This window comes from Numenius arquata, chromosome 2 (genome assembly GCF_964106895.1).
Source record: "Numenius arquata chromosome 2, bNumArq3.hap1.1, whole genome shotgun sequence".
NCBI classification, from domain to species: Eukaryota; Metazoa; Chordata; class Aves; order Charadriiformes; family Scolopacidae; genus Numenius; species Numenius arquata.
Genome location: NC_133577.1, coordinates 75,315,397 through 75,455,773, shown reverse-complemented (window position 1 = coordinate 75,455,773; position 140,377 = coordinate 75,315,397). Strand labels below are relative to the sequence as shown.

At 48.0% G+C, this 140,377-nt stretch overlaps 6 protein-coding genes across 9 annotated transcripts in view; all 6 read left to right on the top strand.

Moving 5' to 3' along the window:
- The window catches only part of PVALB (parvalbumin), a 9,684-nt gene extending 9,673 nt beyond the window's left edge, over positions 1-11 (top strand). The window contains exon 4 of the mRNA XM_074168175.1: positions 1-11. This exon is cut by the window's left edge and continues 1,563 nt beyond it. The gene's annotated coding sequence lies outside the window, so the exon portion shown is untranslated.
- A 10,581-nt stretch (positions 12-10,592) lies between these two features.
- Positions 10,593-24,352, top strand: IFT27 (intraflagellar transport 27). Of its 2 annotated transcripts, none has more exons than XM_074168658.1 (7): positions 10,593-10,738; positions 13,999-14,078; positions 15,130-15,189; positions 15,864-15,923; positions 16,873-16,990; positions 17,308-17,417; positions 24,106-24,352. In XM_074168658.1, exons 1-7 carry the CDS (start codon positions 10,705-10,707, stop codon positions 24,169-24,171), a joined length of 528 nt encoding a protein of 175 aa, XP_074024759.1. In that variant the 5' UTR covers positions 10,593-10,704; the 3' UTR covers positions 24,172-24,352. The 2 variants fall into 2 exon arrangements, with proteins under 2 accessions (XP_074024759.1, XP_074024757.1); XM_074168656.1 differs by lacking the exon at positions 24,106-24,352 and adding an exon at positions 17,631-21,474 and having other exon boundaries at positions 10,618-10,738.
- Positions 24,353-36,508: 12,156 nt separating this feature from the next.
- On the top strand, positions 36,509-88,240 carry CACNG2 (calcium voltage-gated channel auxiliary subunit gamma 2). The gene is made up of 4 exons (XM_074168547.1): positions 36,509-36,719; positions 83,285-83,368; positions 87,098-87,238; positions 87,705-88,240. Exons 1-4 carry the CDS (start codon positions 36,509-36,511, stop codon positions 88,238-88,240), a joined length of 972 nt encoding a protein of 323 aa, XP_074024648.1.
- A 15,082-nt stretch (positions 88,241-103,322) lies between these two features.
- Positions 103,323-111,027, top strand: EIF3D (eukaryotic translation initiation factor 3 subunit D). Its single transcript, XM_074164343.1, has 15 exons — positions 103,323-103,455; positions 103,791-103,924; positions 104,242-104,287; positions 104,695-104,831; positions 104,942-105,027; positions 105,520-105,592; positions 105,729-105,844; positions 106,053-106,185; positions 106,794-106,941; positions 107,174-107,304; positions 107,774-107,859; positions 108,088-108,217; positions 108,702-108,844; positions 109,636-109,916; positions 110,873-111,027. The coding sequence occupies exons 2-15, from the start codon at positions 103,802-103,804 to the stop codon at positions 110,884-110,886; spliced, it is 1,647 nt and encodes a 548-aa protein (XP_074020444.1). The 5' UTR covers positions 103,323-103,455; positions 103,791-103,801; the 3' UTR covers positions 110,887-111,027.
- Positions 111,028-111,955: 928 nt separating this feature from the next.
- FOXRED2 (FAD dependent oxidoreductase domain containing 2) lies at positions 111,956-120,533 on the top strand. The gene is made up of 8 exons (XM_074168615.1): positions 111,956-112,495; positions 114,112-114,363; positions 114,886-115,155; positions 115,892-116,058; positions 116,718-116,883; positions 117,387-117,628; positions 118,502-118,672; positions 119,422-120,533. The coding sequence occupies exons 1-8, from the start codon at positions 111,972-111,974 to the stop codon at positions 119,685-119,687; spliced, it is 2,058 nt and encodes a 685-aa protein (XP_074024716.1). The 5' UTR covers positions 111,956-111,971; the 3' UTR covers positions 119,688-120,533.
- A 2,675-nt stretch (positions 120,534-123,208) lies between these two features.
- TXN2 (thioredoxin 2) lies at positions 123,209-131,888 on the top strand. Of its 3 annotated transcripts, none has more exons than XM_074167967.1 (5): positions 123,209-123,265; positions 123,934-124,187; positions 125,803-125,926; positions 126,428-126,483; positions 130,975-131,888. In XM_074167967.1, exons 2-5 carry the CDS (start codon positions 123,934-123,936, stop codon positions 131,003-131,005), a joined length of 465 nt encoding a protein of 154 aa, XP_074024068.1. In that variant the 5' UTR covers positions 123,209-123,265; the 3' UTR covers positions 131,006-131,888. The 3 variants fall into 3 exon arrangements, with proteins under 3 accessions (XP_074024068.1, XP_074024066.1, XP_074024067.1); XM_074167965.1 differs by having other exon boundaries at positions 126,354-126,483; positions 130,975-131,740; XM_074167966.1 differs by lacking the exon at positions 126,428-126,483.
- Positions 131,889-140,377: the final 8,489 nt, after the last annotated feature.

Below are 140,377 nucleotides of genomic sequence, written 5' to 3'. Positions count from 1 at the left end.
AAACGGATTGCAATGAAGCGAGACGGTTTATTTACTTTTTCTCGGCAGCTGCTGACCTCAAGCGGCAATAAGGCGCAATTACAAGAGTATATAGGGCTATAAGTATATATAAGAAAAAACATTAGGAGCCGAGTATTGAAGTATCATGAAATGAAGATCCATGGAATCAGAGAATCGGCATAAAAATCACTATGTAAACAAAGCCCTTTACAGTCTCTTTCTGTTCTTTGAACCTCCAAGGATTTATATTTTAATGCTTCACCTGATGGCACGAAAGCTGAAATTTTATCCAGGGCTTTAACAAAAAATAGCACAGTAGAACATAGCCATTAATGAGTCTAAAAAAAATTATTTATAGTACAGTATGTGAAATAAAGTAAGTTACAGCAACATTAATGGGAATATTTTACTGGCATAGATGTCTGTAGACCCTAATATTTTCTGTATCAGTCTTTCATCACATTATTCCCTCGATCACTCCTGAACAAGCAACACTGAGTGCCTAATTTGGCCTGAAATTTTTCAGCTATATGGTAATGGGTAAGATGAAAAGAAACATCCTTTTACTTTCAAACTGAAAAAACTTACAATATGGATGCCACTTACAATGGGTAGAGAGACCTCAAAAATACCATCTTCACTTTTCATGGTGATAGTACCTGATATTGTAAACATGCATTTTGTCCATTTATTCAAATATGCAATTGGTATACTCAGAACCTATGTAATCAGAATTCTCACAAAATCTGTTTCAAAACACTTTTTTTCCAACTGTATTTTAAATTCAAAGTTCATATTTCAATATTAAAAAACTATAATTTAAACACATGCGTAATATAAAGAAATCTCTGCCCAGCCATAAAATTACTGTTTTATCAACTATCATCAAATTATTACTTTTTTTCCACTGCTGGCTCTTCAAAGTTTGTCTTAGAGTCTTACTTTTCCCACCCAAATTCCTTCCAAACATTCCCCAAATCTTGAATGGCTCCATTTCAAATTAACAAAAATTCTCAGAATTTTCCTTTTAGGGGGAAGTTATCTAGTTGTGGCTCAAAATGCAGCCAACAAATGCAAAGTTTTCAGTTACAATAAAATATAAAATCAAACATTATACCTGCAAGATATTAAATTTTTCATTTTCATATCATTCTCATTTTAATGTCTTTAAGACTGTCACAGAAAATACTGTAATGACTGAAGAAACTATAATTTACTACAAAATTTAATCAAGCTTTCAGCAGAGTGTGGATTATAGTATGCTAAACAAATAAAAAACAATTCTCATTACTCTGCAATGTACTATTTCGGTAAGAAAGATGTTTTAGTTTTCACATGCATAAGCAAAGGAGCAAAATTAAGTTTCTCCAGGAAACACTTATCTTAAATTTCTTAATTGGTATCTTCTTTGTCCTGAACAGTGTTTCATAATTTTCTCTCCTGTTGTAATATAGTTGAAGTTATGAAAACAAGCCAACTCCAGCCATCATGTTGAAGACACAATTTTAAATAATCAGTACACATCCCTTCCTTAGATTCACAGCCAATGGTTTGTAACAAGACAGAACTGGATGATTTAAGATATGTAAATTATGTTTACACACACACAAAAAGACACAACTTGTTCACACTGGTATTATATATTGCAAGGAAAGAAATACAGCTCAGGCTCAACTATAACTCAAAAGGAAGAAGAGCCGAATCCTCAAGTCATAGACAAACCGTAATTTCCTAACAAATGACATTAGCATTTAACAAAAAGGTTTGCACCAACAGACCACCACCAACTCCTAAAATTTTTCAGGCGACCATTTACCATTACCAAACTCTTAACCAACAAATTCATAGTTGTTTATGCTTTAAGGGTCCTGCCAAGCTTTTAATGGAGTTTCATGGATCAGCAATTTTCCACATGTCTTATTTTGGGAATCAATGGACTGGAGGCCATAACACCTGTTCACTTTGCAGAAGCTGAGCTAGGATTTATATTTACAGCCTATCCACCAGTCCTGAGCTCATCCCTGCCTAATGTCCTATGATTGTTTCCACTCTTTGTTCACTTCATCAAAGCAAAACTTGCTTATTTGCTTCTTTCGCCTTTTCTGATTTTGCATCTCTTGGGGGCAAGTAAGGACACTTTTCCCTAGTTTCTGAATACTTTCAAAGATCAGAAACGCAGTTCATGTTGTCCTTTCTGGCAACACACACATAAATTTATCAAAGCCTCTGTGCTATAATATCTAAACATTAACAATATTTTGTCTGAAACAGGGTTAATATTGTTATGGAATTAAAAACTGTGGCATTGCACAATATTTGCGACAAGTTCTGCCTCAACAAAATATCATCAGATATTATGAATTTATACAAGGTTAGTTGAATGCACAAATCAGCCCACAAATTTTTTATTAATAAGCATAAAGCACAAAAGAACTTCATTTGACTCTACAATCCCAGATTGAGATTTAAGTGGCCAGCAGATAGAGAACACATTTTATTTACAAATCAATTGCAAATGAAAGAAATTATAAGGCATGCATAAACACACCAGAATTCAGCCATGGTTAAAGCACGTGCTGACATTCTTGTTCTAATACCACGCAGGAACCATGGGTAACACCAATACAGGAGCACAGGCTTCAGCACATGCTATTGATTAAAATATGTCCTCTAAGTCTTGGTCTCTCTCATTGCTAACACACACTTGAACTGCTGCACTTTCATTCTGAGCGAGTACTTTAGCATATTTTCTTTTCCAAAGAGACAAACCCTTTAGAAATCCCAACACTCTCTAGAGCTCCGACATTTAAAACAACTTTTCTGCAAAACAAGAGAGGGGGAAGCCAAATGTGTCTAAAGGGGGTTAGCTGTGTGCATGAGAGATCAATCATCAAAACTTTCCCAGATGGTAGGATCTCCTAAGGTGGGATAATTACTTCACAAGGAAGGAAGTACATTTCTGATTAGTGCTCTTCTGGTGAATAAAGTAACAAAGCTTAACAAAGGTTGAAACAGTTTTAAAGACAGAAGTTAATATAAATACAAGTATTAGAGTCCCTTCTCTAGCTACCAGAAAAATTGAAGGGACTGCATAAGCTACAACAATAAATGGATCACAGTATCCAAATAAAAATACTGGAGGGCACTTAATAAGCCTACAGAACATGCAGCTAGAAAAAAATGGTTTTTTCACAAACTCATTCACTCTTAGGAAAATCTAAGTGAAAGGATCTTGTCAGTGCCTGAATCAGAATGCCAAATTCTTACTGCAACAACAGTTTTTAATTCTAGGAGATGCTGGTCTGAGCAATTAATGGTTTATGTACAAAAATACAGTTGGTTTCACTGGTGTAACATAGAGTACAACACTGGCATTAACAAAGGGATACTTAGACCCTCAGGGGGTAAGAACATGGTAACACTCTGTTAACTCCCACTTTGCCACAAGAACTTCTACACAGGTCAGAAGAGGCACAGGATGAGAGGTCAAATGCTTAACCGCTGATAGCTGGAGGGAAGGTCCATGGGTTGCTGAAAAACCAAATGCTTCAGAGACATTTTCAGGTTTCAGAAACGTTGCCTGGAAGGATTTTTTAAATTCTAATATTCTAATTATCAACAAACTCCACTTTCTGTATTTTCACAATGCAAAGCAGTTTAAAAAAAATGTGTCGCTAGAAAGATACTAAAATAAATAGGTAATAGCAAATTATCAAGTGCTTATTACTGCTTTAATATAAAGAGGAATAAGAATTATGTGGCTGTGCTAATTTTATGCTTCCTTCTGCAGATGAATGAAGATTTTCTGCCTTAAAACATTTGCATTCCCCCTCCCCCTTAAAGTAATTTCCAATTTTGCTGGAAACAGCACAATTGCATCTACTCTTTCAGCTGCAATGGGTTGTTGAAATTGAGCTATTGCCCAGCACCTGCTCTTAGTCAGACAGCTGAAATCAGAGGTTAGGGAAAAAAATAAAGATTTTGTGTCATTGTAATGCAAGTCTCCTTTTAGCTTTGCTGCAGTCAGTGTTCAATTATGTTCGGTAACAATCTCCATTACTAGAGCCAGTGTTTTTCTGTTCTTCTCTGCATGTATTAACTTTCTTGTTCACACGTGATAGCCTTCTTAGCAAAGCAGAGGAGTCTTAAGAGACATTTGCCCATAGATTTAATGAGTGTACTTTTTTTTTTTTTTTTTTTTGGCCTGTTGAGGATCCTAGTGTTAAAATGTATCTTCATTTTGAATGCTCCAAAGGAAGATAACTGGTACAATAGAACTTAAATTATTTCTCACTGGAGGCTTGATAGGTCAAAATTAACCTGAAATTTCATCTAGTCTATTGAATACAAAACACAGAACACGTAACAATGAAGGGCTCCCATGTAATTTTTTTCCTGTGTCTATCCTATTTTTACAAGCTCAGGATCCTTCTCATTCAGAATTTTTATCAGTTTGCTGTGTAACCCAGATGTTTAAGATTTCATCAGAAGCAGGAACCAAGGCCCTACATCTGTAGGAAGAAAGCCACAAAGACTTCAACCAGCAAAACACAGCAGCAAATGGGAAGGAAGTAGCTGGTGTCAACAGCTACCAGGAACGCAGGAAGGGGACCCTTGCCTTCGAAGGACAGAGCAACAATACATGGACAGATAGCTCTGAGATAGGGGCCAGAAGGTGAACAACACAGAAATTCAGGGGCTGGGACTTGGGGAAAAGGAAATCCAGAGCAGGAAGGATTGGAGATGATTAGGAGGAGGATTTGAAAAGCTTAGAGTAGAAAAGGTTTTATTATAATATAGATACATTATAATAAATTGACCTTGAAAGGAAAGGACATGGATAAGGTGGAAAAGTTTCTGCCTAAAAATTAACCTGTTAGAAAAGTGGAAATCATAGAAAACAGTATTGTAAACTCTTGAAAATTCAATTAGGAGTCAAATATTTCTCTTCTCCTTCCTCCATTAAAGATCCAGGTCCTGGACTCACATGGTTGACTCAGTTTTCAGCAAGGGGAAAAAAATTCTAGCTGTCATGCCTGCAGAGAAAACCTTGAACATTCAAAGCCTAAAAACATAAACAGAATATAAACCAAAACATAACATTTTATTTTTTAATAAATCTCATTATTTGAATGTAGTCTGTCTTATAGTTTCTAACTTAAGATATAACATTAGTGTAAACCTAGCAGCAGCTTTCTAAGCAGACAGCAGCTAGAGATCCAAAAAAAGATTGCCAGCTGATATCATAATCATCATCACCACATAATGACTGTCATGCTGGAATTATGGGTAGCTCATTTAAAATGTCATACATTCTGTATTCGACAGATTAACCCCTTCCCCATGATGCAGGAGCATACTGAACGCTTACTTACCAGCATCCAAACACCCTATGCACAACTCTGTGCAAAATAGAATGGCAATGATTTCTCCAATGATAGCGTACTCACAGCAGAGAGGTTCAGGCCACACACAAGGCTACAGAGAGACCTCAGTCTGTCATAGATACTCCCCCAAGCAGAATCTATACAGCATTAAGACTTTCTGTATGAAGTTCCAGATCCGCGATCAATTATCCACATCTAATGCTTTGGGGTATATTGTTAAAAACCAAATTAAGATTTAGGTTTTGTTCCCAGCACTTCTCCTGGCTTCCTTATTTTTCAGTGCAACCTGACACCGAATTGTGACTCCAATTTTCCAAGCTGCCATGTGAAAGAACAAACAAATGAAGATTCAAGTTGGAAGTTTTCCAGACATATGCAGAATTCTAGGAGATGCTGGTCTGAGCAATTAATGGTTTATGTACAAAAATACAGTTGGTTTCACTGGTGTAACACAGAGTACAACACTGGCATTAACAAAGGGATACTTAGACCCTCAGGGGGTAAGAACATGGTAACTCTCTGTTAACTCCCACTTTGCCACAAGAGCTTCTACACAGGTCAGAAGAGGCACAGGATGAGAGGTCAAATGCTTAACCGCTGATAGCTAGAGGGAAGGTCCACGGGTTGCTGAGGAAGATGTCTCTGAAGCATTTGGTTTAGGTTTCAGAAACGTTGCCTGGAAGGATTTTTTAAATTCTAATATTCTAATTATCAACAAACTCCACTTTCTGTATTTTCACAACGCAATGCAGCTTAAAAAAGTATCACTGGACAGATACTAAAATACATAGGCAATGGCAAATTACCAAGTGCTTATTACTGCTTTAATATAAAGAGGAATAAGAATTATGTGGCTATGCTAATTTTATTCCTCAAAAATTCTCCTTATCTTTATTCTTGTAGATTTGAACGCATCGTTGAGAACTCGGACCCTCATTCCATATTCATCAGAAGAGAGGACCTAACACTTAAAATTCGCATACTCGAATCAAGTTTACAGCCTTGTAGAGGTACCTACCCTACCTCTAACAATTTACCACTTTTCATTGATGCCACAACCACCATTCACTTCTAACTTCCACTTTCCCAACATAGTAGGTCAGAAAACAAATGACAGATATGCCAGATCAGTCAGAAGCACTGTTGTAACTGCCAACAAATCCTTTGGCTGATTCAACCATTTCATAATCATCTTACATTTCAGTGCACCGAGTCTCAGCCAAAAAGCCTTCATATCCGTGTCTCAGTCCCTACCACAAAAGAGTAAAATCTGAAGACCTGGAACTATAACACCATTATCAACAGTGATATAGAAAGCATCCAAATTCATACTTCTATGCTAATAGCCCCACTCTCAAGAGAAACAAAATGCAGTTTTAGGGGATGCCAAATGAAATAGCCCTCGAAATAGATGAAGTTTCTATTTATTCTACTACTTGGGGAAAGTGTAAAGAATGAAAATCTACAATAAAATTTACACATCTGTTCTTGCAGTTTTCAAAGCTCTCCAGACATATCAGTCATCACTCATAGTCAATTCTGTAAGACTCTATACAGATTTTAAAAGCTGCATGAACTCAGAATATTCATCCGTTTGCAAGATATTTCTGATGCTGATTTGTCACACTGTTTCCTTTTAGTAACATAAGATTTAAAAAAGAACTGCTAAAAAGCTTTAAGAGATTTCTTAGAGAAAGATCTACTAATTCCTTTTCTCAACATTAATGCCCTCCTGAGAAGCATTGCTTGCTCCAAGGAAAGTTACATTACTTCCTCAGTAGCTTTTATTAGGCAGTACGTTCAAGCTACAGGTGTAGCTACAGTTCAAGCTACACCTGTTCAACTCAGAAGATATCCAGAACGGTTGCATCTACACATGAATAACTAGAAAAACAAGTCCTAGGAATATTAGTGAATTCTACCTCACAAAAATCACTTTTTAACAAGTATACGATGTGAAAGAGACAATGAAGTGACCCGCGCAGTGCCTGACAGAAAGCCATGCATCAATCTAAAAGACTGTATGCCCTCGGTTTAATCCTCATTGTAAAGCCTTACCTTGCCTCCAAAATTCCTTGTCGCTCCTACCAGAGCTGCAGTTCCACCATCGCTGCCTTCTGTAGCCCGACGAAATGCAAACCATGCATAGACACGTGCAGTTTATCTGCCATTTTGTGACCACTGCCTAAAGGAATGTGACTTCAAATTTCAGGGTCCTGTGGCTGTCGGGGCAACTTACCCTGCTCACATTAGAGAAGGGGCACTTCCTACTCATAGGAATCTTGCTTTATTTGATGAAGAATAAATGTGTGAATAAAAAGACTGCTCTATTTCTCCTTAGCTGGTAAATACAGGATTTAACCTAATAAACACTTTTCTAGGGTAAGGACATCATCCTCTGTTGTTGTTGGGTGGGTTTTGTTTTTTTTTTTAAATCCACAGGATTTCTCTTCCCCTCTGTCTCACGTATTCAAGATGAGAGAAGCTTCAGTGAGCACAGCTACCAGTATTCCAATTTATTCAGCAGCAACCCCTGTGGACTGCTAACAGCAGACTGTGATTCTGCTTGGATTACAAGGCGTAGATAAGTAATTCCATCCTTAATCTATCACTGTCAATGCCAGTAAGGGAACAACTTTTACCTGTGAGAAGTCAGGCAGAGGAAAAGATTGAGACTGGGGAAAAAAAAAGTGTGGAGTAAAAGGACTGCAAAAATAGAGAGGACAAGTCCATTAAAAGCTCTATGTGCAAGTGCATGTGGAGTTAAGTAGGAAATGAAGGAATGGGATGAAGGACCATTGTGCTAATAGGAAAGTAACAAACAGAAAGGAGATAGCCAGTTTCCAAGCAGAATTTTTCAATAGCAATGAAAACTCACTTCTAACATAATCTATGCCTTCTATTACGCTGATCCCAGTATAAAACGGCAGAGATGTTTGAGACCTCAGTAAATGCTGATGGATACCGCTACATTACAGCCACGATCAATAAATCTCAAGTACATCATAATGGAGCCTCAAAGCCTTTGCATACAGACCTGTCAGTAAACTGGAACAGTATTACAAATAGACAACAAAGGATAATGCAAAGACTGCAAAAATGGAACAACACAGAGACAAGTGAATTTCTTGGAGGATGGAGTGGAAGGCAGAAAAGATGAAAAAGAAGGTAAACCATTTAGACATAAGTGATAGAGAACATCAATAACCACACACCTGTTTTAAGTGACGGAGGATTCAGGAATGCAAGAGAAAACAGTGAAAGCAATAATGAGACCTGGGATTAATTTTTCTTTTCCTTTTTAAAGGAACCTCTAGTAATGACTCCATCACTATCCTTCGCTACAGTCATCACGTACAATTAAAGTCTCTGCCCACTCAGGCTAATGAAGTCCCTTTCATGTTTTTATCCCAGAAATAATGTTTTTTATATGCATATAAAAGACTACTTTGGTTTTGCTATAGGTATTTACTATTTTTATGTTAGTTGCTTGCCTGGCCATATGTCTGGCAAATATGCCACATAGTCCTAAGCATGTAAAATGGATCATTCATATCAGAAAAGACAAAAAACCTGCCTTCTAAGCATGTGGTACCTTGAGGTTAAAATAAAACTTGGAAAAAATAATTTTCAGCCAACTCTAATCTTGGAACATCCAATCTTATAACCCAAATATAGATGCATTACTGATTATTCTCTTCTTCCCAAGCTTACTTACTGCTTTCATAGTAAGCAATTTCCATGCTCCACAGTAAACCACCTAAAGCGTAGTCAACCAAAGTTTATACTCTGGAAAAAGTATTATTTTTATTAATAACATGCTTTCTAACAGCATAAGAGCTTTCAAACAGATTGGAAGGAGGGGAAAAACAAGGAAGCTTCACAGTCAGCTTTTTCAGCTCCAACCCAAACCCACCAAGTTTGACTTGGACTGCTTAAGGAAGACAGAAGATCAGTTTAAAGATTAAGAATAGGGCATATAAATAGTTTAAGTGTAGTCAAGGGAGTTTTCAGTAAAAACATCTGAAAAAGAAGAAAAACAACTAATAAGAGGAATCAACCTACTGCAGCATGAAAGACTACAAAATTAAGAAAGAGAAAAAAAAGGAACAAAGTTCTGAGATACTAAGAAGAAAGCTACTAAGAAACTGGTGAGCAAGAAGAGAGCTCTCTCCAGAAGAACGGTAACAGTTAAAGCAAGAAAAATTCAGCAAGACTCTATGATTCTAAACAGCATGAACTGGAGGAAAAAATAATAGATCAAATGCTGGCTCTAGGCTGACACAAAATGTTGCTGAACTTCCGCACTGGACACACCGGCCTCATAAACTGGCCATTTTAAATATGCTGGCCCAACCCGCACTGTGAAATTCAGCACATTTGGGGCCGACTTAAAAGCAGCCACAGCAAAGACCAAAGCCCGGTGCAGTTCCGACTCCCGCTCCCATTTGACTGCAGCTCTGAGAGAGTAGTGAACGAAATGACGGGACTCCCGCAGCTGGTGACAGGGCGCAGAACGACCTCCCCCTCACCTCCGGCGGGCCCCACGCCTCAGCCCTCATAGCCCACGCCCCGCCCACCACTAACGGCCGAGCTTACGCGCCCGGCTTAAACCCGACCGTTAACACCCGCGCATGCGCAGCACGGGGCGGGTGGGGGAGGGGTGGAACGGCGCGCCCCGGCTCCCCGGGGCAGGCGAGCCGACAGCGCGCATGCGCAGAAAGGCCATCGGTCAGGCGTAGGGTTGAGGGCGCATGCGCACGGGAGATCCCATGCTGTGGGCTCGCAGGCAGGACGCGGAGGCTTCACTCCTTCCCTCTCACTTGTCTTTTCCCTCCCTGGTGCTGCCGCGCCCCTACTACATAGCTCTCGGCCCGTATCTTTATTATTTTCTGCCAAGTCCCCCGTGGGTTAATTCCCGCTCTGTGGTACGGTCCCCTGTGTTCTACCCAATAACAAACCGGTTCCTGATAACGTACTTAGTTGCTGGGCAGAAACTACTTCCTCCGTCCCACTAACACCACGGCGCCACCCGCTGAGCGAGCCGCCCCGCCTTAGCGCCCCGAAGGGGCGGGGTGTCGAGTTTGACTGATAGGACGCTTGGTGGGCGGGAAAAGGCAAGAGAACCAATAACAACTCCGGGTTAGCATTGATGAGCAGCGCTCTCAGCCAACCGAGCTGGGCGGGCTGTGGCCTCCTGAAGGAGGCGGGGCTTTCGGTTGCTAGGGCCGCGCGGTTGCTAGGGCCGCGGCGAAGCGCGGTGGCGGCAGCAGCCGCTGCCCTCCTGGCCCGCCGCCCCCTTCCCCGGGCCGGGGCGATGGTGAAGCTCGCTGCCAAGTGCCTGCTGGCTGGTGAGTCTAGCCCGTCCGGTCCCATCCGCCCCGCTGGCGGTAGGGGCCTAGAGCGGCTCCGTGGGGTGGGGCGAGGCCGGCAGCGGGGTGGTGCCGGGACGCCCAGGCCCCCTCAGTGAGGGGGAGGCCTGGGCGGGTGGTGGCGGGGCGCGCCGGGAGGCGGCCTGACTTATCTCAGCCGCTCGTCGAGGGGTCGCCCCCATGGAGAAGAGGTGAGGAAAGCGGTGACAGGAGAGAGGTGAGGACCTCAGCTCCCTCGAGACAGGAACGGTGGAGAAAAAGAAAGAAAATTTTGAAAAAGAGTGTTTCTACAGTGTGGAAAGGTGGGGGGAAGGTGGGGAAAGCGTGAAGGGAGCAGGGTAGACAGCTTCATACTCCCTTTGTGCTGGAGGAAAAAATCATGGCAGAAATTGGGATGAGTCTGGGCGTGTAAAGGGAAGGTAGAGCCTCAGCAAAGAGTTAAAGGATGAAGCATGTGCACTTCACAGAAGCATCTTTTTCCCCAAGCAAACCGGAGGTTAACCTGGAAAAAAAAGTGAAGAACACTGATTTATTTAGTCAGGGTGGATTATGGAGGTGTTGAAAGTAAGTGCAGCTGGCTGTTAACACTGCGGGAAGAAAGCTTTTTTTTCCCCCCCCCTCTCTACATTGAAGCTCTATGCAGCCTCAGCCAGAAGCACAAATCCGTAAAACCTTTGTGTGCAGACAACTCCCAAGTTTAGCTCTTAGCTCCAAACCTGTTTTCTTTTATTCAGGATAAGATGTTTGATTTCTTTTTGAACTTCAAAAGCAGCTAACCATCAACTTGCACAAAGCTAGGTGTGATCTTTGGTGAATGCAAAAGATTTAGTCTCTGTCATGCCTCTGTTGGTAGTTACTGTGGAGAGCATGAGCATCATACGTGTCTTCTAGATTTGAAACTTAGAATCATTTCCAATTTGGAATTTTCCAGGTTCCAATACATAGGCTTTGCTTAAGTCTTTCAAGTTTTATGTTTAACGTTACCAAAGGCCAATTCCATGGCCATTTTAAATTCACATAGGTTTTCTTTGGCTGACCCAGTTATGTGCTTAATGCTAATTGGGTCTGGAGCTGCCTTTTCAATTCTGTTCACAACACAAACAACAGGAAGGACCTGTCCCATGTGTAGTGCTCCTAAGTACTACAATAATATCCCTGAATTATTAAAAATAATAAATTGATGAAGCAGACCAGGCAAAATAATTTCTGTCTTGCAGAAGAGACCAATATAGTGAAAGAGACATAAGAGATGAGTAACCACAACAACCTAAAGGGAACAAGAAAAAGCAATTACATAGGTAGGAGCAGAAACATAGAGTTGGAACAGGGAACTCTTGTGTACCTAAGGAAATGGTTATGAAGAATAGAGCAGCTCCCAGTATTGGGACCTGCACCAAGGTCAAAGATAACAACAGGGGGAAAGGGCTTTTATTAGCAAAAGACAGACTATTAACTTGACAATAGAAAGCGATTCCTGTGTTCTTTCAAGGTAATTTACAGACAGACAGTAAAAGATATTGTTGTTTGAGCTTACTATGGAGACACTACCAAAAGGTTTTCATTGTAGAAAGGCAGTTGGCAGCAGTAGCAGGCATTTTAGAGACACTACAGATTCCGGCAGAATAACAGAAACATGGATGGAATAAATACTGTGGGATGCAGTACTGGCAGATGAAAAGGGCAAGGGAACTTTTTTTGAGACAGTGTAATGATGTAATGGGCTAAGAGGATGTCAAAGAATAAGAAGAGGGAAAGAACAACTGGGGCTGTCAAATTGAAGAAAGGCAACACATTAGTTAAGAATTTGCACTGGATGATGCCTGTGCAGTTCGGAGCAATGAATGCATCTCTATCTCATTTTACAAAGGCAGATCTAATTGTCTATTGAAATACAGAATAGCTTCCACTCAGAACAGAGTGTTGTCTTCCGCACAAGCTTGAACTGATCAGGGAACAAACAAGCTGACTTACCAGATTTTCCTGTCTAAATATTATGAGCCCAACTCAACTCAAAGTAATCAAGCATGCTAAAAATGTTTAAACAAGAACTACATTTGGTTAATGCATCTAGGAGCAATTGTCACTATCCAAAACACTCTTCCTCCGCTATAATATTATGTGAGCAGATAGCTTTACCAATTTCCTTCAAAACACCATCTAGGAAGCTATAGTAGGGTCAAAATATACCCTTTTCTGGGTTTATTGACTAACAATGTAAATGGTAATGTAAAAGACTTGTATTCCAGGCCTGGCTGTCATGAATGTTCCTTAAAGGGTGGGTAAAGCTAGAACCACTGAGATATTTGATTCCTGGTTCCTGTCCTTTGAACTATCCAGGCTAGTGAGACAGCATGTGAAGAGAGGATAAGGCCTTTGGGAACATTAAGTCTTTATTTTGCAAGGATTTTGATATTTTTCATGGAGCCATAAGGGCTTATGTGAATTCTGCAGTTCTTTGCCATTGCTTTGGGTCTTATTGAGTTTTGTAACAGCAGGCCAAAGCAGGCAGCTGCCAGGTTTGCCTGGAGTGTTGTGCAAGCCATACCAGAAAGCCTTGGCTCTAGAAGAGCAAAAACTAAAGCCCCTTGGTTTTCCTTCCATATAGGGATGAATCAGCAGGCTCTTTCTCTCCAGTCAAGCGACATTTGCTTTTGTTATGCCCAGGATGCAACTAATGAGCCACCAGCAGCATTGAGTCAGCAAGAGTTGCTCTCTTAGCAGGGTCAGCAAGAAGAGTTCATCGAGGAATGTTACCAGCTCAAGCAGCTTTGTAGTATATAAATGACCTATCTCTTCCCTAAACTCCGTATATAACAAGAATTTGAATCTGAGGAAATAGGTCATATAAGAAGAGGAAATAGCCCATGCAGCTCAGTCTCCCTTATCACATTGTGTTTTTCTCTACATGGTAACATATCTGGGAAATTTTAATTCTTAGGTAAAAACTATAGGGTAGACATGAATTTTAGAACAAACAGCAGTTCCAACCTGATCTGGGGAACCTTTACTGTTGTTTGTAGAGCAGAAATCTGATGTCAGCACCAGTATGCATATGGCAATATTCATTTTCTCATGTGGGGATTACCTTTTAGATTGTTTTGTGCTTCTTGTGACAGTTATCTTGCCTGTATTCAGAGTTATATCATCCAAGTTCTTATGGCATGTGACAGTAACAGAACTGAGGGAAAATAAGATTCTCTAAGATGAAACAAAAATCTTTAATGTTTTCGGTTTTGCAGGAGATCCAGCTGTGGGGAAGAGTGCTTTAGCCCAGATGTTCCGCAATGATGGGACTCATTTTCAGAAGAACTACACACTGGTAAGCATAGAACAGGCTCAATCTGTTATCCAACATTTTTCTAAGTTGCATGAAAGAACTAAGAAGGGCTAGAACAAAATAAATAATATGATTTTAAGTTGAGGCATTCAAGGTGGGGTCTTACAGGGTTTTCTTTCTCTTACACCCTATATTCTGAAGAGAAGCCATTTACTGTAAGTCTTTACGTTATGAAGGTGCTGGTTTTGAAACTTAATGCAGAGTAATTTAGTTAATTTTATAATTTTCCTGCTGAACCAATGTTTTCACAAGCTTTTGTGGTGTTAGAGAGCTTCCCCCTTTAGGGAGTGCTCTATGAAAAAACATTGCTGAAGGAGAAAGCTTTTAATTCCAACTATTAAATGTGCGTGTGGACAGTGCGCTTATCACTACGCAAACATGAAGATGTGCTGCATAGCCCCAAGATAATTATAATCTACAGAAACTGTTCCCAGATGAAGAGGATACAGTTTGCAGTCTTTCAGTGTGAGAATCAATGGTGATGACTAATCAGAAGCAGGATAAAAATAAAAGTAAATATAAGTAAAGTAAAAAAAGGAAAATATGAGTGTGGAGGAAAAAAACCCTAAAATGTGTTTATTCATTGAAATAAAGATGGAAACCAGAAGTTAAGGATAGAAATAGAACAAACAAACAAGCTACAAAGCAGAATGAGATAAAAGGTGGAAGAGGCACAAATAACCTCCGTCCCATATGTTAGCTGATCACACGGTTGGTGCAAAACGTTCTAAGGCGTGCTTTAGAGCAGCAATATGATAGCGTAGCCCTGCAGATTTCAGCTAATACTCTTAGCTGTCTATAAGCAAATCTCTGGATGTTCTTCTCCATCTTTTTCCCCCATCAGAGCAAATCTATGTGGCTTTGACATGTAGGTGGGAGTATGTTACCAGAGCTGAGGAGTTCCCAGAAGTCTATGTTTGATGGGATCGTAATGATTCACAAGAATTGCCTCAATCCAATGCATAGTTGGTATGCGGTTGGACAGGCTCTTAAAAACTCATCTGATCCTTGTTTTCCTGATTCTTCTTGACAGACAACGGGCATAGAACTGTTGGTGAAGGCTGTATCGGTTCCAGAGACAAGTGATAGTGTGGTGAGTATTTCTGTGACATAAATTGGGTCAGAAAGAGACATCTAGAGCTCAAACCTCACTTCAGTCTCATTCTGGTGCAAGATCATTCTGCATGTTCATAAGGCCATTAAGTTGCATTAAGGAAATGAGGCTGATTGTGTACAATTGCTGATACTCCAGGGTTAGTTTAGTCTTAAAAATGTAAGTTTTACATACTTGTATCCAACATGACATCTTAAACCAAAGCTGTTGCCAGCTTTGTTAGGATTCTGTTCTGTCCTTTAGGGCACTCAGTTTTGTTTCATGTTTCTTAGAACTATGGAAATTGGAATTTATCTGTTATTTTTACTTAATGCCCTATACTCCCACTAGTGGAATGTGGACCACGTGTATAATTTTGTATAAATAGTGCAGGTTACTGTCCCTCTCCACATATTCTGTTTCCAGTAGGGATGGAAACCAGACTTGTGGCCTTGGAGGTAACCCTTTTATTGGTTATACATAAAAAATAGCTGTTTCTTTTCTCATACTATCTGAACTGGAGTATTCTGGGTGCAGGGAACTTGTCCCATAGGAACACGAACCTGCTGTACGGAACAAAATGCAGGAGTTACAAGTTCCAGTATTTACTTTCAAAACCTTTCCCTACACTGCGTTTTTCCTGGCAAGAGCCTTCTTTCTGCTTCCGCTTTCAGGAATTCTTCATTTTTGACTCTGCAGGAAAAGATCTATTTTCTGAAATGTTGGAGAAACTGGTAAGTCTTATGTAACAGTCCTCTTCTTCCACAGAAGTGCTTTTGCTTTGAAGATCTGAACTCGCCAGTCTGGCAGATGTAGCAAACTTTGTCTTTAGTGTAAATGGGAGCAATTACCTCAGTTGCCAATGCATCCTGTTCTACCTCTCTAAAACTTGTAAAAGTACTAGAAGAAATACTTTACAGAGGAAGGAACGCAGATAGTCATTCAGTTTTCTTACAAAAGAAATAGGGATGTTTAACCAAGAATTGCTGTGTGCTGTTGGTTAAAATTATTTTTATTTCTTAGAAAAACGTCTGTTTTGCTGCTACTCCAACAGTGGGGTTTTTGTGTTACAGCAATGTGTTTGATCCAGCAGGACTTAATCTTGTCCTTGAGCATAATACTGCCCTTGGTTTTTTTCCTTCACACGTTTGTGTCCTTACCTGTACAGTTCTCTGTTGTGTTATCTCATTTTGAGAAGCAGAATCAATTAATTGATATGAGGTTTCAGAGGCTAAGTCAACCTAATGGCTCATAGCTCTACAAGAGGCAATTCCACTTTTGCCCTTGCACCAGGTCTGGTTTGCAAGGGACCTCTCTAGAAGCTGGCTCAGCTTCTCAAATTGGAAGAAAACCTTTCTACTTTTTTCTCTCGGATTAATTTTGCGCTGATTCAGCATGAAGAATCAGCTTCCCCAGGGATCAGGTGAGTGCCAGAGCCGATACAAGTAAAGGCGCAGGACCATGCAGACAGGAATGGGGAAAGAGAGAAAGACCCACCTCTCCCAGTGCCAGCTATCCATTTAGTCAGCTCAACTGAAATGTGAAACCTCAGCCAGGGCATAGGATTCCTGTATGTTAGGCTTTTTATTTTTGTCTTAGCATCTGTGTTTGCCGTGTTTACAGACTGGCTGTTGACCGCATCAGTTTCATTAGAGCTGACAATGTTCCTTTCTTGCTGTGCAGTGGGAGCAACCCAACGTCCTGTGCCTTGTCTATGATGTCACTAATGAGCAATCTTTCAACAACTGTGCCAAGTGGCTGGAGAAGCTGAGGGCTCAAGCGGTTGGAGTGCACATCCCAGGTAAGAAATGGGTGAGATTCTTGTAATCATCTGCTCCCCTCTCATATGATAGCAGTTGTTCCCATTGAGATATGGCATAGGGCATTTATTTTAAGCCAGGGGCAGGCATGGCTTCCTCCAACTCATTTGCGTTTATCACAAAGCAGATAAGGCATGAATATGTTTCCTTTGTGGAATCTTTTCTAGGTGGTTGTAGACTGTTCTCCGTGCCTCCAACTTTTTCAGCTATTTCTACAAATGTTCCAGCATTTATTGCTAACAAGTCAGCATTTCTGGGTTGCTGTTTTTCCTTTGATTCATGTTTTTTTTTTCTGTAGGTGTCTTAGTAGGGAATAAAACAGACCTGGTTGGTCGTCGAGTTGTGGAGGAGAAACAAGCACAGGAATGGGCTGAGAAACATGGCCTGGAATACTGTGAGATGTCAGTGGTGAGTATCTGCTCATTTCACTGTCTGTGGAAGTGGGTGTTTGTAAAGTTATCTTCTCTTTCAGATAAAGAAAGATAATTGGGGGGACTCTTCCACTTGTCTGTGATCTCACTCACCCTTGGTTTTAATCTGGCTTTTTTGTGAAGCAGTTAGAGCAGAAATAGTCAAATGCTTATTCCATCTGTCGTTCCCAACTTTCTTATTTCTTTACAGAAGGAGATGAAAAATTTTGAGGCCCCTTTCCACATCCTGGCAAAGTCATTCCACCAACTGTACAAAGAGAAAGTGGAAACCTTTCACTCACTAGCTTGAGGGCCATGACCGGGATGACTTATTTATCCTCTAAGCTTCTCTAAATGCCCAGAATCCTGCAGGATGGAATACAGAGAGAAGAAAAAAGATGAGCTATTTGCTTCTTCATGGTCATCTTCTGGTATTTCAAAATAAACTAGAAATAAGCAAGTGGAAATACACTCTTCTGAAGTTGCTACTTCAGCATTCCTTTCGTGTCCTCTAACTTGGTTCTCTGCTCACTGAAAATCTGCTAGGTTGGAGGAGGCGGGGAGTAAAAGGGGAGGGCAGAATGGAAATTGCCAGCTCTTTGCTTTGATATTGTCTTGTTTCTTGCCTGAACAGACTTCCTGCTGCTACAAGCAAGGATTTAGAGGTTTGGAGAAGGAGAGAGGAAGCTGACAGGATGTTTTTCAACTTAAGCAACCCAGCCTTGCTACATATGTTGCAGGGCAGGACTGATTTGACCCTGCTGCTTGAAATGCAGTTTCAATAGGCCTATGCCCTAAAATCGACACATGGAGACTTAAGATGTGTGGGGACCGAGCTGGATTTAGGTGTGTTTCTAGGAGTGCCCAGAGTTTGAGGCCTGTTATAAAAATGTTACTCTTATCAGTTGTAGGACTGATATGCTGATGACTAATATGTGTTTCTGACTTCTAGAATCTGGTTCTTTTCTTCAGGGTGGCTCACTTTCACTGCCTGGTAGGAACTGTCTTGCGTCTGTACTGCTGTCACTTGGTAACGCAGTGCCCTCTGCTGGTCCCAGGTCACAAGATTTCTCAAGAAGCTACCTCTCTTGAAAGGAGCAGAACTTCCTACGGGCATATCCAAATTGGCTTGTCTGGAAAATGGGGTCAGATAGAATAAAAGGTATTCTTGCTGAAGATGAGTCCAAAATTTAAAACAAATTATGTTTTCTTCTTCATATCTTGGTCATCTTATGTGGGTTTGTGTCATTTTTCTTTTAATCAGCTGAACTTGGCAATTCCATGTTCTCATTAGGTTCAAGTTCTCAATCCCTTACTAGATTCAGAGTCCTCTTTGTTGTTAAACTTCCCCTGCTTGTCCTTAAATTTTGGATTAAAGACCACAATTCTGTTGTTGCTAGTGGAAACAGGACTAAGGAAATGAAAGACAACCTGGCTAAGTTACTCTGACTCAGCCCTGTCTGGGTAGAAGTTTCGTATCAGAAAGGGTAAAAGCCTAGAGAGAACTGCTCTTTTGTGTGGAGTACTGATGTTGCATGCGTGAGAGTCTGTTTGATAATGCAGTATGTGAAAGCATCCATGGTAAAATACTGCCTTGTCACCGAGCCTAACACCGAGGAGTTCAAAACCGTAACCTTTTTCTTCTCCCAGATTATGTTAGCCTTCCTTGCATAAGGGAAGATGAATTTTGTAGAGAGTAAGCACTGAATGATTTTTCAGTGCAGGCTTTTCAGGAATCTGTCTTTCAAGGCTTTTGTGCATTTTATAACCATTTTTATGCCCAGTGCTAGGAAAAGTACATTGGATTGAGCATAGGAAATATGGCTGCAGATGTTGTAGCAGAGTTTATGAAGCACTTCAAGAATCTGGCGAAGCAGCTGGGCTCATTTCGCTGGCAACAGTGTGTTGAGGCTTGGAATTAGCTAGGGAGCATGAATACCAGCTAAAGAGGTTAAGTAGGAGCTCAGCCCATAAGAAAGGAAAATGAATAAATTCTTTTGCTAGAAGCTACCTCAAAAAAAAAATGACAGAACCAGCCGGGAGAGCTCTTGCTTCCTCCAAAGAAGGAAGGACTCCTCCGTGGGCTTAGGGTAACTAGAAGACTCACCCTTTTTTGAATTGGATTAGTATTACTGGCATTTGTATCTTATGTGGGTGGTCTTGTTAATCCTGGGGAGTGTCTGTTGATTTACATGGGCTGAGTAGAGTCTTGCCTGCAGGTGCTAGTACCTCTGACTATTAGGAGTAAAAGTTATTTTGAATGCTGTGCTGATCTAGTTAAAGAACTAAAGAAGGTTTGTTTTGATTTGGTAGCTCATTTCCCCCTGGTTCTATTGATGATGTGATCACAGCAGAAGACAGATATTTTTTCATATTGAAAATAGCACGCCAGGTGTGTTTGCCACTTGTGACGTGGTATATAGAGGGGATGAATGCCTTGGGAATGGGTGAGAAAATGAATCCTATGCAATTTCTAACCAGGGAGTTCAATCTCTCTGCACCGGAAGGACCTTCCATAACTTCAAATAAACAATCTAAATGCACCAGTAAGATGAAGATTGGTGAACACTGTTTTATTAAATGAATGCAAAAGCTGGAGGATCTCATTAAGGGAATGCTTGCAGTGGTGATTTGTGATTTATAGGGAAGCTGCTTTTGAGAGGTTAGTGAAGAAAAATGCATCCCATGCAGGGAAAGATATATTGTCTGAGAGAGGAAATGTATGATCTAATTAGCTAGCAGTAGGGAATCACCCACTGCCCATTTCCCTCTTTCCACAGGCCATGACTAGAATTAGAAAAGAGGTTGTGTCAAAAGCGTGTTGCCCAACTTGCTTTTTACAGGACTATTTCAACCACTAATGTAGACGCAGTTTCACGTCCTTCAAAATGGTATGTTTGACGATAACTATCTCAGTCCTTCCAACTGCATTTTAAAAGCATAATATATTGTCCTTGCTGGCTAATGTGCTATATAATACCAGCATGATGCAGGCAGTGCTTGTTGCTATTTTGCTAGCTTATTTGTGACCTTGTAGAGGAAGTAGTGAAGAGCGGGTAAAGAACATGGGAGCCAGATACAGGAAGGCTGCGAAAAATAGTTTTGTGTCTGTGTGAAGGAGCTTAGGGTAGTGAGTAGGTGAGCTGGACAAGCAGGATGAGTAAGAGTCTGAAGCCATTATTAAGTTTCTCTTACCGTTTTCAGTAACTGCTGTGGTCACGTCTGTAGGGTGAGGATGTGTGTTTGCTGCTTATAGCCTTAGCATCGCTCTGAATTACAAACCCCGTGGAGAACAGTGGGAGGAAGGCAGAAAGCCTGTCTGCTGACCAGGAAGCTTGTCGTCTTCTTGCAGCTCCCCTGCTTTGTCCAGCTGTGCAGTGCTGCAGGTGCTCAGCATGGGTGTTTACAACCCAGAAGAGACCCAGCTTCAACCAGAACTGAATTTTCCAAAGAAGGAGGAGGAAATAAACAGGCCTTTAACCATTTTTAAGATATACATAGTCCTTCTTTTTCCTGCTTGCTTGTTGGATTAGTCAAAAACATTCTTTCCTCCTTGAAGTCCCTCCTCCTTACTTTTCCTTTGGTCCTCATGGTTCTGCTGCACAGAATCCCTGTTATACTTGTGCCCTTCTTTACTTAGCTTGATACATCACCAGCTGATTTTTTTTTCATCCTTCTAATTTCTGCATTATCTATTCCCAAGGCTGCAAGACATTTCTTCTTAGAGAGATTAATAGAAGAAAGAAAACAAAAGTGGAATTTTTAGTCAAATTGTTTTGGAAGAAAGAACCTTAAGAAGCTGACTGACATTCTGAAATTTTACTGGGAATTCATTTGTGTAAAGTTGTCATATTAAAGATGCTTTAATGGTTTTGTTTTGGCTTGCCAGACGTATTCTACTCTGGGGTGAAATGCAGGATATAAAATTCCAGAAAGATCAGGTTTTATTGTGGGAGCTAACAGGAGTTTCAAAGCTGATCATACTGTGATAAGATCTGTTCAGTTTTAACAATGGAGTGGTCACTGCTGTTTATAATAAAGCATTAAATATACTGAAATGGGCCTGTCAAAACAGTTTTTTCTGGAGATTTGTTCATTTTAGAGACTTAAGAAAGGACATCTTTCAGAAAGCTGATCTGATAAGTGACACCATTTGGACCAGGGTTATTTCTGATATAACTTCAGTGACTTAAAGGGCTGGATTTAGTCTTTTATGCCAATTGACTCCCCTGGGTAAGCTTCATTTCTTTACCCGCTATACATCTTGGACCGATCTGACCTGATAGCAAAAGACACATGATGTTGTTGAAAATGAAATACTGCCTTGGGGCAGAAGGATAAACTGTGTGGCCTCCTGAGGTCCTCCCAGCAATACTTTCTATAATTCTATTAGATTAAGTGGGGAAAGAAGTAGCGTGGAAAGCACAAAACAGGCTAAGTCATAAACTAGCAATTAAACTGGGAGCTGGGTTGGGCTACAGCACAAAACGTGCAATCTATCCCAATTAAGGGCTGTATCTCAAGAGAAACCAGGAGCCTGACGCAGGTGCTGACAGCAGGGAAAACACTGCATTTCTCTTCTGTAGGCAGCAATTGCTTTCTACTGGTGCTTATACAGATCCATGGGGGTCCACAACTTGCTCAAGACTGCTTTTAATAATTACTGTATCTGTGATGTTCAGGTGGCAACTGCTTGCAGTCGTCGTCTCATCTGCCTGTATAAAGTCAGCAGCGTGATGGCAGATTATCTGCTAGTAGCAGGAAGACGTTCCTATTCTTGACACCATCCATGATGGGACCTCTCTCTCCCCATGCATTCTCAGTCCTTCTTTTCTTATGTCATATCTACTTGATGGAGAATATCTGCCTCTGCTTGTTCTTAGCAAGTAATTTTTCCATCTTGCAGATGGTACTCCACGGAAGCTGGGGCTAAGGGACTTCTACGACCTTTTGCAGCAGAGGTGGAGTCTGAGCAAGAGCTCTTCAAGGGCTATCTTGGCCCCCGCAACATCTCTCTTAGCCTAAGGGCACATCATCTCTCTGCTTCTCGCATCCTATTTCCTCCTCCTGCTGTCATCTTGCCTTGAGAACAATGTCTTCTGTGCCAGTTGCCCTTGGCTCTGTTGACCCGGAACAACAATGCTTGGGGGAGGGAGAAAGAGAGCTACTCAGTCTCTAGTCTTTTCAGGCCTCTTTAGGTGTTGCGACTCCCTGTTGAAGTCACCCAAGAGATGGGGATGTTGCTCAGTCTAGAGTGTAATTTCCTGGCAGGAGACCTCCAGCCGAGTCCTGGCAGCCTCGTCTTGGCTCTTCAGAGGTTGCTGCAGTGTAACTTCTTACTGGCTGCTCTCATTCTGACTTGGAGTTTTGTTGGTTGTTTTTTTTTTGTTTTTGTTTTTGTTTTTGTTTTTTACTCCTTGGGGGTCTTTCTCTCATTCTTCTGTCACAGCTTCACATATTTCCTCCCCTAGAGCTGTTTGTCAAGAGAAGCCTGGAATTGCTCTCTTTCCTGGTCTCTGAGATCAAATCCAAATCTGGCAATGTTTAAAAGGGAGATGTGACAGACCCTACATGTCAAGCCGGGGTCAGGGATGGGGTCAGCTTGATGAGTTTCCCTCCAGCCAGATATGCATCAGTTGGAGAAATGTGGAGCCTGTAATCTTTCTGCACAAGTACTGGAAAAAATACACAATATGAGGGTTTCAAGTTAGGGACTGTGAGCAGAAAAGTATAAAGGCAGAAATGATCAGCTGCTGTCTCCCAAACAGGGGAAATGCAGGAGCAGCAGGAGAACAGGAATATGTAGGAAGGAATGGGGTCTATATCCCTTCATGAAGAGCCCAAAGGATTTGCTGAGGCACAGTGGGAGGGTGGGAGTTAGGGGTGGGAAGACCTAAGGCTTTTCCTGGCTTGCAGAATGATGTATGGAAATGAAGTGGGAGGGAAAGTAATTTTTGCATGAGCTGTTGAGGGAAAATGAGGATACAGGGTAGAGGTGGATGACACTGCAGGTGGGAGGGCAGGTGGTAAGAATAAATAACAGAGATTTTTCAGGGCCAAGATCCTGGGGCCAAGGTCAGTTTGTGGAATTCAGAGCCATGATGAGGAAGGTCAATGGTAGCCATCAGTTTAGGTTCAAGATGTAGGGCCGGCATTAGAACAAGGCAGGATGAGTTAGAACATTAAAACAAGGCAAGTCTGCATGACAGGGATGAGATTTGATAGCAGGAATCCAGAATGATAAAGCTTGGAGTAGTGTGGGGAGATAGAACAGCAAGCTGTGGTGCTGTGGGGAGCAGTGGCGAGTGGAGACAGCTTGTCCAGGTGAGACCAGAAAAAATAGAGTAGGTAAGCTAAGGACAGCATCAGATTATCAGGGTGGAAGAGTGTGAAGAGATGTTGGAAATTCAGATTGTGTACAATTCTTGGGGATTTCTGAGCGGAGGGAAGTAGACGCCTACAATTGTTACCCACACATCTTTGTATAATTTAAAACACAAATTAGTTTCAACGCTATCTCTGTTTTCTTTTGCCAGAAAGTGGGGTGATCTATTTGCTTAAAACTCTTTTTTTTTCTTCTTTTTTTTTTGGGGGGGGGGGGGGGGGGGGAGGTACAGGGGGCAGGGAACAACACACAAACCTCATTGTGCTGCAACATCCTGAATACATTATGTTCCTCCATTCAGGGAATGGAAAGAGAACCTGCACCTCACCTGACCAAACAGAAGTGCCTTCTACGACTCAAGCATTGACATCTTCCCAACAAAAACTTCGCTATCAGTTCATACAGCGGAAGGCCTCCCCAGAATATCAATACTTAACCTCAAAAAATAGAAAAATGCAATGTGTGTGAGGTCAATGTAAAGCAGAGGGAAATCACTCTGTTCATGAATAAAGTTACCTACAATAAAAAATGCTTCAGCTCTGCATGGGAGGAATCTCTTTTCTGCGTTAATTTCCCTTCTCTGCTTTTGCTGATGTATTTTGATTCCCGTGAAGCCTTGCTTTCTCTTAGTCCCAACAGTTGTGCGTGGCCATTGTGTGCCATTTCTAGGATTTCGGTTTTGCGATGTTGGGTGACTTCACTTTGGGGACGGTGAAACTGGAAGTTTTGAAATTCAGGTTGCAGTTGAAGCAGTCAGCTTGTAAGAACAGCAGAAGAGTATCTAGGAGAGACGTCTTACAGGGTTAAGACAACGCTTTTCAGTGCTATTGTCAGCAGAGAGGGCTCAGGCTGCAATGAACGTGAAAATGTGAGATGGGGAAGGAACGCTGGTGGGTTCGGAAATGGGTAACAAGAGTGGGTTTCTTGTAACTGAGGTAAACGCAGAGGAAAGGATGCTGGAAGTCTCCATTTGCGCATGTCTGGGAAGGTAGTGAAGGAGGTAAAGGAACATTCTTGGACAATGTCATGAAACCGAGTAAGGGCAGGAGGACAGTTCTGGTATGAGCAAAAGCAGAGTAATGCAGCCTCTGTCCTGTAGTTTCTGCGCCTATTGAGACCTGGGGATATTTCCCTTAAGTGGACTAAGTCATTGCTCTAGGTGGCCCTCCCAGCTAAGGCTGCCGGTCGGCTGGCTTTCCCTCCTCACCAAGACAGAGGTGATCACTGCGTGGTGTCGGCCCACAACCATTTTTATGTATCTGATTCCTCTACACTGTCCCTGCCTCTTGCCTTTTTCCTCCTGTCTCTGCACATGGAGGTCTTGTAACTATATATCCCCACAATTCTGCTACACCTCCCATGCTAGCAGCCCTCCCTGTTACCTTAAGACTGCTTGGATCCCCCCATGTACTTTTCTTTCTGGGTCTATAAGCTGCTGTGAGAAAAAACAACCAACCACTGGTCTTTCTATCCACTACCACCCTCTCCTACCCTTCTCCTCTCCATCTGGTACGAGGGTAGAGCTTGTGCCTTGTTCAGCTGGCTAGTTCTGGCACGAAACCGGGCTGGTATAGGCGCGAGAGGGCTGTGCCCATGCTGGATGTGTGTCTCCGCACGGGTGAGGGGCATGGGAGGCAGGCACCCTTTCCTCCTTTTATCAGACTGCGCTCATTTATTATACCATCTGTTTTCCCAGTGCTGGAGATGATGCTGGGGATATGTGACTTGGGGCACTCAGGCAGAAACTGGCCTGCACAAGGCCGGCCATGTGTTTGCCTCCTAGCAATGCAGCGGTCAGCAGCAAATTCTTTGCCGCCGCCTCCTCTCAGTATGGGAGAGAGAGAGCGTGGGCCTGGGTGTGTAGGAGACACAAAGAGATGAAATGTGTGAAGGGGGGGGGGGGGGGGGAAGAAGGGGAGAGAGAGAGAGGGGCTGTGAGGTACATGTATATCAGCTGGAGAGAACTGTGGGAAGGAGGGACAGACAGACAGATGGGCAGTCAAGGAGAAGGAGGAATGGATTGTAGAGAGGGCAAGACGGAAGAACTGGGTGGGGGGAGACAAAGAAATGGACTGGCTGGGGGACAGCGAGAGACGGGCTGTGAAGGAAGGAAGGAAAGACAGGCAGATTTGGCAGGTGTGTGGTGTGGAGATAGATGGATTGTCTGTGGGAGAGAGATGCGTGTCAGCCAGGTACTACAGTAATAGGTAAGTGGATAAGTACACAGATGGAGATAAAGAGTTGGGGGGGGAAGTGTATTTATATGGGCCTATGTAAGGGGGAGCTGAATGAATGACAGTGAGGAAGAAGAGCCATAAGGAAAAAGGAGAGAGATAAAGCAGAGGAACAAAAGACCAAGGCTAGAGATGAACCGTGGAGAAGGCAAGGCAGCCCTCGGACTGCAAACAAGAACTGGGATCAGGCAGGGGGGAGGAAGGGGATTCATATGAGAAGAGAGACTAATAGTGCTCCTGTTTGGGGCTGAGGTTTTCTTATCGGGACCTGAGAGAGGATGCAGGGCAGAGATCAGAGCACGATTCCCCAGTAACCAGAAGCATTTTGACGTATGCAGGGCTCACTGCCAGTGCACAGAGAGACCCAGTGGACCGGGCAGTGTAAATGCCAGTGTGCTAGTGCGGGCTGTTTCCTGCCTGCTGAACTGCAATGTGTACCTGAGCATTTGCAACCTGTGGACTGCCTGTTTCCAGAGTACCTGCTTGACTGCTTGGAACTGTTTAAGATGGCAGCTCAGGCATTTATGTATCTTTTTCTTCCCCCTCCTCTTGCCCTTTTCCTCACAGTGTACTCTCAATGGAAATGAAGATGTGAAGAAGCAGTCCCCAAATTCACAGGCACCTTAATCCTTCTTCCTCATGTCACAGACGCCACCTTGCTTTGCTGCCTGACTTGATGTCCCCCCCTTCCCTTCAACCATTTCTTTTCTCTTCTGTTCTTGTTTGCCACCACATGAGTAAACATGGTTGGACTCGATGATCCCAAGGGTCTTTTCCAACCTGAATGATTCTATGATTCTATGATTCCTCTGCCTTTTTTCATCTCCTTCTTTCTCTCTTCTTTCAACTTTCTATCATTTAAAATGTTTGCTCTTCCCTCTAACTCGGTCCCCCTTTCTCTGTTGTGTTCTAGACTCCTAGTTTACGTGCCTTCCCTTGTTGTTGCAGCTGATTCCTTCCGGTTGCCCTGTTTCTTTTCTGCTGCTCCTTTTCATCTCTCCCTGACTCCTCCGTCTCCTTCTGCCTGTGCCTGTCTGCCTGCTTTCTCCACTCACTGTCTGTCTCTCTTGAACTGGGTTGTGAATTCTGTTGGCATCAGAGCGGGACAAACTGTAAAACTGAGGTTCCCGGAGGGCCAGGTTGTGATCATTTTATTTTTACAATGTCCTTGGATGTGTAAAGGTGTTTGTTGGAGGGGGAGGAGCAGTGCATGTGCTCCATGTGGGAGAAGAGAGAGGAGTGCAGGCCAGAACGAATGAAGCTTATAACTAATATAGGTCAGTTGCAGAGAAGAGTCCCAATGGTCTGTGAAATAGAGAAGTGCTTTGTCGCTTCAGACTGGCTACTGGAAAGATGGCAACTGAATAGTTTTATCTAGCACAAACAAGCAATCTGGAAAAGTGTCCTGTCAAAAATGCAGTAGTGGTGAGGGTGGGAGGAGGACCAGCTCTGCACAGGGGACTGATGATCTGATCAGCCACCCCTTAACCAGCCTGAGATGCCCTTTTCCTGCTCTGAGCTGTCTTCTGCACAAGTTCCTGTGTCGCTGTTATGGAGGGGGGAGAGCACGGCTGATAAGCTTCTCCATGCCCCCTGCCAGTCTTGCTCACTGCGTCAAAGCGGACAACAACAGAGCAAACAAATTACAAAAGCAGAAAGGAGAACCATACCCCCCCACCCTGGGCTGGATGATGGGCTGGATTGCTTGGCCAGTCTCTGCTGGGGTTGGTGCTGCCAAGGAGACCCACGTAGCCAGCAGAGAGGCATCATCAAGGTTCTGAGCTTGGTCTGGTGGAGCTGCATGAGCTGCTGGGAATTGCTTTGCTCTGCAGCAGACTTCTTGCTTCTCATGATTTGCCACCACATGAGTAAACTCTGCTTTCAGACTGTTCCCAGGAATTTTAGAAGTGGTCAGAAGCTACAGTGAATGACTGAAAGTGGCAAATCCTAATGAGGCCAGCATTTGGCCTTAGGACTTCTGATTTCATTTACATTAAGAATTTTGTTTTTATATGAGGTCGAAGTTAATCTGCTAAAATGACATTAGGACATCGAAACAGACATACAGATTTTCAGAGGTATTTGGAGCCTCTACATCTCTGCAAAATCAATGTGAGATGCTGACTGTTCAGCACAACTGAAAATCAGGACAGTTCTTCAATGTCTAAACGTGGAGTTAGAAGCCTAAATAGACATATGTGTTTTGCTTTCTTTTTTAAAATAGGCCTCTATTCTCAAGGCAGAAAATATCACCTCTACAATTTCTATCCACGGTATACTCTTCTGTGCATCACCATAATGCTCCAGTCTAGCATCTGACTGGCTTAATCTGATGTGTTTAACCTACTTCCTCTATAGAAATTCACATTGGGAATCCTAAACCATTATAATGGTAGTGTAAAACCAAATCCTAGGAATTCAGATAATAGCTCCTCTGGACACAATACACCAGCCGGCTTTCTCTGAAACAGTGCCTAAAGTACACGTACATCTCAAGGGATGCCTCCTTGACTATGTGGGACTACAGAAGAAAATCCTTCTGGCATTAAAATCGGTAGCCTGTTACTGACATCAGTGGGACCTGGTGATTTTGAATTTTCTAAGACTGCCCACTCACTGAACTCTTGAATAGGTGCTGGGATACGTGCTTCTCTTGATTTTTTTCCTCTAAAAAGTCAGAGGGACTAAATAACCTATTCCAGAGACTACCCATTTCTCTTGTTTTTTGTAAGATGCTCCTTCAAGAGTGTCTTTTAACCCTGATTTATTACTGAGCATCAGAGAAATTAAAAGTTCGATATTCCTCCCCTGATACCCTAAACTATCTGACAGAAGAAGAGCTAGGCATGTCCTAAAGAAGACAAAAGTGTGTTTATCTGGCTTGCAGAAGGGTTATCTGCACCAGTACCACTAGACCTAGGAGAGCAAGTCTGTCCCATGCAGGAAGCCCCACTGATACCCCTGTGGCTGCTGAAGACCAGATGGCAAAAGCTCATATTTGGGCTGGATTATGGCTGTACATGATGACACTGAATAGATAAGGCTGCGCAGGATCCTCTTCTCTGTCTCCATCTGTGCCCTTTACACTCAAAGAAAGCCTGATATCACAGAATATTGATCAGTTTTGATGTGAACCATCCTTACTGTAGGCCTTACCTTTCCCTCAGCACTTATCATTGTGCTGATGCTTCCAGGAAGATTCTGAAAACTTTTAGTTCAGAAACATACAAGGCCTTTCTCTCTCTTGCCTTATTCTTTGCAATTTTCTGATTACTGCTGTATTTACATGAAAACAGGCTTTTTTCTTCCTAACGAACCAAACCACAGCCAATACAAATTTCCTCACAGGAGTGTCATAAACCTGTTTGTCAAGAAATGATGATTTTTTTAACTCATGGATTTTGAAATTGACCAGGAGAGACCATCACTTCTATAAGAGCCAGATCAGGAGTGAGAGTCTATTCTAGTTATAGTCAGCGGATGGACAGACAAAGGCTTTATTGGGAACAAGACAGTAATTTCTCCTCATATTTCATGCACAATGGGCAGCGAGACCCATTGCTCCTCTGCTTTATTTTGGAGACCCTTTCCCTGTGCCTTGACCTTAGAGCAGATTCTGATTATAAAACCTGTGCCGTAACCTTTTCACCAACTTTTTGTTTCCTGAAATATGCTTCCAGGGTTGTATATATTGTGGATGTCAGTGGGAACTATCTGTGCCTGGTTTTGGATATGAGTGGGAAGAAAAAAGTGGATTTCCATGAAGGATCTGGAGATACAGCAAAGGAGAAGAAATGGCTGCATGCTTGTGAATAAGTGGGTCTCAAATAGGATTTCTAGGCTGTATGGTTTATGTGGGCATAGAGACATATATTTATTTATATACAAAATGGTCCAGCATGAAGATAGCCTGAGATCAAGTGCAGAAAAATATGTGCTCTGGAGTGGGAAAGTGTGAGAGACAGCATCTGAGTGGAGGGGGGTAGTGTCTTTAGTTTAACATAGTTAGGCAAATACATGGGGATGGACATACTGGTGGGAGGGGGAACGTTCTCACAACTTATTTTCTCTGCTAGTCTTCCTCAGTAAGTTTGTATGTATATATATACATAATCCTCACTGAAGATACTTTACCAAATACTGGAATTCCAGCTAGAGTGACTTGTTAGCAGCCTGCCCTCTGTTAGAGCTAATGGGTTGCAAGCATTGATTTTTTTTTTTTTTTTTCTATTCCTATTGATTAGGAGGCTGCTGTACATACAAACCTCAGCACAGCATGGAAAGAGAGAGGGAGACAAAACAGTTCACATCCCAGCAATTCATCATGGCGGAAAATTCATCCTGGGAATCCCGGTCTTCTCCCACTATCTCTTTCAAGTGAAAAAGGAAGTCTTTTCCTTTTTGAAGAAATCAACCCATGGGGCTCTTGAGATGACACTTCTTTTTCCAGCCATCTTCAAGTAGCAAACATTTCAAAGTTTACCATTCAATGGCAGAAAAGGTTGCATGAGAAAAAGGAGTCTTGCATGGAAAGCACGAGGGTTCTAGCTTCAAGACTCAGTCTGGAATAGATTTCTTGGTTATCCATGAGTACCCAACTTATTTATAATAGCACACAGGTCCCACTAAAATCAGTGCAGATACTTCTGCTCTGGTGGACTTTACGACTATCTTCTGAATTTTTCAGTGCCTCCACAAACTAAAGAATATGTTACTTTGTAAGAGTGTTATGAGGCTAAATTAATTGTTTGCGCAACGTTTAGCTTGGAAGAAGATATAGGTCAGAAACTAAGGGAGTTAGGTATTGCAGCCTTATAACCTCATACTTGGTCCCTGCCGGAGTTCCACTCCTGTCTAACACAGGAGGTTTTTTTATGGACTCTCAAGGCAGCACTAGCACCACTTTTGCATGGAAATCTACTCATTTTAATTGTTAGACCTCTGTGCCCCGTATCTCCCTTCTTCTTTGTTCCTTTCTGGTCACAGTGTTATACCAGAGATGTCTCTCCTGTAGTATTTGAATATTTGATGTTTAAACTGTCTTTTATGTTGATCCTCAAGTTTCATGAACCTGAAGATAAGAAAAGAGGACCACTGAGGCTTTTTCCATCTGTATTTATCTCCCTATCTCTATCTAATCTCTGTTTCCATCTCCATCTCTATCTCCATCTTCCTATATCTATACCATCTCCACCTGTGATTCTCTGGCAAAACCACAAATCTTCTTTCCTTAGTTTGCTAGTTTGTTAAATTGGTATAAGGAAACCACTAGCATGTAGATATGATGTGAATAATGTCTCTTAAGTGCTTTGGGACCCTCAGTTTTGGATGAGAGATGACTGCTCTGATCACCCCCTCTGCTTGCCTGACCATAGAGATATGTGACTTTTTTCAACTTTCTCCAGTGACAACCCTTAAATTTTAGCATCTTTTTTTTTTTTTGGCATCATATCTCACTGCTATCTTCTCTGCCCCATTGGCTTCCATTTCTATAATCATCGTCCTAACCCCAATTTATTTTTCCTAACATCTCCTCTGCTGGTGCATCTGTCTATTAACACCTCTGCTCTGCCTGCAAATACAGCTGCATCAACTCCATCTCTTTTACATCTCATTATAGCAGCTCTTTCTGAGCTGGCCTCCCCAGGATGAAGATTCCTAGATACAAGTTTTCATATAGTATTGCTGTCTGATTTTCTCCTATGTGCCGAAAAGCTCCACTGCAGCACTCAATCAACAAACACTCTATTCAGTTCCATTACCATCCCATGGAGTTGCTTCCGACTTCATGCCCTTCATCTCCCTTCCTGCATCTTTCTTGTGCCCCTTTTTTTCCTACAGCACTGCCCCTTCTCTCCACAAATAGCAGCACTCTTGGTTTGCCATTGGAAGCAGACTTCCTGCGGCTCCCTGTCTCATCAGCTTCTCATTTCAAGTAATTTAAAATGTAATTTAAAATCTCTCTATTTCCTCCAGACTATTAATTTCTCTCTCCTTACTCTTCTATAGATGTCATTCTGTGTTGCGCTATTCAGTAAGATGCGTCTGTTGTAAAAATCTGCCACAGTGTTTTTATTCTGTATTCTTGTTTTGTATTATCATTTTTAATGATTCTTTGTAGGAAAGATGAAATCTCAGCACAGCATCTAGCCAAAGCACAAGCAGTCACACAGGACATTCTGGCATTTGCATTGCCTTTGTTCCATTCTTCTCCTGTGGCATTTAGAACTGTAGAGGGATTATTGTGAATGGTCTAAGAGTATATAAGTAGGGTAACAGGAAGAGAATTATTTCTGGAAATTGGGAAGTGTGAGGCAGGATGCCATGTTTAGTCCTGATCCTGGGATGTGCTGAGCCCTCATAGGTCTCACTCCTCTTAGCTAGAGATTAAAGAACTCACCACCCTGCAAACCTGGCCTTCTTATACTAGCAATTTCTTTGGGGACAATGTGCCCCTGTCCTGTCGCTGTAGTCACTTGAAACCAAACTTGCCAAAGCTGTAGAAATATGTAATAAACAGTTCTGGATTGGTTCAAGGGTCCCTGTTTTGGCCCAGCTGCTGCATCATCCTCTGCATCTGACCGGATTCATTAAATGTAAAGATATGTAATCCTGACATATCAGCAATATTTTTCTTGTTATAGATGAAATCTATAATTTCTCACAGTCCTGGTGTTCCCTGAATGTCCAAATCCACAACCTCTACAGTGACTTCTTGCTCACCCTACCAGTCTCACCAGACTCGCGTGACAACAGACCAAGCTCCTCAGCCCAGAGACAACCTTATCTGTACAGCCCAGCATACCCTGACACATAGCAGCACTACCATTTCTAACAGTAAAATAAACATTTAACCACATAGGCTACACAGTTGAACCCCTTCTCTCCCTCTCTTCTTTGAAAGAACCCTGATGTGTAAGGATGGATGGGCTTTCAGAGGGTCTAAACCCTTTTTGCTTCCACTCACTCCAGCCAGATTGTTTGTGTGGCTTTGCTAGAAGACCTGTGCTATACTTTTTTTTTGAGAGTACAAAGTAACAGAAAAGCCCACCTTCTTTGGAGCTATGAGCTCCACAGATTTCCAGAATGCCTTTTCCATAAACACAGGCGATGCTGGTGTCTGATGGATTTGAGTTCAAGAATAGCCAGCTGAAGTTTTTTCCTCGTCAGAATTTTTCAGGTTCCTGGCCCAGCTTTTCTACCCTCCTTTGAAGAATGAGGAGACTTGAATACTGGTGTGGGGTTGGAGGAGAACAACCACCAACAGAAAAAGAAAATGGCTTTAAGTCCCAAGAATTACTTATCCCTCCCTCTTCAAGGCCCCTTCCTTCTTTCAGTGGAAATGTCTCAGATGAGGAGATCTAGAGTGATCTTCTCTAGCTTCCCCAGCTAAGAGCCTCACAGAGCCTCTACCTCAACTCAGGCTATCCCTGCAGAACAATAATCTCCCACCAGTTTAGGGGTGTTCTCTACATCTCTCTGCCTCTCAAATGGCTTTGAACCAAGACCAACAGTTCAGAGAGCCTGTCCATGGCTACCACCCTCCACACTCTTGCAGCAGGCTCTACTCAGAGTGCTAAAGCTGCATTGGGGCCACCTCCCCCTTGCCCATCCTTAGCTGTTTGGCAGCTCCATGAGTGCAGAAAGAGACCTCTAGCCTCTGTGGCAAAGGGCAAGGCCAGGATTCCCCCAGGTGAGGCTAGGGACTGTGTTTGTCCCTCCAAAATGAGTCAGTGGTCTCCCACTCCTCCCACTCCTCGCTCCCTCCATCCCTTCTCCTGCCTCTCCCAGGGCTTTCCTTCCTGCTGGTGGTGATCTGCATATGGCTGATGCCAGACACCATGAGGGCTGGCTGGTAAACACCTCTACCTCAGTCTCAGCTGTGAAAGCAGCCCAGTTTGTGCCCTCCGAATTAGGAAAATGATCTGTGGTCTGTAGGGCAGCCAATTATTCCCCCTGCTGCTTGCTATAGAGACCTTCATGTCCAACAGTCCTAGGGCAGATTGTCCTAAAAGGGTAGCCCTGGTCTGCACCCAGGGAGGGAGAAGGGAGGAGAGATAAATGGAATTATGAAATTGCAATGTGACTGAAGCATTCCAACTGGTTCAACTTCCCAGCACCCCTTCCCTCAGCCCCACTCTCCCGCACAGAACAGCAGTGAACCTAAAGCAGCTCTTCTGGTCTCTTTTTTACTGAACAATGAATCCGATCAGAGAGAAACAAAATCGGTAGCATCGAGAATTAGATTATTTCTTTTCTTTATGGTTGTTGCATTAATGAGCAGATACATGTATAGAACCAGGAGGTGACTAATGTAATTAACCTGGTGTAATGATACTGCTGAGGAAGAGAGAGAGGATTATGACATACTTAGATGTCAGTATTGCACAATTTTGTATGTGTTTCTGGTACTATCAGGTTGTGTCTGACAGAGGAAACTTAAGCAGTGATAGATTTCAGTCTGCATCCATTCAGCTCATGCATCTTTCTGTGTAAAACAAGGATGTGAAAGGTGGATTGCTTTCTGGGGATTGGGGGAGGGAAGGGATTCAGTTTCAGGGGTTCCTTTCCTTAACAAAATAATAGTAATAATAATAAATCGTCCTTTCTCATGAAGAATCTTCCCAAAATGTCTGCTTCTTGGAGCAGGCACTGGGATTTCACAGAAAGCTATAAAGACAAAGTCAGAACGCAGGGATTCACACAACACTGGTCAGGGGGAGACAGAGGGACAGAAAATGAGCAACACCAAAACATAGGCAACTTGCAGCAAACCCGAGAAGAGTGAAGAGCAAGCACTTAAAAAATCATAACAGCAGCAATAATAACAGTAATAAATGCTTATTTTTAAATCACCCTTCCACACTACATTTCACCCGTCTCCTGGGGAGAGAAACGGCTGGCTGCCGAAGTTTTGTGCGAGTCTGGCTGGGGTGTGCAGGGTTGCACTCGCAGCTCTGGGCGCGTACGGCAGGGGATGCGGAGGGGGGCTGAGTTGAGCTGGGTTGGGGGAGAAAAGACAGAAAGCCAGAAACAGGGAGAGAACCCCAGCTACGCCTTTCCCTGTGCCTCGAGGTGGGGGGGGGGGGGGGGGGGGGGGAGGGGAGAGACCCTTTTCCCGGGGCTGTCAGCGGCGGGCTAGGCGCAGGGACGGGGGGGGCAGGGGGGGAGGCAGGCTGCCCCCCCCTCCGCCCCTCCCTGCCTGCCTGCCTGCCTGCCTACCCGCGCAGAGCGGAGGAGGGCGGCTGCCGCCCGCGGATGCTGGGGCGCGGGCGGCGCGGGCAGGGCGGGCGGCGCGGGCAGGGGACCTGTCCTTCAGCGCGGCGGGCCGCCGAGCGCTCCTCCCGCACCGCCGCCGCCGGCCGGGGAGCTGTCCTTCAGCACCACCGGCCGCCGCCGCCCCGGGAGCTGTCCTTCAGCACCACCGGCCCGGCAGCGCTCCTCCCGCACCGCCGCCGCTGCCGCCGCCCCGGGAGCTGTCCTTCAGCACCACCGGCCGCCGCCGGGGAGCCGTCCAGCGTCGCGCCGCCACCGCCTTGATGCAGTAGCGGGGCCCGGGAGCCGCCGGGGGCCGCCGCGGGGCAGGGGGTGCCGCAGCCCGGCTCCGCTCCGCGCCCCCCGCCCGGGAGGGGCTCCGCGACTGTCCCCCCTCCTCCTCCTCCTTCTCCTCCCTCCCTCCTCCTCCTCCCCGGGAGCCCCCCTCTCTCCTCGCCCACCTCCGCCGGGAGCGAGCGCCGCGGCTGTGCGGAAAAGCCATGGGAGGCAAGACCTCGGCACCTGTTCAGCTGAAATCAAGGGCTTACAGTATACTGGGCAGTCTGGCTTGGTGGTAAGAGCAAGCGAAAGGAAGGAGAAGCAAGGAAGAAAAAGTGAGAGAGGATTGGAGCAACTGCCGCTGCCGGGAAAAAAAAAAAATAAAAACCCAAGGAAGATAACTGGGAAGGAAAAGGATTTTCATGGCGCAGGCTGCAGAGCTAAGCAAGAAGACTGAAGGTTGCATCTCTGCTCTTACAGTCTCTAACTGTCTAGGTCCAGATAATGAGAGATTGTGTTGAGGATGCTGCTGCTGCTCCCCTGTTCACTGTGGAAGCCATCTCCAAATTAGCCATTACATATGGAAACTGGAGACCAGAATTTTAGAAAAAGGGATTAAGGCGTCTCGTTTTGGGGGGGGTTCTCTCTTTATTTATTTGGTTTTTCTTGGTTCTTTTCTCTCTTTTTTTTTTCTTTTTCCTTTTTCCTTTTTTTATATTTCGACCAGAACGTTTCCGATTTAAAAGGCAAGCCTCTTCCCGTGTGGTCTTTCTAATTTACACTCTTTTCCGTGGGCTTTCTTACCTCCCTTTTTTGATATCTATCTCTCTATATATACCTATTATATTATTAGTCGGAATTATTATTCTTTTATTTTATTAAACACACACACCCCAAGAATCAGAAGGCGGTTGGGTATTTGTATAATGAAGAATTATGGGGCTCTTTGACAGAGGTGTTCAGATGCTTTTAACCACCGTTGGTGCTTTCGCTGCCTTCAGCCTGATGACCATAGCTGTGGGGACCGACTACTGGCTTTACTCCAGAGGGGTTTGCAAGACTAAAACTGTCAGTGAGAACGAAACCAGCAAAAAGAACGAGGAAGTCATGACCCATTCTGGATTATGGAGAACCTGCTGCCTGGAAGGTATTTGATTCTGGATCTCCACACACCCCCCCTTTCCTCTCCTACCACCCCATGTTTCTCCCCCCCTCCAAATAAATCCCTCCACATTCCACCATTTTCTCACTTCATTCCTTTCACCATGGATCGAGAGCGGTGGGCTCAGTTACTCAGAGCACAGAGGCAAGAAGACAGGCAAAACATTCTCTGCTCCGTTCCCTTCTCCCTTCCTCTTTCCCCCTCTTCTCTTCCCCCAAAAAGAAAATTCACTCCCCCCTCCAACTGGAATAATGTGTGTGTTACAAAAACACTGAGAGAGCCTTGCAAAAAGCAACTGTGTGGTCTGCCTGTCTTCAGCTTGTTTGTATTTCCTGGGAAAACAATGCCAAAATGCTGTATTATTGCTGTGCTCTGACTGTAACCACAGAGTGAAATAATTGCTCTCTTTGCAAATGGCTTATTTGCAAAGACTGGGAGTGAGGGGTGATGTGGGGAGGGGGTGACTGCAAAGCACTTTGGCTGCAGTTATTAGTTCACTTTAGGAGGGAAAGGGAGAGAAAGGGAAGCAACCCTTTTACATCCAAAATGCCTCATACAGTGAATCTAACAATTCCAGTCATGTCAAGCAGAGTTCAGAGCATTTCGTAATGTCTGTAAGCAACCACATCTCACTGGGCTGGGTGCAGAGGGGTTTAGTTGGTGGCTGATTGGTTTGGTTTGGGGCTGAGATCTTTCCCCCGTTTGCTTGTTGTTGGGAGGTGGGTTTTTGTTTGGGGCTTTTTTTTTTTTTTTTTTTTTTTTTTTTTTAAGGCTTATGGTAACTGCTAAAAATAAACAGGTCTGTGAATGGAAAAATCAGCCTAAGTCTGATGTGGTGAAACTGAACAGCAACTCAGTGACATGTCTGATGGCAGAAGAGACACCGCCGCAGCCAACTTCTGGAATCAGATGTTTCTAAGGGAGGGGGAAAGAAAAGAGGGGCCAGTGATTCGCTTTTAAATATGTGTTGCTCAGTACTGCTATTGGCGTACGTGTGGGCTGGGGAGGTGGTCTTCAGTCTGTGCTGGAGAGATAGGGGCAACTGATGTAAATGCGTGGTTTATGTTACACACATAGCGAGAAGGAGAGAGTGAGAGCCCAAGAGCGCACATTACAACCCATTGTAAAAACCCTGTTTATGAATCAGCTCCCAGCTGGAGGGTGGGCTGCCAGGGGTTTATGGACATCCAGGGATAATATCTGTCTGTTGGTGTCCACCAGAGCTGGGTGTGCCTGGAGCTCCCCGATGGGAGAGAGCGGGGAGTGGGTACCGCAGAACTGATTTTCTAAGACCGGCACTGGGAGATGGAAGGCAGGGGGGAGGGGGGAATAAACTGTGTATGTCCTGATGTCTCTCACCAAAGCAAGCTAAAGCTGCTGTTTGGAAATGGTTGTGTCCGGGAAGAAGCACGAATTTCCCCCCCGTTCTTGGTGCAAACGGTTGAGTGATGGCTGGACATGTTTTGAATAGCTAAGTGACTTCATTGAGCGATGGTCTATTTGACGCATACTGCATTTAGTGCCCTTTGTCAACCCAAACTGCTGCCTTTTAACATATCCTGCAGAGGAGCTCTATGCTGAATACTATATGCTGTCTCCACGCCAGAAAATCAATAGCAGTAAATTAATGGGGGATGTTTTAAACACACTTGCTCACACACACGCACACATTTCCTCCAAATAGATAAATATATAGAGGTATATATTAATAAAAAATGAAAAGCCTTTCACACAGCTATTCATTACAACTGGGGAAGGAGACATCTCCTTAATTAAAAATTAATGAGGGAGGGAAGCAGAAAAAAAAAAAAAAAAAAAGGAAGTCCAAATGCAAAGCCATGCGGGGAAGGGAGGCTGTGGGGAAGAACTCCCTTCCTGAGCCGTGACCCCAAACTGGAGGGCGGAGGGAGGCTGGGGTGGAGACAGGAGGTATGAGGACCCCGGCCGGGAGAGGCAGTGAATTCAGATCATGTCTATGTGCCCACAGAGCTGTACCCAGAGGGACGCGGTCTGAGGGGGAGGAGGAAGGGGCGGGTGAGGTTTGTCAGATCGGAGGAGCTTGGGGCTCCTTCTCCTTTACATCTGACAGGACCCCACAGGCACTGTGAAGAAGTCACTTGCATGGCAAAGGAAAGCACCAGGATGCTTCCAATTAAAAGCTCTGAAGTGCCCCCAGTCCCTCCCCAAAGCTGCTGCCAGCCCAGTACCCCTACCCTCCCTGTTGATGTTCTCCAGCGGGCTCTAATTGCAGCCCTGCACAAGGGGTGTGAAATGTAGCCTGAGCACAAGCTGCATGGCCCCAGCAGGGTGCTCTCACTCACCCCAGCCATGTGAGGGTTGGGCTGGCCCATTCCTCCAGCCCCTGGACACCGGGCAGAAGTGATGAGCAGGGTAGGAGAGTGCAATGCACCACGCAGGAGCTGAGCCCAGCTCCGAGGCCATAGCCTGAGGGCACAGGTTGCACCAGAACTTGGATAAAAGCTCAGTAGCAAGAGCATCTCAGCAGGATGCAAAAGCAAACCTATGGCCACATGCCGAGGAAGGCCTGGGCACGGGTTTGTCTCATGGGGCGTCATGGCACAGGTCTGGCACTGCCACTGCCAGGATGCTTCTGCTTGGCTTCCCACAGCCCCACAGCCTTCATGAGCTGGTGGCTGGTACTCTCTTGCTCCCAGGACAGCACAGCCAAATATCCCCACCATCCCCTGGACAGCAGGCCTCTTACTGTCACCTCTGATCACTTTACAGGGGGTTATCGTCCTTCTCAGCAGAAGGAATCAGAAAGGTGTCCCTGGTTGACTCACTCTTCCTGGTGAAAGCTGCCTGCTGCTGAGTGGGAGGGTGAAGGGTGCAACAAAGGTTCCTTTCCCCCATGATGCAGAGGATGGTCAGATTTGTGGAGGGAAGGGCTCGGTCCCAGGAGTCTGTAAAAAGGGCAAAACCCTTGGACTCTGCTCACACCCTGCCCATGGTGTGGCAAAGGCACCTGAAAAAGGGTGTGGGACAGACAGACTTCTGTGACCTGGGGTGAGAGTCAGGGCAGGTCTATAGGGTGAAGGGAGGTAGCAAAGAGGGGGTCAGAAGGCTTTGTAACAGGAAAATGGTCAAAGGAGCCCAAACTGCCTCCTGCTACCTGCTAGGAAGGAAGCCTCTGACAAGGTTGCCTTAATTTCTGAGGATGTGGGGGGAACGCTGGCATTAGTCAACACTGTAGGCTGTCAGAGATGGTGGACTCCTCGTGTACAAAATATTGTACTAAATTGTCTTATCTCCTCTTAGCCAAGATATCCAGTAGCAAAAATGGACATGGGGACTCAGTCTCGGGCTGTACACACAGATACTCTGCGGTCAGAATTTCAAGTTCCTTTTGGAGAATTTCGTCAATTTTCAGGTTCTCCTCTCTGCAGTCATTCTGTTCCCCACAGTGGACTTTCAGCCAGCATTTTCAGATCTTTGTATTGCTCCAAAGAGGAGTGCCATTTGGGATGTTCCTACTCTATCGGGATTTCCTTCCCCCCTTTCTTGTGCCCTACAGTGAGCCCCTGTTCCATGGTGGGACTGAAGCAGAAAGGTGGTGTTGGTTCATATTACTGCAAATCACACTTCTGACTTTTTTCTTAATCTTCCTTGAGATAATTGTTTCTCAGACTTTGAGATTGCCCAGATGTGTCCCCAGGCCATTCAAAAATCTTTGCCCTTCAAGAAAAATGGCCTCTCTCTGCCCTTTAACTGCGTAAGCACAAAACACACACGTACACCAAGAAATTGAGATCTGCAAGCTCATGCCACACATGGATACTGCACCTCTTACAACTTCGAAATGGCTGCGGATCTTCCAGCCTAATTCCTTCTTGGCAGAGAATGCTTTAAAACCACTTTTTATTATGAGTGATGCCTTGTCTAATTCTTTCATTAGCTCCTGTAGATCTCCTACAGGATCTCAAAAAGTGAGCGACGATGCCTTATCAGGGTCTTAGGAAGCAAGCAAATGAAATGTATTTTATATCTGTAGGTTATTGGTTTTGTCATGTTGTCATTATTATTAGGAAAGGGATAGGTCTGGGAGGCTTTTATACGGAGAAAGAGGGAGAGAAGAGTCCAGGGCAGGCAGGCATGAGTGATGCGCATGGGGTTAGACATCCCTGTAGATCTGACTGGTGTGAAGGCAAGTAATTGAATGGATGTTGGTGCAGAAAATAATTCCTGCCTAGAGACCCTTCCCAAGGAAAATTAATGAGCTGATCTGTTCCCTTTCCAGCTTGTTATATCTGAACAGCGCATGAGAGTTAAGTGCAGTTTCAGTGTTTGCAAAAATGAAGAGCTGACAGCAAAGTGAGGCAGGGCACAGGCAGTGGACAAGCTTCTGTCAGACAATTCTGGTGCTGCGTTGCTTGCTCGGTCTACCTTCCTCTACTGCTGTTTGCCCCTGGGCCACCTCTTTCCTTTCACGCTCATCTTATGAGAGGTTTTTCCCTTATCTTCCCTCTTACCTTCCCCGAATTCCTTTCTTTTACCCTTCATTTCTGTCAGCGTCCCTAGTTTTTGCGCTGTGGAATTGTCTGCCGTCCTAATTCCAAGGATCCACAAATCTGCCAGGGTCCTTTCCCCTGACTTTGTAGTCCTAATCCAGGAGCTTTTCTGAACACGCAGTGAAAATAGCAGTAAATTAAGTCAGGGTCTCCATGTCTTCGCAGCTCAGGATCAGGAGCAGCCAACAGGAGCAGCACAGCCCTGAGATGCAGCAGGAGGCAATGGCCCGGCACATAGCTGATTGCTGCTGGCATTGCATCTGCTGGGGAGAAGGAGGATGCAGAGCTGGACAGGCCTTGGATGAAGAGGAAGACAAAGGATTTAAAGAAGTGGGGTGGCAGATGGTGAGGGACAATTACTTGCCACCCCAGACTTGGGTGGGTTTGGTTCTCCTCTCAGCTTAAATTCACACCTGACTGTAAGTCACCAAGAAGGTAGGGATTTGAGGGGCTGAGACCTGCAAACTCAGTTCCTTCGTAAGGTTTGACAAGGAAATGCTGTTCCTCATTAGTGAGTTGCTAGAACTGACTTTTAAATTGCTTTTAAATTATGAATCTTCCTACTGACAGAGAAAGAGGAATGGGTTAATATTGTCCTGAAATGCACCAGAAATTGCCTTGCTGAAGAGACTGAGAGTGAAATGCAGTGGGAGGGACATGGAGATGCAGTGTGGCAGCAGTAATGTATAAAGAAATTACACAGAGATAGAACAAATGCCTCTTTGCCAGGGAGACCAGGAGCTATTCCTATCCAGTGTTTCCCTTTTAACCCATCCCTTTCCCCATGCAGCCCTCTGAGCCCCCATCTCACTTTGCTGCGGTTTGGTACGATCTAAGCAAGAGTTTTGGGGGAGGAGGACCACTGAGGTTTGACAGCAGAATCTCCATATTTATTTAATTTAAAAGCAGTAGTGAGGAGGTTGCCGGGGGGAGCAGGGAACATTTCAGGCTCTCAGATGGCTCTGCCCCCTGCCCCTGTTTTAAGAGCAGATTCCCAATCAAGCATAGCCAGTTTATCCCAGGGGGAGCCCTCGCTGCTCCATTCTGCACTGCTTCTCCCTTCCATATTGCACTCGTTGTCAGGGGATGTGCTGCTGCCTTTCATGGGCAAGAAACCTTCCCCCTTGCAGGGGGCTCTGGGGGAGGGAAAGGGGCTGCTGACGGGGGAATGGGTTAGCAGCAAAGCTCTTTCTCCCTCTCCTCCCCTCGCAGTCCCCATCCCAGGGCGACAGCTACCCGGCAGGGGAAACACAGAACACAGAACAGGTCAGGCATACGCAGAACGTATTGTAAATACAATACACCTAAAAGTTATTTTTTCCCTTGCCTGTATGACCCCCAGCTCTTTCCTCGCCCTCCATCTTTGACTCATTCTATCCATCTTGATTTTAATTTGTTCTTGTTTCCCTCCCCTGTTTCTCTTCTTTATTTTTCTCTTTCATCTTCATGTCTCTTCTGTGCTTTCTCTCAAAAGCACTTCTCCTTCATTATTTCTCCCCGTTTCTCTCCAAGTTCTCTGAGGCCCATCCCCCTTGCTCTTTCCTCTGTTATATTATCTTGCCCTTGCTCTCCTCTGTCGTCTTTGCTCCTGCCATCTCATCTCTCTGTCCTCTTTCCTCTTCTCTCTGTCATCATTTCCCCCTGGCTTTCTCCCATCTCACATACCAGCGTTCCCCCAAGCTGAAGAACCCCATCCTTTTGGAGCTGTGCTGCCCCTACACTCTAAAGCAATTCTTTTCCAAGCCCTCTCTAGCTCTCGCCCTTCTCCTTTCTCTGGCCAGTGTCCCCCTGCCTTGAAGCAGTGTATGACACCAGTTGCTGTCACTGTCTTCTTTTGCCCCCAGGACAGCCTGGTTACCTCTGGGGGGGGAGGTGAGACCCAGTAAGGAGCCCCTCCTTCTGCTCCCCTCATTGCTTGTTGCCTGTGGTCAAGCCAACATCCCTCCAGTTTGCTGCCTCCAACCTCTTGTGGCTGGAGGGCTCGCTGGCAGCTCAGCTGATGAGCTGGCTCATCTGCATGCAGCCAGCCACTGGGCTGGAAGGAGCTCACGGCAGCCCTAAATACCCTCCCTGGCAACCCTCAGACATGGATCAGGCCAGGATCCAAATGGAAAATAAGGGTCTCTGTAGCCATAACTCCGGGGCAGTTGTTGTGCACTACAGTGAAGGATCTCTGGTTGTCAGGAAGAAGTGTCTCAGCAAGCAATCGTCCTTTTCAAGCTGTTTACAGGGGGATGATTTTCCCTGCAATTCTCAGGAACACTGAAGGAGGTGAGGTGAATGGGGCTGGGGTCTCCATGCCCAGAGGATCTCAATGATCAGCTAAATGAATCTCAGTGAGTCAGGTGAGAGGGTACCACTGGCTGGTGGGAAAAGGGGGCTTGCACATCGTGCAGGGCTCTATGTGAACCACTGCAGCTCACCAGATGCCAGAAACGGGGATATTGCTGTCCATGGCACCCTGCAGCACATGGCTCGAGACAGAAAACCCATCACCACTAAGTCCACACCCAGGCACAAGGACTGAAGCAGGGAGGATAACGGAGAGTGCAGGAGCAAGTGCCATCCAAGGTGGTGGGTTGCAAAGTCAGAAGAGGGTTCATAAACGGGGACAGGGACAAGGAGGAGCAGGAAAGATCGTGTGTATGAAGGGAGTCTGCAAGACTAAATGTGTTTGCCTGGGAAAGGAGGTGAATGAGAGGGAAAGTGATTGGATTGTATTGAATAATGAATGGGCTAGAGAAGATGGATCAGTAGCTCTTGATTTCCCCATTTTGTAACACACAGACAAGAGGACCTGACGTGAGTCACCGGAGACCCAGTTAAAGCTTTCTCATTTGATGCGTATCAGGACTGTGGAGCTCATTGCCACCCGAGCTCCCGTGGCCAAGATTTTAACAACATTTAGCAAGCAAGTGGGCATTTACGACAGAGTTCACAAAAATTAAGCGTCCTCCTAATGGATGTGAACAGCATTTTGGGTGTTTCGTAATTCAGCAATTAAGCCAGTCGCCATAAAAACTAGGATAACATTTCACAAGGGCAGCCTATCCCCTATCTGACTGCCATGTGGTTCTTGCCTCTTCCCTGAAACATTTGTCACGGATTAAACGGAGCTCAGATTTACTTAGTCTGGCATTTCTTTTGTTTCTAGATGCTATGCTATGCAGTTGCAATATAAGATGCAAACTAGGCCTGCGTTTCTGCTGGTGTCAATGACTGCCCTAATTTGACAAATTAGCAGTGAGTTTAGGTATTTCTATCATATTTTTCTAGGAAGGATCTGGGATAGAGAGCAATTAAGAGCATATGGAATTAAGTGGAGTCCTTTTTCTTCACACCCCAGGGTATAAAGCAAGTAGTTAGCAATGAAGGTGCTATATATGTGCAAAGAATTATTATTGTTGAAGTCCCTGCCTCCCAGAAAGCGATAGGCTTTGGGTCTCTTTGATGCTATCATGACTAAATTAGAAACAAGGTTGTCTCTTTTCTCTTGTATCTGTGGAAATGATTACTGAACTGGCATCCGATGACGTACAATACTGTAGTGTTTCTATGCACAAGAGATGAAGGCCCAATTCTCCTCTCGTTTGCACTGATGCAACCTCACTGACTTGGATGGAGCCACGCTGCTTACCCTCTCTGTGTAGGCAAAGGGAGAGTGAAGCTGAGGAAAGGCTGTGTGTGCTTTAAACAGCCATGCCCCCAAGGTCACTGTGTGTCCCCGCTTTGCCAGTGCCATGCCTGACAAACCAGGGGCTAAATTCATTTCCGGTGTGAGTGGGTGCATCGGCCCCAAAGTTAATGAGATTCTGCACTTATTTTTGCCAGCTGTTCACCCCGTCCAGCAGTTACTTTTTTTAACTATTTCCATTATCATTGCCTTTCACCCTCATTAGAAAAATTCAACCTGTCCGCCCTTCTTGTGTGGCAAAAATCCTCTTACGGACTCCTCACTTTGGATCGGTGAGCATGTAAAATGTCAGAGGTGACCATGAACACTCTAGCATTCACCTTTCTCTTTTTCTTCATTCTGCATTTCTATCTTTCATTAAATCTCTTTTATTTACTGACAGCTTTCTGTTTCCCAGTCTCATTTACCCTCTCTGTGTTACAGAAAAGCTCTCCCATAAAATTCCCAAATGCACAATCAGAGTTTTCATAACAAGCCCTGCAGGATAGGTGAAATCCACTTGTGTTTCTGTGGCACAGGCTGTTGAAGTTTTTATACTAGCTCCTATCAAATCTGTAACTCCCCAGAGAAGCATATGGACTTTATCCTGCACCTCCTATTCCCCCAGAGCATATACTTCTACCTTCTAGCTGTGAAAAACAGAAAATGAGGATGGTATACAAAAACTCGAGAATGCAATGCCGTCCTATCCATGGGTAGGAATTTTTCTGATGTGTGTTTTTGCTAGAAGCAAACAACTATAAACTTCTGATTTAGCTTGTTGTATAAAGTATACATTCTGTCAAATAAAGAATAACACTATCCACCTCCGTCCCCTGAATTTTCTATCCCTTTCTGATTTTTCTCTTCCTGTTTCTCAGTTTTCGTTCTCCTCCTGAACATGATTTTTTTTTAGTGTCTGTTTTATTTTTCTCCTCCCACTGCTTCATAACTACATTTCATTCTTAAATTTGCTATTGCTCAGAGAATTCCCCTCTTTCTTCAGGTCTAGTTTATACCACTAGTGTAGTTGCAGTGCAATGGATCACACTTGAACACTGAGTATTTCCCAGGTTTATGGTTGTGTTCATTCAGTATCATAGATCAAGTACTGTCAATCAAATCACTTTTGATCCAACCCTATTTGCTGATTCCTTCAACCTTACTGTGACCTGTCCGTTTTAACTAGTAAATTTCTGAGAACTTGTTCCCAGAGCTTTATTTCACCCTGAAGGTGTTGCCTAATACATTTCTTTCTCAGTTTAATTTGTTTTTTCATTCTTGGTTTCAATTTTTCTTCATTCTCTCCATCAGTCCCCTTCAGAATTCACTGTTTCTTCTTTTCTTCACTTTTTCTCCACATCATCTCTCATGTCTGCTGTTTTCTCCCCCAGCCCTCACCCCTGCTGACATTTTTTCTCTTCCCTTTACATTTCTAGCCCATAGTCCTCCTGGGTAGGAGCGACCCCCCTTGATCCTATCCCACTACCTTTCCAGTCTCTATGGAGAGGCAGTGGAAAAGGATTGATGACTAAGTGTGTTCGTGTGTGTGTGTGCACATTCACATGTGCATCTCCTTTCAGATATGGTCGTAAGGAAACCTTGGTGGTTGAGACAAAGTGGTCTGGCTCTGACTTTTGCCTTTCAGACAGCCATGAGGAGTCATTTCCAAATGCAGATGCCCCCCAGAATTGCCTTCAGAGTACAGGGTCTCGAACAATCAATCATCAAGAATTTCTGCTGCTTCCTTTTAGACTCAAGCGTTGCCCTTTTCCTTAAGCTGAGGGTCATGGGTTTTTGAAGGGCAATGGCAGAATCATGAAAGAAGACATTTTTCTCTTGCTCATTTTTGAGTGAGAGAGTGAATGAACTGTGATAAATATTTTTCTGTATATAGCTAGAGCTGTCTCAAAGAAGTGGCAAACAGATGGCAGAGGCCCTTTATAGGCAGCTGCTGTTGTCTCTTAAGGTGTCACCATCACAAGAAAAGTGGTTGTAATTGGGGAGCTTCAAGATCAGTAGCGCCTGAAAGGACTCAAGCAGAAAAGAATGTCATCCTGCATGAAGGTGGGGGGTGGGGGGCAGGCAGGCAGAAATAAAATATTCAGAGACTGAGGAATGGTGCTTGAGAGGTAAAATAAAGTACAGGGACAAGGTTGAAGCAACTATGAAGTTTTACTGAATGACACGACTGCAGGATGGACAGTTTCCCTGCATTTGGGAGTCCATTCTTGGCCATAGACAGTGGGAGCATTGTAGGCAGGGTGAAGAGATGGTTTAGAGCGTCCAGAGGAAACAACTGAGTGAAAGACAGAGATCCCTAACACACTGTGGAAATGCAGCTAGGGGAGAGGAAAGGCCCGGGAACAGCTATCTCCAGGCTCCCATCTCCTCCAACTTGCTTCAGAGGGCTCCTGTAGTGTGTGCTTTTGGAATGGGGACTGCTACAGCTTGGTGTAGAAGCCTGTGTCCCAGATATTCTCCAAATAATTTGCCTGCCTGGAGCCCTATCATTTTAGTGTATGCAGCACCAAGAGAAATTGTAAGTTGACCTGTAAAGCAACAGAAGCGGAGACATGTAGCTGCTCCCTCAAGAAATAAACAGGGCTCGGTTCTGTCATACCTTCCAGGCTGGGAGGGATTGCACAGTGGGTTGGACCCCTAAGTCTTCCCGTCATGCAATTGTTTAAATATCTCCTGCTCCCATGATGTCTCCAAAAGTAGGAGCCATGTATTCCTTTCAATGAAGAAAAAATGACAGAAAAGTTCAATAGGAGGTTTTGGAGGAAACCAAGGAGGATGACAGGATCTACCAAGACTTTGGGGAAACAGCAGCTGTGAACAGGCTTGGTGTTGGAGATTAATTGGAGCTGAACGTTGCACGGTGTCCTCTAGCTGAGACACCTCCATTGCAACTGTACTCAATAGACTCGAAAGAAACAACTGCCAAGAGCAGAGCAGTGCAGCTGTTTTGCTATCGGGAAAGGGAGCAACAGAGAAACTAATATGTCTACCCTGCCGAGTGAACTGCAATGCAAACAGCAGCACAGCACACAGGAAAAGCATCGGATTGACAATTTTCCTAAATTTCAGGTGACCGCCTAATCATTGCACCACTCTTCCCCAATCATTGCTCTACTCTTCCCCTCTTCAGTCATCACTTTGTCCGTGTGTTCGCAGGAAAGTGTAACTCAGAAAGGCCAAGAACAGCTTTCCAGGAATTAATTCCAGGGGCTGTCTAAGATCACAGGAGAAAGGTGTTTTTCTGTGTGCTGCATCATTACAGCTTGGCCCACATTTACAGGAACAGTGAGGGGGAAAGCATTCAGAGAAAAGCAAGACTGTGAGAAAGAACACTGTGAGAATGTAAAGGCACCGGGGCCAGGGAGGGTTTATACTCTTCTGTGGAAACAGAAGGGATGGGTTTTTTCTGGGAGTAGGTTGAGTTGGCTGTGGAGGAAAGCATCTCTGCATGCTGGAAACAGAGGGACGGTTGGGGCTGGAAAGGTCTGTGGCAGCTGGAAAGCACAGCTGGCCAGAAGGAAACACTAGGCAAGAGGGGAGACAGGACTCGGCCATGGCATGGCATGGGGAGGTGGTAATAGGAATGCAGTGTGAGTGCTGGAAGGAGATAATTGAGAAATATGGTCTGAAAGGGAGGGTGAGTCAGGAGAAACCCTGGGACTCAGAGGTAGGAGAGACTTTAATTGTTGAGAGAAGCCGGAATATCAGCCAGAGCTGATGGATGGAGACAGACCTCCTCATCCATCTTCTCTGCCTTGTGGAACGAGACAGATTTTCTCCTGCCTGATGCCAGCACTTGCCACCCCTAAAGGCCTTTTCTCCCTCTCCCCACTGCCGTAGCCCATGGGAAAAAGAAGGGTTTAGGCGCACATAGACAGGGCAGGATCAATCACACAAACCAACCAACCATGGACCTGCAGCAATTCAGAAAGTATAACCAGTGGTCATGGCTCCATGCAGAAAGTCTAACAAAGGAAAGCTGGGGAGAGGAAGAATCAAAGGACCTGGAGGATAAAATTTTTGTCCTAGCTTGCTGATGCCAAGAAATTTATCTATGTAAGCAACTTAAGGCAGACATGGCCACCTCCTACACTGAGGCTCTCTGCTGGTCTCACAGCTGTAAGCACATGAGTTTGTCCTTCTTCTGGAGGTCTGAGGTGCAGTTTTCATGGCAGAGAACCCACGGTTTGGCCAGATTATCTTTGATAAAACAGGGAAACCAAAACTTAATGTTCCTCTCTGGCTGCTGCTCTTCAGCAGAAGGTTTCTGAGTATTTCACCTTTTATTGCCATTGTGCCATTGTGGCTGCACCAAAATGCTTCACGTAGGGTGGAAACACCTTTATGCTAGACACTGTATGTACACAAAAGCTGTCATCCCTACATCAAAGAAGTGACAATCTAAGATGACAAATGACATATGAAAGGCAGCAAAGCAGAAGACAGCAAACGTGTAGAACTTGTTTCTGCATTGTTGCTTTTGACATCAGTAAGAGGGTATTACACCTAGCACTGACTTCACCTCCTTCTCCAGGCAGAGCAGAACGCATAACGGCATGTCTGCCCAGTGCCAGGAGATACCCGAGTAACACTAAGCAAGCTAGCTTGGGTATTTCAAGCCCTAATGGCTACTCAAGCACGGTGCTCTGCACAGGCAAATTAGCAGTGTGTCTGAGAGCTGTCAGGATGCAGCGCTTGCTCAGGTGTGCTGCTTCCAAGACCCGTGCAAGGTCACATTACATTGTGCCATGGAGACTTATAGTAACAGCCTCTCTCAGCACTCAATCCACATCTAATTCCCATGTCCCCATACGGGCATGCCTATGTGGTTGGAGGGGAGGGTTTCCTCAAACTTGGTAACCACAGGTGGTCCGAAAGGAATGAATGATCATATCTCATTCTGTTCCTGTGGGAGGGGTACTGTATTTATTGGGGTTCTGAAAGGGAGGTTTGTCCCAGATGTGTCTCCTAGTGCTTGAGAAATCTAGAGCCTGAAGATGCCATCATTGCTGGATTTCTCCTTTGCAGTTTTAGCAGGCAGGGCTGAAGGACACAGAGACTAATCTCCATGTGACCTGCAGATCCTGTCCTTTTACATGAGGGCTGAAGCTTGCTGAAGAGGCAATGCTGGAATGCTTTTGCCCATGTGGTATCTGCCCTGGGGATACACGGCCACTTCCGTCTCTAGGGTTGTCATTTACCAGTGAAAATTCATTGGATTCATGACAAAACTGCAGGATTTACCCGCAAAGATATAGTTTGTTCTGAAAATAAATAAAATCTGATCTGGAGGTGGTAATTTACTCAGACACCCAAGAGATCGCTTATTTTGAGTATCTTGTTTAATTCTCACTGAGACTGCTAGTTTTCTGTCATTCTTGATCTTAGTTTTCTTGGGAAAAGGTGTAATATGTTACACGGCTTCTTCCCCATAATAAAAACGAAAGGACTCAAGGAGAGGAAAGGTCCATGACCATCACTTCACTGAGCTGCAACGTAGCAGGGACAGAGGTTGAACCCACATCCAAACAAATTCTTAAGACCTATATGAAGCCCTGCTCTTCTTTGGGAACCACGTGAAGAATTAGATCTCTGCAACAGATACACAGTCAGTAGCTTTTCCCAAATAATGAACTAACCAGAAATACTAAAAATAGGCTGCATTGGAACATCAGTTCAGCCATTTGGAATGTAGAGCAAACAGCACTGAATGTGTTTAATGAAGTGAAAGAATTTTGTTTTTCATCACTGAGCTATTGATAAATTGTTGATAGGTGATCAAATGTGGATTTGCTTTCAGATGCTGTGACTTTATGAACCTGCCAAGACCCTCTTGAGCCACCCTTGTTCCTTTCACTGCTAATGTAGTAGGACTTCCTGCCCTTTTCAGGACCCAAAACAAGAATAATTGTAATGTCGTCTTTTTTTTTTTTTTTTTTTTTTTTTTTTCCGGATAACAAACATTTAGCCTCTAGGCCAGTGATCAATTTTCAAGAATAAATGTTCATAGTTGTACAAAATCAGACCCTGGGAACTGGGTCAGATATGTGAGAGAAGATGAAAAGATGGGAGGCAGATCAGTTCACATCTCTACATGCTGTTATGAGAATAACATCAGGGCATTAGATTAGGAGGATGGTGGGAGTGAATGAGGGAGAATCTGTTTTTTATTTGTACAGCAGCAAAATCAGTGGGGAACCAGGGTAGACCTTACAGTTGAGATTTAATTTTCATGCAGGGAAGGAAGTGAGCTGGGACCTCATGGATGTTAGACAAAGGGACGTGCAAAGGGAGTAAGGGAAGCTGAGGCTCTAATAGGAAAAAATAGGCCTATTATGAGGGTTGAGACAATACTATGGAATCAGTTTAGTTCATGACAGACCCTACTGGTTGTCCTTCACATGTGGACTAGATCTTCCAGTTTGTGTGGATTATACTCGGTCCAGAATGACAGAGAGGAGAAAAGAGCATTAAACTACCATCACATTCACATGTCCCTGAACTCATGTCACCCAGGACTTCCCCTACATACAGAATGTCTTCAGATGGAATTTAAGCAAAATTCTTTGCTGTTTTGTGCTGTTAAATGGGGTGAAACAATTGGAATGAATTTGAGGACTGAGCCCTATATCTATGCTCTGGCTGACATGCACTAACACATTAGTGATCTTAGTGGGCAGTTTGCTATGCACCTTGAGGCTAGCTTTACTTTCCCTTCCAGCCGAGAAGAGCCACAGTATCTTTCTCGTAGTCTGTAGAAAATCTCAAATCATATTTGAAGTATAGTTTATACACTTTACAACAATCTTTTAGCACTGGTTTGCATAATACATATGGTCCTTAACAGTTGTACATCAATGTTATTGGGTGGGGAACATCACCCAACCTGTGCTAAGACACTATAGTAATTAATTAGCTGACTGAACATTTGTAGTCTGATTATAAACTCACAAATTATTCAACTCTATCCTGTCAGGAACGAGGTTTTCCTTTAACCTCAACTGCAAACCAGCTGTCCGTCAATTACAATGTGCTCATACCTTAGGGTGATGAGAGCAGCAGAAAAGCCTAAATGGGTTGCTAGAAAGTGCTACAAGTAAAATAGAGATGTATTTCATTAGCGTTGGGAGGATTGGCTGCTCTTTAATTGGATGAATCACCCAATGGGTGTGTTCCCGAAGCCAATCAGAGTGTGCCAGTTCAGTAGAGCCACAGTGAGCAACGCTGTGCTGCGTCATTCGGCATTCTCCGGTGAGTGATTAAATCCATGTCATTTGTAATAAATCAAATGTTGTCACAGGGTCAATCTTGTGGGTCATGCTAGGTTATCATGGCAATTTAGCACTGGTTATATCAGGTACTGCTGTGTCATACAGGTTTTTGCTGGGTCACGAGGTCAGGCTGGGTTCCTCAGATACTATCTCTTGAACTCCCCAGGAGCCCTGCTGGAGTACATCAGGGGAATGATGAGAAGGGTTTGCTGTGTAGCCTTCTAGTGCACCTGGTTATGGCCTCTTCTCATGGCTGAAGTACCTCTTCCCTGGAAAATGTGCATTTGTCTCGTTTATTAGTTTAAACAGACACTGTGACTTTTGTGATTTGTCCCCTCCGAAACAACACCTGCGCCAGGCCTGAAACAGTGACTTTTTTTTTTTCAGAACAGAAAACATCATGCTATTTCAGTTATTTGTGCTGCTGCACAGAGTCAGAAAGAGACCCTGCCCTCTGCTAACATTGCTACACAATGGTGGTTTAAGTTCCCTGTTGTAGGGAAACCCCTCCATAGCCAAGAAATGCATAAACCTCCCCTCATTTAGGGTATGTGGCCAAAGGATGAACAGTACAAGTAACAAGACATCGTGTTCCAGGAGTGCACTGCTTTAGTGGTACTTTGTTTTGAGTGATGATTTGGTCAGGTATATGTTAGTACAGCCCTGAGGTGACTCTAACTTGCATCAGAGACTAAGCCAATCTCTTCTGGTCTGATGGTCAGAAAAATACAAACGCAGCACAATGCCACCTTTAACCCCGACACTATCCATCCTGTTTCAGATACCACCGAGAAAGCTGGAAATCCACAGCTTCTCTACAGAAGTCACTTTGAATGGAAAAAGTTTAAAAAGCTGACATTTTTATGCATAGAAAGACTTTTCTAGGATTTTTTTAAAGATCATTATTGCCTCCTGTGAGGTCTGTGTGGATACTTGAGTAGTAACTGATGCTTGCTTTCACAGAGAAGGAACATAAGAATAGTCTCAATAACATTTTTAAACCTCTCAAAATAAATTTATTTTCCATGACACACATGGCACCTCCAGAATAGAGAGTGGCAGATTGTGGTATGAAAGTTTTACCGGTACCAATCAGGATGACATTCCCAACCCACTAGTGCCATCGCTGGTCAGGTAAACAAAAACTAACAGATGATTTACTAAAGGAAATGTCCCATTTCCCATCAGCTAAAACAATCCTGTTGGTGAGGTTTCAACTTGTGCTTTCTATGCATGCCATTGCTGTTCTCTGCTCACAGCAACAGAAGTCATTCTGATAATGCATGGTTTTTCACTCCTTCATGCATTTCATCACCCGGTGTTCCTGAAGCACAAGAAAATTCTCCCATGCCCTTTCTATATGTGGAAAATTTTGGACACAGGAAGGTTAAGGGGTTAGCCAAGTATACACAAAGACTGCGGCAGAGCTGAACTCATTTTTCACCAAGTCTTAAGTCTGTATCCAGATCACTCCACCATCCTTCCAGAGCACTGTTTACCTGGCCCCGCTGCCTATCACACCACAGAAGGGTATTGCCTGTTTTCCAAGTGTGAAGTGCATAGATGATCTCTAAAGCACCATGGAAATGTCATGGATTGCAATCAGTAACGTATTAGAGCCGATTCAAGCTCTACAATACTTCTTGCAAGCTCCACAATACTTCTTGCAAGCTCCCAGATTCTTTGAACATAGGAGGTCTCTGCAGGAGCCACATCAGATCTTGCTGGTCTTCTATTGGAGTCAGCGACTGAACCAGGAAGAAAGTTATTCCCTCTGCAATTGAAATCAAACTCATATTTTCCGCAGCAGAGCTATTTTAAGTCATTCATTATTATCTTTTTTCTCTCCAAAGCAAAGCCCGTTTGATACTCAGAGGTTATTAGAACCAAAGGGGAAAGAGAGAACACTGGGGTATTGTTCTTGCTGCAATTGCAGACTTACTTGGTACCTAAAAAAGATTTTATTAAAAAATAAACCAACTCTACAATGCTTTGAGTGAGAAGAAGAAAACAGCAAAGGAAAAAAGAAAAAGAAAATCCATGCTGTTGAAGTCTTGGGCAGTGTCAGGGAAGTAAGGCCTGAAGTTGACATACAAGGTCAAATCCATAGCTACTACAAGTGAGCATAAACCACTGATTCTTATGTTCAGCGATGATGTGTGTGAGGCTAAGATGCAGATTATTTCATTTAACCTTTGTGATGTAAGAAGGATCCAATACTGAGTTCCTGTGTACATCTGCGACAGATGGTGTTTAATAGCAACAGCAGTCACTGTGGGTATGCTTTTCCACGTCTCTCTGGATTCCAGCTTTCTCCTCAGGCTTTCCATGTCAGTTGTAACTCACCTGGAGACATTTTCAGGTGTGTTTTTCTATTGCAAAAGTAAGACATGGAAATGCATCCACATTAACTTGCCACCACAACACAGCCTCGTGTGCTACGTGATGCAGGCAAAGGCAGTTTGGCACTTGACATCATTGCTTTCTTCCACGCACCAGCACAACGAATCATCTAACCATCATCGATTCATTTACTTCTCCACCTGCTTGCCTGTGTTTTTTTCTTTCTCATTCATGTTCAGCAGGTGCCTTTAATTCCCAAACATGTTCCCAGATCTTTTCCAATGTCAGCTGTGGAGCTAAAAAGGGTTTTTCTGAATTTGATTGATCAGGTTGTCACAAACCTGGCTGGGAGCCATTTGTTGGACACTCGTCAGATTGCTGCTGCAGAATCCAGCTGCTGAGTTTCCAATGTGCTTTTAGCCTCTGGAGCGTAAAGAGAGACAAAAGCATTACACCTGACTGGGCATCTCCAGGGATGTTCAAGGGGCACAGAGCCTCTATCGACCATTGCTTCCTGAGAGCTTGACCTCCTACTGCAGTTGCCTCTCCCTGCAGGCTCGCACAACTTCCCCAGGTAGCTTAAGTGCAGTCTTTCACAGAATCCTATCATGAGGCATGAGTCTGCTGGCTTACACTTTAATTCATCAGGCACAGACAGATGTAACACATGTGTGATAAAGATGAACTTTTCACATGATGGCTGAACGCAGCGTCTCTCAGAAAATACAGATCATGAGAAAACAACAAACACAATGTCCCCACCCACTGCTCCCTGTCCCTTTGACTCAGTGGGGGATCTCCTGCCTTTGGATTGCCAGCTCTTAATTTGTATTTTCTGAACGTGGTTATTCCCTTCACTAAACTAGGTTTTTTCTCTCAAAAACTATTCAGTCCCCTCTCTGTCATCCGTTCTCTCCTGTCTCTTGATGAAGTTTTCCTGCTTTGTTCCTCGCCCAAGTCTTTCTTTAATCCTTTTCATCCTTACCCGGCTTTGTTCAGCTTTTTGTAATGTGCAGAGGGCTCAGCAATCCCACCAACCCTGTGCTCAGTCTCAGTCATCATCCACCAGGGTTCAAGGACCAACTGTTGTCAATGATGTATGAAGGACGCTTCTGCCTAATAGTGAGCAGGCGTCCACACGGAAGCTACTCGCATAGCTACAGCAATGTAATAACACCATGACATCAAGGAGAGCGCACAACTCATGCAGAGGTCCCACATCAACATGAGGCTCAGGACCAGCTGTTTAAGAGCTGGCACCCAGGGAAGAGGCATTTAAACCTAGTGCTATCCTAGTAGCATTGCAGGCTCAGTAAGTACAATGGCTTTGAAAGAGGTAGAGATATTTATCTCAACAAGCGATTGGGGCCTTCAGCTGCTCAACTGGTAAGTGTTCAGAGCTGCTGGTTCTGGAGGACGCCTGCCCACCTGGATCTCCTCCACCCATTCAAGTTCCCTGAGCTGGAGCTCAGAGCAAAAAGACAAGATCAGGACACAGGCTATTTTCTAACGGTTACATGAGTCAGGGACCCAGTGCACAGCATAACCTGCACATTTTTATAAAGGGAAATAGATGGAAGCATCACGTTATCTGTGGCTGCAGCTCAGCAGATGCTCCATTTGCACACTACAATTTATGAGCCGTGCTGTGGTATGATTTAAAGGGTAGAGGACAGAGTGCTTTGGTTTCATCAGGGACATAGAGGTAAGGGAAGGCTTCCCGTGAACGGGCTCTGAATACAGCTGAGTGTATGAGACAGTCTTCCTATGCTGACATGCCCACACACAGACCAATGCACAGATCACCCTCAGAGTAAGGATGACTCGATGGGCTCTTATTATAAATGATCCTTGGCTAACAACATAGATAAAGTAATTTATGGCTCTTCCTGCATTTCTGAATAATCTTTAGTAGGTTGAATTGTCCATAAATCTATTGCTGTTCTTTGGATACAGGTGTGAATCCAAGGACTCTCTGACTCTTAAAATGATGAAGTTTGGCAAGCAGAAATCACTTTTTAAATCAAGGATTCACTCTTTTCTCTTTTAAATACTGCAGGAAGTGGTGACACAGTTACAGGAAGTAAGGTCTGATTCTGGAAAACTGGGCTGAAATAACTTGCCATTTTCAGAGCAAGATGAAACACATGGTAATTATAATGCAAGAAGCTTTATGAGGATGTAACTGTTTAAAAGCTGATTAGGAAAAAGAGGGCCTTGGCATCCAAGTAGAGGGAGGGATGGCTGCATGGCAGGACTCCTGTTGGTCTATGAATGTCTGCGCCATGGTGGCATTGTTATCCCCTTCTTGTCCTGACAATATACAGTCAATGGCACTTCAGGAGGTGGGTGGGGGACATCTGGTTAATGAGGAACAGATGGACATCATCGGACGTACACTATACCTGCTCTTTCCCTCACTGCTCCCTCCCTCGCTCTCTGATTTTTCTGTTCTCCCCTGCAGCTGAGCTCTTCCTTCTCCTTCTTTTTAAATGGGAGGGAATGTTTGTGTGCTCCCGAGAAAGAGCAACGAATTACGCTGGTCAGAGCCAAGTGCAATAACAGCAAATGCAGTTAGGAAATGTCTCAGCTATAGCACATGCCTTTCTTTGGGATACCTACATGTTGTGCTGGACCCCACTTACTCTGTCCCTTTCCCAGTTCAGTTCCTGGGCGCATCATGACAGTGGGCAACAGATGCCACTTTCTCACATGCCATTTCTTTGATATGTCCTGTTTAATGATTTGGGAAGGACTTTCTTGAAGCCCCTTCTTTGGGACTTTGCAGTTTACCCCACTGTGAAAAGGTATTTGTTTATCCATTCTGGCTCTCTTTAGCTCATGGGGGTGATTTTTAGAAGCAGTGCGGTGTTTAGAGCTGGCAACCTGAATTTCCCTTCTATCCTTCTGGTTCCCTTACAGTACATAGGTAGGATTTGTGTCCATGCTGGTGTGTTCTCATCCAGTTAATGGATGCCAGTAAAGTGCGTTTATTGGTCTCCCATAAAAATCTGAAAAGCTGAATACAAACCAGATCCTGAGAGAAATACAAATTCCCAAAAGTTTGTGCATCTCACAGCTCAGAGGAGACAGCACAGTGTTCCTAGATGTGCTTCTACAAAGCAAATCTTCCTAAATCCCTGTGTTCCAACCAACGCCGACAAAATAGCAAAATAATTCCTATCAAGTTCCAATTGGCTTTCATTAATACTGGTGGCTTTCATTGAGATTTTCTCCCTGAGAGACATGACAGAAAAGTCAGTCCCTAAACCCCTTCTCACTCCTCCTGATAACAATTTTACTTCACTACAGTTATGCCTGCTCACAGTTACAGAGTTCAACTGATCCCTCAGTTTAAGTTACATGTTATGCTTATGTAACATCAGGACAAGGTTTTCCACCTTCCACCTTCTTCTAACTCACCAAATATTTTACTGTGGGTGAGCAAAGTCCCCTGAACCAGTCCCTTTCAAGGGCAGCAAGTCAGCAGTCCAGCCATGCTACCTTCTTCTGTCTCTATAATCTGAGAGCTGTTACAGTGTCCAAAAGCAGGATTAATTTTCTGTGTAGGTCTGGTTTGGATAAAAGGCCTCTGTGTCCCTTCTATGTTTTCTACTCCAGCTGCCTTTGAGACACATTATATTTTATATATAGGGCACAAACACAGCATGAATGAGGAAGGACAACTTCAAAGGAGGATGATTTAGGTTGGGCAAGGTGGAAACCAAGTTAATTCACTTGAGTTGATCATTTCAATGAGGAAAATGGACTGAGTCCCCACGGTATTCTCACCATAGCACACAAATGCTGAGTTAGCATCCAGATCCATCCTCTGCCAGGATCTTGACTTTATGGGCAACTCGGAAGTATTATTCAATATACATCCCAGCCAAAGCATCATGACTATATCTGATTGTCCTTGGCTTTCCTTCCAAAATCTTTTCTATACTCTCTCTCTTTCTACCTTTTCCCAAATGAGCCCTTACTCCTCTCTTCTAGCCATGGGGAGTTAACAAGCAGATTTTAGCACAGTGAGTTAGCAATACCTCAGCAGCCTTACAGAGTCCAAAAGCTACTGGCAGGATGGGGCAACAAAAGGAAAAGCCTGGTCACCCCTCTCCTTTTGCCATTCATCAGAAGCTGAAGCATGCCCGTCATAGCTTTATTCTGTATGATCCCCCAGGACTTTATTCCAGCCTGGGACACTTCCTTCATTACAGTAGAAGGGTTAAGATGCTGAGCCCCCGCCAGTGTAACCTCTGAAGTCCAGAGTCTTTACACTGCTCCTCGCCCACAAGCTACTGAGCATGGCAACAGAGTCTGGAACTGGTGTATGCTTCACTGAGTTTGCAGGGAGATCCCAGTCTAAGGATCCCATCCAGAAGTCCTCAGGGAGAGAATGTGCTCAGCCATCCCTGGCATCTCCAGGCTTCTCCATGCACATACAAATGAGTCTGTCAGGCCAGTCAGTGCTACCACTTTCCATCTGCTTGGACGCCTGTACACTTCTTGTTTCATCTTAGATTTTTTCCTCAGAGACATCTCATATCTCTCCTTGGACACACTTCACAGGGACAATTCTTTATGAAGCCCTCTACCCCCATAAAAAAAGTGTCTGCTCAGGGTCACTAATCATTCAGTCCTCCTGCTGCAATGGACTTGGGGTGGCCTGGAAGTTTCTTACCAGCACAACCTCTCTGCTTGACAGCCCCATTCCTTTCAACCCCAGGGTGCAAGTCTTGGTAATAAGGCCATCTTCAGTGTTCCACCTCTAAATAGCCTTCCATCTGCTGAAGAGTGAAAATCGGTGTCTGTGCACCTGAACCTGTTCCCTTGCAGGGAGATTTTCTATGCACTGCCCCAGATTTGTCAAGTCCATTATGAAGAATCCTGTTGTGCAGAACTTCGATTCAAGACACACTGCTTTGTAAGATAAATGCAGGTTGAAAGCGTGCAGCTGCATTCCTAGAGAAAAGGGCTACAATTCCCCAGAGACCCTCGAAGGTCCAAGGTAACTGCAGTCGTGACCTCATTGCCTGCACGAGTCTCATCAGTGCAGTAATGGAATGAACTTGTACAAGCCCCACTGGAGAAGGGACAAAACTAATAATCCTGATCCTCTCTTCTACAGCAAGTGCATGCCCAGAAATGACCTGGCGTGCCTCGGAGGAAACTTTATGCTTATGCCCAGGGCTGGAGAGGGAAGTAAATGGAGTTTACTGGTGGTTTTAAGAGTCAGGAGATTTTTGATTCTTGCTGCAATTTCTTGTGAACTGTAAGCTGACTTTCCATTTTCCACCAGAATGCAGCAACATCCAGTGAAGTGCATTGCTTTTTGGCTCTTGAGATTCCTTCATTGGGATTTCAGGATTCCAATTTTCCTGCTCTGCACACAGCACTTCTCAAATGTGGTGGGACCCACGGTCACATCGAGCCAAATAAAACACCCCTGGCCTGAGTCAGAGTTCAGTTTCAGTCCTTTTTCTCTGATTCAGTTTCACTGGTAAGTTGGAAATAATAATGTGTCATAAATCTTAGAAGAAGCCTGGGTTTCCATCCCAAAATGTTCTCAGAGGCTTACCAGACATGAAGAACATCGTGACCAGCCAATGGGGTGGATCTGCTGGAGCACTCATCCTTTTCCTATGTTTAGACTAGCGTGGAAGTTTCTTTTACTTTAATATATAATGCACTGACAGAAGTCTGTCAATATGTTGCCGGTCTGGGAAAGTCTGTTTTTCCCTACACGTTTTTCAATCCAACTCCTTTTCTCCTTGTAAGTTCTAGTTATAACACAAGTTTCAGTGGTTGGATCCTGTGGTAGGATGAAATTTTACAGTTGCTCCGTAGGTAGTTACGGTCTGGTCATTATCACGCTGTGTATGTATTTTAGCACTGGCTTGCCAGGCTTTGCAATGACATAGCACTGACTTTCACCTCCAGTTGCGCTTGTTTATATACACCCTCCAACCACAGGCAGGGGGTGTTGCGAAAGGAAAGGTAGGTCAGACAGTTATGTTAGCTAAGTCTGAATCATAGGATAACTGAAGTATTCAGATGGGAAGGGACCTCACAAAGTCTCTAGTCCAAGCTACTGCTCAAAGCAGGGTCAGCTGTGAGGCCAGGCCAGTTTGCTCAGGGCTTTATCCAGCCAGGGCCAGGTTTGATATCGTATCCCAGCAGAGCTTCAAATGAATGTGGCATATCACTGAAGAATAGCCATGCCCAAACTTCCAGAGGCTTTTTAAAAATTAATACTTTGGTCTTACTGGTTTGTACATCACACTTTTGAAACTTACTCCAGCTCCTCACTCTAGCAGTCCTTAGCAGGTACTGATCAAAAACTGAAAATAGCTCATCTTAGATCTCAAATCAATATAAACTGTAAGCCCTGCTTGGGCCATATACTTGTAAGAAAGCCAAAGGAAGCACTTTGTATGATTTTTTCCTAGGTGGTGCACACAAGTAGAGAAACCAGTGCTTCTTCTACCTTATCACAGTAACTAGAGAGTAGCCAGAGAGTAAGAGGTGTAGGAAAATGTGATCTGCAGTATCAAGCTCCTTGGGAGCTCACTCTGTGCACATTGGAGGCTGTGAACCCATGAGAACATCTCTGATGCCTCTCTGCACTAGTAGGTGAAATCCCACGCACCCTATTTCTAGTCCTGGCAGCCAGAAGCGCGTGGGCCTCTCCTTTGTCCTGTGGGTGAGTGGACTCCTCCCTGTGAGCCACCTCTTACAGGCTTTGTCACACGTAACAGGAACTGACGCCTTTCTGTTGGCAAAGGGTTAGGTTGGAGGGATCACCATATCGTAACCCGTCTATGCCGTTCTCAGAGTCCTGGGAGCTGGGGCGGTGTATGAACCCAGTTGTCTCTGGTCAGTATGGATGCTACTGGATATGGATTCCTGCACCGAGACACAGTGCCCTGTCAGGAGGGATGAGGAGAAAAATATTCCTCTGAAATCCCATTTTTTTAGCTCCTTATGCAGGAAATTGTACAACAGCTCAGAGACTATACTACTCTCATCACGCAGTGCAAAGTGGACAGGAAAGTTTTAACAGCAACACCAACCAATTTAACTGTTTCAGATAAAAATTATTTTTTTTTTCCTAAATGTGACAAGGGATCATAGTCCCCATGTGCTGAGGATATACTGTTGCAGGTCTCACAGCTGCAAAACTGTGTCAGCCAGGGGCTGCTCAATAGTTCAATGGTCTATTGGACAAATGAGAGGATGAGAAACACAGGAAAAGGCAATCTGAGACCACGTGAACCTCTGTCAGCCAGTGCCACTGTTCTGGAAAACCCTGGGTTGTAATTAGTAAGTATTTCATAAAGCAGTATCTCCTACTGTGATACATGTTAGATAAATACACAAAAAAGGCTTTAGGCTCTCCTACTGTGATACATGTTAGACAAACACACAAAAAGGCTTTAGGCTGGGCCGCTGGATCTAGTCCAGTCAGGGCAGTCAAACCTGCAGCCAGAGGAGCCTTCCCAAACTCCAGGCTCTCAGGAGAGGCTGCACCTTTGGGTGCTACTGCAGGGTGATGCTCTAGAGACACCGGCCGTAGGGCTGCAAACAGCTTTGTGCAGACACCCGGTAACAGCTTGGGCCTCTTGTATGGTCAGAAGCTTCCCCCTTCGCCATAGCAGCGCCTGCACTGGTCGCAGGCATCTCCTCTTCACTGTCACCTCCAGCAATTCCTTGCACCCACACGTATCGGTTACTGGTAATCCCACTTTCCTGGAGCTGGCTGCCCAGGAAATGGCTAGGAAATGGGGCTGTGTTTGAGAGAGATACTGTACTCCAAACCTAATGCTGTGCAGCCAGAGGAACCCAGTCAAATTACTTTGCGAACAGCCCCAAATTTGCTTGCTCATATTCGCTAGTACGCCCCATGGCACAGAGTGTCACTGCGCTGCATATGGTAGATGAGCACTTGGTGTTTTGCTGGTTTTGAAATGTGTGTCATTCCCAGGGCTGCTTATCGGTTTTATAGCTGACTTATAATCTATATGTTAGGCATGTAATGGTGTACAGTAGCGTGATTGATCCAGGGCTAGATGTGGTGACACTGTCATCTCTGTCATCTCTCTTTTAAACAGTTCATCAGATGTTTGCAATATAAGTTTCCAATACCAGCTTTATTTACCCGCAGCCATTACTTTGCATTGCAGCCATTTCACTGCACACGACATCTAGGATTTAATTTCAGGACTTCTCCACTCAGGAGCAAAGGCCTTTTGTCCAGTGAGCTACATGAGCGGTTTCACTGGCTCGGATGGAGAAGGTGGAAATTTATAACTAATAAAAACACCAGCAAATCGTATACATGTGGCTGCATTCACAGCTTGAGCTGAGTGAAGTGGAGGCAGCGCGAGCTGCTGTAATGTGTCATTTTCTCTGTCCTGCCAGCACATAACTCACACAACTTAAACTATCTTAACTACCGCTGGACTCCCCCGCACTTGTCCCTTGCTGCCCAATAAACAGGATAGTGATGTGGTGCTCCTAATAGCACCTGTAAGACTACCTTGTACTACAACAGTAGCATTCCTGGAGCAGCCAAGAAAAGAAACATAGCTGGACAGACCAGTAATTGAGAAAGCTGATATATTTCCACCAGGAGAAGGTAGCAATTCATACCCTCTACCTATCATTATCCTTAAGTATTGATTCTCCAGTCACATTTTCTCTGTTAAATGGCTTATTTCATCAAGGAGGGATTCTGCAGTTGCAGTCAAACCGGGACTGAGCGTATTCGTGCATTTGCAGTGAAAAGTATATGTGACCTGAATTTTAGACTAAGACCTAGAATTTTAGACTAGACCTCTAAGACTACCCTTTTAATGAAAGCTCAGCACGCTACGTCTCCCACTGTTGCTTAACTCCTGCCATTTGAAGGGACAGGTTACGCTCTGATGGACCTGTTGTCAGGATGTTGTATCTTACTTTGCGAAAATTATGCGTTGGTTATCAGATAGGCAAGGAGGTAGGTTTTAGTAAATATCACATAAAATATTTGTGTGTGATCATTCAGTTTACTTTAAACAAATTTGCTTCAATTGTGTTCCCACTCCATTTGTGCCTTCTGTGACTATTCCAGCAACATATTTACTGGCACGGATTTTACTCAAACAGCAACATTTAAGTGAACATGTTTGTAAAAAGCAAATGTTGAATCTATAATCAAAAAGTATTCACTCTGATGAGACACTACTATTAATGAGTTAAAGCCACTACCAAATTGTTACTGGAAATTTTGTCTGAGGGAAACTTAGAATTTACACACAATGACAAGAGCTCCAAAAGTATCTGTTTTTCTGGACATAATTTTGATACGTTCTTCCTTTTGGGGTGCAGTGGAAACTAAATCATTTTCAATTTCCAGTTGATAGCATAGGATAAAAGTCATTTAGTATATGTCTCCAGTCAGAAAAGAACTGAATTTCACAGCTCATACACTTAAGCAATGCTGCCAGAAATGGATTAGCAAACAAATCAGAGGTTGAATTGTCCTTGTGTTGTCAAAAAACGTCAATCAACAAACAAAATAAGGGAAATTATTAATTTCCTCCAAGAATTATTTGAAGACAGATGGGAGTGAGGGTTAACAGTTTTGTGGGAGTGGATGTCTCCCAGCCTCTTCAAAGGAGAGAAAGGTTTTCTGTTGATCATGCATGGAACTGTGCTTTTACATTGCTTTTCAATCACATCTTTTGCAACATTTGCACTGTGTGCTAGAAGAACACAGGGTGACCTGGGTTCACAGTGGAAAAATACAAGACCAAAGTTTTAAAAAACAATTGAAAACAAATCTGTGATCAATTGAAATCAAGATGGAGGGGAAAGAGAGAGAGAGTCCAAAAAGCAGAGAGATGGAAACATTAGTCCAGGCCAAGGAAGCAGTACTGGAAAAAGATATGTCAACAGCTGGAGCTGTGGGACACTGAGGAAACCAGCACTAGCAGGGAAATGTGAGTAATGGTACAGACTGGAGCAAATCAGCTTGGAAAATAAAGGAGAGGAATTTGAAAATTTGCCTCAAAATGAATGGGAAACCAAGAGTTTGAGATGAAAAGACAAAGATGTAATACCAGTTGTGTTTAGCTGTACACACAAATTTGGAAAAGCCCTGAGTAAGAACATTTCAAAGGTCAGACCATGCTGAAGACTTGATGATTGTTAGATTTGTTGTTGTGACATACCTAGGTAGAGCAGATGAGTTGAAAATTCACAAAAATGCCCAGAATATGCCTAGCATATGCAGAATGGGTTTCAAAGAGGGACAGGAAAGAAATATGGAAAAGCTGAGACATTTTAGATTAAGAGGAACTCTTCTACCTGGGAAGGAGTTAACTGAGAAAACTTGATACAAATCCAGAAGCTTTCTTAGGCAAGAGAGACTGCAGGTAAGCAGGGAAGAGCCAGTCCAGTCGTAAGAGGTATGTGTATTTGAGTACTATTGATATTGAAGTGGCTGGTAGATCTCATGTGAATTTTTTTACTGAAACACATTTTTTGTCTGTGAACGTCAGTTTGTTGAAGCTGACACTCTGCAGGAACATACTTTCTAGTCTCAGGTTGTTTGGATATGAGATGGGATCGCTAGTCAGAAGGAGAGAAAGAGAAGAGGCAATCAGAACAACCAAATAATTAATTAACTGACCTAGAATACAGGAAATCTAGTGTGAAGTCTTTGCTAGGTGAGAGGAATAATTTTGAACCAGTTTCCATAATTTCAATATTAAGCCCAGCTGCCAGACCACTGATTCTTCTTTGGCAGGTTTACTTTCTCCCTCTCTCACAAGAAAAAAACAATTGAGGAGGTATGGATATGTCACAGTACGCACTGAAGATTTATTCTGAAACTTCCAAAATATCCTCATGCTTTGCATCAATGCATGTCTCTGCCACATAAGGAAGAAAGAAGACCCTGAAGCAGCAGTATCCTTGTGAATGGAGGTCTCTGGCTCTGATGCCAGAAGTAACTGAGCTCTATGTGGTCTTGATCAGATAGTGTACGACTACATTTTCATAGGTATTCATTTCTCAGTACCTCATCTGAGATATTTTGCACCTACTGTTCTATTCTGTATTGTTCAAAGGTGCTGAAGACCTACTGCTCCCTTTCAAATCCTATGGCAAAGCAATTAGGTTAAGTTATTTCAGACTGGATTCCCAGAAATGAAGATGCATAAAATGAATGAACACATGAAAATATTGGCCCTAATATCTCTGTGACTCAGCTTTTCCGTCTCTACAATGGAGAAAACGATGCTTACTGATTTTGCAAAATGCTGTGAGCTCTACGGATGAAAAGCAGTGTGAATGCTAAGTATGATTATAATTTTTATTAGAAAAAGATTTAAAGGATCATTTATCCCTGGAGAAGGGATCCCAGCACAGAAGAGGCATCCCTGTCCGAAGAACTGCTTGAAAGTTGAGTAGTTGCTAAGAAACCAGAGTACCTTCATTGCAATGAATACCCCGAGAGGGATGGAGTGGGCAACCATTTCACAAGGCTACCACAAGGTAAAAAAGAAATGGGACCAGGCGTCATTAGCAGAAAGGAGATCATTAGATTTCTGCACTACAGTCTGCATGAACCTACAGCAAAAATGGACGAGGACAGTCATGTAGGAGAGATAAGAGGGAGTGACTCTCTTAAGCGCTCTATGAAGAATAAGGAGGCTCTGGGTGCTTGTTAAATGGAACGGCGGTGTCGATGGAGGAGCCTGAGGACACAGCAGATAATGGCTTATTTTCAAAGAGCTGAGCAGAGTACCAGAAGCTAAGGAATTACTGGAAACAGGACTAAAGTAAAAAGTCAGAGTGAGGAGATAGGCCTAAATGATGAGAGGTACCAGGGTCAAGAGAAGTAGTTGTTTTCTTGAGCGACTGAATTATGTCAGATGTTTCCAGGGCTGCAAAGAGAGTAGGAGGAGAGGCATGAGAAAGGCTCAGGAAAGGGTGTGTTAAGTCTAAGTGAGATAAATCAGGGCAATCTGTGATTGAAAGATGAAAAAAGTATATTGTACTTGTCTGGAAAAAGGCTAAGAGGTGAGAACAACATGGGTGTGCTGGGAAGAATACCAGTGTCAGAGAAAGAGGGAGGAAGGGCTAATAGCAGCTTGAGAAACAGAGAAGGAATAGGAACAAGACTATCCGTAATAAACTGCCCTAAGTCTGCTGCTGGATATGGAGTTGTTTCTGAAAGTATAACCCAAACAATTGAAAATCAGAGACTGGAAAAAGTATCCTGAAGAAGATCTTGAAGTGATGGATTTTGTTTGGTTTTGGTTTTGGTTTTTAATGCAGATGGTGTTGGACAGAAATGGAGATGAACAGAACACTACAGGTGTTGCCATAATGGACTGAGAGAGGAAAGGAGGGAGCCAGGCAAACTTCAGATGAGCACTAAAAAGCATGTGGGGAGAATGCTTGAAGGGAATCAAAGGTTTAGTGTAATCCTGAGATGAAGAGGCAGCAGGGATTGGTGCAAATTAAGCAAGGCAGCACTGGGTAGGGAGGGAAAAGTTAGGACAGAGTCCCAGAGATCAGGAAGCTGAAGGTGAGAAACTGCGTGCCAATAGTTGGGAAAGAAGGAGAAGAAAGAGGAAGGGGCAGCATGAAGAAAGAGTCACCACAGTTGGAGTAATACAGCAAAGACTGTAACAAGTCTGAAAGATCGGGGAAGGTAAGAAAATAAAAGAAATTCACATGCAGAAAATTGCTTCAGGAGTGAAAAGAGAGATGAGCTGTTTAAAAAAAAAAATAAAATGTAGGATCTACTCAAAGTTTCAGAGACGGGAGATGGCGCTTCTCCCAGGAGAATGTTTCTTGCTCACGCTGGCAGTTCTGTCCTGCAGGAACTACCCTTGGTAGGACATCATCTAGGGAAGTTGCAATAAACAACAGAGACAGCAGTATTGATCTCGTCAGGAACCTGCAGAGTGTGGGAAATGCTCTGCTGCTGGGATTATCCCCTTGGCTGCCTTTTGGGTAGGTCCTGAAGTTGGAGGCGATCCCACTGCTTTCCTCTCTATAGAAATGCTCTGCACTCTACAACCTGTGGGCCAGGATGGGAGACCCTCAGCCCTTCAGTGTCATGTTGTGCTGCTGCTGTGATGGCACCCATCCCACTGCTCATAGACAGCCCTTTCCCTGCGACTGCCTCCCCTTACAAATTAACACTCCTGATGTGTGGCTGATTGATTAGGCAAAAGCAATATAGAGACAACACTTTACCAAGCTATTTAGACCAGATCACGAAAGCACAAACCCACTCAATTCTCAGAGCTGGAGAGGCCCAGCAGGACTACAGGGGAGGCTTAATACTCACACTAAAACACCCAGCGTGCAGCAGTTACATTATCTTTTCCTTACCTGCTGTTCCACTTGTGTCACTCTCTCTTCTCAAATCCCCGTGCCGACTTCCAGTCTCCTTCTACATCAAAGTTCAGTTCCTCATTTCATCTTCAAGGCCTCACGTGGCTCTCTTGGAGCTTGCTCCCTCCTTCCTCTCCCACCCTACTCGGTTCTCACCTCTCCCCCTCCATGCCCCCCCCTCCATCTGCCTGCAGCAATGACTTTGCTCCTTCTCTCCTGCTCCCCTCTTCCCTCCTTTCACCGCACAACCTTATTCACCTCCCTCCTGCCTGCCCTCAGGACTCATTTACTCGAGCTAGTCTTCCTGCGTTAATGACTTCCACTTCTCCTATGCCCGTGGCAAGCTTTGCCCCTTCCGACCATTAACTTTGTTTACTATATTACATCTTTCAAGTGAGGAATGATTCAGAGATACCCAGCCAAAGCCAGGAGCAAACAAGACATGAACATGCCATAGCTCAGCTTGTGACCTTTCTCAGGCGCTTCCTTCCCTCATTCCAGCCTGCACGTCTCAGACACGATCTTGTCCTCACTGTTTTCCCGCTGACCTCACTACAAGCAGGATCCAGGCCTCGTAGCTGCTGCCTAACAGCTGCCGAAAGCCTATTCTGAGGAGCTGAGCATCCTCACTTGCTAGTGCCCTAAAGGCTGGGGTCTTTGTACCGCGAAATCCTGGGGACAAGACTCTGCCTTTTTACCTGCCAGTAAAATGCCATGTTCACATGATGGCATGTGGAAATACATAATAATGCTTAACGCTACGAGCAGACAGCATTAGCAGGGAAAGGCTTTCCCCTCCCACTCACCCTTTGTCTACCTGTTTCTTTTCCGTTGTCAAAATTTAGCATCCTCCACTGAGAGACTCAGTTTTGCTCTGATGCTTGGAAGGCATCCAGTCCCAGCTCGCTCGCTTTCCCTGCCAGTCTCCATAGGTATTCTGTACACAGGGCTTCCAGCTAGTCAAGAAATGCTCTCTCTTCTCCCCCCCACAGGGGAATCTCCGAGTGCTGGGGTTGTTACAGGATCCTGGTGGTTAGGCAAAGTCATTCATTCTTGCTCTGATGAATTAACCGCCTCTGCTCCGCAGCACACTGTGAAGTGCACTACAGGAAGAGAGCAGCCCTTCAGTTCGAAGGGAGGGCAGCCCTGAAGAGGCATTTACACAATGCATTTGTTATGTCAGGTCACAGAGGAAGCAAGGGGAAAACTCACACGGTTTTGGTTCTAGCTTGGCCAAAACTCATTTTGGTGTTCACTAAAAGTGGCTCCAGGAGAGACAGTTTGGACTGGAGGCTAATGCATAGACTGAATTTCAGGTTTGAGGTTGATATGACTCTGATGTTGGCTTGGCAAAATCAAGGCCACAGCCTTCTGAGGCTGTGCTGATCAAGAGGGCCAAGAGGACAAGGTCTTGGTGCACAACATATCTCAGAGGTCAGTTTTGAAGAAATAGACTGATAGACTGAGATGTGGCAACAGTGGGTAGAGTTAAGTGGACAAGCTGTCCCCGAGGAACAGCTGGCCAGCTGTGCCTTCAGCAGCCACAGCTGTCCCAGCAGGACTCAAAGAGAAGCTGCAAATGTATGCTAAGTAAGATGCATGGTAGCTGACATGAAGTCAGCTAGATGCAGAGACCAGACTGGAAAAACATGGAGAACCATTTTCCTGTCCCACAAAACTTTGACATTGTAAAGCTTCCTGTTCTACGCTGGGGTGGGACAAAGATGGTTTTTAAAGGCTTTATTTTAGACCAAACTCATGAGTTAGGTGCACTGAAATTGTCAGTAAACCAATAGTTCAGGTATTCACCTGGGATTTGGGGGATCAGGTCACAGGCTCTGTATCCATCTGAGAAATTTTCATTGAAAAACTCTGACCACCTTCAAGAAAGACTTTCGGCAGTGGCTGTAGCATGGGAAAAAAAAAAAAAAAGATTTACTCGTGGAGCGGCAAACACACAGTCAGACTGAAATGTTGCTGTTCTTTGATCCTGGCATGTTTCCTGACTGGCAACTCCAGTTCGAAGGTAAGATAATGAGGTTAAGATCTAAGGTGCAGCACAACATTTGTCATTGCTCATCAGAATTCTATAGCAGTAAATTAGAAAACTTGAGGAAGGGTCTGGAATTTCAGACCAGTGACTACAGTGGGGAACTGGTAATTTTTTCCAAGGAAAAGTGGGCAAATCTGGAAGGAGTTTGGGTTTTGGCAGTCTTTAGAAGACAAGTTCTTGTTTTAAAGTTTTTAAAGCAGGGAAGTTTCAGTTCTGAGACCTCCACATGTTGGGTAGGTGGGGAGGTACAGTTTGGTGTAAGAAGCTCTGATGGGCATGTCTCCAGGTAATACAATCCTGGCCACAGAAGGTGGCTTGGTACCTGGCTTGGACATGATTCAAAACCCTGAAACGGCCTTTCAGGTTTCTAACTGAGTGTGACTGGACCAGATCACATTAGAAATAATATTCCCTAGTCTGGTATTGTGAGTAAATTTTATCCCATTATGAATAGCCTCCTCCCCAGGACGTAAGAGTAATGTTATGTGTAGAGTAGCTGAAAACGCTTCAGAGATTAGCCCTAGCACATAGCTCACACCTACAGACTCTTCTGTGATAAATTAGCGTGCTCAATGGATGAAAAAATACTGGTGCTGCAGCACGGCTTGCAGTCAAGCTTCAAAGGGGTTATTATGACTGAGCAGCAGTACCTGCTCCCACGTATGCCTTCTCTGGCTGTGCCACAGGTAGTTTCACACTCCTCCTTCGCAGCCCCTCCTTCAACCTCGCCTTTCCAAATCATCCTTACCTCGCTGACCTCCACTCACCTTTCTTGTAGGCATCGTCCCTAAATCTAGCACACTTTTCCCCTCCATGGTCTTCTTCCTAAAAGCCAGCATAAACTAACAGGATACACACGCACACACAACCGTAAATGTCTCATGATTCTGTGCTGCTATAAACCTCCCTCTTCCAAACACCCTGCTGGCACTGTTTGCTTGTTAAATAAGCCCAGTGCTGTGCTTAAGTCTAACTTTTGTTGTAAGCACTTCAGGAGAGGGCCAAGTCACTTTGTTTCCTTGTAAATCACTGGGGTTCCTGCAACCCAGAGGAAATAACAATAATAAAATTATTAATGTTCTAATAGCAGCCTCTAAAAGCTAACACCACTCGCAAAGCTTGGCATTTGGTTTTTGCTCAGCTGCATAAAAAGGGATCTAAAATCAAATCTGTGCAATATCTACTTTAACATCCAATGTTTGATGTGGATTATGAGTAAAGCAGCAAGTTGGAACAGCAGCAGTTCGTCTGGAGACATTGAGAGCCACAGCATAGCTGTGCTAACGCAATTTGATCAGATTCACACAGGCCAGCTACCCTGTTTGGCCCTGTGGGATATAGACTGTGTTTACCAACACTTTCTGAACTCCGGCAACCCAAGTAAAAAATACACGATGTTTGTTTCATGTGTATCAAAGCAAACTCCATGTCCTGGCTCTTTTAGCACAGAGGGCACTGCTTTCCTACACCTTGCACAGACCAGTCTGGCTGTTCCTCTGGGTATTTGCCCTGCCAGCAATTGCCCCAAAATATTCCCAGGGAACTAAGAGCTTAAGATTGTTTGAGACCCATGCACGCAACCCATGTAACTCTTCAAATCCTGAATCACAGCACAGCTGGGAAATGAAAGAAAAAAATATTAAGCCATGTTTGGATTCAGTGTTCAGGTTGATTGGGAAGGGGCTGCAATGGAGGCTGTCCCCACTCTGGGGACATTGCCAAGGCAGGGAGCTCCCCTTTCTGGAATAGCTGGGGACACCAGTGGCTTCCTTCCCAGCCATCTGTAAGAAGGGGCTTGCTGTACATCAGGTCAGCCCTCCACTCTTCCTGCCCCACCTTCCCTTCAGTTTCTTATTCTTTATTGCTTTAGGAGCATTTGGGAGGCTTTGGATTGTTTTATGAGTGAGGTCCAGGTCAGGAGTGGATTTACCAGGCGTGAGCATTCTAAAGAGGTTCAGCACACTCTCGTTCCCCTCTGCTCCCCGGAGCACAGTGCTAGGTAGCCCTGGCTGGCTGGGGAGCTACGCTGGGTTGGGCTTCTCCTGAAACACCAGTGCCGCAGGGTGAGACGTAGCGACTGCTAGAGGAAATTGCAAAATTAGAAAGTCCTGACCTCTTTCAAGGGGGTTTTCATTTTTCGACTGTAGGTGGTACGTTTCAGGGCATGAAGGGTAGAAAAGCTCCACGAGTGCACGGCCCTGCACGTTGCAGCTCAACCCAAAGCGCTGCAGTCAGCAGGGTGTTCTGCCAAGGAAACCCTCTGTTGAGTTCCCTCCTGGCCATCTCTGGTGGGCTGCCTGAAGGGACAGCAAAAATCCCAGCACACTTTCTGAACGGAGTGAGGGATAACGAATATTCCCTGCCTGGGTAAAGCCGCCTCCGCTCTCCGAGGGCAAGTGTGTGCGAGCTCAGTGAGCGCGTAATGGCTGCCATGCTCGTCTGTGGAGCCACCGCGCTGGGGGATCTTTCTCAGTGTTGCATGAAGGGCTTTGGGTTCCCTGGGGTACAAAAAGTACTAGAGAAAACCCAGCCCTTCCCTTGTTCTATTTCCTTGCCTAAAATAAACTTCACACTTATCTGCTGGGCTGGAATAGACAAAACAGGTTGTGCATCCCCAGTGGAGCCACTCACCCCAACTCAGGCGACAGCAACCAGACCCCCAGTTCTCACCCAGAGATCATTAAAGAAAGCGAGCGGTGCCTACCTGTCCAGTCCTTTTCCCAGGGGCAGGGAGAGCAATGAGATGAAAGGCCCTGGGGACCAACAGGGCGGGGTTGCAGTTTTCCTGTGGGAGGCAAGCTGAGGAATTCCCACACTCTGCTATTCCCCAAAATTTCTACTGCTAGCTGTCAATTATGTTACAGATTTGACAATTCCTACTGCAGGCTGATGACGTTGTGTGGGAGAACACAGGAGTCTTGCTGAGACTGCCAAATCGCTAAATACGTGTGATGGGGGTCTCTCCCTTCCTCCATGTGTCTGAGCCTTGGAGGGGAAGGGGGAGGAGAGCTTAAGCAGCACAGAAGAAGAAGGATGGACTGAAAGCTGCCTCTGTCATTGACTTGCTCCATTCTTTGGATTATTTCCCTGGGGTTCTTGGGTATTTTTATTATTAATAACTAATAATAATTTTTATATAGCGCTTTGCATCCTGAAGGACCCTGAAGCACACCGCATACTTCATAATCTAATTACCAGCTGCAAATCTAATTCCTCTCTTGGTTGTGACCGTATCTGCTGAAGGAGCAGCTCAGAGTCACACTAGATTTACACCAGTTTAACTGAGGACAGCGTCCCCCTATAGATCCAGCTGGATATGTCAGAGACAAATGCAATGTGGAGTTGGAGATGAAAGATTTGAATTGCCTTTTCTCCTCTTTCATAATTTAAAAATGACTAAGGAAATTGCATTCAAAAACCTTTGTGAACACAGCATTACATTTGCAAGATTCAAGATCTGGAGTTTGGGAACAGAATCATAGAACCATAGAATTGTAGAACCATAGAATCATAGAATAGCTTGGGTTGGAAGGGACCTTTAAAGGTCACCTAGTCCGAACACCCCTGCAATAAGCAGGAACATCTTCAACTAGATCGGGTTGCTCAGAGCCCCGAACAACCTGACCTTGAATGGGATGGGGCATCTACCACTTCTTTGGGCAACCTGTTCCAATGTTTCACCACCCTTATTGTAAAAAGTTTCTTCCTTATATCTAGTCTAAATCCACCACCTTTTGGTTTAAAACTATGACCCCTTGTCCTATTGTAACAGGCCCTGGTAAAAGTTTGTCCTCATCTTTACTGTAGGCCCTCTTTAAGTACTGAGAGGCCACAATAAGGTCTCCCTGGAGCCTTCTCTTCTCCAGGCTGAACAATCCCAACTCTCTCAGCCTGTCTTCATAGGAGAGGTGCTCCAGCCCTCTGATCATCTTTGTGGCCTTCCACTGGATGCACTCCAAGAGCTCAATGTCTTTCCTGTGCTGAGGGTTCCAGAGCTGGATACAGTACTCTGGATGGAGCCAAGCCCAAGTTCCCACTGGGGTAGTGGCACAGCCCACATCTGAACCAATGCACTGTATAGCTCATGGCTGCACAGGCCACTTTTCATGGTGTAAGGGGGGCTGCTTTTCCCTCTTTTCTTGCCTGGTAAATCCGTGCCTGTGCATGGTAACTTCCAATCACCTGTAAACTTATAGTCTCACCATTGACCCAAAACACGACCTACTGTACAAGGTGAGCCTGGCTTTCTACTCTGATACATGCTCCCAGATCAGCAACACAGTTATATCCAAGGAGAAAAATGCAACCCAATAGGATGAGCTGAATTATAAATTTTCTGGCACATGTTTTTCCTCTGCATACTTCTGGGGAGAGACTAACCCAGCTGAGCTCTGGGTCTTTGAGTTCAAGTTTGAGATGGTTCAGTCCTTATGTCCTCATCCAGCTAGGATGCTGTTTACATGCTCTGATTTCTGAGAGTTTGATGTTGTAACCCTGTATGCAAAACCTGTCCTAGTTACAATATTGTTGCCGTGATAGAGAAAAAAAAGAGAAGCAACAGCTCTAAATACTATCTTGAGACCATCTACCCCTTTCCCTTTGAGCTTACATTAGTATCTCCCTTCCTCTGACACCTGGATGTGCAGCCGTGGATTGGGATTGCCTGTGGTAGCTGTGGAGCATCTCTTCTCCTCCCACACCTTATGCACATCATTTCTCTCTCACTGCAGATAATTGCATCACCCTTCCTGTCACTCGGCTCACAGTTGTAGTGTCACATTTGACTCGTTACGCACACACACAAATGTTCTTGTTACAAATTGACAGTTTTGGGGTTTTTTTAATCCTCTGTAATATCTTGATTTCTCTCTCTTGCCCTTTCTGTTTTGCTTGGACTTCTCTCCACGTCCTGGTCAACTTCTGCCTTCGCTTTTCTAACCTCCACCCCTGCAGCTCCAGCACTTAAGTTGTGCTCCTGTAGTTCAAAACCCAACATCATGCTACAACATCTGAGCACAACTATTTACAAACCCTTCTCTCCATTCTTTTTCTGGTTCCCAGGTCATTTAAAGACCAGTTCTGCCTCTTCTTGCAAGGCAAGGGCAATAACTTTTACTGACTCAGCTGATAAACCTTGAAAACTCTGCAACGGGGCCCGTACATCAGAAAGTTCATGTGTTTTTCCTACCTAGAGTGATAGTAGTCACTCTAACAACAGTAGAAATAGTTCCTAACCTCTCTGCTGAGGAATCAGAGGTACTGTCAATGCTTTATATGTTCACTGAACCACGTGGGAAAATATCAGTTAGAAAAACAAAATTATTTCATTGACATATATATGAAATCATAACATGCATTTGTTATATATGTATATATAAAGCTATTTTTAATTTCAGAATGCCAGCACAGAAGGGAAATGCGAGAAATACAGCATTAGGAGGAACAAAGTTGTCCACAGCTTTAGATTATTTAGATGAGCCTAATACATTTTTCTGTTTTGCACTATCTTCATAAGAAATTCAGCTCAGGTTTGATTCTGTCAAAGTCTAGAAAGTAGAGGCAATTGTTTACCAGGGGAGATGTTTGTACTGGATGTAGGCAAAAGGAATTTTTTGAATTATTTTTATTATTGCTGTGTCGAGTTTTTTCATTTGTAACTTGGACAGATGTCTAGCAGTCCCTGAAAACCAGCCACCCGGAATGTTTCAGCTTGTAAAGCTCAAACGTGCTGGGTTTGTGTTTGCACCAAAACGCGTTCAAAAGCCTTTGCCCAATTTTCCCAGCCAATCTCACTCTCTGCCCGTGACAGAGCATAGGAAATTTCAAGCCGCAGCGAGGATATTTTTGAAAGTTACAACCCTGTAAAAGGAGGGTGTTTACAAATGGAAATCTTCATATAATCTTAATAATAGGTTTTGCTACCACAGCATCTCCACCCATGTACAAGGAACAGCTATAGCCGGCGCCGAGGCAGCGTCCATCGGCTACTTAGCAGCCCGCAGCGGCGTTAGGGAGCCGGGTGGGAAGGCGAGGAGGCTGCCGCCTCCGAGGGAAAACGCGAAGCGATCCAAGGCTGAGGAGCAGGCGCAGGGTCCGGCCGGGATGCGGCGCGATCCCCGCTCGCCGCAGCTGCAGCGCCAGGCAGGCGGAGCGCTGCAGGGGGACCATGCGGGTAACGCCGGGACGCGGTGGGGGGGATCTTCTGCGCTCCCACGCTCTACAGGGAGGATGCTCCAGCAGGGGGGCGGGGGGGACCCAAGCCGCCTCCAGCGGCACACATGGCTGTCTTCTCCTGTCATTAGCCCCCCTCTTCTTCGCCGGGTGACGGTCAGGGAGGGCTGCAGAGAGGAAGTGAGGAGTAAGAGCTGAAAAAGGCAGAGCAGGAGCCTGGTATTGGCTTGGATGGGACTTCTCTCTCCGGTGCTCAGTGGCCGTTCACTCTACCTCTCTCCTTCCACCTGATCATCTCCTCCTCAGTGCTACTCCATACTGGCTGGTCCCCCTTTTTTCTCCCCTGCCCATCTACGTCTGCATTTCTTTTTCTATTTATTAACCATTTCCTGACTAAAACGATCTCCCCAGAATTGGTATTATCAGGCCATTTTATTGCTGTAGCTTTGGTCATTGCTAATGCGCTGTGATAAAACCCTTCCTTCATGCTCATCAAGGCAGCAATGGTCTGTGAGGCACGGTTTGTACCATTTTTACTGCAGTAAACTCCCTTTATCATTTGATCCGTGGCAACAGCTGCAATAAACGTGATTATTAATAATAAGGTGAGGAGAGCTGGTATAATGGTTCTACCTTGTAGGCAGGGGGGATATTCTTTCATAACTGTAAGATCAATTTCTATTTTGCATCAGTTCTTTTACAGGCTTCTTCACCACAATATCTGAATGATTTCCAGTGCCACATTAAGTGATGGGGCTTGATATCAGTCACATGTGGTTTGTTCTTTTATCCTCTCCCCAGGGAGAGAATTATGTATGCAACATACTGGTTATGTTGCTAGGGTTTTGTTTGTTTGTTGTTTTATTTTAACATATGCACTGCTGCATGTTTATGTTGGAGAAGACCACATCAAAGGCGGCACATTGCATTTGGACGTGAAGGTGGCAAGATTTCTGGTAGTCCTTTGTTCCCATGGGATCTCTGCTATTATCCCAGGCTCACCCCTGCAAACCCCATTTGCTGCCCCACCGAGCTTCACCTTGTTGTGGAAAGTTCCTCTGTCCCTAAGGAGAGATGTGGACTCTTTGGTCTTAAAATTACCTGCCTGAGTCAAAAGGTATGGCCACTAGCACAGCATCCCCTGCTGCTGTGCAGGGTCAGAGCTGCTGGAGCACCACCTGCTCAAGCTCCAAAATGACCACCCCTTGCGGCACAGTGGCTACATTTGCTGGTATAACCCTACACCCTCTAACCAAGGCCTTTAAATGTTTACTGAGGCACGTGAAATGATGGTCTAATTTTTGGAAGGTGCTATGGAGAGATTCCCCAAGAGGGACCATGAGCACTTTTGAAAAACCAGACTTTCTTTTGGGCATATCAGCACAGGTGGGTAAAAGCAGATGACTGTGAGCACTGCTTGTGCTCCCTGCCACTGTGCTCCTCATCAGCTCCAAATCCCCCAAAACGATGAGTGCTCTCGACTGCTTCATTCTTGGAAGGGTGGAGAGCAATGAAAATGCCTTCAAAGGGCTTTTCCTGTGCTTCCCTTGGCACTTCATGAAATCTCACTCCTTCCTCTTGAAGTCATGTCAGGTTGGGCATTAACAACTCAGTGTCACTAGTGTCATTTTTTGACAGGGACAGCAAACCTCCTCTCCTGGTTTGGAAGCCTTTTGCCAATATGTGTGAGAAAGACATGCCAACAGTTTGCCATGTAGCTGTGGAATTTGTCTTCCCAGCCCAGAGGCTGGCTCTGAGCCCCATTTTACCACCTGCTATGAAACAACACAGAAACAGGGTCCTGGAGCAGAAAGAAATATTTGTGTTTGTGTCTTACTACCCGCCCTTTGTGCACTGTTTCTCACATTTCTTTCATGGGTAGACAGCAAATATTAGTTTAATCTGCAATGAAGATAACTTCTAAGGCAGGAATTGCTAGTGTGAATTTGGGAGAGCTTTCCCATGTGCACAGCCTTTGTGTTTGTCTGGGAGAAGATCATATCAAAGATGAGCACGTTACGTTTGAACTGAAAGGTGGGGAGAATTATCTGGCCCAAATGATCCAGTGTCTGATCACTTTCATATTTTTAATATAAATACCCTCAGGATATTTCCCTGAGGCAGGGAAATAACAATTTTGAGTGAAAGAAGAGGAGGATTAAGTGACTTGCCTAAAATGATACAGGGAGCGTGTGGCAGAAAGAGGTATCGAATCCTTGGCCAACACCAAGCCATCTTTCTGAGCTTTTAGAGACAACAGCTATATCCAGCTCCCTTTATTTATTTCTCTAGATGCCATCATGCCAAAACCTCTGCTAAATTAGAGAGTGAGGCTGAAGGAAAGCTTTCAGTGGATTGCTTTTTTCCATAAATGGAAATATCACAAATCATTCTGGGAAAACAGGTCTTTCTGTTCTTGTCCCTCTTTGTCTGCTTCTCTCCTTTTGGACGTCTTTTCCTCTGCCTCTGGCTCCCAGTTTTCAGATGTACAGTCCTGACCATTTAAAAGTGTTCCTACCCCGCAGGAAGGGAGTAGCTTTTCATTCTTTGGAACTTACTATTTTGCAATGGATTGCACTCTGCAGGCAAGCGAGACTTCTGAAAGAGACAGGGCTGCACAAAGCGGCACAAAAATAAACCGTATCACCAACAATACCGAGCCAGGTTCTCATCGGGGGTAACTCGGTCTGACTCTCGCTGCAGCAGAGCTGACGGCTGCCAGATGTCCTGGATAGACAGCATGTACCCAAACGATGACCTGGCTGCGGCGGAGGAGGTCTCTTTGAGGGCTGAACGCGCAGTTAACATGGATTTTCATGCATTTCAGACATTCAGTCCCTCATGGCAGTATGACAGGTCGTCTCTGCTCTTAATGCCCCAGATGGACAACTTCCGTCCCAGTCCAGGCACCGGGGGAAGTCCCCTTTGCACCACTCCTACCTCCTCCAGACTGCATTTTCCAAAGTTTGGGCAGGCAACAAGCAAACAGTGGGGGTCTCATCAAAGGACTCCCAGTAATACCCGGCGGGGACCTGTGTCTCTGTGATTTTCCACGGACTTGGACATCCCCAGCCTTTCTGTCTGGAGACAAGTCAGAGCTCCTCCCTGCCTCCTTTGCAGCCTGTACATCCCGAAGCAGGCTGCTCCAAGGATGCCCACACCGGTACGCCAGGGAGAGGGAGGCAGCCGCAATGAATGAGAGAGACTGAGAAACAGGAGGAAGATCTGGTGGGTGAGCAGGAGAAAGAGGATGAGGAGAAATCCCGAACTGTGCTGAGAGAGCTGAAGGGAGGAGATGGAAGTGTGTGGCTTAAGTTTCTCAGATGTGCAGGAGAAGTCAGAGAGCTCCACACCTGCCTTTTTCAGAGTTCGCAGCATGAAATTGCTCAAGTTGGGAAAAGCAGGAAGGGTAAAGGGACACAAATTTAGAGGAGACATTGCTCTTACTCCCTTGGGGGCTCTCAGAGCCCTGCATGCCCTCCCAGATAATGATTTGCTCTTGCTCAGGCATTCAGGACTATTAACTATAGGTTGGCACATGGCTCTTCCCTCCTCAGCTCCGAAAACCACACATGCAGCACGGGCCAAGGCTGTTGTGTCAGACCTCGGCGGCACAGCTGAGCTGCTCCGTCCCCCTCCCCACCCGTGCCCATGCCCCTTCCACACTGGCACAGGTGCCAGGGGAGGCTGCCACACCATCTCAGCACGCCACAGATGTCCGCCAGAGAATTGCCGAGTGACCTTGACACAAGAAGCGATGTCAGGGCCTTGCCGGCACCGAGCGGGTTGCTGAACCGCCGCCATCCATCGCTCACCTGCACCCTGGGTTTGCAGAGCCACCGGCACCCACACCGTGCCCTCTTTAACACCTCCCCGTACGGCACGAGGCAGAGGCGCACCGTCACCCCCGCTTTGCGGGGCGGGACTCTGAGGCAGAGAGAAGAAGTGGTTCTAACAGCATGCCTGTGGCAGAGCAAAAAACTGAATCTTGCTCTCTCGTATTCCCAGTTAGCGCATTAATGACCTAAATTCTGTATCCTTTCCCCATCCATCGCCCAGAGGAGCTAGGAGGCATTGGAGGAGAGGGTGTGGGAGCACAGCCGGCATCCCAGAGTCGCGGCGCTCTGTGCTGAGCACAGAGAAAGCAGAGGCTGAAGCCGGACCAACACTGCCCACCCTGCCCTGACGGAGCCCAGCAGGGTTGAGTCAGGGAGCGGGATCAGCCTGGTGCAGTGTATAAGCCTGAGGTGAAGGGCAGCTCCTCAATGCCACAGCATTTTAAGCAAGACAAGGGTGGACATCCCGATGGCCAAGCACCCTGCTGAGCCAGATCAGCAAAGCCTTTCAGACAATAGTACCAGGAGCAGATTTTCAAAGAGCCTGAGTGTCCCCTTATCCTGCCTAAGTGGCCAAACCTCTAACTAGCTATCATCCGACACAAGTCCATGTAAAAGACACCCTGCAGAAGATGCAGCATCTTTCCCAAGCAGCTTGATTCTTCACATAGGAAATATCCAAGCTCAATACAGCAAGAAATGGAGTAGGGGAGAGGGAGAAGAGAGCAAGCAGGGAAAGGATGGTACAGAGAGAGGGGGTTTTCAGACGCAGTGCCTCTTCCCTCCCTGGCTGATTCCAACTTGGGGTTCTGGCTGTGCACCAGGAGCCTCGCTAGGATGCATGCAGGCTCTGCCTGCCCCCCAGCATGTACGGGCAGGAGGCACTCAATGTTATGGATCTGCTGGGCAAGGAGATGAAATCTGAGGCTGGAGACTTCCCCAGTGCTTCAGAGAGCAGTGGTGTCCATGTGCACTGTATAGCAGTGGCCACAGCCAAAGGACTAGGGTGATGAGTTGCTCATCTGTTGAAGGCAGATGGCCCCAGGCAGTCAGAGGCAAGCAAGGGAAGGGGCGCCCTTCATGCCATTATCTGCCTTCCTAACAGGTATTTAAGTGGGCAGGTAACAGGGTGGAAGCATGGCAGGGGAATTTGCTTGGCTAGGAAGCTTTCCTTCCAGAAGAGCCATGGCTGAGAAGCAGACACTTCTTGAACAAGGTAACTGGATTGGAGATGGGCGATTAATAACCTCCTTTTATAACCTACAGTTTCAATGTGGGAATAACACTTCAGAGGTACATGGAGAGGCTTTGTTCCTACTTTCTTCTCCTATTACTTCTCTCTTAAATGCATACACACTCCTCTCTGCCGTCCCTAGTCTCTTCATGGAAGCTCTTTGAGCTAGTTGTTAAAGGCAACAGGTATCTCAGAAGCATCAGGCACAAGCTGACTGGATGCAGAAGGACTCGAGCTCGGGGGCTGATCTAGAAGAACCCACCTACCTGCTTTCTACAGCTATTTGCTCAGCACTGCCTCCCGAAGCATCCCAAACCTTGCTCCAGGAAAGCCTGGCCTCAAGAAGAAACTCAGGGGGAATCCTTTGAGCTTGGTCCTTCTTCCAGCTATTCCCAAATACCTGAAAGATGATTGTAATTCATCTGGAATCAAACTTCCAAGATATGACTCAGGGACCTGACATGGTCCCTGCAGGTCTCAGCCTGGGTAGGGTTGGCCTGGAAGAGCTCTGAGTTCCTCACAAGCAACCCTTCCCAGAGGCAACACCACAAGTCTGGTGGCTTCATTGTCCCCTCACCCTGTACATCCAGCTGGTCCAGCAGCTGGGCTCGGGACCTGGGTGGCAGGTGGTTTTCCCAGGTTGCCAGCGCATTTGTAACTCTCCAGACTCAGGCTCCAAACTCTTCTGCTGAGGGATCAGTCAGCCTGAGCCTCTTTGGTAGCTGACCTCTCGTAAGAAGGCCCATGGCATTGCCATGCCTACCCATGCACCTCATGCGGACACTGCATTCCTCCTTTCTGCACAGATTACATCCATCAGTTCTGTGTTAACGGCCAGACAGTGCAAGAGTCCTGGGGGAAAACTAAGGGAAGGTGGGAGAAAAAGTTTAGGGGAAGCCCAGGAGTTATAATGAAATTGCCTTCCACATGGTCACCCCTGTACAAGCATGAACAACCTGATCCTTTGAAATACTAGTGAACCAGTGGTCGTGATGATGATGATGTGGCTCTCTGGAGTGGTGTTCCTGATTTCAAGAGGAGAGAGACATGAATGACAAAAATAAGAGCCCAGTAGACATCCCAGATGACAAAAAACTGGAAGATGTTGCTGGTCTCTTGCTGGGATGGCTTTGCTGGTTGTGGAGTGTGTGAAAAAGGGTGTCCCATGGCTAAAACTAGTGGAAGGCCCTGAACGTAACAAACCTGACAAAGCTGAGGGTGAGCAGCCCAGCCTCCCTCACTTATGGCAGAAGATTTTGCTCCCCCAGTGCAAAGGGTGTTTTGCTGCTGAGCCGCATGCATACACTTGCACCAAGCTTCTTGTAGCCTTAGTCTGTGAGAGGACACAAGAGGAGGCCTGATAAGGTATGCAAAAACAAGCAGTCATATGGGGAAAGTAGATAAAGGGCTTTTCTTCTTCTTGTACCGCACCAGAACAATGGGATGTATCCTGCCCATGAAATGAATAGGCAGCAAATTCACAGCTGAGAGAAATAAACGCTTTTGTACCCAAACCTGATCACCCCACCACACACACACTGATGGGATCCACCAAGGCCACGCCAGGTGAAACACAAACACCCACAGTTACGCTGGTCGATGCTGAGGGAAGGGACCCTGACCCTCAGCCTTCGCAGCGTGACTCAATCTCTGGCTCCGCTTCCCATCCCACCTCCCTTGGAGACTGGCAGTGCTCTCCTGTCCATCTGCGGCAGGAGCCGTACCTACCGGCCAAAGCCTCTGGTGCTTTCCACCACTGAGCAAAGGGCACTGGGCTACGTGGGCATCAGGTTGGATTCAGATGGCAAATCCTATGTTCCTGTGCAAACAAGAGGGAGATCCATATGTAAGTGTGCAAGGAGAGTACCTGGCATTTTATGGGCATCCATACAGGAGCGTATGTGCTGCCTGGGAGGAAGGCAGGGTGGGCACAAAGGGCTATGCAGAGGGCAGCTGTTCCTGCGAGGCAGGTTTTGGTGTTCTCATTTGTTCTTTTTTTTTCTCTTGTTCCCTAGGGAATTTTAAAGGTCTGTGTAAGCAAATCGATCACTTCCCTGAGGATGCAGATTATGAAGCCGATACAGCAGAATATTTCCTCCGTAAGTCCGCAGGCTCTTCTCCTTGCAATGGCTTGTAGGTGCCAGCATCGGGTGCCTTTTGCTTTCTGAAGGTAGGGTGGTGGAGATGCTGGGACCTGTGAGGCTCAGTGGGCCAGAGAGAGGTGATTCCAGAGCCTCGCCACCCCCCAGAAACAGCTCCATTCTCACCTCCCTGGGGCTCTGCCCATGTGACAGTGCAAGTTTTGAACTCACAGTAACAACCAGTGACATTTTTTATTAACAGCAATTAATTACTATATAAATCTAGAGTCTTAATTCAAATCCATTAGAGAGCTGCTGAGTGGGCATAAGGTCAGGACTGGGCTAGCTGGGCCAGTGTGAGTGTGCATGAGTGTGTGTGTGTGTCCTCCTAAAGCAGAGGAAGTTTTTATTTCTTTACCTGATACTCCAGTTCCATCAGATTTAAGAAATTAGCTGGATTGTGTCTGAAGAGCACCTGTTTCTGTCTTCACCTTTCCCCAAACACTACTTGCCTACAGAGGCTGCATATCTGGTCTTTGCTGGTTTTCGGGATTTTAGTGATGGGAACGGGAAGTAGGAATAAGGACAGTCAGAGCCCTTTGAAGAAAAGACCTGGTGCTCACCCCGAGCCTCCAGGAGAGGTGTTGTACCCCAGGCACATGGCATCTCCTTAAGGAAACCTAAACTGAGCTCCAAGTCCAGCCTGGGAGGTGTGGGTGAAGCTCGCACCACTTTGCGCATGGGGACAGGGAAGGCAGCTGGGCCAGCAGGGCAGATCCACGTCATCCCTCCCTGATCACAAGTCAGCCTTTCCACCTGCCCCAGAAGCAGGAGCTTCCTCTTTCTTTAGCACAGCTGAACAGGGATCACTCCTCCTCTTAGGTCCTCACCTTGCTATCCTGCCCACCCTCCACAAGCCCAACGTCTTTTGACATCACAAGAAGAGATCTTCAGAAAAAAAAAAAAGAGATCTTCAGAAATCTGAGATAAGAGCTTTTGACCTCCCAAGGTTAAGCATCACAGTTTCTCCAAAGGCTGGGAGTCTTTCAGAATAGCTCCTTGTCGTCCGGGCATGCTCCAAGCCAGATGTGGAGACCCAGCCCTGCGGCAGGGATGAGAGAGATAATTTAGGCTCATTTGTATGTGAAAAGAGGCGGATCTTATGCTGCTTCCTCTTGGTTTCTCAAACAATTATTCACCCACTGTAAACTGTAAATAACCCAGGGAGATTGCCTCTTTCAGATGCGTTTCTGCAGCATCGGTCTCTTAATCGCTGCGTGGCCCCTGAACAGCAGAGGTTCGATGGGGGTTTGATCCGGTTTGGCACCAGCGACTGTGCAGGCTGCCTCTGAGGGCAAACCAGCTCCTGCAGTTGTTTGGGAGCAAGGAAGCTACTTGCAGAATCAGCTGCGCTTCAGAAAAAAGAGTTGGGGGAAGGGGGCAAACATCTCAAGGAGGATGTGTCTGTTCCCTCAGAGGGAAACAAGATCTGAAGACAAAAATTGGCCCAACACCAGGACCTGACGTTCTCCCAAGGGTAAAACCCTTTTTTAAAAAAGAGCCAGGTTCAAAGAGGGATTTGACAAGTCAATAAAGGACTAGTTGGGTCATTCCTGAGGGAAGTGGGATTTCTGCTGGCTTAGACCTGAATAGCAAGGGACCCCACAGAACAGCTTCTTCCCAAGGCTTCTGCCAAACCAGAGTCCCTGGGCGCTCTGCATAGGCGATACCTGGCAGTACTGGCAGGAACAGCTAGGAAGTTGTTTATTAGTGTCAGACTAGGCAATTCCCTCATTCAAGGGACGGGACAATTGTGGCCTGGCTAGAAGGGCTTAAATTTTATTTCTGCCAGCCTTCTATATAAGGTGTCTTAGGCTTTTTGAAATCAAACGCCTGGTATCAGAGAGGAAGCAGAAGCATCCCTGTGTTTCTTTGCTAGAAGACACTCGAGTTTGTGAGTAGACAGATGATACGAGGGAGCATCTGAACACCATCATGAGTACCCTTCTTTTTAGAGCAAGGGCTCTGAATTCACAAAGACTGGATGAGATTCTGCCCCTCTCTTGCTGGCATGCTTCTGCTGAAGGGCAGAAAGCAGGGGCTGAGCGAGGCTACTGTCCTCCTCCATCATAATGCCTGCAGCTCCCCACGTCAGCTGGCAACTTTGTGTTCTCCCAACAGACATGAATTTCAGAATTAAGACCCAGATAAAACGGATGTGGTCAGGACCAGGCTGCGGGACTGACCAAACATCCCTCCAGAAACCCTCTGAACAGCGAACGTCTGCTTGATGTTTGCTTACTGCCATTTAAGCTTCGTACTGTCAAATCCTGCCTTGCTTTCCAGAAGCTATTAAGATGGTTATTATCACTATCCTGTTCCTGAAACACAGCCAGGCAGAACTGGAAAGCAAGCAGGAGAGGTTTCTCCCTGCCTTTTGCACTCACCATGCACAGGCAGTGGGCTAGGGCCCCCCTCAAAGAGCCAACTGCTTGTGCCTGGTAGGATCCTGATGCCAACAGGGTCTTTGAAGCAGGAAGGAAAAAGTCCTTCCTGCCCGCTTAGGAAAAAGTCCTGTGCTTGCTTCAGTAGGGTTCATTCCTGCAGGCAAGGAGGTATTAGCTTTCATCCCCTTTTCCAGATCTTTGCTCCACAAGCAGAAATGCACCAGCCCATCTGATACCTTTCTTTATCAAGCAAGGCTTCATTTCACCCTTCAACAGCTTATTTTCTCTTGGGAAGAGAAGGGGGGAAGGCCTTCCTAGTTAAAAAATATGAATATTGGCAACATGAACTCATGCAGACTGTTGGCCCACAAGCAGTGTGGGTGTGCATGAATGTGTGCGCGAGTGTGCGTATACACAGTCCTGGCCTTTCGCTGCGTGAACACGAGAGGAGAGAATCCCCCCCAGAAGCTTTGGGGTATGTTTTGCATGTGCGTATGAGCATATATGTGCATCTATGCCTTTGCCCTCTGCTGGCTGAGCTTTTCCCATATCGATCGATGGAGAGCGTGCGTGTGTGGGAGCTGGCACATTCGAACCCATCACTGCCCTCTGGAAGGAGCCCGGTCGTTTAATCACTAGGATAAGCCCCATGTTTTGGTACACAGGGCTGGGACTTTCGCTTCTCAGTCCTCACTACAGCCGCAGAGCAGCGCACAGCACCAGGAGCTCCTTCCCAGCCCCCCAAAAAAATAAAAAAAAAAATCTCTCCTTGAGATGTTCGTGCCCTTTCGGGAGGATTCGAGATTGAGCAGCTCTGTGGGAAGCATTTGGGTTGTTGCTCTTTGAAGAGCAGGCTCGAGTGGCAGCGCCCTGCAGGAGGAGAAGCCGGATGGTGCTGGGGCTCCCCCTCCAGCCCATAGTCCCCCCAAAAACAGAGGAAAAGACAGCGTGAAGGGGGACAGGCAGCACGGGCAGGCTCCCAGCTCAGCCCCCTCCATCTCCCCGTAAAAGGCTTCAGAGCAGCATCAGCGGCTGGGGTGCGGGAGAGCTGCTTCAGACCGCTCTCTATTTTCTGACACACTTTGTTTCTCTCTCCCTCTCTCTGTCCCCCGATGCCTTTATCCCTCCTTGAATTACTCCCCCCCCCGACACGTTGCCCTCTGTCTCTCCCTTTCACCCCCACCCATGAAATGTGCTCGCGTCCCCCCGTCCCCTTCCCCTGGCACCGTTTCCGTGCCCCTTTTTCCTCTCTCTCACACCTGTGTTGTTCTTTCTGCCCCTCTCCCTCTCTCCTCCGCAGGGGCTGTTAGAGCCTCTAGTATATTCCCGATCCTGAGTGTGATTCTGCTTTTCATGGGTGGACTCTGCATTGCAGCCAGCGAGTTCTACAAAACCCGACACAACATCATCCTTAGTGCCGGCATCTTCTTCGTGTCTGCAGGTAAAGGGATGCATAAGGTGTGACGCCCCAGAGATGGGCTCTGGGGGGTGGGGGGGCTGCCCAGTCAGTGCATCCTGCAGGAGCACAGTTGCCTAGGCAGGAGTATGTGTGTTTCTTACCCCTAATGAGCCTTATTAAGGGTGAAAGCAGCCACTCAAGGATGCCTCTCCACCCTGCCTGCTCACCTGGCTTTCCTGCTGCTTGGGAGCTGCTGGAGGGAGAGGGTTTCCCATCCAGCATCTCTCAGGGACCAGCTGGGAGTCCAGACCAGAGATGCAGCAGGCACGCGATGAGGGTCTTGCCTGGGTTTCCCAAGTAAAGCTGCCCACTGGGAAGGGATGGGTGGCCAGGGACCCTCCTGTCCCCACCTCCCAGGGGCAGGGGCTCAACCCCACGGCCCCTACCACCACCGTGTGACTCTCCTGACATCTGTTTTCCTCTCTCTCCCCCACCGGCCGGCTGGCAGGTCTGAGTAATATAATTGGCATCATTGTATACATATCAGCCAACGCTGGAGACCCCTCTAAGAGTGACTCTAAGAAGAACAGCTACTCCTACGGCTGGTCCTTCTACTTCGGGGCCCTGTCCTTCATTATAGCTGAGATGGTGGGAGTGCTGGCCGTCCACATGTTCATAGACCGGCACAAACAGCTGCGCGCCAACGCTCGTGCCACGGACTACCTCCAGTCCTCCGCCATCACCCGCATCCCCAGCTACCGGTACCGCTATCAGAGACGCAGCCGCTCCAGCTCCCGCTCCACCGAGCCTTCACACTCCAGGGATGCCTCTCCCGTCGGGATCAAAGGGTTCAACACCCTCCCATCAACAGAGATCTCGATGTACACCCTGACCAGGGACCCGCTGAAGGCAACCACCACCCCTACCGCCACCTACAACTCCGACAGGGATAACAGTTTCCTCCAGGTTCACAACTGTATCCAGAAAGAGAACAAGGACTCTATCCACACCAACACAGCCAACCGCCGGACCACCCCGGTATGAAGCCGTCGCCAGGAGCTGAAAATGGGGCAGGAGCGGGCAGGAGGAGACGGGGTGGGCTGCGGGGTAGGGAGGGTGGAAGGGGGCAGGGGGCAGCAAGAGGGGTGGGAAGGAGGAGGTGGAAGTGCCCCTTTGGGGGGGGTGGGGACCTTCCCAACGCAAAAAAAAAAAAAAAAATCCACAAAAAACAACAAAAACAAACAAACAAAAAAAAAACAACAAAAAAACCAACCAACGAACAAGCAGTTAAGCAGACAAACAAGCGAGCGAACAAAAAAACAATCAAACGAAAAGGAAACGCGAGGAAAGAGACAACAGTGAAAAAAAGTTCTTAAAAAAAAAAAAAAAGAAAAAGAAAAAAGGAAAAAAAAGAAAAACTTTAAAACCGAGAGAAAGAGATTTAAAAAATAGAAATAAATTTAAAAGAAAATGCATGATTTCCCATGTACCATTATTTTAACATTTAATAAAAACAGACTTAAAAAAAAATGAAAGGGAACCAAGAAATAACAAATGACAATAAATCAAGTGGGAGGAGGAGGAGGAGGCAGCTCTTTGGATTTTGGGGGGTTTTATTCTTTAATTTTATGGTTTGTTTCCCACTTATCTTTAACCCAGCTTGGGCTTCTCGGGGGATGGGATAAGGGTTCGGCCGGCAGCGACTTTGGTGTCCTTGGGCCGGTTACGGAGGATCCTGGAGTGCCAGGGTCAAACGCCGCCCACTCTGTTCCCCTGGGATCCATGGGGATCTGTTCCATTCCCCCAGGATCTGTGGGGATCCGCTCCATTTCCCCAGGATCCGTGGGGATCCGCTCGTCCCCCGTGGGTCCGTAGGGGTTAAGAGTGACTCCTGTCCCTGGGGAGCCGACGCAGTCACCCCTCCGCAGTGTCCCCAGGGGGGTTCCCCGCTTCCTAGGCCCTGGGGACCCTGGGGTTAATAGTGACAGTGCAAAAAGCAAACAGACACAGTAAATAAAGACACACACACACAGAGACAAAAAAAAAAAAAAAAAAAAAGACAAAAAAAGGTTTCTTAACAAAAAAAAGTGGCAATTTTTTTAATAAAACAACAGCTATAAATAAATGTAAATATAATAAGTGGATTTACTTGCAAGAAAAAACAGATAGTATTTTTTTCTTTTCATTTTTGTTTCCTCCAGCTTTAAACTGTGAAAAAAAAAAAGAAAGGAAGAAAAAAGGCAGAGCGGGGAGCGGGGTGGGAGGCACAGGCAGAGGAGTGTGGGACTGTCGGGAGGACACTGGGGCTCCTACCCCTTCAGGATGCTGCTGAGGTGGTGGTGGGGGACACGGGAGGCCAAAGTCGAGGGCAACGTGCCGATGGCGGGGCCGGCACCGGTGCACACGCGTGTCCCTCCTCACACATGCATGCCCAGGTGGGCACCTGCTCTCCTGTGAATGCTCCGGAGGCTCCCCCCCGGCAGCCGTGCTACCCCCAAATCTACCCGGACCCCCCCCTCTTATTTTCTGCCAGTGGAGCTGCAGCCATGTGGGGGACATGGCGAGGCCCAGCCAGCCCACCCTGATCCAAAGCCGACCGCCAGCTACTTGGCCTTGACACACGTAGCCCCCTTGGCCCCCACCCCAGTGAGCCCCCTGCTCCGGGTCTGAGCCCCCCGAGCCTCAGAGGCCATGCTAAGGCAGAGGTGCAAAGCCGTTGGGTGTCTCCACACCTGCTGGATTTTGTCCTCGTACCCGCCTCGCTGGGGGGTCTCATCCAGAGTGGTGATACCCCTCCTCGCCATCCTACCCCGGGACCCCTGGCCTGGCCACAGCCCCCTCCCTCCCTGCCATGCCGGGGGAATAGGGCACCAGGGGTACCAGGAACCACTTTTAATTCACCTCCCCCCGTGATGGGGGGATACAGGCGGGAGGGGAGACGACAGCAGGGGACTGCAGTGGCCTCTGTGACACCCCCAAGCCGCCGGCCAGCCTGGGGCAAGGACAGGGACCCTTTTTGGGGCTGCTCCCCAAAAGTGGCAGGGCCCCGGGCACGCAGGAGGCCAAGGGTCTGCCGGATGGGGCCGCCGAGCCCTTCAGCAGCTCAGACCCACTTTCCGACTTTTTTTCCAGTCCCTGTTCCTGCTGCTCCAGTTTTAGGAGCCGCGCAGTCCCCTGCTTCGGGTCCCAGTGGGGTTTTGGCTTAAAAGCAGCCTGATCCTCCCTGCACCACAACCCCCTCCCCGCTGCTTTAACCCCCCCTCCCCGCTCCAGGGCACGGTGGGGGGCAGCAGTGGGAGGGGGCACCCCCAAAAACAGCATCATGGGGCAAGAGGAGGATGCCAGCGGCTTGGTTGGGTATTCAGACCCCCCCACACTGCAGAAATCCCCTCCTGTCACCCCCCAGCCCTTGAAAACAGATTCACAGGGAACACCCCATCACCACCCCCCCCCGCAATGCCCCCCCAAGGAATAAGTTAAAGCCGTTTTCCTGGATCCCAGAGGGAATCCCCCTAGAGGGATGGCAGCCCTGGGGTTTCCATTCCCATCTGCCCTCGTCCACGTGATGCTGCATGGAGCCGGGGAGCATTCACAGGGCCAAGCGAGCCCCTGGGGCCAGCGGGAAGGGGAGAAGGTAGGAGCGCATCCAGAGAACATGTGTGGAAGGTGGGAGGGCTGGCGAGGGGAGCGGAGGGGGCCTTTTTTTTCCCCGAGGGTGTTGCTCATGTCCAGCTCAAACCAGTACAAGAAACCAACCTCCATTTTCTTTATTTCGTGGGTTTTTTTCAGACTGTTAAAAAGAAAAAAAATTTTAAAAAGAGAAAATGACAAAAAAAAAAATCCTGGTACATGAAATAAAGATTTTTTTTTTATATAACTTGGTCATCGTTTATGTGGATTTATTGGGGGGGATTTATTGTCCCACTGTGCTGGGGGAGTACCTGGAAACCCAGCAAGAGAGTCAACTATTGCAGACAGTTTTGTCCTCTTTGGTGATTCAGCAGATGGTCTTGCTTCAATTGCTCTTCTCCAGCTGGTCTTCGAGATACAAGGAGGAAGGACGAGGGAAGAGGAGAGGGCTTTGCCACACAACTCTTTCTGAAGTAAGTGGGGGTAAACTCAAGTCACACGTTAGCTTTCCCTGCTGCCCTCCAAAACACCTGCTCCAGCCCCCATTCAGACCCTACTGTCACCCCTCCTGTCCCGTTCCTCCCATGGTGGTGTTACCACAAGGGACAATGCCCCGGCTCCCACCTGAAGACAGCGGATGTCATGGCAGCAAGCCAAGAACCACTGGCAAGCTCAGAATTCATGCAGGCTTGAGGGCTTAAAAAGGAGAGAGAAAAGAAAGCCGGCCTAACGGTGTTTTGGGGTTTTGTTCAGCCACTCGTGGGATTTCCGGGGATTCCCTCAGTAGCTGGGTTAGCAGCGGCTGCCTGGTGGAAATCCTCAGTGTCAGAGCCTGGAGCAAGGGGGTTACTTACAGCCAGAGCCGCAGACCCAGAAATGGGTGAGGTGGCAGCAGGGCAGGGAGGTGAGAGCTCCGCAAAGGGGATCGGGATCCCAGCGTGTCCCCTCACCTCCCACCCCACCACTGGCAGCAGGGGTGCCACAAAGATGCTGAGATCCCCTCACCCTCCACTGGGCTCCTGCTTGCTGTGGGACCCTCTGGCTTTCTGGAGTGGATCAGAATCCCAACCAGATCCCATCACCACCAGCTCAGAGGGGTGACAGGGAAGAGCAGCCACCTGAGTGACAAAGCCCCTCCAAAGTGCGGCCAGGGTCTGACCTACGGTGGGCAAGTGAGACCATAAGCTGAATGAGCAGGTGGGACCAGGGGGGTTAATTCGGTGGCAGAAGGGGGACAGCAGAGTGAAGGCACACCTGGCTCCAGCTGTCCTGGCAGATACTGATGGTGGCAGACAGCACTGCAGTCCCCCCTGCCACTCAATGCACCTCACACAAGTTGATACCAGTGCTCAGCATCCAGATCCCCCAGCCAGCACCTGTGGGTCCCCACTCTGCCCCTCCCCGGCCCCTGCCTCTAGCCCATCCCCCTCCATCTCACCCCTCTCCTTTGGGTCCCCAGTAGCACCTTGCCCCCATGCTGCGCCTCCCCAGTGTGCCTGTCAGCACACACATTTTGTGGGCCAGCCGGTGGGACGCTTCACCGACAAGGTAATTGGGGGCACCCGGCGCCCCATTTCTGCTGCTCCTCCTCTAGGGACCCTTCTGGGAACAGCCTTGCCAAGAAGGAGGGCAAGAGGAGGGGAGAGACAGCAAAGCAGGCCAGGCACCAGCTCCGAGGGACGCTGGGGAGCTCCCAGCCCCACCACGCACAGGTCTAGGATGCAGCCGTCTCCCCACCCTGTCTGGCTCACAGACCCCAAAACCTTCTTACCCCCTCACATCCCCTTGCCTGGCTCTGAAGCTGCCCCCAGTGATGGATGCCCCCACCCAAGCATGGGTGGGATGAGCTGGAGAACTCCCCTGCATCTTCTCCATCTTCCCTGCAATGTTTCTGGCCCCATCCTGCTGCAGAGCTGGGAGTAAGAGGAGGCTCCCTTGTCCACCTCCATGCCAGTGGGGCACTGGGGAGATCTGCCTCCAATTCCCACACAATTCCCTGCCCAGAGTGGAGGGGGTCCGTGGCTCAGCCCCCCTAAACAACCCCATGAGGTGGTCCTTCCTCACAGGGTGCAGATGGTCTTACTTTTTTCTCTCTGCTTCTCCCCTCCTCCTTCTGGCTCTTACAGGATGGGGCAACAGAGGAGGAGAGGCAGGGAAACAGCATTGGCCTGAAATTAGGCATGGGAAATGCTGTTCAGATGGAGCCAGCCTCCATGCCATAATAATTAATACTAATACTCAGCACTTATACAGCACTTTTCATGTTCAAAGCATCTTACAAACATTAACTAATTAATGTGTCATATTAAGTGATATCTTAAAGGGCAGCATTGAAAGCAAAGGGCTTGTGCGCAGGTGGGAGCCCTCATTCCCCCCTCTCTCCTAGTGCGCATTAACACTCGGGTGGGTGCGAGGCCCTAAAATGTCACCCTGTGCCACTCCTGGGTTTCAGTGCTCCCCATGGCACTTGCTTGCCTTTCCCAATGCTGGCTGTGTGCTCCAGCAGGCCCTGGGTATAGCAGAGGTGAGCAGGGCACCAGGGTCTTCTCCTCCACAGCACTGAGCCACTGAGCTCCCGGGGATGATGGAGACGTGTGACTGAGAGGTCAGTTAAAATTTTGGGGTCAGAAAAGTCTCCCTGCCCCAGTCCCAAGCCCCAGCAATGGGGGAGGAGAGCCAGCAGGCCCTTTGCAGCACAGCAGGAGCAAAGATGCAGCAAGCGAAGTCTGATGCCTTCAGCCAGGTCCCCGTCACGTCCCAGCCCCAGGACCTTCTCGGGGCAACAGCCATGCCCTGCTTTCAGGTGGTGGAGGAAAGCAGCGCCCAGCCCTGCATGGGGCTGATTTCCGACAGCGCCGCCCCCTTCAAATCTGAGGACATATTCTCAAATGCTGGCTGGGGATGGGTGGAAGGCAAGCATGGCATCTGCCAGGGAGAGAGCTGCCCCACTCAGACAGAGCAGCAATCCCCTAGGATAGCTCTGGCAAGGGAGCCAGGCTCGAGAGGGCATGCTCTGTCCAAGGGATGCCAGCCGGTGCTGGCAGCAGTGACACGTCTTCCCTCACTGTGGGGAGACAGTCCTCCGCTTTGGGGGACAGTACGGGACGAGGGAGTGCTTCCTGCTGAGTAATGCCCGGCTCCTGGCGCTGGTGGGTCTGCCGTTACCGTGTGTTCACCACTCCTCTGCTGCCTCTCTCATATGGACCACAGCCAGGGCTGGCTGGGTTTTGCTTCTGTGGGAGACACTCTGAGAGCTCCTCATGTGGGGAAACCCAGATACTTGGCTATTAAATTAACGCTGGGCATTTCACAGCACCATTGACATGGTTTAAACACCGAGGAGTGGTAATTAGTAATAATCGTTTGGTGAGGGAGGAAATTAAGATCCAGGTATAGAGCCCAGTACTTTTCTCTGCAGATAATTTTTAGTGCCAAATGACTAGAGAGAGAGGCCAAGCATCAGACACACAAGCCTACTGTCTTGCTTGCATGTGAGGACTGACAGGGGGGATGAAGAGAGCCACATACCTCACCTTTCAAAAGCCAAGCACTGAGGCCAAGAATAGAGAGGCTTGGGAAGGAGAGCCAATGGAGAAAGGGAGCCTGTGAGAAGGTACAGTCAACCTAGTGAAAGCTTCTAGGTGAGCAAGGCTGGCAAAGGGAAGTCTTTGGAGGTCTTTCTGAGGGTAGAGGTGGCTCCAGATGACTTGACATCCCCTCTCCTGGTGCCTTCCAGCTGCTGGGGGCTTCTCCCCTCCTCTTCCCAGGCCCTTCTGGACACCCCCTGAAGAAGCAGAAAGAAGAGGCAACAATTTTGGTAAGGAAGGGAAGCAGAGGGAGGGTAAATTTTAAGAATAGCTAAGGACCTATACAGATTAAGGGTATATGAATTAAATGACACCAGCCTGAGTTTTCTCTCCAAGAGAGGAGAACAAGTCATCCCTCTTGCTATGCTGAGGCATGCAGCTGGTCCCCAGGAGGGCTGCTGCCCGGTATGTTACTCCTCACCCAGACAGGGCATTCACAAGAAGTCCTGAACAAACCGAGCAGACCAACATGACATTTTGTGGCTCTGCAGAGCTCCAGAGCAGCCGTGCAGCCAAAATGCCCCATGGAGAGGGGAAACTCTCCTCCAGCCCAGGATACAGGACAGGGACTTGTCCCCAGGACATGGGATGGGTCCTAAAACAGACCTTTTTCTGGGAATCTGTGCCCTCAAGGGTAAGGCAAACATCTGTGATGTCCCAGTGTCCATGGTGGATACTGGGATACTTTAGGATACTCCATCCTAAAGCCATCAGCCACCAGCTGGTAGAGGGGTGCTGAGGATCTGCCAGGCATGGAGCTGCAGTGAGGACCCCACCAGAGAAGCCAGGACCCTGATGGGCCATGCTGCTTCCCACAGGTGCAGCAGCAGCCCTCATCTTCCCGGGCTGCAAATCCCAGCTTTGACCTGGCTCCGGCAGAGCCAAGGCAGACATGAAACATTTTGGCAGAGTGTTGTCATTTGTGCCAGTTTTACACCGTGGAGAGGAGTAACGTGCGAATGACGCCAAACCCTGCTGGCCTCATTTCGCTTGCCCTTTATTGAAATCCCTGGGCCTTGCACCCTGGGCATGGAGCAATGAGGGTGCAACGGCTCATGTGTGCAACCAGGGCTCGGATGAGGCATCCTCTGCAGTGGTCAGCTCTTGACATTGCGGAAAGTCCGCAGTGAAGGAGCTGGCTGGCCCGGCAACGGCAGCTTCAGCAAAGGGGTCAAGATATACGGGTATGGGCTGAGTCCCAAAAACAGATTCGCAAGGACAAAGCGCTGGGCTTGGGAAAAGGTTTTCTCTGCTGCTGCTCCTCCTGCTGCTCTTGATGCCCTCAGGGATGGAGAAAACAAGGGACTTTGCTCTCTAGGGACCTGTCAATCAGAATCTGCCACCACCGTTTAATTTGCTGAATTTATGCCTGCCAGGAGCGCCAGCCTGGCTGCCTGTTCCTGAGCAGGCAGTGCCATCCCGTGGGATGAGCTCGGCACAGCAGCCGAGTCTCGAAGCCACACTGTGCGGGAGCCAGAGCAGCCGCACAGCTCCCGCAGGCGACGCAGCAGTGGGACCCTCACCTGGTGTCCCACTGGTGCATAGGGGTGGCCGTGGACCACCTCCAGCCTGCCAGGGCTCCTCACTACCTGCTTCCTCTCGTCCCCCCTCTCCTTCCAGATGGAAAGCTCGGAGGGGACATAACGATGTAACTCACCTGAACACGGGAGTTCAGCTCACTCGCACTCGGGACAGGATCCAGCCAGCCCAGGGGCATGATTTTAGAAGAGGAAGGCAGACACAAAGCTCTAACCCTGACCTTGGTGTGACCGTGAGGTTCAAGGCAGCATATCCCAGCAAGCTGCCAGACATCAGCAAGCCCCCCCACCTTTTCTCCCCTAAGTTTTGCAGCTCCCCTGATCCCCAGCTGGTGCCGGGCCAAGGATCACCCAGGAGTGTTTAGGAGGGGAAATACTTCACGCATGCAGAGAAAAGAGCAATCCCACAGAGCAGTTCCTAGGTCAAGGAGCCCCATGGCTGCCCCATGTCTCCTCCTGCCCCTGCTGCTCTGCCCAGAGGGCCCTTTTGGGAAGTGAGTGGTGCAGGGAAGGTCCCTTCCCTGCCCCTCCTGTAGAGGCCACAGCAAAGCCCAGACCCGACCTTGGGAATCAGCTGCAACCTTGGGAAGTGCCTCATCCAGAGGGACAGGCTGCGGACAGGGAAGAGGAGAGAAAGAAAGACCTTGGGCTGCTGCAGTAGGAGCTTTCTAGAGCAAGGCTGAGAGTGCGCATCCTTCCCGGCTGCCTCGGGGTGCCTGACGCCCAATGGGGGACATACGCAGCAGCACGGCTTTGCCAGAAGGGACAAAAGCACCCGGCTGACTTCTCCAAAGACAGAAGAGAGCAGATGGCACTGAAATCTGCTCAAGAGGAGAGGAAGGAATAGCCCCGAGGCTCTGCACTCTCTGTACCCCAAGAGGCACATTTGTCCCCATCCAAGCGTGTCGGCCAGACTCGTCTCTGACTTACCAAGGGGCAGGGAAGGGAATGGCAACTGTGGGCTCACTGAGCTGCTGCGTGTCCCTTGCCCCTGTTCTCTTTTGTGGGGACTTTCCTGAGAGTCCCTGGGAAGGGAACAGCATGTTATACATAGGTAGCATCTGCATTCGACTCCTTATTGCCTCCTTGATGACTAGGTCTTGTGCAACTAGGGTTTGACTCTGCTCCCTAGTAGAAACCGCTTGGACTCTATTTCTGCCTCCTGATGACCTGCTTAGACCTCTTTGCCTGGCTGGCATAATCAGTAAGCATTCCAGAGGAGGGACCAGCCAGGCAGGAGCGTTTGCAGAGCGTGCTTAGCCCCAGAAGATTCTGATATTTCACGGAGGTTACTGTAACACTGCTGATGTTGAAAGAAATAACTGTGGGCGCTTCTGTGCTGGGCAAGGGCCCTTGTAAAGAAAGTCCATGTCGCCTGCAGCTCTGCTTGCACACACCAGGATCCTTTTCAGGGCAGCACTGAATATAACTCAGGCTCTGGAGAGCACAGAGAGAGGCTCCTGCAACTGAAAGGCAAACTGCTAACTCAGTGGCAAGGAGGCCCTGCACCCTCCATCACCCGTGGCCCCATCACACAGTGTTTCCCAGATGCAGCAGCCATGACCTGCTTCTGCCTCTGTTGACATGGTTCCCCATCACCACGATAGCTTGTATCTAAATGATATTTCTCTTCCAGCGAGTCAGGGAAACGCTGTCCCTCCCTGCATGTCACAAAGGTACCAAGCTCCCACTGGGGAGGCTTACTGGGGTGGCCTGGAGGATAGATGCAGAGCGGGGATTTGCAGCTCAGCCTGTGGACTCCCAGGCTCGTACCCCAGCCACTGCACCAGCCGCCTTCTCCTTCTGCAGGCTTGGAGCCAGCAGGGACACTGCCGGTGCCAGCTGCTCTAATTGAGCTTTGTAGAAAAAACTTGTGGAATTAGCCTGTTGGCTGCTGGGACAAAATCCAGCGCTGAGTGCAGATCAAAGGAGGCAATCTTGCTGATAGTTTGCAGAGAGACAGCCGGACCCAGGCTCCTTCTACAGCTCTGGAAAGGACAGTGTTCAGCAGTTGAGGATGAGGACAGAGCATGATACACGCTGCCTCTTCGATGATACATGTGGTCCAGGCCCTGATAGTCAAAGCTACAGAAGCCCTGGGAGAGATCTGACACTGACGATAAAAATGGTCAAAGCCAGGCAAGAGACAGCACTAATTCAGAGAAAGATAATTTTTGGATATGTCATAGATTTGTAGCTTCTGCTGGTAGCATGGAAGGAGCAGACAATGTAAGGCCAGGCTCTGAGCCCAGCCTACAGAAGTAACATGATTTAAGAAGAGGAAGCCTGCCCTTGCAGGGTTTCTGTCTGTCCTTGAGGGTGAGATGGTCGGGCCCAGCAGCCGCAGGGAGAGCTCAGCATGGCAGGAGGAGGAAGAGGGAGAAAGCCTCACAGCGAAAGCACTATCTGCTACCCAGAATCATCAACTCAGCGCATTCCCTTTTGTGGACCTTACTGTATGGACGTGGCTGGTCTGAACGCAGGCAGCAAATCTGCCAGATGCCACCTGCTCCCAGCCCCGCTAGATCGCACAGGCAGCAAATTAAAAATCAGATATGCAGCATGTGCACGGTAAAGTTGCTTTATGGCCATTTTTCCAGAGTTCCTGAAAACCCGATCAAGCATTTCCCTGAAAAAGCTGGCGAGCCATTGCCATGTGAGGAGGGCAGGTTTATTGTTCAGCCTCCAGGGTACCTGGGAGAGGGATGAAGGTGCTGGAAAGGAGGCCACATGTCACAGCGAAGCACCTGGCCTGGGAGAACAGCAGACTGAGATGGCAGATAAAAGCGCAATGGGAAAGACGGAATGTGAAGAGGAAGGCCAGGGAAGGATGGAGGGCTTCCCAGCCTGTGAACACCGGTCTGTGGCAGGAGGCAGTTCACATATGGCCAAGGTTGGTTGCAACGAGAGCCCAGGAGCCAGCAGTGAGTTTCGCTGCTTTAGAGATGACAATGACGACTTCAGAAGAAGAGTCTGACTGAAGAGGTGTGTAAACGTCAGGCTTCTCCGCAGGGGGGAATGCATTAAGGCTAAAGACTATTTCCCTTGGTTTCTGGGTTTGTCAAGAAGCGCAGGGCAGCGGAGACTAAGCATATGGCACAGGCATACGGTGTGTTTGTTGTTTAGTCAGGAAAAAGAACCCAACTGGCTATTTTTGGTGCATTTGTTATAAGAAGGAGAAAGGGAAACTACTAGAAAATAGTCTTTTAATGTGAACATTAGCCTTCCAATCCTCAGCTGCCTCTTTGAGTGGAAGTAGAGTCACACAAGGTGGAAAGCAACCCTTAAGGCTTTCCAAGTTATCTTTAGTCAAGGCAGAAGTGATCTGGTGATCTTTCTAGGAAAGGACCCTAATAAGTAAAGAGTTTGGACTTACCTTCCTTCATTTAAACCTGGCAAACCTCTGGTGACGCTGCCTGAGCTGCATGTTGTCCACACTCAACGCAGAGCTAGTGACAGCTCTCCAAAAGCCCCAAGCCACAGTGAAAGCTGATGGCGGTGAAGGTTTTGGACTGGAACAAGCCCCTCTTTCATGGATCTGCTAACATCAACACAGAGCCCAAAACCAGAAAAGTGGGAGAAAAGAACAGAAAACCAGATGGGAGTAATTTATCCTGGCTGTTCTCATGAGCATCTTCCAGGGAAGAGTGATTAGCCTTATTAACTGATTAAGTGATTAATTAAACTGATGAACTGAAATTATGGATCAAGGATCAAATGATTGCAAGCAAGTGTATTTTGAGTACTTTTCCAGGATCTCACCTGCTTTTAATGAAACCTGGAGGCCAGGCAGTGAACTGTTTGAGGCAGTGGAGCATGGGGTCAGCAGGACAGGAGGAGAGGCAGAGGCTGCTGCGGGGCCCCAGAGGCAGGAGGTGCAGTGCCTGGCACAAAGCGGAAAGCAAGACAGACAGACCCACTCCCTCCTCTCTCCTAGTAAATCTGACCTAAACGTGGCAGTGAATCTCACCTGCCTCAAGACTGGTGTTTTTTTTTCTTAGAACCCTTTTTTCCCCTTGATAAGAAACTGGAAGGTTACATCCATGCCCAGAGGTACATCTACCCTGCACTGGGCACTCCCTACGTATGCTCTCCCCTCTGACCCACGTCCATACCCAACTCTGTCCCCAGAAAATGTAGTTTTACAGGCTAAGACCAAACTGCAGACAATCTGTCATCTCTGGGAGACAGTGGCAGCATCACGTTCTCTTTTAAGCACCTCACGCAGGCTCAGGTGCGAAGAGGAAGCCCGTAGAAAGAGTGAGCTTGCATCTTATCAGTCTGTTTGTCGTTGCTTCTCTTCATTCATTCCTTGGTCTAGTTTTCTCCTCAGAACTTCTTGCTCTTTTTGTCACCACCTCCTAAGCTACCAGTTCCTCCGAGCCCATTCAGCCCATTGCCCCGGCTGGTGAGGACGAGGGACGGGTGCTGCGGGGGCAGGGGGGAGCTGAGATCACACCGAGCCACTGCCAGCGACTGGCGAGGCAGTTCCAACCCTGACGATGTCTCCAAAAAGGCTGTTTGGGTGAGACAGTTACAAATTGTATTTTATAAACTGTATTTCTATAAGTGGATTTTTTTGCTAGCAGGGAAAAGTGCTTTAATAATCCCACTTCTGATTAATGGCAGGGTGTCTTGGCAAAGCAGAGGCTGCTGCGGCTTCGGTTCTTTCTCAAGTGGAATAAAGGAGAAAACGTACACCTCTGCCTGGAAAATATTGATCTAGACTTTTCTCAGGTAGAAGGAACCCAGTAAAATTCTCTGAAGGGTTAGTTTTTAGCCTGCGAGCTGAAGAGATCTGCAAACTGGATCCTGCTCTTTTCAGGGCAGAGAAAATTTCAATCACTTTGGCATGTGAACATCTGAGATTTAATGATTTATTTCCCTCAATCCCTGAGAAGAAATACTATCCCAATTACAGAGACAGGGATCTGAGGCACATGCTGCATTAAATGACTGGTCCATGGGCTCCTAGAGAGGCTGTAGGGCTGAATCCTAACTTCCAGCCCTGGGTGGAAGTCAGACCTCCAGCAGGTCAAGGAAAGCCATCAGGGACAACGCAAACCCTTGAACACCACGTTGTGAACACAGCAAGGGCAACTGCAACTCCCATTCTTTGCATATCTTTACCTCTCAAAGTCAAGTGTTTTGTGACAACCTCTAAAATGCGAAATCATTTGAATGATCATACAGCTACAACCTGAAAAGTCCCTGCAATAAAACCATTGCATAGTTTGGAGTATGTTTTTATTTCAAGAGGCTGCGTGTGTGAGAAAATTAAGAGGCACAGGATTAAGTCATGTTTCCTGTCCCAGCATGTGGCTTTACAGGGCTTACAGGGCTTGTCCAGAGCCCTGTCTGTTCACTATTGAAGTCATACATCTCTTCTATCTCCATTTTTAGGAATTTACCTCCCCAAATACCACAGGAATTTACCTATAAGACTTTGCAGTAACTCCATCTCATGACTGTAAAAAAAGCTGGCACAACCAGGCAGGTGACTGCATGCTAGTAGTTGAAGTCTTCCTTTGACTAACGTGAGGATCAGTATCCTTCCAATACGTGATTTTAGGCCAGGTAATTTGAATTCCAAGTTCTTTCAAAGAAAAAACAAAAAAAGAGTATTTTTGATATTGGGCAGTCCCTTGTGTGGTCATGAAGCCCAAGTTATCTTCATGCGAGTAGAGAATAAACAGGAGGAGGAAGTTTATTAAACAACCTATCCCATCCCGCTGCTATCAGGCAAATCAGTTACAACAAAACCATTCCCAACAGGCATTTGCACGCCATAGGCTTAAGTACTTCTGCTAGGAGATGTTCCATATTTCTAGGAGGTTTAATCCTCAATACCACTGGAGAAGATGTTGGGCAGAGAGGAAACTGATGAAATTCAACAAGGGCAAGTGTAGGGTGCTGCACCTGGGGAGGAATAATCGCAGGCACCAGTACAGGCCAGGGCCTGGCCTGCTGGAGAGCACCTCTGAGGAAAAAGACGTGGGAGTCCTGGTGGACAACAGGATGACCATGAGCCAGCAATGTGCCCTTGTGGCCAATAAGGCCAATGGCATCCTGGGGTGCATCAGGAAGAGTGTGACCAGCAGGTCGAGGGAGGTTATCCTGCCCCTCTACTCTGCCCTGGTGAGGCCCCATCTGGAGCACTGTGTCCAGTTCTGGGCTCCCCAGTTCAAGAAGGACAGGGAACTGCTGGAGAGGGTACAGCAGAGGGCTACAAAGATGATTAGGGGCCTGGAGCACCTCTCCGATGAGGAAAAGCTGAGGGACTTGGATCTTTTTAGTCTGGAGAAGAGAAGACTGAGGAGGGATCCCATCAATGCTTATAAACACTTAAAGGGTGGGTGTCAGGAGGATGGGGCCAGTCTTGTTTCAGTGGTGCCCAGTGACAGGACAAGAGGAAATGGGCACAAACTTGAACATAAGAAGTTCCATCTAAACATGAGGAAGAACTTCTTTACTTTGAGGGTGGCAGAGCACTGGAACAGGCTGCCCAGAGAGGTGGTGGAGCCTCCTTCTCTGGAGATGCTCAAAACCCACCTGGACAAGTTCCTGTGCAACCTGCTCTAGGTGGACCTGCTTTGGCAGGGGGGTTGGACTAGATGATCTTCAGAGGTGCCTTCCAACCCCATATCATTCTGTGATTCTGTGACTCCTGACACCTCGCCGTTGTTTGTTTGAGCTGCTGTACTTTCAGCAGATGCAGAAAACAGCGTTTTCTTCCTCTTTGTGACAGCCGGCTACAAACCGAACGGGTTTGTCGTGTGTCACCCCCGGCTTTTCTATTTAAAAGCCGAACCCAAGCTTTTTAATATAAACAGGGCAAATTTACTATCATTAATGTCACTCTCTTCCCACTCCAACACGTTTTCGTTATTAAGTGGTAATTAAGATGGAAGCAAGCTTTCGGGCAAACGACACCCTCAGGACAGAAGGCACAGCAGGGCGGGGGACAGGTCCCCTCAGCCCGGCCACAGGCCACACGGGAGGCCGCACTCTGGCGGGACCCCACCGCCCCACCACGCCGGGCCGCGACCCCACAGCGGCGGCCACAGGCGGCTCCGACGCTCTCGGCCACGAAAGGAAACTCCGGCTGCCTCCAGGGTGCTGCGGCCAGAAGACGAGCCACGGACGCCCCGTCCCGTCCCCTCCCCGCCGCCCTGGGCCCGGGCGGGCCCTGACCGACCGTGCCACAGGGGACGCTCGCGTCCACCCGCAGCACGGCCTTTCTAGCCCGGCCCCCCTGCATCTCTATGGCCGGGACGTACCGCGAACGCTGGGAAGGGGGCGCTTTTTACGGCAGCCGCGCTCCTCTGGTTTGTTTTTTTTTTTTTTTTTTTTTAGTTTTACGACGGTGGCGCTCGACGGCGCGGCTGTCGCGCGGTGCTGACGCGGAAAGGGCGGGCCGGGGCTGCGTGCGGCCTTTTCCCACGTCCGCATCCGCCGCCGCCGCCGCATCCGCCGCCATCGGGGCCGTGACGGGGCCGCCCAGGTGAGGGGGATGTCGGGTCTCCTCCGGGGCCGGCCCCCTATCCCACGGGCATCGGGACCCCCGGCCCCGCCCCGTCGCTGCCACCGGTTCCGGTGGGGGCCGGGTCCCGGTCCCCGCCCCTCCCGGCGGCCACCGGGATACCCCCACTCTCCCCCGCGCCCCCTTACCCCCCCCGGCAGCTCCCATCGGTGCGGCCTCAGCTGGCGGAGGCGGCCTCTCCACCCTCTTCTCACGGTGGCGCCGCGCCTTGGCCTATGCCGGGATCAAGGCCGCGGTCCCTCTCCGTGTGGCACTTGAGGGTTTGGGGGTTTATTTTTGCCTTTTCTCCCCTCCAGAGGCTTAAAAAATGGCGAAGTTTGTGACACCCGTGATCCAGGACAACCCCTCCGGCTGGGGCCCCTGCGCCGTGCCCGAGCAGTTCAGGGACATGCCCTACCAGCCCTTCAGTAAAGGAGACCGCCTGGGAAAGGTACCTCGGTCGTGCCATGGCGCGTTGGGCTGCCGCTGAGGGAGCCCTCTGTTCCTTCTGGCATCCCACCTCTGCACCCTGCTGCCCAGATTCTCTTCTTACCACCATGGCTGCTCTTCTGACACCCTTTGCTAACACGTAGCACGGTTGTGAACGATTAGCAGGGCTGGCAAGCAGAGGTGGGGGTGTAAAGGATTAGTTCTGAAGCATCCAGCAGTGTTTGCTTCTGCTGCTTGAGGTCCTGCCTATAAAGTCAGAGGTGGGGGGAACCATCGGGCTGATACTTGCTTATTTTGACTCTTTGTGCTTGTCCTTAGGTGGCCGATTGGACGGGAGCCACGTATCAGGATAAAAGATACACAAGTACGTGTTGTCTGGTGGCTGCTCCTGTGACTTCTTTCCTACAAAGTTTTCTTCAGTCATCATTCCTGCTTTTATGTCTCACACCCGCCGTGGTGGTTACCTGCGCACCTCAGCAAGAGAGAGCTTCTGAAATTAGGAAGTGTGCCTCACCCTTGGGAGAGTGCTGTGGGGCCCTCCCTGCCCTTAGGGCTTACTCCTGATTTTTGTGCTGCCTCGTGACTGGGGCTTCTCAGGGCGGTTTGGAGGGGGGAAAAAACACACTGGTGTGAGGCAGGAGTCACAGTGTATGCTTCAGACTTTGGTGAAGGCAGTTGGGGGGAATTTGGGGGAAGAAAGGGACAAAGTGTTGGTGGTTTTTTGTTTTTTTTTCTAGAAACTTGGTGCCAAGATGCTTTGTTTTATTTCAGACAAGTACTCATCACAGTTTGGTGGCGGAAGTCAATATGCTTATTTCCATGAGGAGGATGAGACTAGCTTCCAGCTGGTGGATACGGCACGAACGCAGAAAACAGCATACCAGAGGAATCGTATGCGATTTGCACAGGTAACGTGTCTTCAGAAACAGGCTCAGAGGAGAGCTTCAGCAGCACAGAATTATTTTTCAACTAAAATGTTCTTTTATTATTTTTTTTTTCCTTTCCTTCATTTCTGCAGAGGAACCTTCGGAGAGACAAGGACCGTCGGAACATGCTGCAGTTCAGCATGCAGACGCTGCCAAAGAGTGCCAAGCAGAAGGAGAGGTGAGGCTGCAGATACAAGCGTACCATACTTGGACTGCGAACATACTGGTGATAAATTTGTTAAGTTACTGTAACAGAACCCACGAGAGCGAACAGTCAGCAAAGAAGAATTTCAGGGTATTTCAAGTCTGATGTTCTGCTGATGTCACCGCTAGTTATAAGCATGGGTATCAAACAGCTATCTTAAGAATTCAGAAGCGTTTTTGACTCATGTTTAGAAAGTAAGTGTGACATATTAAAGCAGAGCATACCCCTTCTGAAAACTGCATTGCAGTCTTTGGAGGTTAAAATATTTAAAAAGCTGCTTAGAGTAAAGAACAGAGCTTTTAATACCTTGGGCATCTTGATCAACAGACGGCTCAGCAAGTGTTTCAGTGGCTTGGTGCCTGAAAGCCTTGCTCCCCTGGTTGTAATTTGGAAGTGTCAGAATGGTTGTGGCACGTAGCAGTCGAGAACTTATTTTCATGGCTTTTCTCCTATCTGTTATTTTAGAGATCGTTTGCGCCTACAAAAGAAGTTTCAGAAGCAGTTTGGAGTGAGGCAAAAATGGGACCAAAAATCACAGGTAAACTAACAAGCTTTCCACCCCCTGCGATGATTTGGTTTCTCTGGCTGCGTTCATGGGGCACCTCCTCTTGTGTGAGTCCTGATGTGCTCTGTCTCTGTTTCTCTCTCTGTCCATCCTGCTTTTGGCTGCACAGCAGAAACCTCGCGACTCCTCTGTTGAAGTTCGCAGTGACTGGGAGGTGAAAGAAGAGATGGATTTCCCTCGGCTGATGAAGATGCGCTACCTGGAGGTGTCGGAGCCACAGGATATGTGAGTTCCTAAAGCAGGCTTGCGCTTACTTCCTGAGTTGACTGGATTTTGGAAAGCAGAAGGGCTAGGGTCTCTTGGCCTGGCCTTGGTGCTTTCATTGAGGTACCCAAAGCAGGGGCAGATAATGGAACGCCCAACAGGTCCCTCAGTCTTGTGCAGTCCATGTGAGGTGTTAACTGTAGTTAAGATGGTTCTCTTAACTCCACAGAGAGTGCTGTGGAGCCCTAGAATACTATGACAAAGCCTTTGACCGCATTACAACAAGGAACGAGAAGCTACTGAGGAGCATTAAGCGCATCTTCCATACTGTCACTACTACGGATGACCCAGTTATCCGAAAGGTATGTTTATTGGTTTGTAAAGCCCAATAGTGTGTTCCTTGACACGTGCTGTTGTTAGAGACATGCTGTCACTGTTAGACCAAAGTTAAGAGAAGGGCAGAAAAACTGCAGATCCTTAAGCTTGCAAAGGAAAAGAAGCATTAGCTGGTGTTGTTATTTTTCTTATGTCCAAGGCAGAGCTAGATTAATGCAAAACTAGGAATACTGGCCAAGGAAACACTGGGAAGGCGAGCAGACCGGTACTTGAGCTATGTTGGGAAAGAAACTTTCATGTTAGAGACCTGATTTGTGAAGTGGCTGTTTTTGGAGATGAGGAGGGCTCAGAGATTTCTCTCTGGCCCGATCACCAATAAGGAGCCATTTCTTTTTCCAACAGAATTCACATTTTGTAATAGGTTTCTTACTTTTTCCTTGTTTGGGTGAGAGTGGGCCTGGATTGCTGGGTAGGTCTAGCAGTCAGTGATGATACCTGTCTAGCTTCCTCGGCGTGGGAGATGGAAATTTATGATTGGGGTTTGCTAAAGCTTCTGCTTCTTGCTGGGGAAGGGAAGGGGTATCAGTTCTTGTTGCTGCTGAAACCCAGTTTTCTCCTCTTCTTGTATCCGTAGCTGGCAAAGACCCAAGGGAATGTGTTTGCCACAGATGCCATTCTGGCCACACTGATGAGCTGCACTCGCTCTGTCTATTCCTGGGACATCATTGTCCAGAGAGTTGGATCCAAACTTTTCTTTGACAAGAGGGACAATTCTGATTTTGGTGAGGAAAAAGCCTGAAAGAAATTGCTGTTGTGGTAGCTAAAGAGTCTGGTTTTCTTTATGGGTTTTTGAGTTTATTCTGTCTCGGTGTAAAGATTGGAAGAAGCTGATTACTGTGCTATCTGTGGGGGTAGCTTCAGTATTGATCCGTTCCAGTGTGGGGTGGGAGACTTGCTGAAGCCGACATATTTACTCCCCCAAATATAACCACTTGCATCTGGTTTTCTTCCCAGACCTCCTGACAGTGAGTGAAACAGCCAATGAACCACCTCAGGAAGAAGGCAACTCCTTTAATTCTCCGCGCAACCTTGCCATGGAAGCTACCTACATCAATCATAACTTCTCCCAGCAGTGTCTGAGGATGGTAAGGTTGAGCAGTGCTGGGTAGTAGGGTCTGCGTTTCAGAGACTCTCAGGAAGAGACTTCATTAGGGCTGCTGTAATACAGCACAGAAGCGTTTTTTTAGCTGACAGACGTATGTTATGCTGATGTTCTTTCCGTTTTGAAAGAGGTGCAATTACTTCAGGTGAGCAGTGTGACTTTGTTGTAGAAAGATTTTACACCTTTATTTCACAAAGAAGAAATCCCACTCCCACTGGTGAAGCTGGCAGGCTTCTGAGTACACTTAGTGAAGCTGAAGTGCCAGTAGAAGTGCTGCTTACAGCGAAGTGACTAACATGAAGATGAGGCTTCTTGTCCCTTGTCTTAGTATTTCAGTATTTTTCTATATAAGGGAAATCAGCTACTGTTGCTGTAAGAGGATTTTTATCCAGTAGGGGAGAGCTCCCTCAGGTGTTTTTTTTCCTAACATGCAATTCTGTTTTCTTCTTCAGGGAAAGGAGAAATACAAGTTTCCCAACCCAAACCCCTTTGTGGAGGATGACATGGATAAAAATGAAGTAGCCTCTGTTGCATACAGGTATGTTGATCTCTCTCTGATGCCCAGGTTTGGCAAGGGGGCAGGATGTCAGTGTGATACGGAGGCAAAAAGAGCCAGGAGTGCTACTGGTAGAAGCTTTACCGTGAGAGGGATTCTTAGACATAACCACAGTGAAAAAATAGAGGAGGAAAGGATTTTGATGAGTGCTTGCATGGATCCAGAAAAGAGCAAGAGTCAGAAATAACCAGCTGGATTGTTTGTTGGCAGATACCGAAGGTGGAAGCTGGGAGATGATATAGATCTCATTGTCCGCTGTGAACATGATGGAGTGATGACAGGAGCAAATGGAGAAGTGTCTTTCATCAACATCAAAACACTGAACGAATGGGATTCCAGGGTGAGGAAGAACAAGATCCCAAAGCTAGCTCTAACTGCTTCACTGCTGCCTGATGGGCCAGGTACAGCAGGCAAGATAAGACAAACATCTGGCGGTGTCCCCCGGGTGGTTACGTTCCACCAAAGGCCCATAACTTTGGTGGACAAGCAGTGCTGATGGGATTCTCCCTGAGATGTGAGGTAGCTGGTTTGAACCCTCTTGTCCCCCGGTGTTTGGCACAGAAGCCAGTCTCTTCCCGTGCTTCCCTTGTGAACGCCTCCCTCACAAACTTCCCTTCCTAACCATTGCCACAAATGCTGGCTAATCCCTGCTGTTCGCTTTTCTCCCTTTTCGATGAAAGGGCTTTCCCTGTAAGTTGCTGTTGGCATTCCCTCCTATGGTATCGTAAGGTAGACGAGAAACTTCCCTGTGTGATGTGAAGATGGCTGAAGAGATGACTGCTACTGGCTTGTTAGGTTGACCCTGGTTTTGGTTCTCCTCTCAGTATTGCAATGGAGTAGACTGGCGCCAGAAGCTCGACTCTCAGAGAGGAGCTGTGATTGCCACAGAGCTGAAAAACAACAGCTACAAATTAGCCCGCTGGACATGTTGCGCGCTACTGGCTGGATCAGAATATCTTAAACTCGGGTAAGATGAGCTTTTCACAGCAAACATCTTCCAGGTGTGTTTGCCATGATCTAACCCAGTGTATGTCAAAGTGAACCATTTGTAGAACGAGTAATCAAAAAATCACCCCATGTGTTGAGTGGTGAAGAGGGGAAAACTTGGGGTGAGCACACCAGCCTCGGTCTAAGCTGCTTCTTCTCAGCATCTGGCTGATGTGTCCCCTGCTGTGATTGACCTGATGAGACCTCACACATGATGGGCAGGTGGCCTCTGTGGCTCTCAGCCTGTCTACTGAGATTGCCAACAAGGGAAATACAAGGAGTGACTGCACTGCCCATCAGGATTTTGATTGAGATCCTCCGTGCCCTGTTGCTGAGAAATTGGGTGGAAGGGAGGTATTGCTGCAGCGCTTTTCTGAACTATTGGCTTAAAGTCAGTTGAGTCTGTGCTGCAGATAATGAACAAGAGGCATTTGCTAACTCGGTTCTGCTGGTTCTGCAATCCTAGGTTCTGTCCTCAGATATGGGACTGATGCATTTGCATGTGTTTAAATCCAAACTCCCTGCTGTTGCTAATTTTTATCGGTGGGACTAATTCTTCTCTGCCTTTTGTACCACCCCATCTGATTTGGGGAAGTGATATGTTACTGATTGACAGCTCGTAGCCAGGTGCTGGAGCTGTGCTTTCAGTGCTGGAGTCCTGGAATTTTTCAGCCCAGAACCAAACTCATGACAGTGATTTTCTTGGTGTTGTTCTTCTGCTGGTTGGGCTTAATCTCCTGATGCCCCTCTGGTTTCTTCTTGCCCTCCTAGGTACGTATCCCGTTACCACGTGAAGGACTCTGCCCGCCACGTGATCCTGGGCACGCAGCAGTTCAAGCCAAATGAGTTTGCCAGCCAGATCAACCTGAGCATAGAGAACGCCTGGGGCATCCTGCGGTGCGTCATCGACATCTGCATGAAGCTGGATGAGGGGAAGTACCTCATCCTCAAGGACCCCAACAAGCAGGTGATCCGGATCTACAGCTTGCCTGACGGCACCTTCAGCTCTGATGAAGATGAGGAGGATGAGGAGGAAGAAGAGGAAGAGGAAGGTTTGTAGCGTACTCAGTGGTTTATGCTTTTAAAGTGATCTACCGGTCTGGACGAGAAGGGGTGACCTGTGATAAAGACCCAGATCTAAAGGGTGAGATGTGACTAGTGCAGGGATGAGAGAGGAGTGAGGCTGGAGAATGGGTGGTCCCGAGGATGGGACTCAGTGGTGGAAAAGGTGAGAGTGACATTGTGACATTGGGAGCACTCAGTTGGAAGCAAAAAGAGTTGAGAGTTGGAAATACAGATGTTGTGCCTCTGTCCTCCTGAGAGGACTGATTCTTAGCAGGGGTGGGGACAGGATCTAGATCCAGAACACTGAGTGGGAAAGTGGAGCTTCTCCAGGGCGCCCTTCATTCCGTGGCCCTGGGATCAGGGGATGGGTGCTGGTTTCTGTTGGTGCTGGGATGGTTTTGCACTACAGGTTTAGAAAGGGGAGTGACTGCAAGATGACACATGTAAAATCTGTGGTGGCCCGGCCCAACTGAGGTGACTCAGTGGAGGCTTTCATAAAGCAGTTGAGCCATGGCCGATGGATCGGTCTGGGAGCCCCGGAGAACCAGTGCTGCCCCGATTCCCTGTCCCAAACCTGCTCTGAGCCCCCAGAGGTGACCTGCACCTGCTCTGCCCGGGATGGGGGAACGCTTCTGGGACACAAAAAATACCTTCCGGCCTTTTGGGGTTTTTTTTAAGGCTGTAACCTCAACCTGGCCACTCTGCTTTTTATTTATTATGGAAGTTTTACGTTGCTGAGTAATTTCCTCAGGAATGCAAATTGTGTAATCCAGCTGACTGGGCGGGTTTGGGGGGCGCTGGGGGGACAGCCCCCATGTCTGGGCCTGGGTTTTCTGGTCTCTGCTTCCTGCCCCGTGACAGAGCCTGGGTCTGGGGGGGGGGGTTCGTCTGCTTTTCTTTACCCAGCCCCCTTCCCTTCATTCGCCTTTCTCTTCTCTTCCAGAGGAGGAGAGCTGAGCCCCGTGGAGCAGGCATCCCCCCACCTTCTACCCGTCGAGGGGGAGACGCAGGCGGCGGCGGCGGCACTTCCCGATCCGGCCTTGCTGCCCATACGTCATAATGGGGCGGAGAAAGCAGAATAAAGTGACTTGTTCAGTGACGCTGTGTGCTGTGTGCTCGGGCCGCGGGGGGGGGGGGGGGCGGCCGGGGGTGGAGGCGGGGGAGGCGCCGGAGCCGCTGAGATATAATTCCGGGCGGGCCCCTTTAAGGGCTCCGCCCCGCGGACACGTGGTGCGCGCGCAGCGGCGGCGGCGCCGCCGTGGTGCCGGCGGCGGGAAGCGGCAGCGTCACGTGACGCGCGGGGTGGTGGCGGTGGGGCGCGCACCTCCCCCTCACCTCCCCCCTCCGGCGCGCGGCCCCGCCCCCTCCCCCCACCGGCGCGTGCGGCGCGGGAGGAGCGGCGCCGCGAGCTCCATGGTGCAGGTGCGGCCGTTGGCGGGACGGGCCCGGCGGCGGCCCCGCGCGCCAGGTGCGCCGCGCGTCACGTGCGGCGCCTCGCGGGTGGCGGCCGCGCCTCGCGCACCATTGGGCGGAGGCGGGGGGGGGGGGGGGCACCGGGGCAAAGACTGGTCCCTATTGGCAGGGGAGCGAGGGCAGCGCGGGCCATCCCATCTCCCATTGGCTGATGGGCTTGCGCCTCCTTTTCCTATTGGCTGTCGGGGCGCAGAGGCACTTCGGGGAGCACGCGGCTATTAAGCCGCAGGTGCTGCCCCGCCTTCCCGCCCGCTGGCCCCCACCCTGTCTGCTATTGGCTGGGGGTCCTGTGTGCCCATTGGCTGGACGACCTGGGGCTCCCTTCACTATTGGCTGGTAGGGAGCAGGGCCCCGCCCCAACATCCCCACCTCGGCTTGGCGCCCTGAGGGGCGGGGGCGGTGTTGTGGCCGGGTCTGAGCCCGGGTCTAGGCCTGGGCGGCGGCGGCATTGGGGCGGCCAGGCCTGGGCAGGTCCAAGGCCAGCCGGGCGGGTTGTCTCTTGCAGGGAGGCTGCTGGATGACGCCTCCCTGGTTCTCTCATCCATAGGGGCAGCTGTCTCAGCCTTGCCATGGCCCCAGCGGTCTGCGGGACACTCCTGGGCCTGGCCTTGTACACCGGCAGCCTGTGCGCGGCAAGCAGCACTGCTTTCCTCTACCATGACTACTGCGTCATCGGGGCCGGCCCTTCAGGCTTGCAGGTGGCCTATTTCCTCCAGCAAGCTGGCCGGGATTATGTTGTCTTCGAGCGGAGCCATGCTCCTGGCAGCTTCTTCGCCCTCTACCCTCGCCACCGCAAGCTCATCAGCATCAACAAGCAGTACACGGGCAAATCCAACAGCGAGTTCAACCTCCGCCACGACTGGAACTCGCTCCTCAGCCATGACCGCAGGCTGCTTTTCCGGCGCTACTCCCGTGACTTCTTCCCCAACGCCGACGTGATGGTGCGTTACCTGGAGGACTTTGCTTCCCTGCTGAAGCTGCAGGTTCAGTACAACACAGCCATTGTCCACGTGACATTGGAGAGGGATGAACAGGCCTGGAACGGCCACTACTTCCTTCTGACAGACCAGGACAGGCAGAACTACAAGTGCAGGTAATGGGCAAACCCGGGGCTAGCCACACCGCTCTCCACAGGCGTCTTCGAAGTCACAAAATCACAGAATAAATTAGGTTGTAAGAGACCTATAAAGGTCATCTTATCTAAGTCCCCTGCCTAAAGTAGGGCCAGCGACAGGTTTCTCAGAGCCTTACCCGGTTGAGGCATGAGTATCTCTAAGGATGGAGATTTCTCAGCCTCTTACAGCCTTAATCACTGTCATGGGGGAAAAATATTTTGCAGGGATCAGTGGAGTGGGTGGATGGAATAACTGCTCCAGGAAAGGCGTTGCCTTTCACAAGCAATGTTATGCCTTGGACAGCTGAGGAGCTGGCAGGGCAGACACAAACTGGCTGTGATTGCCAACACCACAGGTTCCATCCTTGATAGGTAAGCTTGAAATCGCTTTTGTTTTATCGCTAGATAATTGCACTCTATGAGGAAAAAACTCAGTCGTACTTGTTGTAGCTGCTGCTGCTGTTATTACAAACTCAGGTGAGTCAGTGCAGCGACACCTCTCCTCTGGTAACCCACATGTGCTTGGAAGAACCAGTATGTAAAAGCGTGTCCCAGCCAACTGAAGCACTGTGTTAGCACAGAGCTGACAGAGGGGAACCAGAGAAAAGGAGCTGTTGCAGTAGAAGGAGCCGACTGTGAGAAGTAATCCTCAAGGCTGCTGGTCCTTGAATTCCCCTTCCCCTTGTTGTACTTAAGCGTGTGTATCCCGTACCACCACTGAGCTACATTCCTAAAAAACATCTAGAAGTTACTCATGTGAGCATATGGAGTATATTTCTCACCTCTTCTGAGAACCTCAGCTCTATGACAGCAGGTCGTGCTGGCTGTCGCTTGGAGGTGCGCTGGCTGGCAAGCTCAAAGGGGACAGAAGGCAATCCCAGACACCCACACATCGCGAGTGAGTTGCTCTCGGGAACCGCGTGAGCAAGGCTGGGACAGCAGACAGTGCTCCTAGTCTTGGCTGCCTGGTGCTTCTAAGTCACAAAAAATTTCCCTAACATTCAAGTAAAAAGTTGTTACAGAGACATAAAAATATTACTGTACTTAATTTCAATATTAACAATTAGTGTTGTTGGTAACATGTTTTTCTGCCTAGGAGTTACATTTTAAAATCTTGAAACCATTTTCTCTCCCTCTTAAAAATAACTTTTGTTCCACTGTATTAAAAGGCAACACTTTTAAATCAAATTCATTTTTTTATGCAGGATACAATCAACCTGTGAAATACTTTGGTATTACAATATATGTCATCAGTGACTACATAGAGCAGCACTTGCACACTCACAAACAGCTGGGGGAGACTTATGAAACAAGTGGAGCTTATATGTACAGCACCGGCACTGACTTTTGCTATATATAACAATGTTCTTATTCATTTTCGTTGGCCTGAGGATAGGGAAGATGGGAGAAGGCCATTAGGTGAAGCTGGGCAGAGGTTTCTGGCAAAACCATGACCTGTGCAGCTGATCCAGTGTGGCTGAAGGAGACACATCACAGCCATCTTCCACAGCAGGAGGAGGGAGGAGTGATGAGATTAAGTGATGGCCCCATTCCCGTAATTCTTGCATTCCCTAGTGTTATCCCTTTTTTTGCAGCTCTTTATTGGTTGCCACTGGGACATGGGTTCCCAACGTGGTAAACTTCCCTGGCTCAGAATACGTTGAGGGTTACGAGACTGTGTCCATCAACCCGGAGGATTTTGCTGGCCAAACCGTGTTGATCTTGGGCCGAGGGAACTCGGCCTTTGAGACAGCAGAGAACATTCTGGGCGTCACAAACTTCATCCACATGGTGAGCCGGTCCCGTGTGCGCCTCTCATGGGCCACCCACTACGTCGGCGATCTGAGGTAGGAAACTATTACTCTTTCTCTTTCTAATGCAGCCAGAGTAAGAACAAGGAGAAGCACTTCTTGCACAGGTGACAAATCGGGCTGTCACAGGAGGTGCTGTCTTCCTGGGGGTCACAGAGGGAACATGAGGCCTTCTATCTTTAGGTTCTATCTTGGTTTAACGCAGTCCAGGTTGCAGTTGCTGAACACAGGAGGTGGTGAGAGTTCTTCAGGGTCTGTGTGAAATAGGAAAATGTCCCCTTGGAAACTGTTTCATTAAAAAGTGCTGGATCCCAAGTTGTTCCCTTGCTTGCAGTCACAGAGGAGAGCTGAGAGGTTGGCTATATCCCGCAAAAGCAGCGAGGCTGTGTTGCCTGTGCTGTTTCTGTGAGCCCTGAGGCTCTGGAGATAACCTTTGCACTGAAGGGGAACGTGGGATGCCTGATGAAGGTGTCCCATTTTCAGCAGCTGAGACAGAACTGTGGATCCCACTTCTCCTCCCTTCTTTTAGCCCTTCTTACGTTCTCTGTTTTTTTGTAGAGCAATTAACAACGGCCTACTGGATACCTACCAGCTGAAATCTCTGGATGGGCTTCTGGAAGGCGACCTGGAAGATCTGGCTATTGTCAAGGACAAGAAAGGGAAGCTGCACATCACGCTCCGGTTCTACCTGGAGAACAGGAACACCAGCACAGGCATTGACTCCATCACCCTCCCACAGGATGAACTGGATAATTTTGCCACCCGTGCACCTTATGACCGTGTCATCCGCTGCCTGGGCTGGAAGTTTGACTTCTCTATCTACAACAGGTGAGGGAGAACCAGGATCTGCAGTAAAGCGGGTGTTTAGAGCACGAGACTATGAAGGGCCTGACGAAGAAGGAAAGGGAAGGGTAGGTCCTCTCCTGGCAGCATTGCCTGGACCTCCACATGCTCTGAGCTACCTGGTGCTGCACAGTCCGTTGTTGACCCTGCAACTACGGTCGTGTCCCAGTGGGAACGTGTATGCCACTGCCCTCTGACCGACAGGCTACAGGGCTGAACAAATGGCAGTGTTGGGACCTGAGCGACACAGAAGAACTTGGTGCCTTTGGAACTTAAGATCCTGACCTACCAGATCGCATGCAGAAGGCTAGCAATGTTTTGTGGTTTGGGAGTTTTTTTGGAATGAGGATGGTACAGGTATAGCTCGCTACAGAAAGGTTTTGTCTGCTTTTTTTTTCCCCTGAGGATGCAACCTTCATTCTGCCTTGGTTTGTCTCCTAGTACATCCTGCAGTTGAAAATGGTACTGTTAACTTCACTGTCTTCCAAAATTCACTATCAGTGGCTCAGGCTGCAATTTGATCTTGTGCTGAGCTACCTTGAGATAAGCACCTTTGTCTTCTGGAAGTTTCTCGCTGTAGTAGTAAATCCCACTGAAGGCAGTGGGGACATGAAGCAGTGTCTTGCAGTGGCTGCCATATAACGTGTGCCTTATCAGAAACCCTTTTTATATTTCCACCCCTGATCTTCCTGACAGCCTGCTCTTCTCTTTTGCACATCAGATCCCTTAGAATGATGCCAGGAAAAGGGAATAAAAAGAAGTATCCTCAGATCAAACCTAGCTATGAGTCCAGAGGCACCCGGGGGCTTTTTATTCTCGGCACGGCTAGCCACTCTGTTGACTTCAGGAAATCTGCTGGGGGCTTTATCCATGGATTCCGGTATACAAGTGAGTACTGGGGTGTACAGAAGGGGCAGAGGTGGGAATTGTTCCTCCCTTTGAAGGAATAATTCATAGCTTACTGCTGGAAAGAGATCACCCCTAGTCTTGGGCCAGTAGTAAGAAGGACAAAACACGGCCAAGCTGCAGCTGTGTTGTCTGAAGTAGAGGAGAAGTGACTTGGGGTCATATCTGAAGTTTTTAGTTGTCTGTCTTTGTTTTGTCTTCTGTCTCTCTTGCCCATTGTCTCTTATTTATGTAACACAATAGATTTCTGCCTGCCAGATGCTCTGCCTCGTGACAGGCTGTGGGTGAGAGGTCTGTGCTGTGGAGTTAAAACCAAGTGGCTTTGGGCAGTAGAGAGAATTTCCATCTTCATATATGTGTGTTCCCATCCTTATAATTAAAGGACTGCTCAGAAGTAATGAAATATCCCCAAGGACCCCTCACCCCCTCACCAACCACTTAGCATCACATCAGCTTTCAGAGGGCATCTCCACTGCAGTTACCAGCGATTGGGGTGGGAGATCCTGAGCACAGATGAGCTCTAAAGCTTATTTATCGTGTCCTGCCAGAATCTGTCTGTGTCACAGCAGAGTGATCAGATTTCTTAAAAGCGTAAGCTTGGATTTTTAAATAAGCTGTCTTTGTTTCTCTCAATGTCTTAGCTCGTGCGGTCCACCGCCTATTGGAAAACCGTCACCACGGTGTCCCCTGGCCATCCACAGTCTACCCTATTACACAGCTGACCAATTCCATCATCAAGCGGGTGAATGAAGCCTCGGGCCTCTACCAGATGTTCAGTGTCCTGGCTGACATCATCCTGCTGAGAGAGTGAGTGAGTAATTATTCCCAGCACTGCACTCCATAGTTTAATTTCTTTTTCTTCTACCGTTGCTTCCCGTGGTGCCACCACACAGATTGCTCCATTGCTGCCTAAGGATGTTACCGTCACGTAGGCAGCCACCTCAAAACCTGTACCACTGCTGTGAATGGTGCCACTATGCCCAATTCTGCCAATTACTTCTCTCTTGAAGGGCTGAAATGGTCCAGACCTTCCTGCTAGGCTTAGAGGTGTAGTACCCTTTCACCATGCCCAGGGAAAAGCTTTCCTTGAGCAGTGCTAATGTAGAGAGGAATCCCGTAGTCTGGGAAAATAATGGGGTCTTGCAACAGTATCTGCAGCTGTCATAAGCTCTGCGTCAAGTCCACCCCAGATCTGTAATGACTAAAAATAATTACTATCTGATGGCTCCTTGGCCTTAGCCTCAATCAGCTGAGGGGGTGTTGGCTTTTCTCTGGTGCAAAAGTCTGACAGTTGTGGTTGCACTTCATAGGAATGCCACAGCATTTGAGTACCTGGAAGAATACCCAGTTGGAATCCTGGCTGAGCTGGAAACGCAGACAGGGAGAAAGGCTCCTAATGGGCTGTTTGTTATCATCATGGAGTATGGGAGGAATTTCTCTGGGGCTGACAAGGATGTCTTCTACTACAACCGAGCTGTGGGAGAGGCACAGCATGCCTGGCAGTCTAACTTTTTGCACCCTGTTATCTACTATTACAAACACCTCCCAACAGGTAAGCTTTCCTGCCTCTCTCTGCTAATTACTTGATATGAACAAAACTGAGAGGGATGAAGACACTTAAGATCCAAGGGTGGGGGGGAGCCTGAAAGCATCACACATCCTTCTCCTTAACTTCCTTCATGTCTGTCCTCTGGGGCACCTGGGAGAAAAAGCTAGGAGTTGGCAAGAAGTTTCCATCAATGAGACTGATAAAGGGTGTGAGGTGGGGGGTTTGTACCAGAAACCTCACACTTGAGAACAGGGACAAACAGGTGTGCTGGGAACTTCCCCGTTCTGAAAAAGAGGAATAATTTTTTTCTCTTTGGCCAGCACCCTGCATGTATTTTGCAGAGTCCTGGCAGATGAGGCTGGGCTGTTCACGGTTACCACTGAGAGAAACCTGCTCTCTGGCCTGCCAGGGTTTGAGAGGTCATGCAGTGATAGAGGCAGCCAGAGGCAAGGGTTTGGAGATGAGTGTTACATCCAGCAAACAAGACACGCTCAGAATAGATTTCCTTGGGAAATGAGCATGCTGAATCTCCATCTCCAGAAACCTAGGGTCAGGGTCTGGCCTGCCTTGCACGGAAAGAAGTGTGATGGGTAGCAGCATTAAAGCATGAACGCAGCTCAGCCCGTCTGGCAGTCCCTGCCCAGGGGGAATGGGAGTAAAATGACAGGAAGTACTGCAGGCAGGGACTAGGGGCAGCTGTACAGTGGCAGGGCTGTTGAGGACAAAGCTAGCAGAGGGGATTGCAAATGAAAGTAAGGTAGGGATTAAAAAGGTCAGGACAAAAGCTGGAACAGCTGTCATAGCTGCTTTCCACTCCCCAAGCTCTTTTTAATGCCATTTTGATTCTGAGAGATTCCCTTAGTGTTCTCTTGGCAGAGCGTGAGATGAGACTTCGGCCCCCAGACTGGCCTCTCCCCCGCCCAGATGCCGTCCATCACATTGTGGAGGACTTCCTGACAGACTGGACAGCCCCCAACGCTCACATCCTGCCGCTGAGGCGGTTTTTGGAGAACTGCCTCAGCACTGACCTGCGTAATTTCTTTGCAGGTAATTTGAGCACAGGGTTGAAGTGGCAGGAGGAGGAGGGAGGGATGTGAGGAACACGCGACAGGAGCGATCTCTTCTGCAAATAGCTGAGATCTCCCTGTGGCGAGCTGGTGATCTCACTGTCAGTCACACCTCTTTGATGCACTCCCCAGACGGTAGAAAGTGCTGGTGCCGTGTGTGTGTTCCCAAATAGCCTTTGGTCTCGCTCACCAGCAGAAAGAGACTGCCCTAGGCACACACGGATTTGGGGACATGTGTATGAGGTTTGGTTCAATCCCTCTTCTACCTGCAGCTTTCCTTCCTCCTCCATTATCTGAACATTCCTCTGTGCCCTCGGGTACCAGATCTCTCTTCATTTACTGATGATGGGATTGCTTTCCCATAGCAAACAGGAATGCTGGGATGTGAGAGCTGGTCTGAAGACTGTTCTGGGAACCGCCTACAGGAACCCAATGTGGCACTGAGGGGAGCAATCCTGTGGTACAAAGAAGATGCCAGAGGGCTGCAAGCTCACATCCAGGTCCTTTTCCTCTGAGTGCAGACTGGAGATCCCACCCTGCTTCTCCTGAGCTCTGCAGAATTGAGTCAATTACCCTGCTGCCATCTGGGGCAGGGTGCCAGCTGGGATACTCCAGTCATCTCCCCTCATCCTCTCTGCCTTTTGTTCTGAATGAGTCCTCAAAAGTTTGCGGGAGTTATTCTCTGCCAAATCTGATTTTTGATCCTTTTTTTTTTTCTTTTTCCTGCAGAATCCTGTTTCCTCTTTGCCTTCACCCATCAGAAGCTGCCTCCCTTCTGTGGGCAGGGGTATGTCAGAATGCAAGGGCTCGTGGGGAGCAAGGGGCTCCGGCGCCACGCGGTAGAAGCCGGCCTGCTGGAGGATTACATTCCCAATGACTTTTCAGGCGACAGAGCCCCTGACAGCCATGAAGGGTCACAGGACCAGCTGCTGCGAGATCACACGATACCTGTTCGTCCGCTGCAGCACCTTGTTAATGCCAAGGATGAACTTTAAACCTTTCTCACTCCACGCTGAAACCCACAGGTGCTGTCGTGATAATATTGTAACAGATCCACAGCAGGATTCTGCCCTTTCCTGTGCACTTTGTCCATCCCCATGCCTTCCACTGATCATGAGTTGCCAAAGACCTGCTCAGATCTTGCTGTTACAAAGAGGACCAACGTGCTCTGAAGGATAAGCGCGGGGCCAGAGTCCAGTGACGCTAAGACTCTCGCGTTGCCCTTGCAGAGTTCACGCTTTCCGGAAGATGGTGTTTGTTTATCTCCCAGACCAACATCTGCAGCGACATCCAGGGGTCAACGAAGAGAGAATGCAGGAGTGCCTGGGTAACTTAAAAATGCCATGTCCCTCTTGTGAGGTGACCTGCTGGCACCCTGTGGCAGACGGTGCCAGCTCTCTGGTCCCTACGCGCCATACGCTGCCAACACTTGAAGATTTGTTTGTGCGACGAATCCCGAAGCGGTACTCCAGGCAAACTTCCCGGTAGTTTTCCTGCATATGAATTAGGGCAGTTGCATAGCCGGAGTGGAGAGAGAGAGGTGGTCTCTTTTTTTTTTTTTTTGTTTTTTGTTTTTTTCTTTTAAGTTACCATGTAGGTCAGATAACTTGTCATTTTCCAGAGAGCACTACAAGAGACCCTTCCCTCTACAGAATGGGGGAATGGAATGCCCAGGGGACAGAGACTTTCACTGAGCTCGGCTCCACTGTCCTCATGTTTTTCTTCTCCCGCACCAAGCAGCCTGAAACGTTAGCCCCTGTCTTTTATAAAGCATGACCAATATTTCTCCTATTTGCACTATGTCCCATCAAGACAGTTTTGGGTGGACTTTGATGTTGTTCAAATGCTTTGTCTCCTCTTTCTTTTATTCCTCTCCAGTCACCTTGAGATCTGGCTGGCGTTGACTGGGAGGCTGTCTGTCTGCACTTCACTGCTCCCTCTGTCCCCTGCCTGCATTTGTCTTGTCACCTCCCTGCAGGCTCCTTCCACGACCCTGGAGTGGCAAAGCAAGAGCAGTTCGGAGCTTGACCTTACGATGTCCCCATGCTTTCTAGGAAATAGAGAAAGGGTGAGGGGGAACTGGCTTTTACTTCCAACCCTTTAGCATCTAGAGGAATAGACCCCTCTGCACTCGTGCTTCCCGATACCTCAGGTGGGGTGGGGGGAACTGCACCTACAGGTGCCTGCAATTCTCCCCATCTCCCCATCCTTTGCATCCAGCTGCTGTTTCTGTAAAGCCCCAGTTCCTGCTGGGAGAGGCTGGGGAGCAGGGGAGGTGAAGGAGATGACAAATGAGGTTTTGCTCCGCTTTGGGAAGCGCCCTTTGGGTGATGCTGGGGAAGCTGCTGCTGCTGGAAGATCTTATCATGTTCACATGCAGCTGGAAAGGGGGAACGGCCCCCTTCTCACTTGGTGTCAATCCAGCACCCTTCTGTGTGCTTTACAGCCCCATGGCCCAGCTCCAAGGCCAGTCTGGGAATGGCACTCGGGGCCTGGAGTTGGCCAGGTGGTGCCACTTACTTGCTATGTCCTTGGCACCATCGGCTTTTTACTGGGGGGTTGTCCAGGGAAGGAAGAGAGCCTGTGACCGAGTGGGGTTGATGGGCTGTTGCCAAGAGGCCCTTTCATTCGTTCCCCGTATGCGCCACAGCCCAGGCACGTTCTCCAGGTGTTTCCTCTTCCAGCCTCAAATTCCTGCAGGAGATAGATCCGCAGGCTGTAGGCACACAGCGTAGGTGCTGCTTTAAAGTGGGATTCTCTGGGATTCTCACCCACCGGCTCTGCGTGTCTCCCAGGGTGGGAGCTGGTGGCTTTAACCCCGGAGGTTTTCCTGCTGCGTGGATCCGGGTTCCGGCCCTCCCCAGGCAGCTGGGCCACCGTCACCCTTCCAGCCCCACTCCCGCTGGGCCCCGCGGAGCGGGAGGGAGCGGTGGCTCCAAACTGTTTCCAGCTGCCACAGGATGGGGCGGGGAGGGGGGGTGACAAGGAGGATGAGCCGCGCCATTTTGTAGTCACGCGTGGGAGCGGGGGCTGTGGGTTGACCCTGGTGCCTGTCCCTGTTGCAGGGCTGCGTCCTTCCACCGAAGCTTAAAGAAGCGGGCGGAACTGGATGAGGGGACAGTGAGGTGGATTGAGAACTGGCTATGTGACAGGACCCAAAGGGTAATGGTTAATGGAACAGGTTCAAGCTGGAGGCCTGTAACCAGTGGTGTCCCCCAGGGGTCAATACTTGGTCCAGTCCTGTTCAACATATTCATCAGTGACGTGGACGAGGGGACAGAGTGTATCCTCAGCAAGTTTGCTGATGATACCAAGTTGGGTGGGGTGGCTGACACCCCGGAGGGCCGTGCTGCCATCCAGCGAGACCTGGACAGGCTGGAGAGCTGGGCAAGGAAGAACCTCATGAGGTTCAACAGGGAAAAGTGTAAGGTGCTACACTTGGGCAAGAAGAATGTTAGGCACCAATACAGGTTAGGCGTGGACCTGTGGGAGCCAAGCTCCGAAGAGAAAGATCTGGGAGTCCTGGTAGACAGCAAAATGACAATGAGCAAGTAATGTGCTCTTGTGGCCAGGAAGGCCAACAGAATCCTGGGCTGCATAGGGAAGAGTGTGGCTAGTAGGTCGAGGGAAGTCATTTTCCCCCTCTACTCTGCACTGGTGAGGCCACAACTGGAGCATTGCATCCAGTTCTGGGCTCCCCAATTCAAGAGGGATAGGGAACTACTGGAAAGAGTCCAGCGAAGGGCAACAAAGATGATTCAAGGATTGGAGCATCTCCCTTATGAAGAAAGGCTGAGAGAGCTGGGACTCTTTAGCCTGGAGAAGAGAAGGCTGAGGGGAGACCTTATTAATGCCTATAAGTATCTGAAGGGTGGGTTGAAGGAGGAGGGAGCCAGACTCTTTTCAGTGGTTGCCAGTGAGAGGACGAGGGGCAACGGGCACAAGTTGGAACATAGGAGGTTCCACTCGAATATGAGAAAGAATTTCTTCACTGTGAGGGTGACAGAGCCCTGGAACAGGCTGCCCAGGGAGGTTGTGGAGTCCCCTTCTTTGGAGATTTTCAAGACCCGCCTGGATGCAGTCCTGAGTAACATGCTCTGACATGCTCTAGGCAATCCTGCTTCAGCAGGGGAGTTGGACTAGATGATCTTTATGGTCCCTTCCAACTCTAAAAAAATTCAGTGAAATTCAGTGAAATTTAGTGAACGGGGACTGCCCCCGACCCGCCGGCGGCGGCGGCCACGGACGAGGGGGACGGGACGGGGCCCGCGCCACGTGCGGAGGGCGCGCCACGCCGCGGCCCGCGCTGGGGCGCCGCCGCCAACCAGCGCGCAGGGCTCGCCCCGCGTGACACAGCCCGCTGGCCCCCTACAGGCCGGTGGGAAGCGGCTTGAAGGACGGCCGCAGCGGCCAGTCAGAGATCGGCGCTGTGGGGCGGAGCCCAATCGGCTGAGGGGGGAGGGGCCGTTGCGTCATTCGCAGCCTTCCTGCGGAGGTGGCCAATCAGCGCCCCGGTGGGTGGGGCGCTAAGCGGAAGTCTTGTCGGGAGTGGGTCACCTCCGGGCCCGGGAAGGTGCGCGGTGGGGACTGCGGCTCGGGGAGGGGGAGCCCTAGCCCCTCATGGGTTTGGGGTGTCCTGTGGCTGGGGAGGAGCTTCCCCATGTCATCGGGGTCCTGCCCTGTGGGGCTGCAAGGGGGAGTCGGGCCCCCGTGGCTGGGGGCGTTCTGCGTTGTGGGGCCTTAGGGGCAGTGGGGCCCCCGTGTGCTTGGGTGGGGGAGGTCCTTCCCCACCGGCTTGCGGGGTTGAGAGGGGAACCCTATGGCTGGGGACCCTTGTTCCACTAATGGGAGTTGCTTGGATCCTGTGGCTGAAGGAGCCTTGCCTCGTGGTACCAGGCCCTGCCCTATGGGGTGGGAAGGAACAAGCCGAGGGGGAAGGCTCCGCTCTATAGGGCACGGGGGAAAGGGTTGACCCTGCCTGAGGCAGGGGATACTGCCCCATGGAATTGAGGCTGTATCTGGGGAGCCCCATGGTGGGTGGGACCCTACAGCTGTGGGGCTGAAGCTGCAGTGGGGTGTCAAGGGCTGGGCATAGGGGCAATAAGTGCTCCAGTGTGGTGCCTCATATGTTTCTGCCTAAGGCACCTCTGGGCTTGGGGGCTGCCCTGCCGAGGGGACTCTGCTGCTGTGGGACTGGCTGTGGGGTGCACACACACCTCATACCTCCTCCTCTCCCCACAGATGGCTCAGAGGCTGGTGCTCCAGCGGCTGCTGTCCCTCACCCTCAGAACACTGCCCCTGCAGGGGCAGCGGACGGTCTCTGGCCCCCTGGCACTGCATGGCCCCCTGGCACCACGTGGTCCCCTGGCACCCCCTGGCAAAGCCTTTGGCACCTCAGCAGGCTGCAGGAACACCTTCAACGTGCAGGATGGCAGTGACTTCCAAGACCGGGTAGTAAACAACCCCAAACCCGTCGTGGTGGACTTCCATGCACAGTAAGTCCCTTTCCATGGCTCTTGTGCCCCTCACTGCTGTTACACATGCAGGAGTGTCCCTGCTGCTTCCCTGACATGGTGGCACTCCGGGCGCACTGGGGACATGGGTATGCCCAAGGGATTCCTGAGCTGCAGAGTTGTCAACTGCCCTGCCTCGGTTTCTGGTGTTAAAAAGTGCTTCTGACCCTGAGGCGCAATCCATAGAGGTTTCACCACTGCGGGTGTAGCTACACCCTGCAGGACTGTAAAAAACAAAAGTGCTGAGAACTTCCCCGGGGCGGCGTAGCTGCACCTCCCAAGTGCTTGGCTGTCACCCTGGCTCCAGCGTTGCATCATCCTGCAAAAGGCACATTAAGAAAAAGCTCTGATATCGGCGTTTTTAGCTTTATGGATTAAATGTTCTCTTACAAACACTAAATGATATTAACAGCCATGGAAGAACACTGCACTTGGAACTCCCGTGCACCGTCATGTTGTGTTTTTCCGTTTTCTTACTCTGCCTGCTCTCCGGGCTGGGCTTTTGACAGCAAATGCCTTTATGTATTAATAACAGCCACGTGATACCAATGGTAGCATTTGTCATCGATAAAAATGTTGTCATCCTCTTGCCAGTAAAAATATTTCTAGATGTTATCTGCTGGATTAACAATACTGATTATCTTTGTTTTCTCAAGTGTTTTCACAGTCCTGCAGTGCTGTCACGTGAACCTGTTGTGGCTGGTTCTGGGCAAGCAGAGTATGAAACAGCCTGAAAATGTTTGCTCTAAATAAACCAAACTGACAAACCCAAATGAACGTCAACTTGGATCATCCACGGAGTAGAGGACAAATAATTGAAAGCCTGAAACCTGATACGGAGGGAGGACGAGGAGGAAAAAAGTTTACCAGAGCTTCAATTTTAAAAGAAAAGGGCACATAGAGCTTTAACTCCTGTTTTCCTTGAATTGAGTACATTCGTGCCGTCCTAACTGGTGCAGTTAGAGGATGCGGGGAGTGTTTTCTGTGTACAGGGCCTTGCAAACTCTGCTGTTGCTGCACCTGCGTTTGGAATTGGTAGTCTCTCTTTGAACAGATGCGATGCCTCTGAGTTTTGCAGCTAAAGGGGAATATCTGTAAACCCTGTGATGAGTGCAGAGGGGAAGTCTGCGTTCTGATGATTGGCATAAACCGATTTGAGTGTGGGCTGTGACCCCCGCACGCAGTGACGACACTCTGGGGCAGCTTTGCAGGCAGTGAGGTCACAGCTCGGCGTGTACTCACCAGCAAGGACACAAAGCAGGGTAGGCATGTATGGCTGAGAAGAGGGGACAGGAGTACCACCAAGGCTGGCAGAGCAGACTGTGGTATGATTGAACTGACATCAAAAGGACCATCAATGCTGAATGGTGACCTCTTCTTCCACTCAGCCCCACCACCACACACACAGAGAAAAAAACCCTTGACAGCTTCTTTGTGAGAGAAACTTTTTTCTGAACTGTGGTTCAGGAATGGTGTTTCCAGGCTGGCTCTCAAACGGAACGGTGATGGCAGTAAAGGCACTGGTGTACCAGCAAGACTTCCATGGCCGTGGCTGCACTTGCTTCCTCTAAAGTTACATCTCTTCTTTCTCTATCAGGTGGTGTGGCCCCTGCAAGATCCTAGGCCCCAGGTTAGAGAAGATGGTGGCCAAGCAGGAGGGGAAGGTGCTGATGGCCAAAGTGGACATTGATGATCACACAGACCTTGCTATTGAGTACGAGGTAGGAGGCAGAAGAGCACGGGCTTTCCTTTGCTGACAGTGCGAAGAAGGTCCCTCCCTGGGGAGAGGTGTGCCCGCACAGCAGCAGTGTTGATGGGGAGGGGAAGCCCAGTGCCTGCAGGTTCCTAATCCCTCGGGTCACTCATTAGTAGGTGGATTTTGCTGCTTGGCTCTCCTCCAGCTCTTCTGCTTGTGTTCGGCATCCCCACCTCTAATTCTGCAGAAACGTGTGCTTTAACCCTTGCAGGCATTTATCAATGTAAATGCTTGCCTGCCCTTGAGGAGCCTGCAGCGTACGCAGCATTCTACTACGTGCATGGGCTGCTCAGGTGCAGGGCAGGAACGTGAAGTAACAAGCCCCAGTCTGTTCTGCTCTTGGATGTGGTTCTTTGTGCAGCCAGCCTGTTCTCTTTCCCTTCTTTGTTCAGGATTTCTTGCTGGGTGATAACATCCTGTCTTTAAGCCACAGCGCAAGGACACACCATGGGTTTTGTTTGGACAGGTGGAAGCCAGGTTGGAGGACACACATGGGCAACAGGAGCGTGCCTCCTGCTCTTGGTAAGCACAGACCTTGGTGCTTACACCAGTGTTTCACATGCCAGTTGCGTGTGTTCCCTGTGTGACAGGGAAGAAGCTGAGTGACTGGAGAAGGCTGCAGCCTTGGCTTACGTGATTTATTTATCTTTTCCCTGTGTCAGTGATTAAGTAGTTTAAGAAACGCAAAAATCCCTCTGACAATGTGGTCACCCCCGTTGTTTCTCCTTGTAAACAACAATGTGGTCTATTGAGTCAGGGCATCCTGCTGTCGTGTTTTACAGGGAAGAAAGTACTTAATTTTCACTTGCGTGTCACGCAGATGGAGCTGCTCCACCTCTGCAGATGAAGTCCTGCTCCCAGGGCGGAGGCTAGCACAGGAAGCTCCTCAAGTTGCCCAGCAAACTGCTGTGAACCATCTCCTGAGCAAGCTGTTGGTTTATCGGGCCTGGAGGAGACGCTCTGTGCTGTTCCTACACCCTGCTGAGCCAGAAGGAGAAGGAAGTGGAAACTGCTTGTTCCCTCCCACTTTTTCCCAAAGAGACCTTTCTGCCTGTGCTGTGGTGGCTTGTCCACCCAGCTGGTGCCCACAAACGTAACTTGCAGCTTCCGCAAGCTGAGCATGAGAGCCTCCAGCACTCTCTGATGGTGGCACGCCCCAGGCCAAGGAGGGTGGCTGCTGGCTCGTCAGCAGGGCTGTGTGTTCCAAGCCCAAGGGCTGCGTAGTTTGAGGGTGCTGGTGAGAAGAAGTTGAAGAGGGTGAGGTTGTTTCTGCGGCAATCGGAAAGTGCATAAATCCTAATAGATGAAGGCAAGGCTCTGGTAGCACTCGCTCTAAAGAGAAGAGAATAGAGATGATTATTTTTGGGTAACATGGTGTAGTGGGAGGTGTCCCTGCCCATGGCAGCGGGGCTGGAACTAGATGATCTTTAAGATCCCTTCCAACCCAAACCATTCTTTGGATTCTTTGATTCTGTGATTATTAGCTTAACTCTTGTATTGTTCCAAGCCTTCCAGTAGATCGAATTAGCTGGAATTACAAGAGGATAATCTCAGATGACTGGAAAATGGCAAACGGTATGTGCGTGTGAAGAAAAGTCTTCAAAAAGAGGCTGAAAGTTCCCAAGTTGTGCAGGTTTGATGACACGCTGCGTGTGCTCTCCCACCAGGTGGTGAGTGAGCAGCTGCACAGCCTGCTGAATACGTGCATTTGTCTGCAGGGTCTGCCTGTCTTGTAGCCCTGGTGGGCATGGATGCAGGCAGAATTGAGGCTGCAGGCGAGGGCCGGCTTCCAGCAATTCATTCTGGAGCCTTCTATGCAAACAAAGTTTTTGGTTTGCAGGAGGGCCTGGGGATCATTGCTCCACTCTTTGAGTGATGCAGATGGGTCGTGACCATTATCCCCGTGGCTAAAACCCCATCACTAGGCAGTGTCTGTGAGTAGGGTAGCTGCAAATGGGTAGGGGTAAAGGAGAAATTTTGCTTTGATCCTCATAGTTTGGGGCATCCTTTTCAAGGCAGAAGTTTGGTTTGTGTGCTGAGCATGCACTTGGTTTTGCTTCATCTTCTGGGAAGTTGCCACTTCAGGAGATGTGAGCGTAAGGGCTGATGGGAAGACACCAAGTCAAGATCAAAGAGGGACCAAAGGTAGCGTTTGGGAGAGACCAAGAAAACCAAAGGTGGTATTTGAGAGGGATGAGGAAAGATTTATTTTTTTTAAAGCTATTCCACCAGGGATCAGATGGCTGCAGGCTGAGGAAGTTTTTGTTTCAGGGGGTTTTGGCATCCATGCCACCCCCCCACAATGCCTCCACTAGATGCCAGGAAGTCTCCTTCCATCCGTATTTATTCCCCTGCCCACGCATGCTTGTTGCTGGATTGCACAACATCCTCTTCAGGCGCCGGGGGCAGGGGGGGAGGCAGGGTGAGGGGGAGAGACCCCCTGGAAGGGCTGAGGAATGCTGGCGCATTCCTTCACACTCGCTGCTGTCCGCCCTTGGCTCCTGGCCCTCCCAGTTTAGCATGAAGTGGGGACGCGTTTCCTGCAACTGGAAATGTCCCCAGTGCCCTTCCCCGTCCGGTTATGCACAACACAAAAGTTCTTTCTCTGGAGATTCCTCCTTTTATCTAACACCTTTCATCTCTGGTTGTGGCCTTTCGCCGCTGCTCCAGCCCGCTTCTGACCTCTTGCCCTGGGAGCAGAAAGGGAGAAACAATACTTTTGTTTAATATGCCATTTTTTAAAATTCTTTAGATTCATCTCTTGCCTTGGCCCGTTGCCTGTGCACATGGCCACTGGGAAAGGGCAGCCCCTTCTCTGGCTGCTGCGGGTGGGCAGCCCTGGAGAGCTGCTGGATACAGGGCTGGTCGTTCATCAGCGGAGCTTGGTCCCGTGTTACGCCTTATTCCGAAGCCTGGGTGAAATCCTTCCCCCTGCTCCATTCTGTGGCAGCCGAGCTTGTATAAAAACCCCAGTTTCAGATGGGAGAGAATTCCTCGGTACGGGTGCTGCCAGGAATAGCCTGGATGGCCACGTTTGTTTATTTATCTATGTGGTCAGTGCTGATCAAAAGCAGCCTGACTTTTTCTCTATAAATGCTTTTGAGGGAGGAGGAGGAGGGTTTGTTTAGGTTCAGTGCAGATGGGACCCAAAAAAAAGGGCGGGGGGGGGAAAGACCCGGAACTTTGCCTTCTAGAAATTCCCATGGCTTCTCAAGCAGTGAAACAAAGTACGTGCTGTGTTTAATGGGCCGCCCTTGCTGCAGCAAGCAGGAAGGACGCTCTCAAAAGCATTGTGTTTTGTGGGCAGAGGCAAGTTGCTCAGTGCCCCTGGTTCTCACACAGCTCTGCAGCGCCAGCCGTGGACCCGCTAGCCAATCTTGGGGTTTGCTCACCACTGTGGAAAAGGAATGAAATGGAGGGATTGAGGCTGCATGAAGCTCGTGGGTGTGCTGGTCAGCACGTAGAGAGCCCTGTGACTTGGTTTTATCTGCTCCTCTGTAGTGCTTTAAAGAGTCGCCCTTTTCTTACCTGGCCCATAATGGCCTGATGCTTGCTGTTGCTGGTTGGGCATGCTGGTTTTTTGGATGGAGCTGGGGTAACTCTGCTTGTTATTAACCCACTCTGCAAACTAGAGGGAGGCTCAACAGAGCTTTGCCCTTCTTAAGGAGGGAGAGAGGAGTTGAGTGCCATGCTGGTACCATCCTTTCTCACCCCTGCAATCACAAGGGAGCGCCTTGGCTGCACCATCGCCAGCACTGGGGCCTGAGCCCTCCGGATCTGCTCCCACCAGTCACTAGGAGGAGCTGAAGATCGCGCGTTGCAGCAGCCCCGGCGCTCCCATCCCTTCAGATGAGACTGCACAAGCCCTGGAGGACAGACAGACTGCGGGGAGCCACGCCGGACTGGCCAGCCAGGACTAGGCGGGAAGGGAAGCACAAACTGTCCCTTTCATCTCAGGCTCCCGATGGGAGAAAAGCCAGCCCTCTGGCGGGTTTCCCGGGAAAGGATTTGCAGATCCTCGCTGGCAGCACACGCGGGAAGTCCCTGCAGGCTGGCGGGGAGGCAGCAGGCGAGAAGGACAGGACATGTTTCGGGGAGGAGGCTTTGCAGAGATAAAAGGTGCCGAAGCTGTGCGGTCAGAAACACGACCAGATCTCTCCCCAGCCACAGCTCTCCGAGCTCTGGTTGCTCCTTCTCTCGATCATGTCCCCAGGATCTCTTCTGCCACCGGTCAGCCAGCAGGTCCCTGGGGAGCATTGTCATTTCCACTGCTGTTTTCTTGGATAATTCCCAGAAAACTTTGTTCTGAGCTAAAAAAAAACCAGCACTCACAGCAGTGCAGCTGCCTGCTGGCTCTGGTTGGAGGGACTTTTTCACTCCTTACTTAATCGTTAGGGATCTGCAGTGGATAGCCAGCTAAACCACTGAAAACAGGAGCAGAAAAGGAAAGATGGGTTGGAGGTGTTTGCCATCACTGTGGTAGGATACAGCAGGAAATCTGCCTGTGCAGTGATGGGGGGGAACCTTTCTCCAGCTCCAGTCTTGTCTGGAGAAGAACACCAGTCCAGTCTCATACCACCCTGGCCATAAAAAGTCCAAAGTTCATCGTGTCTGAGAGGTGTCCTGATAAAAAACCGGGTTTGTTTGCTTATGATAGGAAAAAAGAGAAGGAGAAGAGGAATTTGTACTGGAGGGAGGGGAAAAAGCTTTACCTGTTTGTTTTATATTAGCTTTGGGGTTGTCTTTAAAATTTTGGGTCTTACTTCAACTGGAAAAGCTGCTCAGCCTTGACCTAAGCAGGACAATGTAAGTCAGCACAGAGGTGAGGCCAAAGGAAAAGGAGGAACATGGAGCTTGGTTGGCCTGTGTTTTGCAAGCGGATGTGCTACCCTTGAGCAGTGTGTGCTCAGCTCCTCTGTAGCCACTTCTGTTGAGCTCCATCTGGGGTCTGGGCGCAGCTGGGTGCCCCACAGCCTCCCTTCACCTCTGTCTCCCTGTTTCTCTTGTCCCCAGGTGTCAGCAGTGCCAACCGTGCTGGCTATGAAGAACGGAGATGTTGTGGATAAGTTCGTGGGGATAAAGGATGAGGATCAGTTGGAGGCGTTCCTCAAGAAACTCATCGGAGCCTGAAGTAAAAGGGTGGCTGTACCTCTGCCTCTGGACACGTCCACGCTGTGCATTCCTTGCCTGGGAGAGCTGAGGGGCAGGAGAACTGCCTGCCTTGTACAACCTGGGGTTTTTTTCCTGGTTTGGGGTGGGGTTTTTTTTGAGATGGACAGTGTTGTAACCCTTTCCTCCCACTTCCCCTTCTCTCAAGCAGCAGTAGTTGTAAAATGCACTGAGGAGCAGGGCTGCTTATTCTCAAAATGGGGAATGCAGCTGGAATTAGGAGCCTGTGTTTATCAGCAAAGAGCTGACGTGCAGAGCTGCTGCTGCTGCTGAGTTAAGAGGAGGAATGTTTTTCTCTTTGCCTAGCATCTGATAGCACAGAGCAGAGGGCAGCTGCTCCCTGCAAGATGTGGGTACATACCTGCCCTGGGTGGGTTTGTTTAAAGCTGAGAATGCCTCTGCCTTGTCTGTGAAACCTGTCTCTTTGTCCTCCTGTCCATGTGTCACTGAGATGGGTACAACTCCTGCACAAATCTATGGGCTCCCATCATAATTTTATAAGATAAAATAGAAGTATTTTATGGATCTCCTTTTGTAGGTCTGTAATAAAGAGAACTTTATTGGTCACTGCTGTCTAGCTGGAGAATAAAACTTGATTCTCAGAAACCACAGGGAAGTCCCTTGTCTGTCCAGAGAGGTGAGAGGGAGCATCAGCAGCACAGTGGCTGATTTCTAACGACGGGTTGGGAGAGCGCAGGCTACAGCTCGATCGCTACTGAAAAGTTATGTGCCAATAAACAAACAAGTGGATTGCTTTCATGGGGCTTTCGGTGCTGCTTCCAAGACCCACTTTGGGTGCTGCTGGATCCAGGATGCCAGAAGAAGGACTCCCTGCCTGTGTGCAGAGGAGCCTGAGCTCTGCTCGCTTCCCCCCATGCTTTTCTCACTCCTTTCTTGCCCGAGGAGCCTGAGAGCCTCCCTCTCTCTTGCGTGAATGATTAAATCTGCTCACGCAGGTGAGCCCTGCTAAAAGGCACTCTTCTGACTTTAATTGCCCTGACCTTTAGACTAAGGGAGGCAGTTGCCCGCCCGTATCGCGAGCAGCCCTCAGCCCTTCCCAATCTCTTTCTCCTCCTCCCTATATACACCTGTTTCCAGTCAACCTGGCTTCTAAGTGCTCCTGGCCTCCTTGTGCTCTTGTAGGCAGAGCACAGCACCAGGGCTGATGCCTACTGTAACGCTTAATTCCAGTTTGCTTATCTAAGCTGCGTGAGAACATTGTAAGTGCTTAATAACCATGTACAAGCTGCTCACCTTTTTTTTTTTTTTTTTCCTTCCCAGCTTCTGTTTCCTTCAATCACTCTTAACTCTGCTTTGGATCTGCTCCATTTCACCTCCCTGGCATAGGTTGTTACGAGCGGCAAGGCAAAGGTTTTTTTTCTGCACCTTTGCAATAACGATTTATGAGCTTTGAAGGAGCAGAGGAGTGGCGATGCGAGTCCTGCTGCAACTGCAAGTGCTGTTCCCACTTGCTTCCATCACCCCGGGGCCTGGGCAACAGCATGAGATGGTGCTGGTCCCCTGAGATGGGTACCTCCCCATCCGGGCTGGGCTGATCTCACCACCGGCAGGCTGCTAGAGGTGATGTCACTTGGATGTAATTTGGTAAAGAACTGTTGGTCAGTTACAATCAGTAAAAAAAACCCGACATTTTATTTTATTTGGGAGACCACAGAAGCTATGCGCCTCATATCCTGCTCAGGTTTCAGGCCGGGCAATTTGCCCTGCAGTTCTGGTGTTCCTGCTCTGTAAACACTTCTAGTAAAGACTGTCTCCATTTTCCTGCACGAGCAGGAAAAGTAGGGGAACAGCGTCACGTACCCGACAATAGTCCACTTTCATGCTTCACCATCATACAGAACAGGAAAAAACACAGTGACTTTGCATTGTGTAATTAAGGGGCAGTATAAATTAGCTATTTTATCACTTCCTTCTAAGGAAAAGTGGAGCTAAGGTGCCATTCAGCTATTAAAGCGCCAGCATGCTTTAGGGTGCATTATGCAAAAGTCACGACTGTTTCTTTGAGACAAATGGTGAAAACCCTCACACAGGTGCCCTGTGGAAATCCTTCAGAAAGAGCACAATGGGTGGAGAGGAGAGGTTTGGGGGCACCTTGAGATTCCCCAAGCGCTTTGCACAGTTTTCACCGCAGGACAGGACTCAAAGCACAAGGGTATTTTTCTGCGCCAGGATCTTAATTCAGCTCCCTGTTTGCCGACTGCTGGGAGAGGCTTCAGGGGTTCCCACAGCTGCTGGTAATAACAGAGGAGGTGCAAGTGGGAAGCACTTACCAGCAGCTTATTTATGTAGCAGTTAAAAGACGGGCTGCACAGCAATTTTCATGTCACCTGAACGTGATGTTGGTCTTACCGGAGAGAAGACAGCTGAAGCCATAGGTAATTACATCCCAGAGTCCTGAAGGAACTGGCTGATGAAGTTGCCAAGCCACTTTCCATGATATTTGAAAAGTCATGGCAGTCAGGTGAAGTCCCTGCAGACTGGAAGAAAGGAAACATCACACCCATTTTTAAAAAGGGTAGAAAGGAGGACCCTGGGAACTACTGACCTGTCAGCCTCACCTCTGTGCCTGGGAAGATCATGGAGCAGATCCTTCTGGATGCCATGCTTGGGCACATGGAGGACAGGGGGATGATTGAGGACAGCCAACATGGCTTTACTAGGGGCAGGTCCTGCCTGACTAACCTAGTGGCCTTCTATGATGGAGTGACTATGTCACTAGATAAGGGACGACCTATGGATGTGATCTATCTGGACTTCTGTAAGGCCTTTGACACGGTCCCCCATGACATCCTGCTCGCCAAACTGGAGAGATATGGATTTGATGGGCAGACGGTTCAGTGGATAAGGAATTGGCTGGATGGTTGCATCCAGAGGGTAGTACTCAATGGCTTTAAGTCCAGATGGAGAGCAGTGACAAGTGGTGTCCCTCAAGGGTCTGTGCTGGAACCGGTACTGTTCAACATTTTTATCAACGATATAGACAGAGGGATGGAGTCCACCATCAGCAAGTTTGCAGACGACACCAAGCTGTGTGGTGTTGTCGATACACCAGAGGGATGGGATGTCATCCAGAGGAGGGATCTGGACAGGCTGGAAAGGTGGGCTCACGTAAACCTCATGAGGTTCAACAAGAGCAAGTGCAGAGTTATGCACCTGGGCCGGAACAATCCTCGCTATCAATACAGACTGGGGGATGAGGGGATGAAAGCATCTGGGGGATGAAAGCAGCCCTGAGGAAAGGGACTTGGGGTGCTGATGGATGAAAAGCTGGACATGAGCAGGCAGTGTGCTCTCGCAGCCCAGAAGGCCAATCACATCCTGGGCTGCATCAAGAGATGTGTTGCCAGCAGATCCAGAGAAGTGATTCTGCCACTTTACACTGCTCTGGTGAGACCTCACCTGGAGTACTGTGTGCAGGTCTGGAGCCCTCAATATAAGAAGGACATGGACCTGATAGAGAGGGTCCAGAGGAGGGCCACTAAAATGATCAGGGGGTTGGAGCACCTCTGCTACGAGGACAGGCTGAGGGAGCTGGGGTTGTTCAGCCTGGAGAAGGGGAGGCTCTGGGGAGACTTAATAGTGGCCTTCCAGTACCTGAGGGGGGCCTACAGGAAGGCTGGGGAGAGTCTTTACAAAGGCCTGCAGCGACAGGATGAGGGGCAATGGTTTTAAGTTGGAGAAGGGGAGATTTAGATTAGACATTAGGAACAAGTTATTTACTCTGAGGGTGGTGGAACACTGGAACAGGTTGCCCAGGGAGGTGGTTGAGGCCCCTTCCCTGGAGACATTCAAGGTGAAGCTCGACGAGGCCCTGGGCAACCTGGTCTAGTTGGGGGTGTCCCTGCTGACTGCGGGGGGGGTCGGACTAGATGACCTTTGAAGGTCCCTTCTGGCCCAGATGATTCTATGATTCTATGATTCTATAATTCCTCAGCAGTAGCTGTTTTTAACACGTCAGCTGGGAAAATGTTTCCTCACTCCAGCAAGGATGCAGTTGGTCTCCCCTTTCAGAGTTAAAACACACCGAATGCTCCTCTGGGCTGTTAAGGATTTGCTCTCTCCCACCCAAGCCTGCCTGCATTACAGCAACTTCCTCAGCTTCTCATGGTCCTGGTTGCTGTTTTAAGAGGACGCAGCAGTCAGTGCCTTCCTAGGGGGAGCAAAGCTGAGCTAAACCCACTTCTCCCTCCCCAGGTACATTCTGAACCCAACACCAAGATCCGCCCCCTCAAAAGTCAGGCATGGTGCTCTGTCCTCACTGTCTTGTCCAAGGCCCCTGATCCCAGGCAAGTGGAGGTTTTCCATTCGTTTCTGTTGGCTTTACACTTGCGTCAAGCCCTAATGCAGCTGCTCCTTTCCCCGAGATGTTTGTGTCTGCCTGCTAAACTCCGTCTTAAACTCCACCGGCTCCGTGCAGAGGGTGACAGAGCACTGGAACAAGGTGCCCAGAGAGGTTGTCTTCTCCGGAGACATCCAAAACCCACCTGGATGTGTTCCTGCCTATCCTGCTCTAGATGAACCTGCTTTGGCAGCGGGGTTGACAAGATGATCTCTGAAGGTCCCTTCCAACCCCTGCCACCCTGTGATTCTGTGCCATGGCGAATGCCTGCAAGGAGGGAGAGCGGTGCTACCTTCTCTGCTAGGGGTGCTACACTCAGAGCAGACTCAAGTACTGGTGGAGGATGGAAAATTCAGGTTGCCAAGTTTGCAGCACGCAGGGGGTTGTGTATATGTGGTCCCCTACAGCTCTGCAGGGGACAGCTTTGTCCACGTTTGGCTCCAATCAGGTCTGGCCTCAGCAGCCCTGCCCCCCAGCACTGACAGTAAATCCTTTGTTTTATCAACATATTATATGATTCCTCCTGTCCAAAGAACAAAACAAAGACTAGCTCCATGTCAACAGGGAAACAAATGCCACTAACACTGCCCTAGGCAGGGCCCTCTGCCCTAACAGTTTGTTCATCACTTTGAGCTTTATTTTTCCCCCCATTTTTTTTCAACTAAGTAATTATAGGATTCAGACAGAATCGGCGATTAAATTCTCCAGCCCTGCCAGGCTGTTAGCAGCAGTGTTAAGCTCAGCGTTGTTCAAAAGCGTTGCTGAATTGCATTAAGTGCTCGCTGTGAGTTTCTGTTTCCTGCATGTTAAAGAACAGCTTGTAGTGCTGCAATATCTAAGCAATAAAAAGATAAAACTCCTGTAGGCTTCACTTCCAGAGCAAAACAGAACTAGATCACCTGTTATACAGCCCTGTCCTCGTTACCTGCCCCTGCAACCCACCCAGGCTCAAGTCCATCACCACACAGGGGTACCTTCCTGCCACCCTTCTCAAGGACACGGGGTGCACTTGTGAGATTCATGGTTTCTCTGCCTCTGCAGCTTTGCCACTTCAGCAACACTTTCCCTCTTAAATCCTTTCTCGGGCAAACACCAGAGGCTGCAACTCACGGCAAGAGTGGTAGCTGTAGGCTGGGTTGCTGTGCCTGGTTGCTTTTTGCCTTAACATGCATCCAGGGAAGGATGGAGGCAGGAGCAGCAGAGGAACACCCAATTTTCTTACATCCAGAGGAGCCAAATGGTGGAAAATGGAGACCTCCAGGGAGAGCTTGAAAATGTGGCACCCCACATCCCAGTGGGGATAGAGCGAGGAGAAACCCTGTGGCTGCCATTCTGGTGGCAAGAGGTCCCTGCTGGGCAGTGAGATGGAAAGGTTGGTCCTGGGAGGAGAGGCCAGAGGGGTATGCTGGAGCTGCTCAGTCCTGTGGGTGGAAAAGAGCTGGCAGCTGCAGGCAATAGGGCAGCACCCAATCTGCTGCCTGCCCACACTGACTTTCTAGGCCCTCATAATCCAAATAGTCACAATAAAAACACATTAAAATTGACTGGTTTTTCTCCATGGCCTGCAGCTTCTGTGAAGTAATGTCCCTGCACATATATATATATATATACACACACACATATATGTTTATCCCCTCACATACTCTTGTTCTCTCTTGTGGAGAGTGCCAGGAGCTTCTGGGTCTCACAGATGTCCCCAGCAGCTGTGGCTGGTGACAGAAGAGGATAGGAGCCAGCCTGCTTGCTCTCCCACTCAGGGGAAGACTGAGCTCCCACTATCCTTCCTCAGCACACGCTACTCATCCCTCTGCAGCTGAAGGCACCCTGGCTCCATTGCTCCTATGAGCGGAGGAGTGGTTGAGCAATACTGAAAAACGGGAAATTTTTGCAGCGAGAGTCCCCAGAAACATTCACTTCAAGTTGTCCAGAGGGTAGAAAATGCACCAGAGGTTTCGGTGCTTTCTGGAGATGATGGTGACCTCCGGGGCCACCCATGTGGCTGCAACTCCTCCATGCTGGTCCCACGCAGCTGGCAGCGAGAGGGTGTTTGTCCCGGCTGGCTCTGCACACCTGGCTTCATCACCTCAGGCATGGAGAGGTGCTGCATCCCCTGAGGTTGCTTTCTTGCTCCATCATGAAGGCAATAAACCTTCCCTGCCGGGCCAGTAGCCCTGGGCGCAGGGACTGCGCGGCTCCTTCCCTCACAGGTGGCTTTAACCGCAGGGCCGTGCCACACCGCAGCCAGCAGGTAACAAGCGCCCTGGGTCTGGCTGCGATGGAGATGGAGCACTGTACTGCACGCAAGCTCCGGCACGCCCGCCGGTATTTATATAACATCGTTTTGCTTTAATCTGGCTTTTTAAGTAAATTGTCAAAGCCCTTTCTGTTCACCAGGAACCTTTTTCTTTTCTTTTCTTTTCTTTTCTTTTCTTTTCTTTTCTTTTCTTTTCTTTTCTTTTCTTTTCTTTTCTTTTCTTTTCTTTTCTTTTCTTTTCTTTTCTTTTCTTTTCTTCTCTTTTCTTCTCTTTTCTTCTCTTTTCTTCTCTTTTCTCTTTTCTCTTCTTTTTAGCTGCAAGTTTCATGTTTCAAAGCTCGGCTAGTTTTGAGTGATGCTGAAAAACCCCATTTGCAATGGTTTTTTTTGTTCCGTGCCGGTATTGTTCAGGCAGAAGCGGTTGTTTTCTTTTCGTCCTGGCATAGCTCAGGAGTGACTGCATAGTCTGAGCTCAAAACTTTCTAAAAATACTCACCCGTGAGGAGAGATCCAGCATGGCAGTGTTCAGACCCAGAGATTAACGCCTTGGAAAGGCGCTGTGGTCTGAAAAAGAAGCCAGTGGCAGCCTCGTGCCAACTCTTTGGGCACTGTAAGCCCTGGAGCTGCAACACGTGGCAGGCAGAGAGGACCTGCAGAGCGCTGTGGGTCTCTCTGGGCCACCCAGACCCAGGTACAGGGGAAGTCCACGCAGTGTCTGCAGAACCAGCCTTGGGGAACTACTGTCTGTGGGGAGAATATCAGGTGACTCAGAAGTCATAAAGAAAAGCAGTTCATGTTGCTTGGAGAAGCAAGGCTGAAGGATGAGCCAGCTCCTCGCCAGAGGTTGGTCTTCGTAACCACATCCTCTTGTCAGAGTGTGAGACAGGCGGCTCTGGGGGAAGGGAGGATGGCAGGGAATGAGCAGAGCAGAGATCAGGCATATGACAAATGGCAGGAAGGCATGTGGCAGCTCCTTTTTGTCCTTCCACCGGCTGATTGCAGGAAGCTCCCCAGGTGACAGCTTTAGCAGCTGCTGGGACAGGAGACCTTATTGTTCTGCGCTCGTGTTTACAGCCGTGCCAGTTTTTGGCAGGAAGCTACAAGACAAAACCCTTGCATTCTTCTTTCTTGCTCGCTGGATTTGCTCTCAAGGGGCTGATCCTTCAGTGTAGTTCTTTCAGCTTAGCTCACCACCTGAGGAGGTCCAGCTTCCCCTTCCCAGCCAGGCCAGGTCCCATGGGCTTTGCCCTAAGATCCTGGCAGGAGCATGGAGACTTTTAATAGAGCTTGGGCAATATTAAAAGCTGCTGCTAAACGATGCGGTTGCCCAGCACACCAACCCCCTTGTACCTGTCTGGTCCCTGTTTAGTTCCCGTTCCCCTTTTCCTGGCCCTGGGCTCCGGTTCTGTTCTCAGTTTGGGTTTTCTTGGTGACACTCAGAGGAAGCACGTTTGCGGTTTTCTAAATCTGTCTGACATTGCACAGGAAGGCAGAAGCTAGCAGCACCCTTGAGATGAAAGGGTGCAGGAACATGAGGGACCTGTCACTGCTGGTCTCACTGGAGCCTGCAGCATGGAAACTGGCAGCGTGTGGCCATGTCTGCAAGCAAACTCCTTAGGTTGCTGTCATCTCCCTGTTCTGCTGCTCCCTGTGATGCTGTGCCTCCCCATGACACCATGCCCAGCCCATGCAACTGGCAGCATGTGGCCGAGCCAAGGGCATGGTTTCCAGCCTCATCTTCTTCAGCCTGCAACCAGGGGCAGGGTGGCCAAGCTCTGCCAGCATTAAAATCCGAGCCTCATTCCCCTGCCTCCTTTTCGTTCCCTCTGTGGGGTTTTATACCGAGGCCAGGAATGAAGGTCACGTCCCCTCCGAGCAATCAACAGGCTGCGGCATTTCCGGCGAGGGCGGCCGCACGTCGGAGGCTGCCGGCAGCAAATTCCACCCCCGGCCACAGGGCTGATGGGGCAGGCAGGTCGGTGTGGCACCAGCTCTGCTAAGGGGTGTCAACCAGGGTTTTGCATGGATGAGATGTTCCCGGTGTTGTAATCTCACCTGGAGAGCACCTGGCTGCGGTTCAGCCCCTGCCACGCTTGCCTGCGCCCATGATCTCATGGGGTTTTGCAAGCGCTGGCTGGGCACAGCCAGCCCACGTCGGGGGGAGCTGCAGGGAAGGTGCAGAGCCCGGGGTGATTCAGTCAGGGAGCCTTTCCCCCAGCTGAGTCAGGCTTTATTCCAGCGCCTCCGTGCCCTGCTGCCAGGGGGGAATATATCTACAAATTGCTGGAGTCCCCACAAACTGGGTCTCCCCAGCACTGCTGCCCCTTTCCCACCCTGCCCCAGCCCAGCATCCCGGTCAAAGCCGGCTCCTGCCATGGCCGCTTCCTCTCCACGGTGCTGCTGCGCACAAACAGCTGCATCGTGTCAGCCCGGCGGGCTGTGCCGCCCTGATAAATGACCCCATTTCCGAGAGCGGGGACGGAGCTGCCGATGTGTGGCTCCCCAGATGGAGGGGAGGGCAGCAGGGGGTTCAGCCACGCCAGGGGGGGACCCCACCACGCATCTCGTCTGGGTCTCCCACCGACATCATGTCTCCCAGTGTCTTCTCTTGCCACGGTAGCACCCAGGGCGTT

Bases quoted from the DNA above. Each gene is read 5' to 3' on its own strand.
- IFT27 (XM_074168656.1), top strand. From the start codon at position 10,705: ATGGTGAAGCTCGCTGCCAAGTGCCTGCTGGCTG. The intron at 15,924-16,872 runs GTAAGTCTTATG...CTTGCTGTGCAG, and splicing joins CTGAAATGTTGGAGAAACTG to TGGGAGCAACCCAACGTCCT. The intron at 17,418-17,630 runs GTGAGTATCTGC...ATTTCTTTACAG, and splicing joins AATACTGTGAGATGTCAGTG to AAGGAGATGAAAAATTTTGA.
- CACNG2 (XM_074168547.1), top strand. From the start codon at position 36,509: ATGGGGCTCTTTGACAGAGGTGTTCAGATGCTTTTAACCACCGTTGGT. The intron at 36,720-83,284 runs GTATTTGATTCT...CTTGTTCCCTAG, and splicing joins GAGAACCTGCTGCCTGGAAG to GGAATTTTAAAGGTCTGTGT. The intron at 83,369-87,097 runs GTAAGTCCGCAG...TCTCCTCCGCAG, and splicing joins TACAGCAGAATATTTCCTCC to GGGCTGTTAGAGCCTCTAGT.
- EIF3D (XM_074164343.1), top strand. From the start codon at position 103,802: ATGGCGAAGTTTGTGACACCCGTGATCCAGGACAACCCCTCCGGCTGG. The intron at 103,925-104,241 runs GTACCTCGGTCG...GCTTGTCCTTAG, and splicing joins AAGGAGACCGCCTGGGAAAG to GTGGCCGATTGGACGGGAGC. The intron at 107,305-107,773 runs GTAAGGTTGAGC...TTTCTTCTTCAG, and splicing joins CCCAGCAGTGTCTGAGGATG to GGAAAGGAGAAATACAAGTT.
- FOXRED2 (XM_074168615.1), top strand. From the start codon at position 111,972: ATGGCCCCAGCGGTCTGCGGGACACTCCTGGGCCTGGCCTTGTACACC. The intron at 112,496-114,111 runs GTAATGGGCAAA...CTTTTTTTGCAG, and splicing joins AGGCAGAACTACAAGTGCAG to CTCTTTATTGGTTGCCACTG. The intron at 116,884-117,386 runs GTGAGTGAGTAA...TGCACTTCATAG, and splicing joins GACATCATCCTGCTGAGAGA to GAATGCCACAGCATTTGAGT.
- TXN2 (XM_074167965.1), top strand. From the start codon at position 123,934: ATGGCTCAGAGGCTGGTGCTCCAGCGGCTGCTGTCCCTCACCCTCAGA. The intron at 124,188-125,802 runs GTAAGTCCCTTT...TTTCTCTATCAG, and splicing joins GTGGTGGACTTCCATGCACA to GTGGTGTGGCCCCTGCAAGA. The intron at 126,484-130,974 runs GTAAGCACAGAC...TCTTGTCCCCAG, and splicing joins GAGCGTGCCTCCTGCTCTTG to GTGTCAGCAGTGCCAACCGT.